Raw genomic sequence first — 144,179 nt, forward strand, 5'->3', positions numbered from 1 at the left:
AGTATGAATTTAGAAGTTGTTTGAAGGTTGTTCTTTTGCATATTGTGTTTCATTCCAATATACTATCATATACATCTTTATTCTTAACAAATTCCGTATTGAGCATAGCAACAGCAAAACAAATGTTTGAATTAAAGACAACTACAAATCAATTATTCATTTCGTTGAACAAATTAAATTCAATGCAATGCATATTTTTATGAACAACTTTTAGTTAGAAATGAAAAGTTAATTCAATGGTAATTCACTTAATGCTTATCACCAACTTAGCTACATGACAAGTGCATACCAACCGTTCAATAATGAGTTCTTTATGTTATCTGAAGTATGAATTTAGTAATTTTTGAAGAATATACTTTCTCATATGGTGTTACACTATAATATTAACATCTAGATTATCATTAATCTTTTTTGACGAATACCATATCGAGCATAGAAACCCACATGTTGCTTAGCAACGCTAACATTATTTTTTAAATTAAAGACAACTACAGAACCTATGTTTCAATGTGAATGTCTTTTAATGAAAACAAGAATAAAAAGCATTTACTAACTACGGTCGGTCTGAACAGTTTTTAAAGATATTTAACAGTTAATGAAACGAAAGAGACGTGGCTTATACCACAAACAGACCTCGTCTGGAATAAAATGTCTAATCCAGGCAAATAAGAATTAATATGATGTAGGGGTGGGGATGTGAATGTGTCCCCTGGGTACAAAACCTATGGTGAATTAGAAATGACTTATCAAGGCAATGGGTGGGGATATATACCATTTGAGATAATTAACGATTCATTATATAACGGGGATTTGACCTCAAGGAATAAATCCTTCGGTGCCGCAAAATGAAATGGACATAGCCTGTAAGAATATATATGGTTTTAGGGTTGGACATATAAAACTCAATTATTTTACCTTGAAAGTCAAAGGTCAAAAACAAAACATCAATTATTTTGACCTTGAGATCAACGGTAAAGGTCATAATGATATTAGACTGATATGATATCTCATGGTTACATACTTTATGCCAAATATCATAAGTCAATGTCAAAAAATTGAAATGTGTCGGCTCGCAGAAGTGTGTATGAGAATAAAATCCAGAAAAATATGAAGAAGAAGTATACTTAAGTTAAACATAATGTATCCATTCATTTCTTCTTGGAAGCCAGGGAAACATGATAAAGAAAAGTGAGAACTGAGTACTGAATAAACTGCTGTTTCTTTCGCGATGAAATGAAATTTGAAACGGTTTTTTTATGTGTAAATATGATGTGGATACTGGCGATGACAAAAAATGGTTTCATTTTCTTGTCGTTGTCGAATGATTCGTGAAATATCATGTAAAATTCATAGTATGTGTTTATTTTGCATTTTGTATTTTTTCGTTTTGTTTTTGAGTTTTTATAATTTGTTTATTAAAATGAACAATTATACTTGGACAAGTTACTTATAAGAGTATATGGTTGCAGAATTAATTCTTTGGGAGGATGCGTATGTTTAAGCGATGATTGATATTAAAAGAAGGATTCTTACTATATGCAACCTTCGATTAAGTCATTGTACAATTGAATAAACAGAATAAATGAATTAAAACTATACAAAATCTTGTCAAAACTGACTGCACATTTAATGTTTTATCAAATCGCACAATTTTAAAAGTTGTAATAGAATGTCATTTGGTTATCTAAACTTTATTATCAATTATTACAATGCATGAATGTCTCATAAGAAGCCATACTTTTGACTGGATGACAACAAATGCGAGGCATTCCAAAATCCGATGTTATTTCCAAAAAAAAATGCAACATTTATGACAGCACGTACTTCCCTTGACAACGTCACAAGAATGCATAGGAAAACAAACCACGCCTCGGTTGCCTCGTGGAAGCGTCTTCACCTCGAGTGCCGGTTCTGATTCCTGCAGGGTCAAACCAAAGACTTTAAAATTGGTATTTGCTGATTTTCCGTTAATCACGTGGCATTAAGGGGTAAAAGCAGACTAGTTGGGTCGGAGTCAGAATATATAGTGTCCAGGTAGGGTGATATGTCTTCCTGTGGACTGTATCCTTATGAGCTAGCAAATTAAAAATAATGACACAAACAACCCATGCAGTAACACGATGTCCAGTAGTCAGTACTTCTGTGTTAACATGAATTAGCATTGATATGGTCAAATTTATAAATTAACTTATTACAAAACTTTGAATTGTTTGAAAAACTACGGATTTTCTTTTCAGGAATATATAGCCTTAGCTGTATTTGGCAAAACGTTTCGGAATTTTGAGACTTTTATGGTCTTTTGACCTTTTCTAATCGACCGTCACTAATTAGTCTTTTGTACACGAAACACCCGTCTGGCGTACAAAATCACAAGCATGACAGTTTTGACTTTAATGCGTTTTTTTCCTTTGATATTCAATATTCGTTTTTTTCTTTTTCTTTGACGTGTAAATCTCTGATTAAAAAAATAAACGAATCTTGTATTTGTTTAAATATGCTTAAAGTCATTATAGTACTGTAATTTAAGAGGAGATATGATTGATTGAATGTTATTTTCTGACCGTCCAGTGGCAAATACTTCATGCATATTTATGACGGAAAGTAATGTAGAGAATAATTTTCAAACAAGAAATGCAAAGTGGCACGCGTTGTCGTTTAAAAAGATAGGAATTACAAATCTTAAGTCCAATAAATACAAACAACACCATGAATTACTAAAGATACATAATAGTGTTGGATAGTTTTGTTTGATCTTTATTACTGTTACGCTTACACAATTAAATAATTAAAAGTGTGACATGGTGTCTTCTTATGTCGTATGAATTACAATGTATATTATTATTCACAGTTCTGTAATTTATTTTCGACATCCGTAATGATTGCCTAAAATGTTAACGTGGCATGCCATACTTGATAGAAAAGCGGACGTGAAAGAAAGCACTTTTCACAAAAGCCAGGGCGACGAATTCGAATTCGTCATTCATAAAACAAAATACGTGTTTCTGAAGGGTAAAGTTGTACTAAAATTTAATGTTGACACCAATATCAATCTGTTGGGTATATAATTTATATTCAAAATTTGTTTTTGTTTAGAATACACCATTCCACGGAGATACATGCTTAACAAATCTCTGCAGTTTTTACCTTACAAAAGACATATTTTTGCTTCGACTTGCCAATCCACGATTAACGTCTGTGTCACAGAGTTCTAAATATTGAAATGTAGTCAAATAGGAACTGCTTAAGAATGAACCAATTATTAAATAACTTTGGTTTCATTTTCATTCCCAAATTTCTCTGAAGTTTGTCACAGTTCCTTCTGATTGTGTGTCAAAACTCGACGGTCTGCTAAAATCTCACTTTAAATTCAGACAATAATACATACAGGAATATCCTGTGTTCCCTTTTCGTAGATGTAAAATGTACGTCATAAAGAAACTAGCTGTCACATACCGTAATATTGACACATCTTAACCGGATACGATCCGGACATTTTTGTTATGTTTAATGATACTCTCCTGTATAGAAGGTTAATAAAAGATAGTTTGTCATTGTCAATATGTCTTCGTACTGATTGAACATGGTGTCAGCATGAACCATCACCCATCATAATGAAAATAAGCCATCCGTAGATGGACGCAATCTTAAAAGTTGCATGAACAATCCAGCTACCAAAATTTATCACAACAATGGATGCACTATCAGGGTCACATCCCAAAATGTGCAGGGAGGCAACAGACCTAGTGTCCGCCTGGAAATCTTTCCAACAACATATAGAATTTTGGTTCGCGGGACCTCTAGCTAAAACTGCCGAAGCACAAAAATGTAACTATCTAATGATTTGGATTGGCAACAAAGGTAGGGACATATATTCAACCTGGGATCTCTCGGAAGATGACAAAAAGAAACTCAAAGTGTACTATCAGAACTTTGAAAAACACGTCCGCCCTAAATCAAACAAGATCTATTCACGATACAAATTTTTAAGCCGTGTACAAAAAGACATTGACACTTTTGAAGAATACCTCACCGACCTTAAAATATTGGTAAAAGATTGTGGATATGCGACGCCGGAGGAAATGGTCCGTGATGCCATTGTTTTTGGAACTAAAGACCACAAAGTTCGGGAAAAATGTATTACTGAAGGGTCCGAACTCTCGTTAGAAAAGGCTATACATTTCGCTAGAACTTATGAACTTTCTCAGGCACAACTTAAAACTATGGAAAGCGAAGATAAAACAATCAACATGTAAAACAAACAAGGATCAAGATCAAACAATTTTACATCAGGTAAAAAGTATGGCAAGCAATACACACCACAAAGGGGACCACCTAAAAATAACAAGGGGCAATCACCCAATTTCAAAAACAAATGTAAAAACTGTGGAGGTAAACATGAGCGTAGAAAATGTCCTGCATTTGGGAAACAGTGCAACAAATGCAATAAATATAACCACTTTGCGTCCGTATGTCTGTCATCAAACAAATCATCAAAGAAAATGCACACTTTAGATATATGCAGTGAATCTGATGATGATGATCTTTTTGTTGCTACAATTGACGATTCAGAATTGAATACCGATGAATGGACCGAAACAAACAACGTCAACGACGTACCAGTTCACTTTAAGCTAGACACAGGTGCAAAGTGCAATGTACTTCCCCTACACAAACTGAAAACCATTTGTTCGCATCCTATCATCACAAAACAAGTATCGCCACTCCGTTCATACTCAGGACACATCATTGACACTGTTAGAGTAATCCATCTTAGGTGTAGTTATAAATGCCAAGATCATGCCGTGAAATTTCACATTGAAGATCGTAATGTACAATCCGTCATAGGTGCCAAAACATGCGAAGCGATGAAACTCCTAAAGCGCATACATTCAATCACTCATACAAGCAATCTGCAAGAAACGACAAAACCATTTTTACCAGAAAAACTGGAACAACATTATGGAGATTTGTTCACAGGCTTGGGATGTCTACCAGGAACACATAAGATACGTATCAACAAAACTGTAGCACCAGTTGTACACGCACCGCGTGAGATACCCATAGCTATCAAAGACAAAGTCAAAGCTAAACTTGATCGTATGGAGGACATTGGTGTAATCTTCAAACAGCAAGAACCTACACAATGGGTCAACTCAATGGTTACTGTCATTAAACCAAACGGCAAAATTCGAATCTGCATTGATCCACGTGATCTAAACGAGGCAATATTACGTGAACATTATCCGTTAAAAACAGTAAATGCCGAATGCTAAAGTCTTTAGTAAACTGGATGCCACCAGTGGATTTCGGCATATTCAACTAGACGAACCTAGCTCAAAGCTATGCACATTTAAAACACCATTTCGACGCTATAGATTTGTTCGTGTACCTTTTGGAATAAATTCAGCATCGGAAGTATTCCAGAAAATTGTGTCTGAAATGGTATCCGACATTAAAGGAGCAGAAGCGATAATCGACGACATTTTATTTGGGGATCAGACCAAAAAGAACATGATATGCGTCTCAAACAATTTCTAGATAGAGCGCGTGAATACAACTTGAAACTCAGTGCCGGAAAATGCGAAATCAGCAAACCGGAAGTAACATACGTTGGACACCGTCTAACAAGTGAAGGCGTGAAACCGGACACAGAAAAAATCCGTGCAGTCAATAAAATGTCAAAACCGGAGTGCGTCAAGGATCTGCAAACCTTCATGGATTTTATTCAATATCTTGGCAAGTTGATGCCAAATATGTCAACAGTCGGTGCACCGTTAAGAACACTCCTAGAACAAAACACTGTATGGCACTGGAATGAAATACAAGAAACTAGTTTTCAAACGTTAAACGAAATGGCAGCAAATGCACCACTGCTTCAATTCTACGATCCGAACAAACCGTTTACACTCAGTGTTGGTGCTAGTTCAAAAGGACTTGGAGCTGTGCTGATACAAAATCAGAAACCAGTAGCGTATGCCTCACGTGCTCTTACTCAAACACAACAACGATATCCGCAGATCGAGAAAGAAACTCTTGCAAATGTTTATGGATGTAATAAATTCCATGAGTATGTATATGGTCGCCGAGTTCAAGTAGAGACAGACAATAAACCGCTCCAATCAATCTTCCTCAAACCGCTTCACCAAACACCGCCTAGATTACAGAGACTTTTAATAGCATTAGAAAAGTATGATCTTAAAGTTGACTATAAACCAGGCAAAGAGATGTATCTAACAGATCATCTCAGTAGATCGTTCCTAAAAGAAACAAAGGAAGTATTAGTACCTGACTTACACGTGAATGACATTCATTTGATATCACGCATGCCAATTGCACCAGAAATGTATGCTAAATTTCAGAAGGAAACTGCAAATGATGAGCACCTTCAGGAATTACGAGATGTCATATTTGATGGATGGCCATATGAAAAATCTGAACTTTTACACTCTTTGAGGCCATATTGGACTTTCCGTGATGAACTTTCAATCATCGATGGACTTTTGTACAAGTCAAACAAAGCAATTGTACCAAAAGCGCTACAAAATGAAATGTTGGACAAAATACACGAATCACATCTTGGGATCGTAAAGTGCAAAAGCCGTGCACGTGATGTACTATTCTGGATCGGCATGGGACAAGACATCGAGGATAAAGTTAAAGCATGTGGACTTTGCGCTCAACATCAGTCTCTAAACGCAAAGGAACCGATATTAATGCCGGAAATACCAGAGCGACCCTGGTCAAAACTTGCTGCCGACTTATTTGAATATCAAAAACAACACTATCTACTAGTAGTTGACTACTACTCAAAATGGCCGGAAGTTATGAAACTGGACAATGAAACTAGCAAAAACACCATTGATTATTTGAAAGGACTAATGTCAAGATTTGGATATATTGACGAGTTAGTTTCTGACAATGGTCCTCAGTTTTCGTCATTAGAATTCAAAAGATTTGCTACCGAATATGGATTTAAACATACAACAAGCAGCCCACACTATGCTCAATCGAATGGACAAGCAGAAAGAAGTGTTCAAACCGTCGAGAAGCTAATTATGAAATCGAAGGATCCGCACAAAGCTCTTTTAGACTATCGAAACACACCGTTGGACATTGATCTTTCGCCAGCACAATTGTTCCTAAATCGGAGATTAAAAACATCACTACCTACTTCATTACCGCTATTGATGCCGCAAAACATCAACAACCGTGAAATTATCAAAAAACTCGAAATTCGTCAAAGAAAAGCTAAAACCAACTATGATTAACATTGTGGACCTGAATTGAAACAGCTAAAACAAGGAGACTCTGTTGTAAGGTACACAGATAGAAAATGGAAAGCAGGAAAAATAATTCAAAAACACCACACTCCTCGCTCCTATGTAGTACAGACATCAGATGGCAGGCGTTACAGAAGAAACCGTAGGCATATAACACCAACTGCTTACAATGATAACACAGTTGAAAAAGAACATTTCAAGAACAATCACAATTCAACCGTCCGTTAAACTTCTACTGTCTGTAACACTTCACAAACATTAGACCGCAGTGAAACCGTTGCGTCCGAGGAAAATGAAAATATTGAACCATCTAAGTCACCCGTGACAAGATCTGGAAGAACAGTAAAAGTGCAAACCAAATTAAATGACTATGTAAAATAATGTTGCTGAACTGTCAAGTAGTTGCTAGAAAGCATTTAGTTAGTTATCAGAAAAGACAATAAATAGACTTTATGTTAAATAGGAAAAGAGACATTAATCTAGTCAGTATTAATTTCTAGTCAAAACCATTTCAGTATTAATTTCAACTGGGTAATACTCAAATTCATTTATTCATTTAATCATTGCATTTCATCTTTTAGAAAAAGGGGGATGTCACATACCGTAATATTGACATATCTTAACCGAATACGATCCGGACATTATTGTTATGTATTATGATACTCTCCTGTTTAGAAGGTTAATAAAAGATAGTTTGTTATTGTCAACATGTCTTCGTACTTATTGAACATGGTGTCAGCATGAACCATCGCCCATCATAATGAAAATAAGCCATCCGTAGATGGAAGCAATCTTAAAAGTTGCATGAACAATCGAGCTACCCAAATGTATCACAATTATGGATGCACTATCAGGGTCACATCCCAAAATGGACTGGGAGGCAACAGACCTAGTGTCCGCCTGGAAATCTTTCCAACAACATATAGAATTTTGGTTCGCGGAACCTCTAGCTAAAACTGCCGAAGCACAAAAATGTAACTATCTAATGATTTGGATTGGCAACAAAGGTGGGACATATATTCAACCTGGGATCTCTCGGAAGATGCATAAAGAAACTCGAAGTGTACTATAAGAACTTTAAAAAAAAACACGTCCGCCCTAAATCAAACAAGATCTATTCACGATACAAATTTTTAAGCCGTGTACAAAAAGACATTGACACTTTCGAAAAAAATACTTACCCGACCTTAAAATATTGGTAAAAGATTGTGGATATGCGACGCCGGAGTAAATGGTCCGTGATGCCGTTGTTTTTGGAACTAAAGACCACACAGTTCGGGAAAAATGTATTACTGAAGGGTCCGAACTCTCGTTAGGAAAGGCTATAAATTTCGCTAGAACTTATGAACTTTCTAAGGCACAACTTAAAACTATGGAAAGCAAAGATAAAACAATCAACATGTCAAACAAACAAGGATTGAGATCAAACAATTTTACATCAGGTAAAAAGTATGGCAAGCAATACACACCACAAAGGGGACAACCTAAAAATAACAAGGGGCAAACACCCAATTTCACAAACAAATGTAAAAACTGTGGAGGTAAACGTGAGCGTAGAAAATGTCCTGCATTTGGGAAACAGTGCAACAAATGCCATAAATATAACCACTTTGCGTCCGTATGTCTGTCATCAAACAAATCATCAAAGAAAATGCACACTTTAGATATATGCAGTGAGTCTGATGATGATGATCTTTGTGTTGCTACAATTGACGATTCAGAATTGAATACCGATGAATGGACCGAAACAATCAACGTCAACGACGTACCAGTTAACTTTCAGCTAGACACAGGTTCAAAGTGCAACGTACTTTCCCTACACAAACTGAAAACCATTTGTTCGCATCCTATCATCACACAACAAGTATCGCCACCCCGTTCATACTCAGGACACATCATTGACACTGTTGGAATAATCCATCTTAGGTGTAGTTATAAATGCCAAGATCATACCGTGAAATTTCACATTGTAGATCGTAATGTACAATCCGTCATAGGTTCCAAAACATGCGAAGCGATGAAACTCCTAAAGCGCATACATTCAATCACTCATACAAGCAATCTGCAAGAAACAACAAAACCATTTTTACCAGAAAAACTGGAACAACACTATGGAGATTTGTTCACAGGCCTAGGATGTCTACCAGGAACACATAAGATACCTATTAACAAAACTGTAGCACCAGTTGTACACGCACCGCGTAAGATACCCATAGCTATCAAAGACAAAGTCAAAACTAAACTTGATCGTATGGAGGACATTGGTGTAATCTTCAAACAGCAAGAACCTACACAATGGGTCAACTCAATGGTTACTGTTATTAAACCAAACGACAAAATTCGAATCTGTATTGATCCACGTGATCTAATCGAGGCAATATTACGTGAACATTATCCGTTAAAAACAGTAGAAGTTATCTCGCAAATGCCGAATGCTAAAGTCTTTAGTAAACTGGATGCCACCAGTGGATTTTGGCATATTCAACTAGACGAACCTAGCTCAAAGCTATGCACATTTGATACACCATTTGGACGCTATAGATTTGCTCGTTTACCTTTTGGAATAAATTCAGCATCGGAAGTATTCCAGAAAATTGTGTTTGAAAAGGTATCCGACATAGAAGGAGCAGAAGCGATAATCGACGACATTCTTATTTGGGGATCAGACCAAAAAGAACATGATATGCGTCTCAAACAAGTTCTAGACAGAGCGCGTGAATACAACTTGAAACTCAGTGCCGGAAAATGCGAAATCAGCAAACCGGAAGTAACATACGTTGGACGCTGTCTAACAAGTGAAGGCGTGAAACCGGACCCAGAAAAAATTAGTGCAGTCAATAAAATGTCAAAACCGGAGTGCGTCAAGGATCTGCAAACCTTCATGGATTTTATTCAATATCTTGGCAAGTTGATGCCAAATATATCAACAGTCGGTGCACCGTTAAGAACACTCCTAGAAAAAAACACTGTATGGCACTGGAATGAAATACAAGAAACTAGTTTTCAAAAGTTAAAAGAAATGGCAGCAAATGCACCACTGCTTCAATTCTACGATCCGAACAAACCGCCCACACTCAGTGTTGATGCTAGTTCAAAAGGACTTGGAGCTGTACTGATACAAAATCAGAAACCAGTAGCGTATGCCTCACGTGCTCTTACTCAAACACAACAACGATATCCACAGATCGAGAAAGAAACTCTTGCAATTGTTTATGGATGTAATAAATTCCATGAGTATGTATATGGTCGCCGAGTTCAAATAGAGACAGACCATAAACCGCTCCAATCAATCTTCCCGAAACCGCTTCACCAAACACCGCCTAGATTACAGAGACTTTTAATAGCATTAGAAAAATATGATCTTAAAGTTTACTATAAACCAGGCAAAGAGATGTATCTAGCAGATCATCTCAGTAGATCGTTCCTAAAAGAAACAAAGGAAGTATTAGTACCTGACTTACACGCGAATGACATTCATTTGATATCACACATGCCAATTGCACCAGAAATGTATGCTAAATTTCAGATTAAAACTGCAAATGATGAGCACCTTCAGGAATTACAAGATGTCATATTTGATGGATGGGCAAATGAAAAATCTGAACTTTTACACTCTTTGAGGCCATATTGGACTTTCCGTGATGAACTTTCAGTCATCAATGGACTATTGTACAAGTCAAACAAAGCAATTGTACCAAAAGCGCTACAAAATGTGAAATGTTGGACAAAATACACGAATCACATCTTGGGATCGTAAAGTGCAAAAGCCCTGCACGTGATGTACTATTCTGGATCGGCATGGGACAAGAAATCGAGGATAAAGTTAAAGCATGTGGACTTTGCGCTCAACATCAGTCTCTAAACCGAAAGGAACCGATGTTAATGCCGGAAATACCAGAGCGACCCTGGTCAAAACTTGCTGCCGACCTATTTGAATATCAAAAACAACACTACTACTACTCAAAATGGCCGGAAGTTATGAAACTAGACAATGAACTAGCAAAAATACCATTGATTATTTAAAAGGACTAATGTCAAGATTTGGATATATTGACGAATTAGTTTCTGACAATGGTCCTCAGTTTTCGTCATTAGAATTCAAAAGATTTGCTACCGAATATGGATGTAAACATACAACGAGCAGCCCACACTATGCTCAATCAAATGGACAAGCAGAAAGAAGTGTTTAAACCGTGAAGAAGCTAATTATGAAATCGAAGAATCCGCACAAAGCTCTTTTAGACTATCGAAACACACCGTCGGACATTGATCTTTCGCCAGCACAATTGTTCCTAAATCGGAGATTAAAAACATCACTACCTACTTCATTACCGCTATTGATGCCGCAAAACATCAACAACCGTGAAATTATCATAAAACTCGAAATTCGTCAAAGGAAACCTAAAACCAACTATGATAAACATTGTGGACCTGAATTGAAACAGCTAAAACAAGGAGACTCTGTTGTAATGTACACAGATAGAAAATGGAAAGCAGGACAAATATTTCAAAAACACCACACTCCTCGCTCCTATGTAGTACAAACATCAGATGGCAGGCGTTACAGAAGAAACCCTAGGCATATAACACCAACAGTTTACAATGATAACACAGTTGAAAAAGAACATTTCAAGAACAATCACAATACAACCATCCGTAAAACTTCTACTGTCTGTAACACTTCACGAACATTAGACCGCAGTGAAACCGTTGCGTCCGAGGAAAATGAAAATATTGAACCATCTAAGTCACCCATGACAAGATCTAGAAGAACAGTAAAAGTGCAAACCAAATTAAATGACTATGTAAAATAATGTTGTTGAACTGTCAAGTAGTTGCTAGAAAGCATTTAGTTAGTTATCAGAAAAGACAATAAATAGACTTTAAGTTAAATTGGAAAAGAGACATTAATCTAGTCAGTATTAATTTCTAGTCAAAACCATTTCAGTATAAATTTCAACTGGGTAATACTCAAATTCATTTGTTCGTTAAATCATTTCATTTCATCTTTTAGAAAAAGGGGGATGTCACATACCGTAATATTGACATATCGTAACCGGATACGATCCGGACATTATTTTTATGTATTATGATACTCTCCTGTATAGAAGGTTAATAAAAGATAGTTTGTTATTGTCAACATGTCTTCGTACTTATTGAACACTAGCCATTATAACACGACTAAAAATCTGTCGTCGGATCCAGTGAATACCGGAAATCATCTCCGGTCCGCAGTTCGTTTAAATATTTCGATGAATAAATGAAAATACGACGATTTGTTTCAGCGGAAGTTCACAAATCTATTGATGTTTACAAAAATATAGGTTTTAAACTTTAAAAATATAATATTATAATTCATGGCACGTCACTTTTAATGTGAACGAAAATCAGGGGGCCGTTCTCTGATGCTTAGGGACCGTTCAATATTTATCAGAAGGATGGGCCGGTGCATTCTTAATATTGTTTCATTAACAAACTTGATGCCCATCCTTTTAAATTCTGCAAAAAAGTGCTTGTCCATCTCAAAAAATCTATTAAAAAAATGCTTGCCCCTCTTAAACTTAAAGACAACCAATAATGATATAGGTTCTTTTTCTATTTTAATGCTTGCATGTTTATGTCTGGAAATCAAAGAATAGACTTTGGTGTATATATTATATATTTATATGTTTCAGAATCAGAAATTATTTAAATCAATTTAAGTCATGAATATACATCATTGTACATGTATATATTTGATTGTATAAGTACAGCCTGACACAATATACCTATAAACATCACAATTACATCTCAATCCATAAGTCATAGTATACTATATCAGCAAGCCTTTAATAGAGACTTAAGAAGTGCTAACACTATTCAAACAAATCATAAATAGATGAAGAAACATTAACCATACTACTAAATGTACTAAGTTTATATTTATTCTGAAATATGAGGTCATTTTAAATTTAAACAGTTTAATGTATCTCTTCTTAAGTTCCATTAAATAATTGCATATGTGGTAGTTTCTTAAAATGACTGTACATTATATTGCTAATCAATAAATTATCTCCCCTTTCTAACAGTTTTGTATTGAATTCAGGTCCCGTTTTACATTTTACTCAAATCCATTCAAAATATGGGAGGTAAATATTATCTGCATATCTTTTAATTGCACCACAAACACTCATTTAATAAAACCTTTCTGATTTTCCTTTAATACATGTACCTTAAGTATATCCTGCTTGGTTCTTGAAATATAATAGAAATACTTGTTCATTGAAAGACTTGTGTTTGAAATATTTTTGTAACAAAATATTGATATATATATATATATATATATATAGGGTCTAAACATAGCAACAATCAACATTCAATCTATCTAGGAGTGGATCAGTTTGTAAATAAACTGATGCAGTTACTACATTAAATTATATAAGTGCCTAAGAATGTAACTTTAACACACTAATGAGTGTTATAAAATTAGTTGTTATATTTTATATTTTTCACGCAATATTTCGCTAAACAAATCAGCTTCATCAGGTGCGTGCAGCCAACCAGGTAAAAGTTAGAGGTTGTACAGAAATTTTTGCAGCTCAATGTTAGATGTCTAGAAAAATATTTTTGCCGCTTATTGTACATAGCAATTCTTAAATCAAAACAAATAGTTGCTGAAAATATACAAAGGTTGAGTGTTTGAAACACTTGTCTATACAGCCACTTTGTATTGGAAACACGTCTGAATATAGAAACCGTTAATGACAGCAGCTGTGCAAAATATTGTAGAAAAAATCATTAACGCTGTTCATTAAATTAGAAACCAAATATAGAATATTATTAAAAGTGATCTCTTAAGTTCCTTAATATAGAATACAATGAATTGATTAAGATTAGTCCAGCTACATATACTATAAGTTAACACATTTTGCTGATAATACAACTTTGATTTTGAAGGAAGGTCCAAAATCCTTAAGGGAAGCTTTAGGTTGCACTTTGTAAATACAGCTGTTTTTCAAACCACGCCTCTTTTGGGGAGATATTTAATATTCATAGGTATGTTAATTTGTTAACGTACTGGTTCCCATTGATGATCTCTGTGTTTCATCTCATAGAGACATCACTTGGGAATGTAACCAGTATAGAAAAACATGGTAGCGGCTAAATTTTAATTCTTAGGAGGTCCAAAAATGGAGGTAAGGGTAGTATAGAATTTTAGTATAAGTTTAAACTCTTTGAAGTTCAGGGCATATAAATGTTGAAAATATGCCGCACAGCCCTATATTTTGACCTTTGAATAAAATAGTACTGCATATAAACTATCTGTTCTGGGATATTATTTTTCACGAAACTTCATAGTAAAAGTGTCACAGTTTTAGCCGCAAAGGGAGTTCCTATGGGAAATGCATTGTCTGTATTTACAGAATTGCAACCTATATAGGGTTAAAAAATAGAACATACAGAATTTCACAAAATCTGGTTTATCTCAGATTTAAAAAAAATTAACTTAAATATGAAGTTTTATAAATATTTCATGAAGATTGAGAAAATCCTGGGCCTTAACTATGATGACTCAGCATAAATTCACAGTTTACAGTATGCATGGTTTACTTAAAGCCCTGAATATAAAATAAATTCATAATATATGCCTATTTGTAATTTAAATTGTTTAGAAGTGCTTATATTTACTCTTCGCAGTAATTGCAACTCATTGATCCTTCCTAAATATTTCTGGTGGGGTGTTTTTGTCCTGTCGATAACCCAAAAGTAAGCCGTAACGCCTAAATGTGCTTTTTTGTGACTGCGGCATAAAAAAGTACAAGCTAGAATTACAAAAAGACCTCAGTAAAACTTACAATAGTGTGTTCTATCCTAAATATGTAGTAAATATTCCACATTGCTAGAAACTGGGAAAAAAATTAGGAAATGTGAGGCTCCAGGGGCAAAAAACAGAGAAAAATGCCTACCCCTGAGTCATAAAACAGATAATTTAACTTGTAAATGCTATGATTTTTTTTATTTTACAGGTCTTTTATAAAGTAAACAATAACTGTGCTAGGAAGTTATGCAAAAATCAGATGTAAGCAGTCATTTCAATCAAACTTTTAGAGAATTTATGCACCAGACTGATATCGTCATAAATACAACTTTTGCAAATATGGCTTTGTTTAAACACTTCTAGGACATATATTAACTAACTTATGTTAGATATATGGTTAGGGATGATACTGTTGTGACAAGAATTCTAAACTGACCATTTGAGGCAGAAATTGTGAACTTTCATTAACAAATAGGCATACAGTAAGATGTGGACTGGAGACACAGGCAGGATTGGATACTTTGTATAATCTTGAGTGTTGGAATGCTTAACTACTAAACAATACATTTATAGTATTCTAAAATGCTTTCAATTTGTTATCAGAATAGTTTCAAACAGGTTTAAGACAGTTCATGTCAGAAAACATGCACATAGGGTAAGCTGGCAATAATTAGAGTTTTGTTTTCAAAATCTTTAAAAAAATGAAACAGGGGTAGGGGTATAAAATGTACTGTAAAAGGAGACTTAGAGTATATGCAGTGATTTCTTTAAGGCTATAATTCTGATAAATAAGTATTGTTGTGAGAAAAAGTGTTTTTAGAGAGTTTTCTATTTGAATAAATGTTTGTATAGGTTGCACTTTGTAAATACAGCTGTTTCTCAAACCACGCCTCTTTTGGGGAGATATTTAATATTCATAGGTATGTTAATTTGTTAACGTACTGGTTCCCATTGATGATCTCTGTGTTTCATCTCATAGAGACATCACTTGGGAATGTAACCAGTATAGAAAAACATGGTAGCGGCTAAATTTTAATTCTTAGGAGGTCCAAAAATGGAGGTAAGGGTAGTATAGAATTTTAGTATAAGTTTAAACTCTTAGAAGTTCAGGGCATATACATGTTGAAAATATGCCGCACAGCCCTATATTTTGACCTTTGAATAAAATAGTAGTGCATATACACTTTCCGTTCTGGGATATTATTTTTCACGAAACTTCATAGTAAAAGTGTCACAGTTTTAGCCGTAATGGGAGTTCCTATGGGAAATTGCATTGTCTGTATTTACAGAATTGCAACCTTTAGCTGAATAAAATTGTATGCAACAAGATCAGGGCTTGATATCAATTCAAAAATTGGATTCTTAATTAAAAATCTAGTAGAGGTTTTCTCTTATGTCAAAATACATATGTATGGTGGGCCACAATAACTATTGTGTATGTTGATATGGATAACATTACTTATTTGAACCGGTTTACGGTTTCATAGAGGAATGGTTAAAAAGAAACCATTCTGTAATAGATAAAAAAAAAAATATTAAAACTTATTCTAAATCACCTCTGCATAAACTTTTATGATACCTGTCCTAAATCACCTCATCATTAACTTGCCTAAATCAAATGTAAACTATGTTAGAGACTATTAATGAACTTCTGTTCACATGATTTGAAATAAACCTGCAAACAGACTTAAATAAAAAGCTATTGCAAAACAACAATAGTGAAGGTAAGTTGAAAATGAAAGCCCCCAAGAGCAAAACATACAAATAATCAAATATTGCTTGAAAGAAAAGATATTTCGTGTATACAAGTGTCGTGTTCAGAGTACATTTCATTGGTTTTAATTAAACGATGTTACAAGCAAACATTTCCAAAAAGAAGAAAACAAAAAGAGACAATGGGAAAACGTATAACTAACCAATGTTATATTTGAAATGAGGAATATATAAAACAAATAGTAATGAATGTAAAACTGCGATTAAGAAAGAGCCTTATCAGATTTAAATTTAAAATATTAATTACCAGTAGTTCAACAGGTGAGTTGAGACCTAATTACTTGTACTAACTGTCAACATGAACAATAATAAACCAATGGGCATATTTTGTTTTTATCAGACTAACATATTTTATCACTAGTAACGGGTTTTACTACTGAAACGGTCATTTTAAACTGAACAAGTCTTAAATGCCTGAATTTACCGCAAGGAAAAATGTCAAGATCTTTTTCAGTTGTTCAGTACATGTTCAGTACACTAAATATCGCGATCGATAAAGTATCAGTCAGTACTGATTCAGGTAATTAAGAAAAAACGCGTAGCGTTTAATTTAGTACTGTTAAGTACATTTTAGTACACGTCAGTTCATCGATAGAATCGTTGTCCAGTACTGTTCAGTGTATCAACATAATATGAGGATAACTTCCCTTTAAGTAGCAGAGGAATCGTAATAAAAAAATCGGAAAAAAATGAGTAACAATAATAAACAAATAAATATAAAGAGACATAATCGGCAACGGGACTGTGGATACACGTTTTTGTTAACATGCGTTTCATTTTCATAAATTGGTAAAACTAACATGAATAATAACTGTTGAAATATTTGTATGGAACCATATGAAATTCTGATAATTATTCTTTAATGGGTACGCAATTATAAGATATTGACGACTGTAAACTGAGAGTTCAGCCGTAAAGATTAGAATGATGAAAAATACCGATAGCTTTCGAAAATATCCACGCTATGATTTCGCGCCATTTGTCTTTTGACAGTTACTTGCTGTGTCCGACTGAAGTAATGTAAGTATATAATTTGAAAACATTTTGACAGTTTCGAACCTGATATCCCCATTCAAAAGCATTGATCATAAAAAAGGGGGGTTCCAACCCTGGAATACCCCCCCCCCCCCCCTTTGAATCCCCCAATAGGCAGCTTAGCTGTAAAACGTACATTATCAGTGACAAGCATATATAACAAGGGAGCTGCCTGTCGAACCTAGACCATGTAGACTATTATATTAGTGTAAAAGTCCAAGATCGGACGAATAGAACTTAACATTGTTTTATATTAAAAAGTAAAGCATTTGCTATAAATGGCTTTTCAACATTTTATTTATACAATCAGAAGTCAAAGTTTTAATTTTATACACCAATCTCAAGTTTTTTTTAAGAAGGAGTTACCAAACAGCTGCCCCGCGCAATCGGTTTCTACTGTGACATATTAACATCAGCATTGTGACATGTGAAATTTACTGGAAAGTGCAGAAACTTAAAAGTCGTCCATTTTGTTTTAAAAAAAAATAACTTTGTTATGTAAAAGTGGCCCATGTGTCCCTTTCGGTTTGAAAATTTCCCATTAAAAGATATGTTTTTCCTATACATTGTATCTGAATGCAAAGATGAATTCTGGTAGGAAAAAATGTAAAATTTATTATTGCTAAGACATTATTTTGTCATATCCCATGATATTTCTTAACAATTTTTGTTTCTGTCTGGTACATGTCTAAAACTGCAAAAACGGATGTATTACATTTGCATAGATTTGGGGATTAACATACATGACATATGTTACATTTGCACACAAAAAAAATATCACATTTGTGCACTTTAACCTATAGATCTACCTGTATATTTAGCATGCTATTAAATACTCCAATCTTAATTGTCTAGGATTGTCAGTTTTACTATCAAAGGTTTGGTGGTTCTCTCATGGCACTCCAACTTCCTACACCAATATACATAGACCTCCAGGAAATAGCACAATAGTCAAAATAGTGCTGAAAGTGGCGTTAAACACCAACCAATCAAAATATATATAATGCTTGTCATGAATTTGTTTACCTTCACTGACTTATTTTGCTTGTTAATCTAAATCTAAAGGAAATTATGTGTTTTCAATACTTGTTGATTTTTAAATTTGTATGGGGAAAACAACAAACAATGATACACAGAATAAGAAAAGGCTGTATAGTTTATTGACGAATTCAGCGTCACACCTAATTCTTTATAGTTTTTGAACTTTATGAATATCCAGTGAAGTTGAACTTTACATCAATCTGTTCACTAACTATTAAATCAGTCTGGAAGATAGTCTCATTGGAGATCATACCACATCTTTTTATCTTTTAAATAGTGCACCTGAGATAAATTATGATTAATTATAAAATAATCTCAAAGGCCTTTAGTTTTCTCATTTAACATGTTTACACTGTTTCAAATTTTTCATGTTGGACATTTTATAGCTGACTATATAATACATTATGGGGGTTTTCATTGTTGAAGGTCGTACGGTGAACTTATAATTGCTTATAAAATATCTTTGCCACTTGAACTCTGGTGTATGGTTGTCTCATTGGCAATCATGCCACATCTCCTGATTTTCAAATAAATTAGAAAATAACTCATGGCATTAGTTTTCTCTTATGAAAATTTCAGAATTTGTCATGCTGTGCCTTTTATTATCATCACACAATACGGTATGGGTTCTGGTCATTGTTGATTATTATACAGTGCCTTATAGTTGTTAAACAACCTCGTCCTTTAGTCTCGGGTAGATACAGTTGGGTGCAGACCAAGCATTACATGTAGACGGGCGGAAAAAGTTAACGCGGCGTTTACTCGCGTGCACTTCAAGTAAACGCCGCGTTAACTGTGCGTTAACTCCGAAATTGCAGTAGACATAAAAAGTAAACGGGCGTTTACCTTCGCGTTTACCTCCGCGTTAACGCAAAATCGGCGCGTCTTCTAATTTTGTAAAGAGTAAACGGGCGTTTACTTTCGCGTTCACTTCCGTGTTAACGTGCAAAAGGGCGCGTCTTCTAATTTCGTCAAAAGTAAACGCACGTTTACTGTTTGTAGTAAACACGCGTTAACGCAAAATGTCATCGTATCCTGGATACACTGACTTTAAATATCAAATGATAAAGTACAGCAAAAATTAAATGACCAACTGTTCATTTTCGATTGACATATTGACGATTACAGTTAATTAATAATATTATTACACCTCTTTAATTAATTGAAACTAATCATAGTAAATTTCTTTTTCCGCACAAAATAAACAGTTCAATCATGTCCTTTTTGTTAATTCAAATATTTAAATCATCACCGAAATCCAGCAGTTTTCACATCTCAGACTGTCCGACTCAGGATGACTCGTATAATAAAATTATTTGACCTCATTAACCAAAACTGACCATATTTTGCCCTTCATCAAGTAAATCTCTATAGCCGCACAGTAAATCAGTTATATTTTTATATCAGGATGGATTGTATAATTCGAATGACAGCAATATTGGAAAAAAATGACTAAAAAATTTGGTTTACATCAATTTATAATGCCAGAATGTCCTCTCTTTATACAAAATATTGAATCGTTAACAAATATCAGTAGTTTTCATACCTCAGACTGACACTCATAACAAAATTATTTGTCCGCGTCACCCAAAACGGACCATATTTGCACTTTATTATGTAAATCTTTATAACCGCATAGTAAATAAGTTATATTTTAATATCAGGATGGGTTGTATAATACACATGACAACAATATTGGAAAAAAATTACTAAAAAATTTTGTTCGCATGAATTTATAGTGCCAGCATGTCCTCTTTTTATTCAAAATATTGAATCGTAAACAAATATCAGTAGTTTTCATACCTCAGACTGACACTCATAACAAAATTATTTGTCCGCGTCAACCAAAACTGACCATATTTGCACTTTATTATGTAAATCTTAATAGCTGCATAGTAAATAAGTTATATTTTTATATCAGGATGGGTTGTATAATACAAATGACAGCAATATTGGAAAATAATGACTACCAAATTTTGTTCGCATGAATTTATAGTGCCAGCATGTCCTCTTTTTATTCAAAATATTGAATCGTAAACAAATATGAGAAGTTTCCATACGTCAGACTGACTTGTATAACAAAATTATTTGCCCACATCAATAAAAACTGACCATATTTGCACTTTATTATGTAAATCTTAATAACTGCATAGTAAATCAGTTATATTTTTATATCAGGATGGATTGTATAATACAAATGACAGCAATATAGGTAAAAAATTACTAAATAATTTGGTTCACATCAATATATAGTGCCAGCATGTCCTCTTTTTTATTCAAAATATTGAATCATAAACAAATATCAGTAGTTTTTATACCTCAGACTGACTCTTATAACAAAATTATTTGTCTGGGTCAACCAAAACTGACCACATTTGCACTTTATTGTAAATCTTTATAGCCGCATAGTAAATCAGTTATATTTTTATATCAGGATGGATTGTATTATACAAATGACAGCAATATTTGAAAAAAATGACTAAAAAATTTGGTTCGCATCAATCTATAGTGCCAGCATGTCCTCTTTTTATTCAAAATATTGAATTCTAAACAAATATCAGTAGTTTTCATACCTCAGACTGACTCATATAACATAATTATTTGACTGCATCATTCAAAACTGACCATATTTGCACTTTATTATGTTAATTTTAATAGCTGCATAGTAAATCAGTTATATTTTTATATCACGACGGATTGTATAATACAAATGACAGCAATATTGAAAAAAAATTACTAAAAAATGACAGCAATATTGAAAAAAAAATTGCTAAATAATTTGGTTCCCATCAATATATAGTGCCAGCATGTCCTTTTTTTATTCAAAATATTGAATCATAAACAAATATCAGTAGTTTTCATATCTCATACTGACTCATATAACAAAATTATTTGTCAGTGTCAACCAAAACTGACCATATTTGCACTTTATTATGTAAATCTTAATAACTGCATAGTAAATCAGTTATATTTTTATATCACGACGGATTGTATAATACAAATGACAGCAATATTGAAAAAAAATTACTAAAAAATTTGGTTCGCATCAATTTATAGTGCCAGCATGTCCTCTTTTTATTCAAAATATTGAATCGTAAACAAATATCAGTAGTTTTCATACCTCAGACTGACTCATATAACAAAATTATTTGTCCGCTTCAAAAAAAAAATGACCATATTTGCACTTTATTATGTAAATCTTAATAGCCGCATAGTAAATCAGTTATATTTTTATATCAGGATGGCTTGTATTATACAAATGACAGCAATATTGGAAAAAAATGACTAAAAAATTTGGTTCGCATCAATTTATAGTGCCAGCATGTCCTCTTTTTATTCAAAATATTGAATCGTAAACAAATATCAGTAGTTTTCATACCTCAGACTGACTCATATAACATAATTATTTGACTGCATCATTCAAAACTGACCATATTTGCACTATATCATGCAAATCTATATAGGGGCACATTTGTTATTCATGTTCAACGAGTATATGTTTTCGGACGTCCCCGATATCATTTATAATCGTAATGGATAAGTCTGTCTAAATTGATGAGATGGTACAAATGTACATACTTATACAACACCTTATCAATATCCCTATATATACACTGTACAATTTTCGATTGAACATTTGGCAAAACAGAATCTTATATCATGTATGTCCAATGCAAACAAGGTGAATTACGATTAAAAATCCATGTATTATGGAAGATACTGTTAAAAATGGGGAACGAAGCAACGAAAATCATGATGTTTATATCCCATCATATAAAATATGTTTCCGATGTGTTGGATAACCGCCTCGATTTTTGTAAATGTAACTTTTTAAAACTTAAAATAGCAAATCTGCTACTCAGTAAAGTTATTGGAACTGATTTTTTGTAATTAATAAAAGTTAATATTTCGAATTAAAAGCGATGTTGAATTGTTCTGGTTTGAAACTCATATACGTAAAATATTAAGATAAAAGTCGTTTTTAAAACAAACTTTAAATTACAAATGAACACGAAGTTTATTTCTTAATGTACACAATCAGTTAACGCGAAAAGTAAACGTGCGTTTACTTTCAAGTGCACGTAATAGTACAGTTGTGAAATCTGTAGTAAACGCCCGTTTACTTTTAAGTGCACGTAAAAATCAACTTGTGAAATCTGAAGTAAACGCCCGTTTACTACTGACTAAACGGACACAGAGTAAACGCGCGTTTACTCGAGTAGACATTAGAAATTTCCATTTTGACCAAGTTAACGTAATTATAGTAAACGCGCGTTTACTAGTAAACGCGAAAATTGAAGTGAACTAACGGAATATGTGCACGCGGTGTTAACGTGCGTTTACTTTATGTAATGCTTGGTCTGCACCCAACTGTAGTTTCTCATTTATAATCATACAACATCTCCTTATCTACTATATCCATGTTTGAGAATGCAGGACAGAAAGCCCTAGACAAAAGGGTACAGGAAAAGTGATCATTAAGTTTTGAAATAAATTTGTCTTTGAATTACCATATTTATAAGTTTTAAGTATATTTCGTATTTTCTTGATCAATTATATGTAAAACAACTTTGATATCTACTTATTTGTCATAAAATTCATAATTGTCTTGAAAATAAGCTAATTAATACGATGTCGGTTTCAATATTAATTTTAAAGTTAATTTGTTCCTCAAAACTATTTTTATATATAATAGAATAGAATAGAAAAGAATAGAATATTTTTATTTCCCAAATTACATGATGTATTATATATTTACTGAAAATGAATTTATAACCATACAAATGTGAAATTAGAATAGGTAATAATCAGGATGTTCACATTGTATTTGTAATAAACAGATGTCAACAAAACAGTCAATTGTCTTGAGGGGTGAATTTCAAAGGGTCATACATGTAGGTATCGCACACGACTACAATTTCCACAAATGTTAAGTTGCACCCTTTATCATGTACCTGCTCACGTAATTTTACTGGATATTCAAACCAATTTGAAAAAGAAGTAAGAAGCAACATGCTATATTGTATTCTGTTAAGAAATGCATTTTTAAAGGTTATATTTATAATTGGGTATTTATTTATCAATTTAAAACATTAATTGTTATAAAATGTAATGATGAAAGAAATTAAAACACAAATGTCACATGAAACCCAGGGTTTCCTGATAAATTTTAGAAGGAAATTATAACTATTTTAGTTGGCCGACTTGTGGTAAAGTTTTCCCATAACATGTAATTGTACTTGTAGGACAAAGATCATAAAAATTAACCAGAGACAATTTTATTGTTCATGACCAACAGTGAATTTATTGCTGGCCTTTTCTTTATTCTTATGTTCTTTAAGTAGTTTGTTTACTGTAACAACAGACAAAAGGCCAATGTTTAGATATAATTTGATACAGTATCATATATATGCCTGTTGAGAATAAAATTGCATGGAAGTGAAAAGTCTTTGTATCAGACCATACTGTCTGCAAACAAGTTTAATGCAAGAGTCCCTTTGTACTCAGACTTCTTGTATCATGTCACCTGAGTATTGAAATGAGCAAAAAGAAACAAATTTGTATTTCCTATAGCGTCAGTATTCATTTTTAAATGTAAATATGTGATATGGCTTAAATTGACCCTAAATTATTTTCAGTCTTACTTGGCCTAAAACCATTTTGTACTCATATGTTATGCTATTTGTAATTTTTCTTTCCATGTAAAGTACATTACATACAAATTGAAGGATTATTTATAACAAAAAAACTTCACAAATTTAAAATTGCTGGAAAATATTACATCTTCATGTAAGGCCCCCCTTCATTCAAAAACCTCTATTTTCAGGCACAGGCTCATATAAATTTGACTTTTGAATAATTGTAATAAATCTGATACATCAAATGAGTGTTCTTTTTCTTTTAATACATGATATATTAAATATTAGGGCATTTATAAAGTAATTTTTCGAATTTTTTTAACTTTTAAAGCCCCAAATGTTGATAGTTGAAATTCTTCAATTTTAATGTCAAAAGCTACACAGTTATGTCCTTTGATTTTCGTTGTCTACAAATATAGTTCCCTAGTGTGGACACTGTGTTACTTGCTATTTTTTTATACCCCTTTCAAATTTATTTCTTCATGTTTTATGCCCCAAATAGCAAGTAGGGGGAAGAAATTACACTAAAACAAATTTGTCATAAATTTTAGAGTAAAGTTGTGATTTGGTCCAGCTAAAAAAGGTTAACCATTAGTATTTCGGAAGCTGTCAAAAGAATTCAAGACCCCGCCACCCCCTTAACATAAAATTGTCCATATTTCGAGTTAGAGCTGATAAAGTTTCTATAATTTTGATATTATTTGTCCTAAAAGTAGTACACCACATTGTAAAAATATTCAAGATATTGTTGAGAAAATGCAGGTGGGATTTTTTAATTTTCATTTTGTGTCTAAAAGAAATGCACTATGAGACAACTGTGTTCTCGGGCCATGCTTGAATGCTTTCTCCTACCTAAATAAAAGTTGTTGTAATTGTGATTTTCTTGGAATTTAATTTTAGAATACTTACACAATAGATATAAACTAAAGAAACAAGTCCATTCTTAATATATATATATATATATATATATATATATATATATATATCTTGTAGATGATTCCCAGCTAGAAAAATGAAACAGTCTACAAATGATAAATATGCACTTATGATTTGTAGGGTAAATATAGATGTCAATCGCTTGGTAGTTGCAAGTTAAGAAAGAGTGGACGAATTCATAATTTTGTGTATGTTATTCATTGTTTTTGGAAAAATGAATAGCTCAAACAGCATTGTACAGTAGTACTACCATGAAGTGATGTTGGGATTAAACTAGACAAGAATCAAATAGTGCATTGAATAAATAGCAAACTAATAATTTGTTAGAAAGATCATACAACTAGATAGCTGTTAATACCTTGGATAATTATTCATTTGAAATAGTAATTTGGAATTATAAGAATTCAAAGTCTTAGTGCATATATTTGGCATGTTTGTAGTGCATCATACATGTATCTGAATTTGATTAGTGCCTTGAATAAATATTCATTTGTAATAGCAATTTGGAATGACAAGATTTTATAGATTCAGTGAATAGTTATATTATAGTACACGGTCACCAAACTGGCATTTTATTCTGGTCAAGCATATTAAAAATACTTTAAAGTATCATTTTATGCATATGACCATTGATCACAGCTGCTTTTGCTATTAAACAAAATTTAGACAACAATAATCATTCAATTACATGTACATGTTATTATATAATATTCATGATATTGTAGTCTTGTATAATATAAAATAAGGAGATGTGATATGATTGCAAGTGAGATAACTATCAACCAAGGACCAAATGAGATCTTCAAGGATGAGTAAAACTGATATATTTATAGCAAGCTATTAAAGGACAGACATAAAAATAACAAAAAAAAAAACAATTCAAAACTGAAACCCAACAGCCTAGTTTTTGTACAATATGTATGAAAAACAAATATGATGTTGCAACGAACAACAACCGCTGAAGATTTGCCTACCAAATTTCAGTAAGGGTGATTGTAAGTTAGATTCTTATTCTGGACTTAATATTAGTATTTGCTACTCCTCAGTATACATGACAAAGCACATAGCATTCAGGAAAAACGTTGAATGTCTTTCAGCAAACTCTTTTTTTTTGAGGTAGCATGCTTAAAATCTAGTTAAACCTAGATCGGTCTACTACAAATTAAAGCAAGTTTCTTACATACATGTATACAAATGGTGTCCTTAATATGCATAGTGTTTTCCATTGATGTAAAGCTACCTTCATTCATTGGAACAGGAAAAAAACATGTGAATACTAGTGTTAATAGAGGTCACCAGCTGGGGGCGAAGTCACATTTTAAAAAAAAGTTCAGTTACGGCTATGATACAATACCAGTAATTCATAGATGGTAATAGTATGTCCCATTATTTGACCGGATTGAAGAAGTCCAAAACTTTCTTGTAGTCTGGATGGGAGCTCCTTGAACATGGTAATGTCTGTATTCTTTAAATTTGTAGACCATTTTTCATCATCTTTGAAAAAAGTGTAATTCAGTTGAATTCTTTTGAAAATCATTTTACTATTAAATTTTATTATACCTCCGCTTTTAAAAAAGTGGGGGTATACTGTTTACCTCTGTCTGTCCATCCGTCCATCCATCCGTCAGTCCGTCCGTCCCATGAATATTTTTCATCGCATCTTTCCCAGGAACTACTCTACAAACATTTTGAAATTGGGTTCATGATTTATATAAGTCAGCTATACCGTGTGATGCGTTTTCAGATTCATCACTAAACAACTTCCTGTTTACCAAGTATTTTGGCGGGGGTATCATCAGTGTGCAGTAGCTCTCAGTTTCACTTGTAATGCCCTTGCAGTAGCGGAGGGGGCATTCAGTTTTACCCTTGTCCGTCTGTACATACGTATGTAAAATTAGTTTCTGTTCTCTAACTTTAGTTTGCCTCAATTAAATGTTATGAAACCTATACACAATGCTTATTACCACAAAACACAGATCAAGTGTGAATTTTGGTGGCGTCACTTTTACCGTTCTAAAGTTATGGCCCTTTACAAATGGAACAATTGATGAATTTTCCATTTCCGTTCTCTCACTTTTGTTTGCCTCAACCAAATTTTATGAAACTTATACACAATGCATATTACCACAAAACACAGATCAAGTTTGAATTTTAGTGCCGTCACTTTTACCGTTCTAGAGTTATGCCCTTAAGAAATGGAAAAATTGCTGAATTTTTCGTTTCCGTTCTCTCACTTTAGTTTGACTCAACCAAATGATATGAAACTTATACAGAATATTTATTACCATAAAACACAGATCAAGTTTGAATTTTGGTGCCGTCACTTTTACCGTTCTAGAGTTATGCTCCTTTAAAAATGGAAAAATTGCAGAATTTTTCGTTTCCGTTCTCTATCTTTAGTTTGCCTCAACCAAATGTTATGAAACTTATGCACAATGCTTATTACCAAAAAACTCAGATCAAGTACAAATTTGGGTAGCGTCATTTTTACAGTTCTTGAGTTATATCCCTTTATAATGTTATATGCAAGCGGGGGCATCATCTGTGTACCATGGACACATTCCCCATTTATTTAATTAGTTACATAAAAGTATATGATTTCTTTATTCTGTACATCATTCATTTCTGTAATCAGTATTGTAATGTTTATTTACAGCCGTTATTCTTTATACTTTAGCACACCATTATTCTCTATTCTTTATATTTTTTTGCCATTATTCTAGATTGATTTAACCCCATCTAGACCTACATTACTGAGAATTCTTATATTTTAGCAAATTCGCTTCAGGAAAAATTGTATTCTTGTGGATATTTGATTTAGTAGGTTTGCAATTCTTTAGAAAATGTGTACTTCGTTGAACTTTTAATTTTCTGTTTTATGTATTACCACGAAATCCAATATTTGGTATCCCAAACACTAATGAATCCAAAGTAGCAGACATCCACCCATCAACCAAGAATTAACAAATGTCTTAAGGTCAACATATACTTATAAAAAAGTTTTTTTTTAATTTTAACCAGAGAATAAAAAAAAATAAGATGTGGTATACATTTGTAGTTGCCAATGAGACAAAGACCCACCAGAGACTAGATGACCTAGAAGTTAAACAACAGGTCACCGTACGGCCTACAGCAATGAGTAAAACCAAGAATGTATATATAAATCCTTGGCAAAACCCAAACAGCATATTTTCTCCAAAGAAAATTTGGTCACAAAGATTGAACCTCCCAGACTGTAATTTTGTAAAATAACAATTTTCATCTCGATTATGATTCATTGCATGCACTGTGTTTCTTATTTTAGTTTCATAGACATTCACACGATACATAGACCTTTCAATTTGCATTTGTAGTGAACAAAATTTACGTTTTCGACTGACTTTACCGGTCCACGTAACCACGTTCCTCCGTGCTCTTTACCGATAACGAACACCTAAAAATGCAATTGCGCCATGTACCACCAAACGTTTTTGGTGTTATTAAATCATGTATGCATATATTTCTAATCATATACAAATATGCTTAACAGCCAATCTGCCAGAAAACCATGCAAAACCGTCCGAATGTCACTTTTTCCAAATGAGTTCATATTTGGCATATTGGTGCACCTTAGTAATATAAATAACCACACAAATTTTTTTGGGAAAATATTGAACCGATCTGGATATTTTTTGAGCGCCATGTTTTAACAGATGAAATTGCTCGAAAACAGCAAAAATAAGCCTTTTTGGCATATTTCGCTGGTTTAAATAAAAAAATATGGTAACATTTATAATTTTTTGATAGTTGTTCCTAGTAATACATCACTTTAAGTGTAAGAATGCATAGAATTAACAATGCTGTCTATTAAGTGTATGTATAATTTAAAGGTTTCAATATGTCTTATTTAGCTACATGTCCAAAATGGCTGATTTTGGTCATCTTTCAGAGCCAAAATACTCCAAGACCCGTTTATTATTGTGAAACAACATATCTACTTGCAAAGTATAACTATATATCCCCAATCAAAAAAAATATCAAGCTCGGCAAATAATGTTGGTATCTGGTATATGCCACAACAAAATGGAGTAACTTGCATATTCTAATTTTCTCAATTTTGCCGTCAAATTTGTAACTTCTGACATATGATAGGATCTGGACTTATAAATAAGTATAACAACAAATGGAAAAGAATAATTAATGTTTCATTTAATACATTAAGAAAATAATCATACATAAATACAAATTATTCATTATAAATCTAGAGGCTCCCAGGAGCCGAAATAGATCGTATTGACAAATTGTGCACCTAAAACGATAAAAAACACATATTTCAAACGCAATCAACTTAAATTAGAAGTTAAAAAATTCAGAATAAGTTCAGACTGTAAAAAAAAAGTTTCTTCTGACCACTTTTGCAATTTATTCTTATAATATATTGATATAGTTGTCGGATAGTAGCAGAAAACTGTGAACATTTGTAAATTTACACATTTCAGGGACAATAGCTCATAGATGTTATGTCCCTTTGTTATGTTATTTCAGAAAAATGTTGGGTATTTAGATCTTGTCATGTTGATAGTTTTTATCAATATATATATATATATATATATATATATATATATATTGAAAAGTTTTTAAATTTTGTATACATATATATATGTATGACACTTCTTCTAAAGTTATTACGATGATGGTTTAAAAGTGAAAACTGTAAACAGATGATTTTAACAGACACTTAGTGATGGAAATTTTTGTATGACCCTTTGAGCCTAGTATGCTAACAAGGCAATATTTGCCAGGTACCTATATATATGTTGCTGCAATGTGGTCAATACAAACATGAAAATCATAAATGCTTCAAAAAAAAATCCCATAACTAGACGAAAAACAAATTACTTAGTCTATATATACCAGTGCAAAATTTATAAAGAATTTTGAATGAAATTGGATAGCTGTTAAGATTACTGTACCTATAATGCTCTAAATCACATCCTCGGAGATAACAGAATTAAAATAAGTCATATGAATCTTCAAATTTCAATAAAGTTGATTGTGTTTTTTTTATACTTGAACGGCTATAGGTTTTACTATAAAACAAGTGTACATTAACTTTCTTGTAAAAGAAAAACCATAACATTAAAATCTCCATAAATGATAAAATGATATTTTTTGAGACATCATCCCATGGAAGATTTAACTGATGTTTTAAAGTTGGAAAGTTTCTGTTGCTTGTTTGGTTGGTTGACATTGTTTGTGTTAGAAGCATTATCAGTCTCTCAATCAGATGTTGACTGCTGTGAAAGTTCAGTTGTTGTTGACACTGACAGAAAGGTTAGCTGCGAGTCTAGATCTGAAAACCACAAAGCATACATACATAAATCAGGCTGTTAGTTTTCATATTTTTTCATTTTCTTATTTTGGGGCCTTTTATGGCTGAATATATATGCAGTATAGGTCTTGCTCATTGTTGAAGGCCATATGGCGTATGAATACCTATAGCTTTACTTCTATGTCATTTGTTCTCATTGGCAATCATACCACATTTTTTTTTAATTTCATATATACCACTGACAGGAAATAAAATTGAAAACTTTTACTGTAAGTGGATGCAGTTACAAAATTCTCCCAAATCATTTTTGCAGAATAGTTATTATCCACTCCTTTTAAGCATGTCCAAATAGCCCTTAACATCTTTACAACAATAAAAATTGCCTCCATTTGGTTTGGCATGTCAAATTACCTCTCAATATAATTTTACATTGAAAACAGACAATGGTGATAATTTGACCGCTTTTAGTGACAATCTTTGAAATGTTGGCCATCTTTATATCTGTTCTCTGTGTCAAAGTACAGCTAAATATCAATATTCATTAAAATCAAACTCAACAAAATTGGAAAATTTTACCCTTTATTTGCTGTGTCCATCTTTAAAAAAAAATTCATTGTTTTGTTGGCATGTCAAAAGTGCTATAATTCCTTAATGTCAATTTTCATATAAGGCCATCTTGAAAATGTTTGCCATTTTGGAAGAAAAAACAACCTTACTTCATTTGTACTTTGTTTAGCAAGTCAAACTACCACGACTATCCCTAATTACCAATTTTCATTAAATTAACCAGTGTTGAAATTTGTGCCATCCTCGGTGGCCATCTTGAAAATGTTTGACATCAGATAATCATCCACATATTGTGCTTTTCTTTTCACTAAAGTTTCATTTAAAAAGATAACACCAGTTATCTCAGAAAAGGACAAATTTTGTGGAAGATGAAGAAAAAATGCAAGTTTGGACAGAACATTCAAGCTATAACAGCTCTAAATTTGTAATGGGATTAAATATTTGACAAAGAATAGGTTTCTAACACAGAATAAATATGGTATAAAGATAAAGTTTAATAGATTCAGCATATCAGAGAACCCCAAGATCAAATTAAGATTTAAAATTTAGTTTGGACCTCAATGTAAACCAATTTCATAATAGGGCCCAAAAACTAAATACAGGTTAGATTCAGGCTGAATCAGCATCTTTAAAATTATTGTTGAAATCAAACACAGTTAAATTATGGACCCCATTTGAACCAACTAGAAAACTGGGACCAAAATCATAAATCTAAGTACATATTTATATTCAGGATATTTGATTATTTCTATTTATCATTCAAAGAACCCTAATTCATTGTAATTAGAGTTCAAGTTTTTTAAAATTTTAAAAATTAAACTAAGTTAAAATTTGGACCCTTTAATTTGGACTTTAAAATGTGGACAAATTTGAAAACCGGACCAAAATTAAAAATCTAAATATAAAACATTTGCATTTTGTATATCAAAAGAACCTCAAGAATTCAAGTTGTGTAGAAATAAGAAAACAAATTTTGGACCATTTTGAAATCAATGTGAACCAATTTAAAATGGGGCCCAATTGCAACATCTTAAATTATTTAAATACATTGTTAGATTTAGCATATTAAGAACCCAAATAATGTATTTATTTTAGATTGTTCTTGTCCTAAACATGCATGAACTATTTGCCATTGGACATTAGCATTATCAACAACCAATCAATTAATCGAAAAGGTGAAATATCTTCAAAAGTACCAATACAAATCTCCTCCTTTTATATTTGAAAAAGTAAAATCACAAAAATACTGATTTCCGAGGAAAATTAAAAAAGGAAAGTCCCCAATCAAATGGCAAAATCAAAAGTTCAAACACATCAAACGAATGGATAACAACTGTCATATTCCTGACTTGGTACAGGCATGTTTTTATGTAGAAAATGGTGGATTGAACCTGGTTTTATAGCTAGATAATAAACCTCTCACTTGTATGACAGTCGCATCAAATTCCATTATATTGACAACAATGCGTGAACAAAACAAACAGACACAATAGGTAAAATTGTCAAAAATAGGGGTACAGCAGTCAACATTGTGTTATCATCTTAATCACTATAAAAACAAACAAATGTAACGAAGAAGCACAAAAAGGCATACATCAAATTTAACATCCTCATTTTGCTTATATTATACGATTTTATATATCTATGTAAAATCCACCCATAAAGGATGGAAGGTTTTAAGTACTGGCGTAAAATCGCGCGTTTGAATTTCGCACAGGTAGACATAAAATAATTTTGTCATTCAAAGTATGACGGGATACATAAATACAGAGTCACGTAAAATGGATATCACAAAAAACAGACTTAACAGTAAAAGTAATACGTATTAATAAATGAAATAATTGAAATGGAATGTATGAACAGTTCATTAGTCATTGTTAGTTATTGACTAAAAACTATAGGAACCGCCGAATATAGTACTACAAATTAAAATTAGCAAAGTGATTTTTCAATGGGAAAACCAAGTTAACAAAGACCTGTTTAATAAAACTGATGTACAAATGTATAACATGTAATTGTATAATTATGTTATTATATAAGTGATTACATATATACTTTGTATGATTACCATGTTATTCCAACAGTTAAATTAATATATAAGTTAATAATAACTTACCAATATCTTCTTCTATACATGTATTTAGTTTGACCTGGCTATTGTCACTTTTACAAAAATTCATCTTAATTGAGCATTGCTTGCATATATATAGCCCTACAAATAAAAAGTGTTAAACTATAAAATAATTCTTCATTTTTGTTTTACATGAAATAAAATATATCAGACAGGACATGTAGGGTAGTTTAGCATCACTGTGCATGTAGTTTAAATGTATGTTTTTTTCTTTTAAAAAGGGCTCTATAAGTAATCTACATACATGTACATGTAGGGTCCTAAAATTGAACTTTATAAAAGTTTGCAATGCTTTTGATTTTTTTAGTCTCCTTGGCCTATTAGTTCATTAAAAAAAATATTATTCTAAGGATAAAGTTGTCTAGTGTTACATGTACAGTATGTTGTATGTAAAACATGTATTTGTAGGAGGCTTTTCCACGAGATAAAAGTTTTTTTAGTAGACAAAGAGCTGAACAACTTCCAGTAAGAACTGAAAATATAACTTTAGGGGAAGAGAATAAAAACCTGACCTGCTAAACGTTGAATATGTTGAAATAGATTTTGATTATTATCATGATTCTGGTCTATAAATTGATTTTTTAAAACAGAAAATAAATATATATTGTACCCTGGTTAATACATGTAGCTTGAAAATTAAAATTCTGTCCTAAGCTGACAAGGACATAAATATTTTGACCATTCTAACCCTCCCCCTTGCTTTTTTAATCAAATGGTCCCAAGACAGAACAATGTATATACGGATATATATTATTTGCTTGCACTTTGCAATAGGAAATAAATAAGATGTCTTAGAAACAGGTCAGGTGTAAAAGAATATTCACATGCCCCTTCAACACCCACCCACCCCTTTTTTTTAATCTAGCTACATGTAATGTATCAATTGTTGGTCCCCTAATTTCAGATTGACTATATGGAACAAATGAAAATTGATTGTAAGATTTGTACCTGTTCTTACTGGAATAACTCGTCCTGTATACAGCCTGTTTTGAAAGGGTGAAGATCCTTGGTCAGCTTTGGCTTTGCTGGAAGAGGGTTGGACAAGATGCTGACATCTTGCTTGACTATCATGTCAATTCATTCCATAAAAGTCCCGGTACTTCGAGCATATTCAAAGACAAGATGATGTAACAACCATGGGAAAATAAACCACTCCTTGTCTTATATAAAATAAGGAGTCCTGTTGGAAATTCTACACCATAAACATAGTTTTCAGTATTATTCAGACTTCCTAAATGTAGATGAATGGTAGTCTGTATCTGTATGAATATGTTTGGTTACCAATGCTGCTTTCAATACCACGGTAGAGAGAGTGTCGTTGATTTATTGATGGTGCGCCAGAGCAGTTTTGACACTCTCAATCTCAATTTTGGTGCGAGCAAGGTGGTTCCACTCGCTCACTTTTTTTTTACGAAGAATGATTTAGAATACTTTTGTTTTACTCGTTGAAATCTAAAAACACTTTTTGCTGTTCATGGACTTATTTTTCCAATCAATATTTATCATGTTTATTCACTAAATTATTGTCATGATTGTCAAATTTCTTGGCAGTAATTATTTTTTTTGGAAATGCTATTTTGGTCTTTAGTGCATTCAGATATCTTAAATAGTTTGTAATATGTAGATGTATAAGGCTGGGATAGCCCACATGCTCATCCTAGATTATTAAAGTCACAAACTTCACTGTAAACATTTGTCTGCCAAACCACCACTGGGAGCTGACATGTTTGAGATCTTACCCAAGGGAGATAAGTCAATGGAAGAGCATAACAGATGGACTCCCTGGTTTCAGACAATTTATTGATTTTTGGACTTGCAGTACAAATACGTCTTATTTCATTTTTCAGAAAAAATTGATTTTACTTGTTCGAATGATTTTATGGCCATTTTAGTACCAATTGTGTTTAGAATTTAATCAAAATCAAAATCAAAATGTGTCAATTTGGGACTAAAATCACCATTCTTTCAAGGCATAAATTAACATATAATACTCATTTGCCAAGCTTAATATTTTGTTTTGATATAAAACATACCCCATAGTTAAAACCGATATAAGTTGCAAACAAATCCGGAATGGGTCTTGCAAGATAGAAGCGAATGAAAACCACGTAAATTTATGTATGAAAAACCCCGCCTTTGTGTCCCTGCTCCTGGCAATGTGCCAAATCGTTTAAATTTTCATTTGTATTGATCATAACATAGTAAAATGGATGAGATTCAGCTGACATTACTCTAAAAACTCAACTACCCCATTTAATATGCTTCTGGGTCATTCTTAAAAGGCATAAAAAAGTTGGATGTTTCATTATGAATTTACAGAATTATGCAAATGAGGCTGTTACTAAAAATAGATACGATTCTGGGAAAAATTAAGTCGTCAAATTCTTTTATTTTATGTCAAGGATTAAGATGATGTATAAAAAATTGTCAAGTTGTGGTTGTCGATTTGGACAATTTTCTGAATATTGCATGGTTTTCTGGCGGATTGGCTCTTAACATCTGTTTCCTTGTGAACCATGTCAACAGAAACCACTTATAACTACAACAAACACATTTTCGGGAGACGGATTTATAAAAGTTTTTCCAAACTTGTTTCCGAATCCCATTTTTGAATTTCATGTAACATTGTACTACTTAATTGTTATAATTGTTCATTAATAAATACTGTCTAAACTAAACACATTTGATTTGCCGCAAACTTTATATTTACTACAGTTATGCCGTCGACTGGTTAAGTCCTTCGGCCATCGGATGTCAAAAGCAAAACTAATGAAATCAATTATCAGGATTTAAGTTATTTTTTGTAAATAATTTGTGAAAGGGAATCCACACGGGCTACGAGTACCGGCAAAGAGTAACAATAAGAAATAATTATTGTTACTTCCAAGACTAGTTGCCGAAATGTTTTTAAGGACAGGGACCTGATTTCACACGGAAATTGCAGGAAACAATAATATCGTTTAAATACAAATAGATGATTTTGATTTTGACACCATTCATAAAATATCACATTTTTTTCTGGTTCAATAATCACAATTTACAAAAATACCGTTACAGATCCGGACACGTGCCAAACTGCTCCTTTTAAATTTGATTTTACAACTTTACAAGAGAAGAAAGGCGAAGGATACCAAAGGGACAGTCAAACGCATAAGTCGAAAATAAACTGACAACGCCATGATTAAGAAGGAAAAAGACAAACAACAGCACACAAAATCAGTCTAGAAAACCAAAGACTGAGCAACACGAATTCGAACCCCACCAAAAACTTGAAGTGATCTCAGGTGCTCCGGAAGGGTAGGCAAATCCTCCTCCACATGTGGCACCCGTCGTGCTGCTCATGCAAGTTCAAACCCGGTGCAAAAACAATGCATATAAGACTAAAATGATCACGCTGGTTAAAACCCTAGAAAAGTCTACTTTTTTATTCATAACAAATTACTTTTTTATTTGTGTGTATAAAAGAGGGGGTTCCTTTATTTGATACACTTAAAATAGCCTGAGACATTACACCTGATGCAGCAGCCGGGTTTAGCCAGTGCTTGGACACTGGACATAAAAAAAACACAATGATCGAATTCTGTCCAGTGAATTTTTAATATACAAAATTGTGGATGGTTAAAAGTTAATTCTATCGATTGAAGAAAAATAGTAGACAAAAAGGTATATGTTAACAAAGAATACAAAACATTTACAAACCGAACCGCAGATTGTGAAAAAAAGTGATGCGTCATAAAATCGACATAACAAGTTATATCTCTTTGATCTTATATAAGCTAGCTAAAGATTTCTGATCTTTTTTTTATCGTACCAGGCTATCAATAAATGATTTATTTTTTGTCGCGATTCTTTTTTTATAAACATAAAATGAATGACAAATGCTTTTTCTTTCTCCCGGATCAATTTAGCTATATGAGCAAATGGGACCTTTTTCATATTTGAATGATTAAATTTGTTAAAGATATTATAAATACACCTTAAAAGCTTACTGTTCGGTGTGAGCCAAGGCTCCGTGTTGAAGACCGTACTGTGACCTATAATGGTTTACTTTTATAAATTTTGACTTGGATGGAGAGTTATCTCATTGGCACTCATACCACATCTTCTTATATCTATGTACATGTATATCTTAAGATTAATAAAGTTGAATAACGACAACTAGAAACCTATAGTGCAAATGTATATTAACCAGTAAAATGCAATAAAGTAACACTCAGAATCGTGTCCTTCCCCCAAAACGTGTCAGATCCCCCCAAACGTGTCCACATGACGTCACTGAACTGCAAAACATGTCTTTAGAAATGTAAAAGGGCGCCAAAGCGTGTCGTTTGTATAAACGCCCAAACGTGTCCATTTTTTAATGAACACCCAAACGTGCCCAATCCCCAAAACGTGTCCATATCAAGCTTAATTGTTTTTTCACTGGAACTATCATTCGTGTCCATATTATAAATACGTAGGTTATTTGCTTATTGTTTTTTCATTAACGTATACTCATTTTATTATTTCATTATAAAATAGAAATAAATTACTTTCAGGTCTTTTTTAAAACGTCACTATAGCCTGGGTAAAAGCGGGAGCGTCCGTTCGGCTATGTTGGATGTAAATGTAAGCAGCCATGCATGCTCAGTTAAATTGTAGATATTAAATCCGATACCTGGTGTAGGGAGAATGTCCCTTTCTCTGCGCATTAAAACCTTTGTAGCAATTTACTCTTTCATGGTGCCATTAGTTGTATTTTGGAAGGCAACATTTTTTTTTTAATTTCCGCAACTTTTATTTAAAGCGGCCTCTATTACATAACGGAGATTTAAGTAGTTTCTTACTAAAGTCATAAAAAAATCGGTCTTTACTCGCTCTCAATTTTTTTAAGATTAAAATCCCAACTAGTGTTAATCCCGAAAAACCGTAAAAATTTAGGCCCAATCCTAAATTCCCGGTATAATAATAAAACCTATCTACAGTATTTATTGTTAACATGATGTCGTTCAAACAATGCATGAAATATTTGTTACTGGTCGTTATGTCTCTCGTTTGTGTGTCTTTAGTGAAACATAAAATTAAAAAAAAGGCCTGAAAACCAGTTTGTATCAGAACTGTTGAAAAAAGGGAAGTCAATTCTATAATTGAAAGCTCGCCGTGTAATATTCGCCAACAGGAATGATTTAAAAAGGCATATATCGGAGTTTAATAGTACAAAATAATTCATTTAGTAAACGATTATTTCAACTGTACTAGAATTATTTGTATGTTCGCTCTACATATGCGCGAAATACTTGCAACTGGACAATAAGCAATTTCATTCAAAAGTTAATTCATATGTTACAGATTAAATTTGCAATTATGATAATCATTAACAAACGGCATTGAGCAAACTAATGATAATAAATGACCACATCATCAACTGTGTCCCCCATCATAGAATTGCCGTAAACGTTATTGATGTCATTTGTACATATATTAGCACTAAAACACGTTAGACGTACTGGCGTTTAACAGTGGACACGTTTTGGTGAATAACAATTATCGGACACGTGTGGGAGTTATGAAATCAGACACGTTTGGGCAATATTGAATATAACGGACACGTTTGGGGAGAATAGACACGTTTAGGGGAATCGGACACGTTTGGGGGGATGGACACGTTTGGGAGTGTTACATATTGTATATTAAAAAAAGTATAATTCAAGTGTTTCTTACCGATTAAAAACGCCGTTAAAAACGCTTTAATTTTAGGGGTACGTCTAAACACTGCTCAGGACCTGCTGAGTGCACTCAGAACTTAAACGTGCACACAAAAAAGTTAAGTATGTCTGTTCAAAGTACAAGAAATGTCCAAGAAACCGAATTTTTAAGTAAATGTCGAAAAATTCAAACCCATTTATCTTTTAAATTTAGCACATGAAGATATAATTTTTATTACATATTCAAATTTTAATAGCTTGTATGTGAACTTTCGTAAAAAATCAGTGTGGGTTTAAAGCTGTATCATATGCCCATAATTGCCCTAAAGCTAAATGTCATCGTCAGATAATGAGGGTCTGAATGGGGATCCTATCATTTTAGGCATTTTTTTTTCTATTCGTTATACCTTTTGCCGATCATTCTTTATTCACTGTATTCTAGTACCTCATCATACTCTTTTCTATATATTTGTCTGGTTATTTTCTGTATTCTTTATTTTTTTGTCAATAATTTTCTTTTCTGTAAACCCCCATCCACACCCTTGTGTATAATGGAAGACGATAAACATTCTAGTATACATACCACCCGTTGTCACTTCTCACCTGACATACAAACCACATGTTGTTATTCTCACCTGGACACAGGACTTATATATATATATATATATTACGTAATAGTAACGAATGTAAAATTATCGATATAGTAAATTCAGAAGAATATAACCTGTATCAACGCACTGGCTTGTTAAATGTATTTTGATCTGACAACAAGAATATATTTGTTTGTCATATTTTTAGTTTATTTAAAATTGAGAATGGAAATGGGGAATATGTCAAACAGACAACAACCCGAAAAGAGCAGATAACAGCTGAAGGCCACCAGTGATCTTTGATCACGTTTTAGTTCCGAAAAGGCAAAAACCATCGTATTTTCAAAAAAAATCTCTTAAAGGATGATGGAAGTTTTAACGACCTTTACTGGCTTTACAGCCCTCGCACGGTCGGACTCTAAAATTTGCTGATTTTAAGAGCCTATATCAAGAGATAGGCTTTACCTAGCTTTAGGCGTTTTTAAAAACAACCATTTAGGAACCAGATTGTGGCTTCTCTATATTTATATCAACATTGAAATTCAAGGCAGTATTTTGTCGAAGAGAACATTTACCCAAAGTGCAACATGCGAGAAGAGGTTTGATTTTCCCTTAAACTTTTTTATTGAAGTGACTAATCTGTTGAGGTTACGTCACGGAAATATATTTTAAATGCAAAGGTGCAACTGGATGCATTCCTAAAATCCAATTAAAAATATATATATATATAAAATGACGGGTATTCGTCAATCAGACAGCAATCCAACATAAACATAAGTGGGTTACCTGACATTTAGAATAAGAGGTTTAAGCATAACCCGCGCTGGTTTCAACTTTCTGAGTTCTGAGTAAAATTCAATATACATGTAGAACTCTGAAACGTGAAATATACGAACAAAATTTTTGACGTACGATTGAGAGTGGCATTCCCTAAATACATACGGGTCCACAAACTATTCTTGTTATAATATAACGGTAAATGAGGATCTCATTAGAGGAACAAAGTAAAGATACATGTTGAAGCAATAATAATTTCCACATGCAGAACATCAAAACGGACGATCTCTCAATTAGTATATGCAACTGTAACAAATACAACCATAGACAATGACACTAGTAAATGCTTTATATACTGACATTGACACAAATATACTGCTCATAATAATTGCACATCTGTAGACCTTAATCTAGGTATCCCGCGTTATATAAACTATCGACCACCATCGAACGGCTTATCACAGTTCGGCGCAGACCAGCGCACTTCTCGTGTGACCATCAAACTTCATGATCCCCATTGCACCTCCGAGTCATACATATATATACATTTCTTTTACTTGATTTTAATAATTGCAAACACTTTTATACCGATTTTCTGATAATGGTTTTTATTGTGTTAAAGTAATAATTTTAATTCCCGTAGGTATTTCCCAAAGAAATAAGGTTTATTTAAGGGTTTACACATCTTTATAGCTAAAATATGTTGATACTTATGTCACGAACAGATATCTATGACAAACATTTCTTAAATTGTCAGTATATAAATTTAGAATTTTTTTTTAAGAAACGTAGGGTCAGCTACAGCAGACTAAGTTGACCTTTCATGGATTGAAGTCTTATGTAAAAATAAGAAAATGTGGTTTAATTGCAAGTGAGACAACTATCAAAGAAAGTTCAAATCAAGAGGAATGTTAGCAGTTATATCTATACGACCTCCAATAATGACAAATACGGAAACCGTAAAGTCGGTTATTAAAGGCCCCGCCCCGACATGAAAACAAATATGAAACAATTCAATTGAACAAACTAACGGCCTTCTTTATAACAAAGCAATCTTGCCACAAAACAAAAGCCCAAATATATAACAGAATTGAAGTTATGACAACCACTGAACTACGTGCTTTTGACTTTGGACAGACACATATACTAGTATACAAAGAATGTTGTGAATGTGTAGGTCCTTTATTGGTCATATAGCTCTACACAGTTATCTGTTTTACACATTCTTTGGCTTTCAAATATGTAGCATTGAGCGTTCCTAGTGAAAGTAAATCTAGAAAAGTGTTACGGATGCATGGAATTTATAAAGTGTTGTTTTGTGAGGGAATCAAAACGAAGGGAAGTGAATGAGTGTTTTATATGTGCAATAATATCGGCCTCCTAACTTTTAGTGCAAATCTGCACTTGTTTCATGTATTTGATATGCAAATTATCACAAAACTAAAAGGATAAGATGGATGAATTAATAGTAGATCGTTTAACGTCCAGTGGCATCTATTATAGATTCATTATTAGGGGGAGAACAATAATTATGAACATTGGCAATCATACCACATCTTCTTTTTGATAAGGACGTACATTTGTAGATTTTCGGCTTTTACTGTAAACGACAGTGTCCCCGGGAGTCAAAGTCGAAATTAAACTTGTGTAAATTTCTGAAACATACATTTCATGATTTGACTAATGTATAAAACAAAACAAATAATACCGTTTTGAGCTATAAGAATACAGACAAGACCTAACGGTTCACCATTTATAATGTTGAACCAATTTGAGAGTCAAACGTAAACTGCTACATGTATATTTGATGGATGGATCATGTAGTTTGTATTATTCCCCAAAAATGAAAGCTCGGATGAAAAGGAATTGGAATGATTTAAAAACCTAAGTTTATGATAAATGTACTCCATCTCATTCATTGGTGATTAAGTTGCATATCATATGGTGTACTTTTTTTGTACGTATTACTAGACAAAAGTTGCTGGATCTTGATAGATGCATACGAAACTTCAATGAATTGTTTGTATTTTTCAAAATAACTAAAAAATGAAAAAAAGAATCTATCGGATAAATTTCTATGAGACAAAACTTATCCTTATTAAAGTGAAATTGGTCATATGGATTCGTAAAGGACAAAAAATATCCTCAGTAACAGAACAAAAAATACTCCCATGGTAAAAAAAAATCCGTCATTCTTTAATAATCCTAGAAGGTTAACAAAGTACTATTGTAAAAAAATATTTTTTCGGATATCAATCTTTTAGACAAACATTAAAAACGGTGTCTCGGATATGCAACCATGGCACGATGAAAAGTGATTCCGAGAAAGAGTTACATGTTTATTTTATTCAAATAAAGAATTATTATGATGATACCATAGATTTAACTATTTTTTCAGAAAATAAAAAAAAAAAATGTATTTTAAACCCGTAACCACAATTTCAAGTTACAAAAATTCCTCAATTAAAAATCTTTCCTAAGGAATACGTGATATATTTGCCTGATCTTATACTTGTTTAAATATAAAATGCCTTCAAGCACATATAATGTTTATTTTTATTTAATTTGCCACAAAACGTATTTAGCTTAGTTTAATAAAAACACTGTTGAAGAGAAAATACATATCCGTGTTAAATTCGCCTCAGTTTGTTAATTCAAGTTTGACATCTAACTTCTCAATCCGCAATCCACATTTATCCGACAACCTTGTATATTTTATTTTCTTAAAGGAATACCCTCATGTTCATGTGACCGTCAGAAACTAAGACAAATATGATATTTGTAATGGTATTTATCAAAACTTAAATGATCGTATAGATTTAAGTAAAGTTTATAGTTTCAATATTTTTTGATTCAATATTTTATTACAGTCTCACCACATACACACATAAAATGGGATTCACAGAAATAAACATGAAACATTAAAACATTTGCACTGTATATGCACCAATCTTAAAAAGATTTATGAGAGACTTTTAAGACACAATATATATACATATAAATAATTTTACTCATTTACATTTAAAATTTTCAGTGTCCATACTAAATGAATATAAAACATTTGTTTCTATAAGAACTAGTGAAATAAAATACCGTTTCTTTTCAATAAAATATTATTGATGTTTTTGGCAACTATAGCAGCAACATTGTCGTTATTAAATAAAATATATATTTTTCGCTATCTGATAATAGGTTAAAATGTTCATTCAAATGTTTAGCTTAATGTATCATGATTTGTCTTAAATCTACATATAATGGGCATTTTAAAAGGACATGAAGTTCATCTTCAATAGTGGAACTACAAAACATGTCATCTCGTGGACTTCTTTTCTTTCATACCTTTCAGTTTCTATTTTAGTGGAGCTACCCCACATCTAAATCTTGCAAAAGCACTTCTGTTTTTAATTGACAGAATTTTTTTAACAAGTAACAGTTGTTCAACAAAATATTTGTTTTAACCTATTTCGCTCAGTTGAATAGAAAATCAAATTTTAACTGTTCTGTCGTAGAAATGTCATCATTGCTATTGTTTGTACGTATCTAACATGTATCATTTTATTAAAATGTGTCAGTTCCAGCAAAGACTCACTGAATAAACACGAAATATTTACAGACAGATAAATAATTGGTACACGCACGATACACACACGCAACACGCACGATACACGATGAACTCACGTAAAAATGGTCAGTTTGAATTTAAGAAGGTCTGTACCTGTGTATATTTAATTTTTACTTTTAATCTAAAAAAAATGCATGAATATGCAGAAGCTGTTCAAGTACTTTCACGGCAATGGCTGCATGACTGCATTCTCTATAGACGACACGTTGATGATCATAATTTTTGCCAAATTTAAATTATCCCACACCAAAAAAAAATCACAGTATCACAGCTTCACGTGTTACGGTGTATATATAAATATATACGTACTCTGAGCTTCAAAACATAATGTCATTTCATAAAAATTGCTTAACGTCCAGTGGCAAATATTACATATATGTTCAGATTTTTTTTTATAAAAATAATATGGGCGTTGATGGCAGATATGTCATTGTTTCCGTTAGATCAATTCGCAACTGTTATACACTATATGGGTAAACCTGCCTACTGTATATTGACTGTATGTTGGTCTTGTGATGTCTTCTGCCTATTATTTTCGTTGGGTTGCTGTCTTTTCACTTATACCCAATATATTCGTACAAATGTGCATTCATACTTGTCGGGTTGTTAAAATAATTGAATGTCGTGGTAACGAACAGTATTTTAGATTAAGTATAATCGTGGAATAAAAACTTTACATACTTGGACATTGTTCATTTTCTTGATCAATATAACTGACAAATAAAACCCTAAAAAATTCGATTTATTTTTACTGTTAATTTTCACTGAAAAGAACAATTCAAACACAACACGTGAGAAAATAAACGGAAGCTTCAAACAAAAGTGTACATTATATAATTATAAAATATTTATGACTGTCTGGTTGAAGAGTAAATGTTGATATTTGGTTTAACGTAGACAGAAACATTAGTTCGTCCATGTTATCATGTATTATACATGACAGGTAGCAGTGACATTTTATTCAAAATATGAATAAGGAGATGTTGTATGATGCCAATAAGACAAATTTCAATCAGAGTTTAAATGACAAATATATCAGCAATTATATGCCTTCAACCAATACAGACATGTACAGACCGAATAATCTGTCTCTTGTGTGTTTATACTTGTCATTTCATATTTAATTTGTCCACCGACCAGAGGAGGGACGACATTCTGCATACGGCACGCATATTGGACTTATATTATCGATCGGTCGCAGTCACATGGACAGTGGAAATGTGTTGGATGATATTATACACATAAGCAATAATAAACAGTTGTGATGATTATATAATATACATACATGTATACATAATAATTGAATTTGGTATTTGTCATTATTTACCGGGCATATACGAATTTATCCCTTTATCAAACTGCTCTTTTCCGGGTGCTTTTTTGTACGGCATGATCATTATAATTGAATACTCGTTTATCAAAGTATTTTAACAAATTGTTGGCTTTTATTTTGGTCAACATTTTATTTTATACAAAATTATACATATTAGACTCTTTTTTTCATTTGTTATAAAAAAGGAGGTGATCATTTTTATTTCAATTATCTTGAATATCTAAAATACACAATACATGATATTTGTTGCTAAAGTTTACGTATTAATGTATTTACTCACGGATTTGAGAAATGATTTGAGAACACAAAATTAAAATAGTCTTGTTTATCATAGATTATTGTACTGAGATGACCGCTGATGTCAAATTCGATGTATAAGTCTAAAAATGAGACGAAGGAAGCCGTGTCTGTTGTTTCTTTAATGTGTAGTTCTGAAGGATATATTAATGGAACCCAATCAGGAAAGTTTGGATTGTTTATTGACTGTCACAATTACGTGTTTGTTGACAAATACAATGTTTCGGTGTCTAGTATCACTAGCAACATTTTTCGCGATCTTAGAAGTGTATATACAAATATAGTCGTCTCGTCTGAAATATTATATAAATAACACATAGCTGAGAGGGTGATAGAGCAGATTGATACTCGAGAAAACATTGTCAACCGCGGCTATCAACTGTCAGCTATGTGTTATTTAATTTATTATACTGAATGTCCTATCATTATTGTCTTTTACTATTTTCTATGACGTCACATACATAACAACGTTACGGGGATTAGAAATGAAGCAAGATGTTTTATTTTTTATTTTGACAGTCAAATAATAGAATCTGAGGCAAAACGTAGAACTTAAGCATTGTCTTCAATAACACGATGTAATTTCAATTCATTGTCCTTTAAATTATCGATTTTTAATTGGTCTGGACGAGAGGATGACATTAAAAAAAATGTCACCCGCTCAGCAATGTGATAGAGTAAATTAACACCCTCGTATTAGCCAATCAAAAAATGGCATTTTTACGTGAAGTATAATAATACTGATTATGACCTTCTGACTGAGTGTGGATTCGAATGCCAGATGACGCATGAACACAGGAGACGATAACTCTGTCGATACACCCGTCTTGCTCCTTATAAATTTCCCGCCATTCACTCATTTTTTTTCTGACCTGGATTTGTCTCTTCTAAATTAGATATCTGTTCTATATGATTATTATGGTTGTAGACTCATTTCAAACTTGAAACATCGAAATAGATTGTTCTTCATATTGTATATAGTTTGTAATTTGTAATGATGAATGTATTTTATTGATACACATATTCACATACATAAACATATTCGTCTCTGCTTATTCTTCATTACGTTATTTTAAGATATATATGCATTGGAAATTAACACAGCAATAGAACGATAACTATCATATATTGGCTCATGTATGAATAATTGTTATAAATGCATCTGTGCAAATGAACAAAGTGTAAAAAAACTGGAAACACACTTTTAACATTTTATTTTCTTAAAAATCACACTTTTACAGCTGAGTGTAAATAGTTTAAAGATATTTATGTCTTTGCATACAGGTGAAAGATAAAGCTAGCTATAAAACCAGGTTTAATCCAACATTTTCTACATAAGAAAATGCCTGTACCAAGTCAGGAATATGACAGTTGTAATCCATTCGTGTGATGTGTTTGAGCTGTTGATTTCGCCATTTGCTTAGGGACTTTCCGTTTATAATTCACCTCGGAGTTCGGTATTTTTGTTATTTTACTTTTGATTTTATTTTTACACCTTTTTCCATTTGAATATTTAGGTATGTTGCGAAGGTGTGTAAATATTAAGCTAAGAACATTGTGTTGAAAATGAATTTGATTGTTGTCTAAGCCGAATAAACAAACGTTGAGATTCCTGGTAAGAACAACTTTCCTTACCTCATTTACTTTATTTTGATCTATATCTGTTCTTCCTAATAACAACTGGACTAAGCCGATCTGTCCATCTTTTACAGAATAATGTAAGGGAGTGTAACCGTACTGAAATAGAAAGGTTGACATGTTCATAGCATCTATACAAACATATAACTAGAGGTTCTAAAGAACATGTGTCGCTCACCTTGGTCTATGTGCATATTCAACAAAGGACACTCTCCAACGTTATAGACGATAATAGATTTCATGACCAAAAAAAAATGGTGATAATTGTCATTAATGGGAAATACTCCAATAAGGAGTCGTAGGACGATTTCTTCTATTTGTCTTAATTGTAGTCCATGACTTGCTGATGATTTTTGCTTATTTAAGTTTCTATCTATCTATTATAATTTTTAAGATATAAGGCAAAAACGCAAAAAATTGGTAAAAATCGTCATCAAAGGGCAATAACTCTAATAAGGCGTCTACTGACGATTTCGACAATGCAGACTTATTTGAAGAAATTGTCTTGCTGACCATTATGTAATTTAAAGTTTCTCTCTATCTATAATAGTTTTCAAGATAATAGGCAAAAATGAAAAAAAGGTAAAATTTGTCATTTATGGGCAATAACTCATATAAGAAATCGTCTGACAGTTTTGAAGTATATAAATAATAGATAGAGCTCATCATTCTGAAGATTTTTGTCCTTGTAAGATTTTCTCTATTCATGGCGGTTTTCAAAATAGTAGACACAACTTGCATTTTACCGCTATGTTCTATTTTTAGCCATGGTGGCCATGTTGGTTGGCAGGCGAGTTCACATTTTTTAAACTAGATACCCTAATAATGATTATGGCCAAGTTTGGTTAAACTTGGCATATTAGTTCAGAGGAGAAGATTTTTGTAAAAGATTACAAAACTTTACAAAAAATTGTGAAAAATTGACTTTAAAGGGCAATAACTCCTTAAAGGGTCAGTTGACACTTTTGGTCATTAAACTTATTTGTAGATCTTACGATGCTAAACATTTTTGCTGTTTACAGTTTATCTATCTATTATAATATTTCCTTAAAATTACAAATTCAGAGGCAGCAAACCAACAAGGGTTTGTCTGATTCGTCTGAAAATTACAGGGCGGATAGATTATAACCTGATGAACAATTTTAATTCAAACAGATTTGCTCTAAATGCTTTGGTTTCAGAGATATACGCCAAAATCTACATTTTACCCCTACTATATTCTTTTTTTAGCCATGGCGGCCATCTTGGTTGGCGAGCAGGAGCGTCGGATACTTTTTTTAAACTAAATACCTTAATAATGATTGTGGCCAAGCTTGGTTAAATTTGGCTTAGTTGTTTCAGAGGAGAAGATATTTGTAAAAGTTAACAGACGACGACGGACGACGACGGACGACGGATGAAGTGATTAGAAAAGCTCACTTGGCCCTATAACTAATCCTATTTTGTTTTATTAATTTCAACTATTCTGAAACTGTTTATGGCCATATGCTTGATAGTTTGTGAACACAAACCATTGATTTTAAGCAAGCTTTCAAAATATTATGCTCAGAACGGAATGATTGGGAAAAACATAACTAACTAATTCGATATTTCAAATGAGGTCAACTTTATATAAACTTGGTTTGGAGTTAAAGTAAGTGATTAAAGAGAAACTTTAAGATTTACATTTAATTTTTTTATAATTATCAGTTGGATTTAGATGGTGACATACACATGATACATGTAGATAACGTTTATGTTAACACAAATAATTCAGAGATAATTACTTGCACAGATTAATTCATTTAGACCAGACTTGTTTGATGAATACTACAGTATACAAAAGAACAGAAATATTTGCTCCTGATATGACATTTTGAATGCTAAATATTCTGCTGAAAATATACAAAGGTTGAGTGGTTTTAACACTTCTTCACAGCCACTTTGTATTGAAAACAGGTCTGAATATAGAAACTGTTAATGGCAGCAGCTATGCAAAATATTTCGGAAAAAACATTAACACTATTCATTAAATTCGAAACCAAATATAGAAAGTTAAAAAAAGTGATCTGATAAGTTCTTTAATATAGAATACAATGAATTGCTTAAGAATAGTACAGGTAGAAATGGCACACAGATAAAATATAAGTTATTACATTTCGCTAGTGATACAATATTAATTTTTAAGAAAGGTCCAAAATCTTTAAGGGAAGTTTAAGATGAATTAAAGTGTATGCAACAAATTCGGGGTTTGATATCAATTTAAAAATTAGATTCTTAATTAAAAATCTAGTAGAGATTTTTTTATGTCAAAATAGATATTTATCGAGGGCCACAATAACTATTGTGTATGTTGATATGGATAACATTATTTGTTTTAACCGGTTTACGATCTAATTGAGAAATTATAAAAAAAGAAACCATTCAGTAATAGATTAAAATATGAAAATAAATATATTTAAACTTATTAGAAATCACTTCTTTATAAACTTTTATTATACCTGTCCTAAATCACCTCATCAATAACTTGAGTAAATCAAATGAAAACTATGTTAGAGACTAAAATGAACTTTTGTTCACATGATTTGAAATTAGTCTGTAAACAGACTTAAACAAAAATCTGTTGCAAAACAACTATAGTGAAGGTAAGTTGAAAATGATAGCCCTCAAGAGCAAATCATACAAATAATCAAATATTGTTTGAAAGTTAAGATATCTTTAGTATACAAGTGACGTATTCAGAGTTTAGATATATGGTTTGAATTAAACGATGTTACAAGCAAACATTTCAAAAAAAAAAGAGACAAGGGGGAAACGTATTACTAACCAATTTAATATTTGAAATGAGAAATAGATAAAACAAATAGTAATGGATGTAAAATTGCGATTAAGAAAGAGCCTGATCCGATTTAAAATTTAAAATATTAATTAAACAGTAGTTCAACAGGTGAGTTAAGGCCTAGGTACTTGTACTTATGAAACTGTCAAGATAAACAATAATAAAACAATGGGCATATGTTTTTTTGTCATCAGACTAACATAATGTATGATCTCGTACTAATTGAAATATTTTGTTTTCAATAAAATTGAGAATGGAAACGAGGAATGCGTCAAATAGACAACAACCAGATCAAAGAGCAGAAAACAGCCCTAAGTCACCATAAGTCTTCAGCACAGCGAGAAAATCCCGCACCCGGATGCGGGCTTAAGCTGGCTTCTAAACAAAAAATGTGTACTAGTTTATTAAAGAATGGACGTCACACTAAACCCCGATCCATATAAATGAACCCAAATTAAAAAATAAAAACAGCTGAAGGACGCCTCCGGGTGCGGGAATTTCTCGCTGCATTGAAGACCTGTTGGTGACCTTCTGCTGTTGTCTGTTCTATGGTCGGGTTGTTGTCTCTTTGACACATTCCCCATTTTCATTCTCAATTTTAAGACTAGCAATGTCAAGAGGTTCCTGACTTTAGACAGGCTCAAACATGCGGCAGGGTTAAACATGTTTTATCAGATCCTAACCCTCTCCATATACCTCTATCCAATGTAGAATAAAAAAACACACAGCAATACACACAGTACAATTCAGTTTAAAAGAAGCTTCAAGCATTAACATTTAGGGTCTAACTTTGGATAAATAGAACACATTACAATATATCTATGTATATTTATAATTGGTGCATGAGTTATTGCTAGTTTTTTGTTTAATTAAAAACCTGTTGAGCCTAATTGATTGATTGTGATCAGACTCGTGTAATTATTAGAAACAGCTGATCAATATATGCTGTTCTACACACTACAAAAGAAAACAAAATTAGCAGGTGTTTTTACTTTTAAAACTACATTTGCTTACTTCTGATAAGACTTGTTATTTTAAATCTGTATCATATGTTCAGTTTAGTAGAATTTAATTTGTTACGATATTTTTTTTTTTTTTTTTTTTTGCAACACTATCACATCTTCAGTTATGCAGGGTTACAAACTTTACACTTTATTCAATACGTAGTAGCTGTATATACATGACTTAATGAATGACGTTTGTCTTGGTATTTTTGTTTTTGTTTTTGTTTTTTTTTTTAAATATAATTGCTGTTTCCCCTCTGATATTTAGTATTTTGCGGAGATGTGTATTGATATTATGAGTAACATTGTGTTGACATTGATTTTGATTGACACTTTAACAAAGTCGGACAATCTTTAAAAAACCTCATTCAATACCTTATTTTCTCTATTTGGATCGATCTTTGTTCTTTCTAATAACAATTGAAGTATGTTGAGGTTTCCACCTCTAGCAGCTGAGTGTAAAAGAGTGTCACTGCCCTGAAATAAAAAGGTTGCAATGTTCATAGTATCTTACGTTGGTTTAAAAAAAAAAAACTCGTAGAATTGAGTTGAGAACACAAAAAAGCATATGCCAACAATTTGCAAAGTAAACTTAAATTAAAGGAAATTAAAGACCGTTTTCAAAAATCACATTTCCCTTAAAACAGTAAATGTGCATTAAGTAAATAACTTGTGCTCATAAAAAATTTTCAGGATGATGTGTGTTAGAATCCCATCTGAATAGACACAGATTGCAATTTCTTAAGCCGAAGACAAGTTGTCCTCTCTGTTTACTACAGCTTCCTCCAACAAGAAAAACTGGTCGCTATGCTAATAGCCAATATGACCGAACATGGCTATACTCACCTTCATACAAATAAACCAATAATATTATGATAAGATGTCTGATACTCATGTTATAACAGAGTATATTACGGGCAGACATCAAGACAGCGGTCTTAGTAAGATAACAGAAATAAGACAAGACGTAATGAAAGTTGTCGAAAGCATATAGGCACGTAAAAAGACACAACGTGCTAACATCTACGTCATTTTGTTGTCTTGTTGAAAGTTATCTCATTGGCAATCAAATCATAGCTTTTTATTTTTATCAAGATCAGAATATATGTATACTTTAACATATTTTTTCTTTTGTTACATAACTTTTATTCTTTTTTCAAACTTTAAGTACATTCAGAACATTAGTGCTTATCATATCGACAACATTTGTATTGCTATCAAGTTTGATGGCTGTCTCCAACGATGTACCATGCATACTACCCGACCCATCCATACATACCTAATCTTGTTTATTCCATTCGTATTCGGCAGCTATGTGTATAACAAAGCTGCAGTCATTACATAGTATTCATTGTTTACATGCTCACAGTTTCTTTGCAAACGAGTTGAAATGCACAAACTTTAATGATGGACTTTTGTTATTCACATTTAATGTATATGTAAATCACACGAAATGTTGGTTATTTAAATATGGGCATATTAAATATGTAAGAGTAAAGTAGTCTTCGTCTCGAATTATGCAATCTATATAATTCTAAAATCAGAACGGAATGACGGGGAAACGTAATTATAACGAGTATTTTGAATGAGGCCAACTTTATACAAAACAGTAATTTATGTAAAGTTATTGATTAAGAAAGAAACTGTACTATTTAAATTTTAGTAAATAACAAGCGGATTTAGATTGTGACATACCAATAGGAGAAGGAGGAATAATTCATTAATTGAGCCAGATAACTTGTAAACAACTATTTCCATTTTAATGTTCTGGATAGATTTTAAATCTGTCGTTGTCTAGCATTAAACAGACGAAGCACATTTAGTTACAGTGGAGACCTTTACAGTATACAAAAAATAGTTCAGAAGCAATTGCTTGCAGACTTATTAATATCTAAGATTTGTTTAAATACTGTAAAACAGCAGATACAGATAAATGCAACGGAAAAAATGAAAACGAATATTTGCTCTTAAGAGTTCTGACAACATCTGGAATGCTATAGTTTCTCCTAAAGAGTATACAGATGTACAGTGATATGAATACTCGTTTATTTTCTATTCAAATACAATTTGATAAGACAAACTGTTAATGACTGCAGTTGTGCAAAATATTGTGATAAACCATTCACGCAGTTCATTAAATTCAAAACCAAAAACAGAAAACTATAAAAAGTGATAAACTGAGTTTCATGATACAGAATCAAATGAATGGAATAAGAATAGTACAGATAGAAATGTGACACCGATATCATATAAGTTATCACATTTTGCTGATGATACAATGTCAATTTTGAATGGAGGTTTACAATTCTTAACGAAAGCTTTAGTTGAATACGATTGTGTGTCACAAGTGCAAGGCTTGATAACAATTTAAAAACAGAAATTTTAATTAGAAATGTGGTATAGATTTTCTTATTTCAAAATAGATACTTATGTTGGGCCACAACAACTCTGTAGATAATGGATATTATTGTGGATGTTGATCTGCATAAAATTATAAAGTTTTACAGATGAAAGATCTAAAAAAAGAAACCATTTAGTAATAGACAAAAAGACAGTTGTGTAAATTATAATTATTAAGCAGACATTTCCAAAAGAAATATGAGAAACGTATTACTTACCATTTTGATATTTGGAATATAGGAATATATAAAATGAATGGTTATGGATGTGGAATTGCGATTAAGAAACAGCCTTTTTCAACTGATTTTTATAGTTCATTCTTATGTTGTACTGTTACACCACTGTCCCCGGTTAGGGGATCCCGTTAACATGTTTAACCCGCCACATTCTGTATGTATGTGCCTGTCCCAATTTAGGAGCCTGTAATTTAGTGGTTGTCGTTTGTTGCTGTGTTACATATATATTTTTTTTCCACTTTTATGTACATAAATTAGGCTGTGAGTTTTCTCGTTTGAGTTGTTTTACATTTGTCATTTCGGGGCCTTTTATAGCTGATTATGGGGTATGGGTTTGCTCATTGTTGAAGGCCGTACGGTGACCTATAGTTGTTAATTTCTGTGTCATTTGGTCTCTTGTGAAAAGTTGTCTCATTGGCAATTATACCACATCTTCTTTTTTTATACTTATAAGATTTAGATTTCAAGATATAATTAACGGTGGTTCAGCAGGTGAATGTAGGACGATGTAGTAATATCAATTACATTGTCAAGATGAAAAATAATAAAACACCAGGGTCATATGGTTTTTATCAGAATAACAGATGTTATTGCCACAAAAATTTGAAATGCTTTGGTTTCAAGCTTTTACATTTAAGGTAAAACTTTAGATATCTAGAAAATATATCTATAGGATTTTTATTTTTTTTAATTGAAAGACATACACCTAATACACTTACTTTTGAAGGTACCCTATGGAAGAAATGGAATGAGACAATAATTTTTGTTTTTTTTTTTACCTTTGACCCAAGCATCAATCTGATTTCTTAGAATATACATTGTTTTTTGTCGACATTCCAATATCCCATACACTAGACTTTATAACTTACTTATATAACTACCAGCAGCAGTCATATACAAAATATGCATATTATTTCAGTGAGATTTTGCTTCTTGGAAAACAGTGAAAAATGACATTTGCAGATATTAAGATTGTTCTTATCCTCCATGAACTCTTTGACCAAACGATTTAAACAAATGTTTTTTTCTATTTCTATAACTGTATACAGAGTTTAATATTTTTACCCTGGGAAGTGGCAGGAAGAAAGCGGACAGGATGTGCCAAAAATTTGGGAGCCATCCTGTACCTTGGATTTTTTTTTTATTTAGATCGAAATGGAAATGTAAGGCTGAACTCCTGTGAAACCCGCCACATTAACATTATAATTGTAGATCCGCACTGATTATAAATAAATGTAAAACTTTACGACTCATCAGTTGAAGAATATAAAGTATCGCATGTCAAGCTATTTTGTTGTCAACATAAAACTGATAGATGATCATGAATGGATTGGTAGCTGTTTAACGTCAAGCGGCATATACAATGTCTTTTCAAGACAAAAACATGAGTATGATATGAAGTATAACCCTTCTTTGTAACTTTTGTTTGATCCGGTCGGGATTCGAACCCACTTCCTCTCTCACTTGTGTCGAGCACTTTCACCATGAGACCACCGATAAGATATCATAGTACTTTAATGACATACAAGGAAAGAGTACAAAAATGCAATATAATAATAACGACATTTGATAGTTTACACACTCTAATTAAGACAAAGAGTTATAACACATCAGTTGTGACATTGATTCAGCTCCAAAACCATAGCATTTGATTGTTTGTTTATATGGTAGGTGATTGTTGTAACGCAAGTTTCTCTGTAATATACACATCTTCTGTTATTCATATGTCATTGTATGAACATTTAACTGTAAATGACTCGGAAGAATAGAACTGACTATAGTTAACATATGTGGATTCACTTGACTTTCATTCATTAATTTTAAAGTTCAAAATTTGAACATGTATATGGAGCCAATGCGTATGAACAGTTTCTATATTTTTTAAATGTCATAGATACATTCAGCAATTGATTCAGATGAATTGTTTGAAAACGAATCTGCACTTTCTTCTATATACCATGCAACGTAAGTAGATTTTTCATGTTGATGTATATTGAAAAAGGTTGAGACAAATTCACTAAAATATATTTCATGTCAGGGTCATCTTCAAAACGTTTTCTAATCTTTTCATTAATTTCCAGTTTCAAACAACATTAAGGGGTAATTCTTAACATATTACCAAATAATGGATCAAAGCTGCAGCTTCTAAAATATGAGTATGTACCACAAACATGGAGAATGGTTACCGTTTTTTTTTTATAAAACCAAATTATTTTGTCTTTCAAATACAAATTAATTGATATTTTCTAATGAAGAAAAAAACATCTAAAAGTTAGTATATGGTACTGTCGACAACAATGAATATCGCTTAATAGCATTTTCAATAAAATTGAGAATGGAAACAGGGAATTAGTCAAAGACACAAAAAACGACCAAAGAGCAGACAACAGTCCAAGGTACTAATGGGTCTTCAACAAAAAATCCCCCACCCGGTGGGTAGCTTCAGCTGGTCCTAAACAATATTGTATACTAATTCAGCGAAAATGAACGTCACACTAAACTCCGAAACATATACATGAACCAAAATTTAAAAAAAAAACATACAAGACTAACAAAGGCCTGCGGTTCCTGATTTGGAATAGGCGCAAAAATGCAGCGGGGTTAAACATGTTTTGTTAGATCTCAACCCTCCCCTTATACCTATAGTAAATATTGAATAAACAAACACAGCAATACGCATAGTAAAACTCTGTTCAAAGAAGTCCGAGTCCGTTGTTAGAATATGTAACAGAGGAATCTAAGGAAAATGACAATGATCAAAAGGACTAATAGCAGTTACTGACATGCCAGCTCCTCAATTAAACTGATCAAACTGACTGAAAGATTATGTCTTTATGATATGAAAATCAAGCACAATCCCTCCAGTAAGGGGTTAATTCACAATCCATTATAAAATATACGAGAAAAACATAATCCGTATCATGCCAACAACTGGTTTAAGAATAAATATGTTTATTTCCGATGAGAAGACCCTATGAGTGAATCAATATTAATTAAAAATATGCCATCTTTAATGACCTGTCAACAGTATAGTAACTGATTTAGTCTGATTGAAGGTTTGGTTAGCTTTTGAGATGAATGACGACATATTTGCGCTTTGCATAGAATATTACCATAACAGATGGAATGTGAAATACCTGAAGGTATAAGATGTCTGCATGTTGATTTATATTTACGAATGATTCCTTGTACCGATGATAAAATGTAGTAAATGTTTTGACAAGTTTGTGATATCGGAAACCCTGGTGTAATAATTTTTAAGTAATACACAGATTTCTTTCGTTAAAATCAAATACATTATTACATACACGAGCGAATCGAACAGGCTGAGATATATAAACACCATAAGATGGTGCCAAGGGAACATCACCACCAAAAACATGTAAAAATGGATAATTAACAATAGCAAATGAAAAATCATCTCTTTTTAATCGTAAATTTAGTATTAAGCTTTCCGTGAGAGATATAGATGTCAAGATCCAGGAAAGGACAGTGTTCATTGTTAATATTAGTTTTATTTAAAATCAGTTCAGCAGGATACATCTCTTTTAGTGTACATAGTGAAGTCGTCATTATTGAGAGCCAATATAGCATCTTAATATTTAAAAGTGTTATTACATTTTGATGGATATACATGCACCAAAATATTATCTAAACGTAATGGGTAATATTAAGACTCTTAAATATTCAATTCAAGTAGGTTTTGAAAATATCAGATTATAACCCTACACGTGAAATAATTCAATAAATAATCAAAGGGTGATATATATTTTCCTCAGTTTTAGATCTAAATATTATATGAGAATAAAACTGTCAGAGGTGAAATGAAAACGGTTTGTCATTAGCTTTCAGATAAGCGAGGAAAACCGGAAGAACACACTCATTCATTCGTTCAATTATCATTATCTGTTAGAAAATTGAAACACACATCAACCATATAAAACCATAAAGAATTGTTTGGTTAACAATCAGAAGAATGTTTCAGCTATGTTCTGAATGTCCAAATGCAAGGCTTTCATTCGCATTTGAGTAGCATATTATTCATAAGTTCAATAGCTGATCGCAGTTCAACCTTTAAAAACGATTGTTGGTTATGGATTAGGATTTATGACTTGCAATATGTTGCACGTTGACCACTAAAAGAGTTTCATTTTAAGTTCAGACAGGTTAGCACTTTCATAACGAAGCAACACATTTTAAGATGTTAATATACATCACACGAAGGATTCTAATAGTCTTGCATTTACTCTGAAGTTCTTGGATGACTGAAGGTTTGTAGTTTGTTTTTTGTATTCCCAAAGTTACTGGCACTGACATTTCTGTTCATAGAAAACATAAATACAGTGTTTAATATTTTATAAGTTTCGTTTCCTTTTTTTCTAATTAGATTGCTAAGAGTGTCATCACGGCTTACAACTTTGTAATGATGAATATCAGTTTCGGGATCGTGGAACTAGCGGAAAGTCTGTGACGGGCAAAATTCCAATAAAATAATAATTTAATAATCTACACTACTTTCCTGAAAATAGAAATTATTTCAATTATATTATTAGCGTACTAAAAATACTTTCAAAATAATAGGCACCCCGATCCCCCTTGGAAGGTAATAGTGTGTACATGATGTTCAGTTTTTCCTAACTTCGGTATAGATTGAATAAAATAACAAAGATAAAAAAATAAATATTAAAAATCATTTGTTCAGAGAACAATTGAAGGTCTTTCCATCGCAAAAAGCACATATTTTAATCCAAAAATATGCACTTTCCGTTTAAAATGTCAATTCTGGTGTCAGAAAATACATTTTAGCTTAATTTACGTTGTTTCTAAAAATATATGGTTTCTATATACTTTTGCTAAAAATAAATGAAACAAGTAGGTACTCCCGGTTTACAAAATTTTACATTCGGTTTTATGTAAACCTTCCTTTACACTGATTTCAAAAATATAACGTTCTTGTTACTTTAACATGAATTTAATGCAATTTAGTAAACGTTATTTGTCGCTACCTTCTACGGTTTCTTATGATAAGTGATAATAAGCAAAAACAAAATTTATAACATGACCTTGACCTTTGACATTGACCTTAATTTCATTTTGATGGACCAAGGACCTCAAATCAAAATACCCTGAGATGTTGAGGATGGCGACAGGTCAGGGCGTACTCGTTGGACACTGCTAGTTTTTGGACTTTTATTACGTTTAAAACCACCTAAATCAGATATACTGACCAAACATAGTTGTAAACCTGAGACTTGGGATATTACGCATGTACAAATCTATCCTTTTTAACGAAATGTGACTTAATCCTGAAAATATTTTGCCCTGACCCTGTCGCAGAACATAAAATGGCTGACAACAAGAATGCCAAACAAGCCACAAAAGCAACAAATATTTTTTTTACAATGCGGTTTTACGTTACTTATCCTCATGATATTGCACAAAATCCAGGCTCAATAAAATATCCATGTGGGATATGCTGTAAACCAACAAAGAAAAATCAGCGAGCTATCCAATGTGAATATTGTCTGTTCTGGCACCACATTAAATATATTAACATGCATATACCACTGGTTCTCCGTTAAAGCGCCCATTGTATGACGTTAATTTGTCCCACCGTAAGAAAGCAAAACTAACGACCTCGAGTTATATATACCCGTACCTTGTTATACTTATATCTGAGATTTTTACATTTCTTTATTATCTATATTTTTAATTTTTATAAAGTTAAGTACATGTTGCACAACGATAGTGATCGGTACGGCCGTCAAAATATTTTTTTCGTAAACCTGTAATTTCCGTTAACGGAAAAAAGACCAAGCAGGACAAAATATTAAGCACAACATTGAGTGTGATATGAGTTAAATTTGATTATAAGGTTACCATAAATAATTTTGTTTATAACTATGGTCATTTATTCCAAATCATATCAGTCTGAAAAACTAAACAAAGTTGAAAACTGCAGAGATTTGTTAAGCATGTAATCTCCGTGGAATGGTCTATTCTAAACAAACACCTATTTTGAAAATTTTTTACATCCAACAGATCGAAATCGGTGTCAACATTTAATTTTAGTACAACTTCAATCTTCAGATACACGTATTATGTTTTATAAATGACGAAATCATCGAAATGTAACCTTCGTGGAATGTAATCTCCGTTGACGTTTTGGTAAAGAGTGCTTTCTATCACGTCCGCACTTCTATCGAGTATGGCATGCCAAATAAACATATTAGATAATTATTACGGACGGCGAATATATAACTTACAGATCAATAACATACATTGTAATTATCGACATAAGAAGACACTATGTGACAATTTTTATTAATCAATTGTTTAAGCGTAACACAGTTGCATTTTTCTCAGACCTAGAAAAAAAACCGAACCGGATGTTTTCATAGAGAATAATACATGGCAAAATCCGTATCACGCATGTGATATGGATTTTGCCATGTATACGCTTTATCACAGATTTAAACAGGAGAGTATATAAGAACTGCTTACTGATCTAAAGCACCAGGGTTACATTCAGATTTATTTATTTTTGCCATGTTTTAAAAGTTTGATCATATATAGGAACTGCGTATTGGGTTACCTTACAATTTAGGTCCTGTTGTCCATTGAAATATATTGCTTATTGTATTTTTTGTTTGTTAGTGTTTTGTATGGTAGTTCATTCAGTTCTTTTTATCCTCCTTAAGTAATGTTGTACTATACAAAACACATTCTGAATAAAACCTGTTAATAAAAAAAATAGCAACAATAAACAAACAATTTAATAACAAGTATACTGTAATAAACAAGAGACTACTTTGAGGAGACTGGTGAGTAAAATGTGCACTTTTGAAATATAAAAATCTAGTTTAACAAACATCGGATTTCATGTAAATTTAGTCGGAATCACTACTGTCATAAATGAGAAATCCCAATAGGGGTGCGATCAAGGGTAGACATACGATAGAGGGGTGTGATAATGGGTGCGCATCAAAGTTGGGCGATACGGATTAAACAGCAGGCTATTTATCAAATATTCAAAACTTCTGTATTTACTACTAAATATAAATTATGATAAATATCAATATTAATGCAAGTAAATAATTTTAACCTGTTTTCAATATTCAAGATATGTAACGTTTGTTATTAATATAAATTTGATACCGAATTTAATACGATTTAACAATTATGCAAGTAGCCATTAACATTGCTCTGCCTAATGAGTTTTATATCATGTTGCACAGGGAAACAAGCTTTTAAATATTTTCTTTCATTTAAATGAAATTACGACGTCGGCTGAGAGGGCATGCTATATATTGTCCGTTACATTTATTAACAACACCTTGAACAAATATTCTTTTCGAAAATTAAAACAGTTAAATAGATCAACAAAACTATCCGTCACAATATGATATATATGACGGTCTGGATTAGGGGAGGGGGTCTACTTTTCTGTATTCTGTAATTCTTTAGGCCATTTTTCTCTATTCAGTAAGAAATATGATTATTCTGTAAAATTCTTGTGTTCAGATCCTGCATATGAAAATTTCCTGTTGTATCATAATATTGACATGATAAATTTTGTTGTCTGTATCAACGACATACGTATGACGACACTACCCCGTACCCCAACCCCCTTTATTTTAATCTGTCACTCTACTGCACAAATGATACCATTTTTCAATTTTGATTAATATCTGAATATCTGATTAAAACCAAACGGGGGAGAAAAAGACCATTTTAATTTCTTCGTGGTAATTTTGATATCTGGGATAATAAACAGAAGTTAAGATGACAGGTGGTATATTTAATAATATTTGGTTTGTCATATGATGTACTAGTACTGAGAAGCTGAACATTCAGTTTTATAACAGAGACAGTACCGGTTGTTAACCGACATTAAGAGAAATTTGAAATCCGATAGAGTAAAAATTCGATCACTAGAACTAGATTTTATCCTTGATTGCCCAACTGTCCAACAAAATATTAAAACATTGCCTATTAATCAATTGTTTTGGAGAATATTAAAATATATTTAACATTTATTAATACTAAAAATACCCCCAAAAAATCTAGGAAAATGTCATCCGTCCTCAAGCATCAGTGTTCCAGCCCTTACCAATAAATTGGGTTTTTTTTTAATCATAATGAGTTATGGATCTTACAAATATGAAATTGAAGATGTAGGAATTATGTCGACGAAAGAGCCGTTTTGATTCTGCAATTCTTTTCAATTCCCTTTAATTATCCATTGATAAATTTTGAAATTATAAAGAAACTAAGGTTTCAACTCCATCGGACAAAGTTAATCTTCGACTGATTTGGCAATTTTTTTTTCATGTCTTTTTTGGTCATATAGCTCATCAACTCTTTCTGTTCTTTTACATCCTTGGCTTTCAAATATTCGGCGCTGGGCGTAAATGATGAAGATAAATCCAAAATAGCGCTTCGGAACGAAATGATACGTTAACTCGTGCAAGATCGTGATTTTGGAGAAAAATACCGATGCTTATGAATGTATATAATTTGCATCGCTAATTTCCAAAAACCAGTTCCGATTACGACCAGTTCAACATTTCATTCCAAATGATCTACTTGTCTATTGTCAATTATCAATAATATATTTGATATGCAGAAAACGCAAAGTTTCATTATTCTGTAAATTATTTATTTCTGAAATTAGTATTTTTTTTACCTTATTCTTATTTTTTATACAATTATTATTTTCACACCCCATTATTTTCTATTCTTTATTTGATTGCCTATTTTTCTTCATTCTTTATTTTTTAGGGGGGGTGGGGGACATTATTTTCTAGTATAAACCACCTCATATATCTTGGGTTATTTCAAATAGATATCAGATATTCAAGCGGAATAGGATACATAATACTACTAGGCCTCGGTTGCAGAGTGGTCTAAGTAGTTACTACTGTAATCACTAGCCAGTCAACACTGAGGTTGTGAGTTCGAACCCCGCTCGTGCGGGTGCACTCGACTCCAATCTTAATTGACTATGATTGTCAGTTTTCCTATCAAAGGTCGGTGGTTTTCTCCAGGCACTCCGGCTTCCTCCACCAATGAAAACTGGCCGCTACGAAATAGCCCAAAAGCGGTGCTTAAAAGTGGCGTTAAAACACCAAAAAACAAATCAAATCATAATACTACTAGTATAAGAGTATCTACAAGGAGAAGCTGTTTAGTTGGTCGTTTTTAATGGTCTCTTTTAAAATTAAAGTCGGTGAGATTAATATGCTACAACCAACCAACAAAGATGGTTGCCTATACTATGAATAAAAAAATCTATGGAAATTTTTTTTTATATTTTATTTTTAGCTGTTTGTTTTTGATTTTGTTGTCTCTCTCTCTCGTCATGGTTTTGGAGTTGTTTTTTTTTTAATTCTTTTTTAACGACAACGCATGCAACATCTTATTTATTGTTTGAAAATTCTTCTCTAGGTCATAATTCTACATGAAATATTTGCCACTGTACGTTCAGAAAACAACAATCAATCAATCATTTCTCCTCTAAAATTGCAGTATTATAATAACTTTAAACATTATCAAAAAAGTGATTCGTTTAATCCTTTGATCTGATATAAACACGTCTCGTCACTCTCCTATATTAAAATTTCAATTTCCGATACCAAGGAAAAAAGTATTATTGAATATCAAAGGAAGTAACCAATCAAGTTTCAAGGGTTGTGTTTCGTCTACAAACGAAAATTCTTAGTTATTCAAACTATTTAAAGCAAGGGATGAATGCATTATACGCCATTCTTGTGCATTTTGAAAATATTTATAAATATGACCACATCAATGATAATTCATGGTAACACAGATTGGCAAACTAGATAATGATGATGATGATGATGGTGAGGTGGGGAGGAGGAGGAGGAGCATTCAGCGACGAATTATATGCACATTCGGGTCGAAAGCATGTTAATACGATATTAATATTTATTCTGCTTTGTACAAGACCAACACGCTAAGTCGATTTTTTTGGCGTATTAGTTCAAAAGGAAACAGTCCACAGGAAAATGTATCACCTTAATTTGTGGTAATTTCAACTCACAAGAAAAACGCACATTAAAGTTTTTGAGAATTAATAAAGATAACAAAACACCGTTGAAATAATGATTTCAAAGTTTTTAGCATTTTTGGTATTGAAAATCACGCTATCAGATAACGACGTCAAAGGAAATAAAATGACGTTAAATGTATTGTTTTGACATTTTTTTCATCTAAACTGTCTCGATCATTACAAATTAACGGTAGCATATTACATGCTGAAATTTATATGTTGGATAGAATATACTATGAGGATGTTCCATTTTCTTTATTTACAAGTTTTGCTGCAATTTATATTTTATCATTTTTTACTCGGACGTTGGGCGCTTTACCGGAGAACCAGTGTAACTCGAATATAATGAAACTATCCAATAACATAAGAGAGAGTTGGTTCTGCAAATAATGTATATTACCAACCTTTACGAATTCTTTTTTCGAGCTGTCAATCAACGAGGAAACAGCTGATTTGGATTATCTCCCCAGTCAATCAACCACGTTTTCCAGATCGACAGATGTTAACATTTGGAAAGCATTTGTAAATGACAACATGAATGAAGATGTTTTTGAAGAGCTAAAGAAAGTTCGGAGCAGTAACATCAGCAACTTAATGTGTGAGTATTTGAATATCAATAGCTGTCGTTATAAATTTGAACCCATTAAAAACTTATTACATCGAAATCTCGTAGATATTCTCTTTTTATCAGAAACTAAAATTGATGAATCTTTTCCAAATGCCCAGTTTTGTGTCGATAATTTTACAATGTGGCATGCTGATAGAAATCAACAAGGTGGAGGTCTTATTGCATATTGTCAGATCTGATCTTGCAGCTGATATTGAATACATTGGTATGGAGGTATCATTTGGAAACCAAAAAAATTGTTCTTTTGTAAGATATATAAGCCTCCTAGTATGTCAAATGACCATTTCACTACAGATTGTACCAAAACTATTTACGAAATTATATCCAAATATCACAATTATATTTTTATTGGTGACTTTAATTATGACATGCTTAACTGTGATAAGAGTGCAATGATAAGAGAAATATGTGATATTTTTAATTTGAAAAACATCATTAAGAAAACTAAATGTTTTACGAAAATTTCTAATGCAACCCTTTTAGATTTGATTTTAATGAATCATGATTGCGATTTAAAAAAAACGTTCCGTTTCATCTCCGCATCTAGTAAGTGTTCTACTACTAATATGTCAGTGCTTCAAACTACCTCCCTTACTACTGTCAAAGAACTTGTCATTAACTTTTGTAATCAAGCTTATGAAAACAATTCTATTAATTATTTTTGGAGTGTTAAAAATTCATTAGAGGTTTTAGATAAAATACATGCTTTTGATGGTCCTTTTAATTCTGTTGACATTTATGATTTGTCTACTTTCTACACTATACTTCCACATAATATGATTGAAGCTTTAAATTTTCTCCTGGACAACATATATGTACGTTTCGGCGATAAAGTGTATCGACAGGTAGTAGGTATACCTATGGGCACTAATTGCGCCCCTTTAATAGCAGATTTATTCCTGTATTCCTATGAATCTCAGTTAATAACATGTCATTGTTACATTTGGTTACTACATTCAACAATACCTACCGTTATCTTGACAATATTTGTTCGTTAAATAATCCAGAGTTCTCTAAATACACTACCGAAATTTACCCAAAGGAACTTACTTTAAATAGATCTAACATAAACAGCAGTAGTTGTCCTAAAAGCGCGGAAATCATTATGTGATCCGTGTAAACTCATCGAACGTTTAAACATACTTATTAGTAAAAGTTACCTTACCAATTTTGTGATTAAATCTTAGAATATAGTTTACATTGGCACAAATACCGTTTTTTTGTCATCAGCAAATTAAAACATAACTAAATTTATATTCTTTTCAAACTGTTTTCTGGGATGTATAAATACACAACCACGTTCATTTTCTATATATAGATTACTCTATCGATATATAACATTATACATATTTATTAAAAGGTAACTCCTAACTATCCTACTGCCTGTCGATACAGTTATTTTGGCATTGCACGAGTCATCTTCCTTGACTGTCCATGACATTAAAATACTTAATCCTTAGGATGTGTTTAGTTGATTTTAGTCTCTGATGCATGATTTTTTATAATTAATTGTTTTTAGCTTTTAACAAGGTATCAGTAACTGCGAGTACTCTCAATAAATGCAACAGTAGTATACAGCTGTTCAAAAGTCATAAATCGATTGATAAAAAACAAATCTGGGTTACATACTAAAACCGAGGGAACACATCAACTATAACAGGAACACAAAGTGCAAAAAAAACCAAACGCCAACATACATAGAAACGAATCGTTCTTTCGTGTTAATTTGACCTGTTGATACTGTTATGTTTACATGATACATTATCACTATAGTTTAATTGGCTTATAATTAATACTGACAGTTAGGGATTTATAATCATCAGATTAGCGGATGTTTTTGTAAATAGATTATTATCGGATCGTATCTCTTATCATAGTTCACAGCTTCAGTATTCTGTTAGGTTTTATGGGCGTTACTCTTGGTTTTATATATACTGATGCATTGCAAATTTATTCATTGTGTGTGTAGATTGTACTTTAATAAACATGTATACTCTAATGAAATAGTCATCACTGCAATCTACGATACATAGATAACATTGGCGACGAGGATATGGAACATTTTTAGAGAACTTTATTTTACAATCTGCTGAAATGTCAACACACATGAAAACATTAAAATGCCTAATTATGGTCGAATCGAGGTGTTTAAGTTTGAAAATAATTTTGAGGAATATACCGAAAAACTAGTAGAGTATTTCCTTGCAAATGAAATCGACGATGTCGACAAGAAGAGGTCATTTTTTCTCACAGTCTTTGGAGAAAAAACTTACAGTTTATTACGTAACTTATGTGCTCCAGCAAACCCAAACACAAAGACATTTGACAACCTGATAGAAATTTTAACGGATCATTTAAGACCTAAACCGTTGATTATTGCAGAACGATACAAATTTCATCAACGCAAACAGGAAAGCCATGAGAAAGTGAAGGATTATTTAGCAAATCTTAGAAAACTGGCCGATACTTGTCAATTCAATGATTTTCTCGAGGAAGCGTTAAGAGACAGACTTGTTTGTGGACTGTATTAAAAAACCATCCAAATGAAATTATTATCCGAAATTGCTGTTGGTATAGAAGCTGCGGAAAAGGAGACCAATGAATTAAGAAATGAAGTTTCAACTACCCATAAGGTGACAATGAGATCGCCAGAATGCTACTGCTGCGTAAAATCTAGACATAATGCGGACAGTTGTTTCTATAAGAATTCAAGATGTCACAAGTGCAAAGAAATTGGACATATTAGTAGAAAATGCAGAAAATCTTTTCCGAAAAACAAAAATCAAGACAAAGTTAACAAGCAATATAAAAAGAACACTAAGTTTAAAGCGAAACCGTCAAACGTTAACCAGATTCAGGAAGATTCGGAATTAGAACCAGAGGAAAATTCCGGAATGGAAGTGTTCACTGTCAAAACGTGTAGGACATCCGATAACAAGGAACTAATGCTAGATGTCAAGATTGAAGATGTCGATTACGTTATGAAATTGGATACAGGTGTAGCAGTATCAATTATTGGAGAAGAAAACTACAAAAAGTACTTTTTGCATATCAAGTTACAAAAGAGCAATGTCAAATTGAACACCTATACAGGAGATCCAATTACGGTAATTATTGAAATAACTGTCAATGTGGTTTATGACAAACAAACAGAAATATTGCCGTTAATCGTTGTGAAAGAGGGACCGTCTCTTTTTTGGAAGGAACTGGCTGTCAAAATTAACTGTAGATTGGAAGCATATCAGGTCAGTGATTACACCTTCTTCAGTTAAAGATAAGGTTAATAAACTAATGCACATGGACGTTTTCAAAGATGAATTAGGTACAGTGAAAGGTATGCAGGCGTCTTTGAAGTTAAAGGAGGAAGCCGTGCCGAAACTATTTTAACCACGACCTATGCCGTATGCTCTGCGTGACAAAGTCGCAGATGAAATCAAACGTCTTGAAAAGCAAGGAATTCTTGAGAAAATTAAATTCTCCGAATTGGGAGCGCCGATCGTTCCTGTAATAAAACCAGATGGAAGCATACGTATATGCGGAGATTATAAAGCTACCATCAATTCATGTTTAGAGGTACCCCAGTACCCATTACCAAAAGCAGAGGATTAATTTCGAGATTAAATGGTGGTAAAAAGTTTATAAAATTGGATTTATCTCAGGCATATCAACAATTATTGCTATGTGAAAATTCCCGAAATCTTGTTACGATTAATACGCATTTGGGATTATACCGCTATACGAGATTACCGCGTTTGGTGCCGCTTTAAGTCCTGCAATATTCCAAGAATTTATGGATAAAGTTCTTGAAGGATTAGATGGAGTAGGATGTATTCTAGATGATTTGATAATCACTGGAAAAAGTGATGAAGAGCATTTGAAAAATTTAGAATTAGTATTAAAACGCCTTAGTGAATATGAATTAAGGCTGAAAAAATCTAAATGTTCTCTGATGAAATAAGAAGTGGAGTATTTTGCATTTATTGTGAATAAAGATGGCATTCAACCATCTCCGAAAAAAGTGGAAGCTATGTTGACTGTACCAGAGCCGGAAAATGTGAAAGAATTGCAATCTTGGCTTGGGTTAGTGAATTATTGTAGGAAATTTATTTCAGATATGTCAACAGTGTTACAACCGTTAAATGAGTTGCTAACAAAGAAATCTAAGTAGAATTGGAATGAAAATTGTAAAAAATCATTTCTGAAATTTAGTAAATTGTTGAGCTCTACAAAAGTGTTAGCTCATTATGATCCAAATGTGAATGTTTAATTAGCCGTTGATGCATCTCCATATGGATTAGGTTGTGTAATTTCGCATACATATGAAAATGGAGAAGAGCGACCAATTGCGTATGCGTCGCGCACTCTAACAAGTGCTGAAATAAATTATTCAAAAATTGAAAGAGAAGCGTTAGCTATAATTTTTGGAGTTACCCGTTTTCATCAGTATTTGTATGAAAGAAAGTTCACGTTGATAACTGACAATAAACCGCTATCGTTACTTCTTGGACCAAAAACTGGTATACCGATGTTAGCTGCTTGGCGCATTCAAGGATGGGCTATTCAACTGAGTGGATATCAGTACGATGTAAAGTGCAAATCGTCCAGCGAAAATGCCAACGCTGATGGATTATCCAGACTGCCGTTGAAGGAAACCCTATGTGAATCGCCGTTTAACATTTTCAGGTAAGAAGTGGAGAAAAGAAATGTACAAGCTTTGAACGAACTACCAGTCAGTGCGAATAACATTAAAAGAGAAACAGAAAAAGATTCAACTCTTGTTAAAGTTAAACATGCTACATTGTATGGTTGGCCGAAATACACTGACATTTCGAATGAGTTGAAACCGTATTTTCGTGTGAAAGATGAACTATCAATGGGGGAAGGATGCTTTTTACGCGGAATGCAAGTAATCGTTCCTGAAAGATACAGAGCTGATGTACTAAATGAACTTCATGTCGCACCACCTGCCGCTACCGCTAATCCATGGATATGGCCTTCAAAAACCTGGCAACGTGTACATATAGACTTTTGCGGACCATTCCTGAACAAAATGTTTTTAATTGTAGTGGACGCACACTCAAAATGGATTGATGTTATCCGAATGTCGAGTACAACATCAGAAAAGACAATAAACGCGTTGCGATGTTTATTTTCTTCACATGGAATACCTACTGAAATTGTGTCGGACAATGGACCTCAACTAACATCGAGTGAATTTGAAACCTTCCTGAAAAAGAATTGAGTAAAACACATTCTATCCGCGCCGTATCATCCATTTTCGAATGGAGAGGCAGAGAGAGCTGTTAGAACATTCAACCGGGCTATGAAAACAGAAAAATACGAATCCGGAACTTTGAGTGAAAAACTTTGTAGATTTCTATTGGGCTATAGAACCACGCCGCATAGTATTCCAGCTGAATTGTTTGTGGGAAGAAGATTACGAACTCGTTAAGACGCGCTGAAACCAAATATCAATGAAAGAATGCAGAGACAGATAAGTAAGACAAAATCGAGAAATCGAGAAATCGCAAAAAGAGAACCTGTGTTAGTTAGAGGCTATGGAGACAATAACAAGTGGAAACAAAGAGTTATCGTTTTACACTAGTCATTTCTGGGGCCCTTTATAGCTTGCTGTTCGGTGTGAGCCAATGCTCCGTATTGAAGACCGTACTTTGACCTATAATGGTTTACTTTTACTAATTGTAATTTGGATGGATAGTTGTCTCATTGGCACTCATACCACATCGTCTTATATCTATGTAATTTTGGTACAGGAATTAGTGATGTGCACAACTTTATATCTGTGCAGCTAAATTGTGATTTACAAAACATTTTACCAAAAAGAAGATATGCAGTAGAATATTGATGCATCAAATTTTTGTAAATGCAACATATGATCATTTAAGTAAACGTTTCATTGAGGTAGTGACAAACATGCACCTTTGAAGGAAAGAAAAAATATTTCCAAATCATTTACCATATATATGAATGCAGAGCAAAAAAGTGCCATTTAAAGAAAAAAAAATGATGTATAATAAATTTCAAAAATTTAGTGGTAGTAAGAACTGGGAAGCATACAGACGTCAACGCAACTTTGTTACAAAACTAAAAAAAAAAGGTCTATTAACCAATATTTTGTGCTGGGGGCCCTAAATCTAAAGATTTCTGGCCAACAGTGAAACCTTTTCTTACAAATTAAGGTAATGTACACCAAAAGGAAACTGTCCTCTCTGAAAATAATGTTCTAATTACAAAACAAGATAATAACTATTTTGTAAATGTTGACAAGATTAATGGAAGCAATCAAATAAAGGTTGATGATGTTCACCCGAGTACTTTTACCATTATTTTTTACGATCTTGACCAAAACAGTTTTCCCTTTTCCCCTATTGATCAAAACTTTGTTGAGGAACGTTTTCCTAAAATTAATGTTAAAAAAGCCACTGGAATAGATGGTATGTCACCCAAATTACTACATTTTGCTAAACCTGCTATTGTAAAACCTCTTACAGATATATTTATTTTATTGTTATCGTCATCAACCTTCCCTGAGCATCGTAATGAAGCTCAAGTTGCACCTACTTACAAAAAGAATAGTGTTACCGGCCATTTCTAAAATTTAGAAAAATGCCATAGACGTACAATTAGTACAGTACTTTAATAATATCTTCAATCCATTTTTGGCAGCTTTTAGATCAGGCTTTGGATGTCAGTCGACTTTAGTAAGAGTGATTGAAGGTTGGAAATTAGCCCTAGACCAAAATAAATACCTTGCAGCTGTCCTGATGGACTTGTCAAAAGCTTTTGACTGTCACCCCCCATCACTTACTGCTACTGAAACTAAAAGCTTATGGTCTTTCAATATCATCACTTGATATGTTATATAGTTATTTAACAAAAAGAAAACAGTGTGTGAAATTAAACGAAAATTTGAGTGGTATGCTAGACATATTTAAAGGGGTACCAAAAAGTTCCATCCTTGGGCCCATTCTATTTAATATTTTTATAAATGATTTGTTCTTTTTTGTTAAAAATTGTGTTCTTTATGTACTTGTGCTGATGTCAATACTTTGTCAAAGTCTGGAAATTCTTTACAAGACGTAATTTCTGCACTTGAGGAAGACAGCAATTATTTAATACAGTGGTTTTCTTGAAATAAAATGCAGGCCAACCCAGAAAAATGTCAAGCTATCTCTTTTGGCAAAAACACACATAATAACACGCTTGTGTTTGATTTGAATGGTATTTCTATATCTTGTGAGGATGAGGTAAACCTACTTGGAGTTACAATTGATTTTAAGTTAAATTTCAATTATTACTAATTAAAGTCTGGAAATTCCTTACAAGACGTTATTTCTGCACTTGTGGAAGACAGCAATAATTTAATAAAGTGGTTTTCTTAAAATAAGTTGCAGGCCAACCCAGAAAAATGTCAAGCTATCTCTTTTGGCAAAAACACACATAATAACACGCTTGTGTTTGATTTGAATGGTATTTCTATATCATGTGAGGATGAGATAAAACTACTTGGAGTTACAATTGATTTTAAATTAAACTTCAATTTACATATTTCAAATATTTGTAAAAAGGCTGCAAGGCAATTAAACGTTTTGAAAAGAATTGGGAAACACCTAAACAAACTGAGTAAAATTAAAATTTATTACTCATTCGTTATGTCAAACTTTAGTTATTGCCCTTTGACTTACCATTTCTGTTGGGAACAATATTTAATAAAAATAGAAAAAATAAAAGAGCGAGCGCTTTGTTTTATATATGAAGACCATCAAAACTCGTACAAAACACTACTGCAGGTTTCAATCCTTCTATCACTAAAAACTAGTAGAATACAGTCAAATGCCTTGGAGAAAATAATTAATAACAAATGTCTTTTATTTATTCAAGATTTAGTAGTTATAAAAGACAATCATATAATTTCAGGTATGTGAACATTGATGAGGTACCTAGACCTAGAATCTCAAGTTATGGTAACAGATCTTTTAGATTTGAGGCAGCACAAGTATGGAATTCCCTTCCCAATGAGGCTAGAACTATGATCTCTTTTGACCAATTTAGGAATTATATAAATTGCTGGTGTGGGGGTCAAAATGCAACTGCAGATCATGCCGATTCCATCCAGTGCTGCCTCATAGCTGAAATTTCTTTCTTTTCTTCTTTTCTTTTCTGGCCTTTTGCTCTGCCTTTTTTATGCACTAGTAAATAACTGCTATTAAATGACAGTGCTTAATTTATTTATTTATTTATGCTTTTTTAGTTTTTTAGTATTTTATGATATTTAATGATTGCTGGTTCCCTCATTCAATGCACACAGAGGTGTTTGACGCATGAGCATTGATCCTGGAGATTCAGAAATCAACATTAATTTGCTTTCAATATATATGCATTTTTTGTTTTGTTTTTTACTTATTAGTATTTGCATGAAGCTGCATGATTTTTATATGATAGTCGGTTAAAGAGCTCACCAGAGCTCCTGTTTTATCTGTTATTATGTATATATATGCCGACTTGAAATAAAATGTACTTACTTACTTACTTACTTATCACTCATGGTTTACCGGTTACAAATGCATATCACTTATATCAAATGCATAAGGGCAAATAACTCTTATATGGAGTATCCGGAATTCTATGCTCAAAATAGTGCTCCATACCCTTAGGATATAACGAGCAATTTTGGAAAATAAATTTGTTGTAATCTTTTACGGTTGCGAAGCAGTAGTCCGAACAAGATAACAGTGTTCGGGGAAATAACTCTTACAAAGTAAAGGGTTCGGTTAAACAGTATCATATTTGAAAGCGTATAAACTGTTCGATATTATATACCAAATATCCAAGGGACTAACTACTATTGAAACAACAATACTGCGCAAGAAAAAAAAGTTAGGCGGAAGAAAACAAAATAATTAAAAACCAATTGTTTAGAGAATAATTGAAGGTCTTTCCACCCCAAAACAAACATATCTAGGCAGGAAAATAGTCATTCAACTTCAACAATATCAAACGTAATTAAGATGATAAATAACGTCAGTACCTAAATTTTATACTTCAAGACCATCATGTATCATTTTTGAAGTTGATACGGAATATTAATCTGATGATTTTTTTTTAGAAAAGGGACGAGACGTTCTTTAACATTACCCTAGTTCATTAACTTGCTGCTGACGTTGAATAAAGTCTGAGGTATAAGTCTAATAAAATCATAAAATCTAATCTAATCGAGTTTCAAAAGCATTTGATTATACACCATGCATTCTAATGTTTATTCTAAAAGTGATGGATGTAAAATGACATTTAGAAAGAGCCTTCCTTATAAAAATTAGATTGTATGATATTAATTAGCAGTAGTTCAACAAGTGAATTAAGGACAACTATGTAATATAAATGAAATTTTCAAGATGTAAAACAATAAATCACCTAGGTCATATGGTTTTGTCATTAGACTAACATATTTCATTTTCTGGAAAGCAATACCAATTAAGGTCAAACATTCGATACATAGAACACTTTGAAATATATATATCAATTGTTAATGGGTTTAATCTTTTTATTTAAAAATGGATTAAGCAAAATTGCTTGATTTTAATTAGACTTGGTCAATCATAAAAACACAGAAGATTAATCTATGCTGTTTTATATGATACAAACAAAAACGATTTTTTGTTTCTTCAGGTTTAACAAATTGTTGATTATACATCATGTAATGTATTATGATGGGAATCATATCTGCAGTTGTTGGTGAATTTAATTAACTGTGTAAATCTTTTTTTTTTGGCAATAATACTACATCTACAGTCTTTGAGGATTCCTATTTTCAGACTAATTAGTTGCTTTATATACATGCGTTCATGAATGATAAAGCCTTGTTTTAATTTATCTGCGCAATTGGAATACAAAATAAACTAAAACTAAGAAAACGAATCATAATTAATTGATTGTCATTGATTCCTGTACAATCTCAATGATTTGGTTGTAAGTATGTCTTGGCATATCGAATATTTTCGATACATAACGACTTTTTCACTCTGAAGATTAAAGTATTTTGCAGCGATGTGTATAGATTTAGAGAGCAACATTATGTTGACATTTATTTTAATGAAAGATTTAACAAAGTTGGACAATTATGTACAAACAGTCATCGTACCCCATTTTCTTTATTTGGATCTATATCTGCTCTTTCTAATAACAATTGCACTATGTCGGGATTTCCACCATTAACAGCTGAGTGTAAGGGAGTATCACCACTATACTGAAATAAAAAGGTTGCACTGTTCATCGCAATTACGATGTAACTGTAAATGTAGATTAAATTAATAACTTGTGTACAGAAAACATGTTCATGGTGATGTGTAGCCGAATCCCATTTACATTGACAAAGGTTGCCTGTTTTCCAGAAGTTCAGTTGTTCTGTGTGTTTATTTCCTCTTTCTATCTTCAATCAATTTTTTGACAGCTTTTAGATCAGGCTTTGGAGTCAGTCGACTTTAATAAGAGTGATTGAAAATTGGAAATTATCCGTAGACCAAAATAAATACCTTGCAGCTATCCTGATGGACTTGTCAAAACCTTTGACTGTCACCCCCCATTAATTACTGCTACTGAATCTAAAAGCTTATGGTCTTTCAATATCATCACTTGATATGTTATATAGTTATTTAACAAAAAGAAAACAGTGTGTGAAATTAAACGAAAATTTAAGTGGTATGCTTGACATATTTAAGGGGTACCAAAAGGTTCCATTCTTGGACCCATCCTATTTAAATTTTTATAAATGATTTGTTCTGTTTTGTTAAAAAAATATGTTCTTTATATACTCATCATGCTTATGCTGATGTTAATATTTTGTCAAAGTCTGGAAATTCCTTACAAGACGTAATTTCTGCACTTGTGGAAGACAGCAATAATTTAATAAAGTGGTTTTCTTAAAATAAGTTGCAGGCCAACCCAGAAAAATGTCAAGCTATCTCTTTTGGCAAAAACACACATAATAACACGCTTGTGTTTGATTTGAATGGTATTTCTATATCATGTGAGGATGAGATAAAACTACTTGGAGTTACAATTGATTTTAAATTAAACTTCAATTTACATATTTCAAATATTTGTAAAAAGGCTGCAAGGCAATTAAACGTTTTGAAAAGAATTGGGAAACACCTAAACAAACTGAGTAAAATTAAAATGTATTACTCATTCGATATGTCAAACTTTAATTATTGCTCTTTGACTTGGCATTTCTGTTTGGAACAATATACAATAAAAATAGAAACAATAAAAGAGCGAGCGCTTTGGTTTATTTATGAAGACCATCATAATTCGTACGAAACACTACTGCAGGTTTCAAACCTTCCATCACTAAAAACTAGTAGAATACGCTCAAATGCCTTGGAGAAAGTAATTAATAACAAATGTCTTTTATTTATTTAAGATCTAGTTGTTATAAAAGACAATTCATATAATTTCAGGTATGTGAACATTTCTAAGGTACCTAGACCTAGAATATCAAGTTATGGTAAAAGATCTTTTAGATTTGAGGCAGCACACGTATAGAATTCCCTTCCCAATGAGGCTAGAACTATGATCTCTTTTGACCAATTTAGGAATTATATAAATTGCTGGTGTGGGGGTCAAAAATGCAACTGCAGTTCATGCCGTTTCCATCCAGTGCTGCCTCATAGCTGAAATTTCTTTCTTTTCTGGCCTTTTGCTCTGCTTTTTTATGCACTAGTAAATAGCTTCTATTAAATGACAGTGCTTAATTTATTTATTTATTGATGTTTTTTAGTCTTTTAGTATTGTATGATATTTAAGTGATTGCTGGTTCCCTCATTCAATGCACATAGAGGTGTTTGACGCATGAGCATTGACACTGGAGATTCAGAAATCAAAATTAAATTTGCTTTCATTATATATGCATTTTTTTTTTTTTTTTTTATTAGTATTTGCATTAAGCTGCATGATTTTTATATGATAGTCGGTTAAAGAGCTCACCAGAGCTCCTGTTTTATCTGTTATTATGTATATATATATATATGCCGATTTGAAATAAATGTACTTACTTACTTACTTACTTACTAATCACACATGGTTTACCGGTTACAAATGCATATCACTTATATCAAATGCATAAAGGGAAATAACTCTCATATGGAGCCTCCGGATCTCTTGGTCAAAATTATTCTCCATACCCTTAGGATATAACGAGCAATTTGATAAAATAAATTTGTCGTAATCTTTTACAGTTGCGAAGCAGTAGTCCGAACAAGAAAACCGTGTTCGGGGATATAACTCTTATAAAGTAAAGGGTTCGGTTCAACAGTATCAGATTTAAAAGCGTATAAACTGTTCGATATCATATACCAAATATCTAAGCGACAACTATTGAAACACCAATACTCCGCAAGAAAAAACTTAGGCGGAAGAAAAAAAAATCATTAAAAACCAATTGTTTAGAGAATAATTGAAGGTCTTTCCACCCCAAAAAAAAACATATCTAGGCAAGAAAATAGTCATTCAACAATATAAAACGTAATTAAGATGATAAATAACGTCAGTACCTAAATTATATACTACAAGACCATCATGTATCATTTGTGAAGTTGATACGAAATATTTATCATTAAGGTCTTGTTATCTTGCGATGATTGTTTTCGGAAAGGGACGAGACGTTCTTTAACATAACCCTAGTTCATCAACTTGCTGCTGACTTTTAATAAAGTCTGAGGTATAAGTTTAAAAATATCATAAAATCTATTTATATCATAAAATCTAATTATATCATAAAATCTAATTATATCATAAAATCTAATTATATCTTAAAATCTAATTATATTATCAAATCTAATTTAATCAGGTTTAAAAAACATTTGAATTAACATCAGAGAATGTATTCTAATTTTTATTCTAAAAGTGATGGATGTAAAATTACATTTAGAAATAACCTTTCTTATAAGAATTAGATTTTATGATATTAATTAGCAGTAGTTCAACATGTGAATTAAGGAAAATTGTGTAATGTAAATGAAATTTTCAAGATGTAAAACAATAAATCACCTAGGTCATATAGTTTTGTCATCAGACTAACATATTTCATTTCCTGGAAAGCAACAACAATTTAGATTAAACATTCGATAAATACAACACTTTGAAATATATATATATATATATATCATTGGTAAAAATAAATTTAGCAAAATTGCTTGATTTAAATCAGACTCGGTCAATCATATGCTGTTTTATATGGTACAAAAAAAAACCCATATATTCTTCGGGTTTAAAAAACAGTTGATTATACAGCATGGAATGGATTATAATCGGCCTCATGGTGAATATAATTAACTGAGTAAATTTTTTTTTGCAATAATACTACAGCTACATTCATCAAGGATTCCCGTTTTCAGACTTTATTCAAATAGTTAGTGGTTGTATATACATGCGTTAATGAATGACAAATCCTTGTTTTAATGTATCTGTGCAATTGGAATACAAAATAAACTTACAGACTTTTTCTTATGTAGAAAATGGTGGATTGAACCTGGTTTTATAGCTAGCTAAACCTCTCACTTGTATGACAGTCGCACCAAATTCCATTATATTGACAACGATGCGTGAACAAAACAAACAGACACAATAGGTAAAAATGTCAAAAATAGGGGTACAGCAGTCAACATTGTGTTATCATCTTAATCACTATAAAAACAACCAAATGTAACAAAGAAGCACAAAGAGACATACATCAAATTTAACATCCTCATTTTGCTTTTTTATTATACGATTTTATTTATCTGTGTAAAATCCACCCAACAACAGTTGGAAGTTTTTAACGACCTTGACTGGCTATACAGCCCTTGCACGGTCGGTAATCCACCCATAAAGGATGGAAGGTTTTAAGTTCTGGTGTAGCATCGCGCGTTTGACGTCACACAGGTAGATATAAAATAATTTTGTCGTTCAAAGTATAACGGGATACATAAGTACAGAGTCACGTCAAATGGATATCACACAAAAAATGACTTAACAGTAAAAGTAATATTAATAAAATAAAATAATTTTGTCGTTCAAAGTATGACTGGATACATAAGTACAGAGTCACGTCAAATGGATATCACAAAAAAAAAGACTTAACAGTAAAAGTAATATTAATAAAATAAAATAATGTTGTCGTTCAGTGTATGACGGGATACATAAGTACAGAGTCACGTCAAATGGATATCACAAAAAAACAGACTTAACATTAAAAGTAATATTAATAAAACGAAATAATTTTGTCGTTCAAAGTTTGACGGGATACATAAGTACAGACTTCGGCTGCTATCTGCTCTTTTGTCGAGTTGTTGTCTCTTTGAAATATTCCCCATTTCCATTCTCAAATTTATTAACAGTGATTCGAATCTTAATTGATTATTTATCTTTGATTCCTATAAAATCTCAATGATTTGGGATTAAGTATGTCTTGGCATTTCGAATATTTTGGATACATAACGCTTTTTTCACTCTGAAGATTAAAGTATTTTGCCAAGATGTGTATAGATGTTATGAGCAAAATTATGTTGACATTGATTTTGATGAAAGATTCAACAAAGTTTGACAATTATGTACAAAACGTCAACTCGTACCTCATTTTCTCTATTTGGATCTATATCTGCTCTTTCTAATAACAATTGCACTATGTCGAGATTTCCACCAATAGCAGCTAAATGTAAGGGAGTATAACCATTATACTGAAATTAAAAAGCTTGCACTGCTCATTGCATCATATGAACATGATTAAAGCTAACAAAAACAATTCATACAAATGATTACAGTACAAAAAATTACATTTGCCAACATTTCGAGAAGTCAATGAATTTCAAACCGTTTTTGTTAATCGCATTTTGTTGAAACTGTAAATGCGGGTTAAGATAATAACTTGTGTACATAAAACATGTTCAGAGTGATGTGTATTCAAATTCCATTTACATTGACAAAGTTTGCCTGTTTTCCAGAAGTTCTGTTGTTCTGTGTGTTTATTCCAACTTCCTCCACCAACAAAAACCTGTTCGCAATGGATTAACCAATATCACTTAACGAAGCTTTATATTCCAACAAAATAAATACACGAAAAATATCACGGTTATATGTATTACACTCATAGTATAACAGTTGGTATCATTACGAGCAGATTTCAAGAAAGAGATCTCAGTCAATGCTATCGAAATAAGATAAGATAAAGTTAAAGCTGTCAAAATAATATTGCAAAAACAAACAATCTGTTAACATCTACGACATTTGTTACGTAGTTAAAAGTTGTCTCATTGGCAATAATATCACATTTTCTGTTTTTCCATATATATCATGATATGTGTAATTTTAACATCATTTAACTTCTTTTTTCTTATGTCCAAAACGATTTAGCAATGATACCATCCCACCAATCTATTTATACCCTATTTTATTTGTATTATTCTTCTTCTTTGATTTTGATGGAAGATTTTAACAAAGTTGGACAATACTGTACAGAACGTCATCCCGTACCTCTGTTTGTTTATTTGGATCTATATCTGCTCTTTCTAATAACAATTTAACAATGTTGATGAATCCACGGCTAGCAGCTGCGTGTAAGGGAGTATAACGATACTGAAATGAAAAGTTTGCAATGTTCGTATTATCCTACAAAGGTATAACACAACCATGTCATACAAATGATTAGAGTACAAAAAGAGCATTGGCTAACAGTTGGAGATTAATGAATTACAAAACCGTTTTTATACATCACATTTTTTTATGAAACTGTACATGTGGATTGAGTGAATAACTTTTGTACATAAAAAAAACATGTTCATTGTGATGTGTATTCGAATTCCTTTTCAATTGACAAAGATTGCCAGTTTTCCAGAAAGTCGGTTTTTCTGTCTGTTTACTACAGGTTCCTCCACCAACAAAAACTGGTCGCCATGGTATAACCAATATCACTGAAGGAAGCTGTATACTCCAACAAAATAAAGACACGAACAATATCATGGTAAGTTGTATCACACTCATAGTATAACAGTTGATATCATTACGGGCAGATTTCAAGAAAGAGTCTCAGTCAAGGCAATCGAAATATGATAAGATATAGTTAAAGCTGTGAAAATAATATTGCAAAAACCAACAATCTGCTAACATCTACGACATTTGTAACGTAGTTGAAAGTTTTCTGATTGGAAATCATATCACATCTTATATTCATTAAGATAAGACTATGTATTATCTTTAACATCATTTTTCTTTTTTAACTTAAGTTTTGTTTCAAACCTTATGTACAGTAAGAAAAAAAAAGGAAAGCGATACTTTATAAATGTTCATGCGTCCGAAGAGAATTTCTGGATTTTCCTTCACCAAGAACTGAAAAAGCCGAATATTTGAAAGCCAATTATTGAACTTTTATTTACTTGTATTAATTGGACTATTGTCAGTTCTCCTTTTGTATTTTCAACAGCTATAATATGTATGTGTAAAACAAAGTCGCAGTCATAAAATGAATAGAAATGATAACATGTTTAAAGCTAATACGAACATACGTTGGAATATATACCATAATGATATACTGTGGTTATTCACTTTTTAAAGTTAAAGTACATCACATATATAATTAATTAAATACTATTAAACATAAAAAACTTAGATATGAAGGTTACATAGATATAAAAAGATGTGGTATGAGGGCCAATGAGACAACTCTCCATCCATGTCACAATTTATAAATAAAAACCATTATAGGTCAAAGTACGGTCTTCACACTGTACAGCAAGCTATAAAGGGCATTACTAGGGTAAAACCATATAAACAGGAAAACCAACGGTCTAATCTATATAAAAAACGAGAAACGAGAAACACTTATGAACCACATCAACAAACGACAACTACTGAACATCAGATTCCTGACTTAGGACAGGTGCAAACAATTTCAGCGGTTTTAAACGTTTTAATGGTACCAAACATTCATCCTTATCTGAAACAATAGTGTTACATCACAACATAGAAAGATACACTATAAAATACCAATTGAAATGGCTTAACTCAATCAAAAGACATATTAACACAAGTGAACATACAGTGAACGAATAAATTTGATCTATGATACAATGTAAATACAAAATCAATAAAATAAGGGATGAATAATTAAAGTAACAGTATAATACCGCTGTGAAATATTAAACAATTTCAGAAAAAAAACAACAATAACCTTAAACAAAAATCCGCCATTTACAATAATATTATAGGCAGGTAAATGAAAATAAATATGTTGTTAGGTACACAGTTTAAAAGGAGGAGGAAATATTTTTACAAAATAAATAATTTTGATGTTCATAGTTTACTTTTATTCGTTTTTACAGAATCCGGAAACCAAACGTGTCTGCTGCAGATATAAAAAGACGAAGTGATTAAGATCACTCGTTCATGTTTATACAGCCTTTTCTTATTGGAAAACAATCTGACGATAGAAACCGTTAATGACTGCAGATGTGTTAAATATTGATTAAACCAATTACGTAAAAATAGGAACAGTACATCCACCAACGTATACCATTACCAGGCATTAACACACAAATACAGACCTATGCCGAAACAAATTGTTCCATGTAGTATTGTAAATAGACAGTATTTTGCAAATACTAATACAGATTACTAAGATTTTCGTTGTCCATGAAATCATGCTTTAGGATTATTAGATACAAAGAATGTACTAACATAAATATCGAACTCCACGGTAAAATCAAAAAGGTAAAGTCCTTAAAAACTGACAAAAACCAAATTCTCGACTTTATTAACAAATGGAAAGACCTGACAGCAACTGACATATTCTTGACTTGGTATTGGCATTTTCCGAAGAAAACAATGGCGTTAATATGGTTTTATAGCTCGCTTAACCTCCCACTTATATGACAATTGTATATAGTTCCATTATATTGACAATATTGCGTGAGCAATCCAAACAGGCAAAATTGGTTAACGTGACAATAATTGGGATCCAGCAGCCCATATTGCATACATACATCATATATATATATATATATACAATATAACTATTTTTTTTAAATCCAGAAAAAAAACCAGATACATCTAGTAAAGACGTCAACAAACAACAAGCGTTTCTAGATGATAGTTTATATAATGTAGTACATTATAATCAAACATAAAACAACACGACATATGCACACGTTCCCGATACAGTATGATTTAAGTAAAATAGAAATACAAGGGTTAACAAAATGAAATTACGCTATGCAAATGCCATGCGTCGAGAGTCACCCCTCTAGATCCAGCACAATCAGGAAAGCCACCAAGCCAAAAACACGACAGACGTATCAACATATAAATAGTCACGTCAGGAGTCATACGACCATAAGGGACATAATAGTAAAAATACAATTAAACAGAAAACTGCAAAAGTAATGACATGATACACAACGTCAACACCTGAAATCAATAACTCAAGACCATCCTGTATAATTTGTGAGGTTGACACTGAATATTTGTCTTTAAGATCGCGGTACGTTTCGAGGAACTTTTTGAGACCATGGCTCATAAATGTTTCGCTAAGACACCATTGACGTTTTACAAAGTCTGAATAGCAGCTGAAAACTCTCGAAAATCGTATTAGTTGAGAAATGCATACGCAATACGCGGGTAAATCTGATATATTTGCTGCAAAGCATGCTTCGATGAAGGAAATATATGATTTCAAAATCGAAATCTTCTTGTATGTCATTGACTCTGGTTCTGAGATGATCAGCGTAGTCACATTCGAGGTATATGTCAAAATATGAGGTACAGGAAGCTGTGTCTGTGGTTTTTGAAATCTCTAATTGCGAACTATATATTGATGTGATTCAATTAGAAACAAATTTGAATTGTTAATTGAGAGAAGATCATCAATATACATGTATGTGAAATTAGAAAATGTAGCGTGTCTGATTTAATTGATTTTTACAAGTGTCTGGAGAAACTCTGACTCATATGAAATTTACAAAAAGTTAAGAAGAGGAGGCGCCCAGTATGTTCCCATAAGAATGCCGAGAACCTCCTGGGAAATCGTAGCATTTACTCCACATTCAAATTCTTTACAAGTATCATGTGGTTAAATCCGTCTTCACTGCTGTTGGTCTATCAAACGTACAATTCCTTGGTAGAACATGACAAATTGATTTGCTGACTGTAGTTTGCTTTACTCAACCCCAGCACAAAAAGACTATATCGTGTCTAGAGCTAATTCAAATATGTTTGCGGAGGTAGTTTTTAAAATTAGACATAAGGCCCTTCATATACTATAACTCAAGTTTAAAGCAAAATTAGGTGTTAACAATAAAATCCAACACTAAGATAAAGTTATAAAAGTTGTAATTTTTTTAAACGGAAACAACATATTTGTATTATATGTAATACATTCCATATTCTTTCAAAAATGAACCATCTATTATGTATGTTGGCGTCGTTTTTGTTGCAGTGTTCCTGTTGTTCCGTTGTTTTCCTCTAATAATAGATGTGTTACCCTCGGTTTTAGTTTGTAACCCGGATTTGTTTTCTCTTAATCGATTTATAGATATAGGAAGATGTGGTATGAGTGCCAATGAGACAACTCTCCATTCTCTAAACAGTATACTACTGTTGCATTTATTTTGCATTCAAAGCAAGATTTAACTTCATTTTTTTCGAAGATACTCGTGTGTTATTCTGAATCTTATAATAGTCACGAGTTGATCAGTTCTCAGCTCAACTTGTTGACAAAAATAAAAGGAAAAGTTGCATTATAACAAACCTTGTGAACTTGATTTTGTGTACTTGTTTAGTTATTTTCTAAATTGTCCGACTTTCCAAAAGTGCACTTGTTAACCTCTTTTGAACAAGTGTACTTTGAAAAAGTGAACAAAAAGTAAAGACTCGCCTTGTGTACATTGTCTTTGTTCACTTGTAACATACAACTAGTCTGGTAGTTGCATTGCAACAAACCTTGTATACTTCATTTTGTTTACAAGTGGAGTTATTTTCTAAACTTTCTGACATACCGAAAGAACACTTGTCAACAAATTTATATTAACAAAGTGAACAAAATGTATATTATCATCTTGTGGTGTTGTTTTTGTTCGCTTTCCTTGCTAATAATGTTTACTTGTCGAGTTGTTTCTCATCTTTCTCATTTACTGAAAATATACTTGTACTGTTTGTATCTAACTAAGTGTACTTTTCACAAATAAACTTGATCTCAAAATATTGCAAGTTCACTTGTTAAATGTCAACTTGGTCTGAAATCTGTCGGCAGGGCTTGATATTTTAACCACGTGGTCTCAGTGTATATTTTGCTTACAACTCTATCCTGTCTAGCATGGCAAATAATTATATATTAAAGGTAAATATTCAAATGTCTTTATTATCACACCTTAATTAGGAAATGCATGAGTGTTATATCCTTCATCTGTCACCTGTGCATTCAATTTTTAAATCAGAGCAATTGCTGAACGATTTGAGATAGAAATCATACTCGATGTGCTCGTCATCGAAAAATATGGCCACCATTGCTAAGACACATTTTAGCTATAGTCATATACATTTATTGCTTACCTATTCATGAATACATTATCTCGTTAAATAAAAATAATTATACAGCCGCTTAGCAAGCAAGGCGGAATATGGGTCATTTTCAAAATCCGTCCATATTCTTGTCTGGCTAACCTGTGAGAAAAGATACGGCTGTATCATTATTTGAATTTTGGTGTCCTTGCAACGTAGATTTGTAGGTTCTACTACTTGCAGAAGAAAAATAAGGAATAGGTACCAGGATTTTCTTGGAACTCGAACTCAAAGCTCTAAAATGACCCTAAATTCCATGTTCCAAACATACCACTTTATCGTATCAACATAGACATCTTTATAATTATTACAAAACTCATACAATTGTCTGTTTAATGATAGAAAATACAATGTAGAATGATATCATAAAGGCATTAAATAGTAGTTGGCTATGGTTTCAGATTTGTTTTATTTGTTTATAGTGTCCTTGATAAAAGAGATGATTTTTCATTTCCTATCGTTAATTATCCATTTTTAGATGGTGACGTTCCCTTGTCACCATCTTACGGTGTTTATATATCTCAACTTGTACGATTCGCTCGTGTATGTAACAATGTTTTAGATTTTAACGAGAGAAATTTATGTATTACTGAAAAATTATTACACCAGGGTTTTCGATATCACAAACTAGTCAAAACATTTACTAAATTTTATCATCGGTATAAGGACATCATTCGTAAATATAGCTCAACATGCAGACTTCTTATACGTTCAGGTATTTCACATCCAATTTTTTATGGAAATATTCTTTATAAAGCACAAAAATGTCAGTATTCACCTCTGAAACTAACAAAACCTTTAAATAGACTTATTAAGAAGGGATATAGTTACGATACTGTTGTCAGGTCATTAAAGATTGCATATTTTGGCGTTAATATTGATTCACTTATAGGGTCTTTGCATCGGCACTAAACACATTTATTTAAAAACCAGTTGTTGGCATGACACGGGTTATGTTCTTCTCATATATGTTATGATGGTATGATACTAAACCCCTAACGGGAAGGATTGTGCCTGATATTCATATGATGAAGACATAATCTTTCAATCAGTTTAATTGAAGTCTGGAGCTGGCATGTCAGTTAACTGCTAGTAGTCTGTTGTTATTTATGTATTATTGTCATTTTGTTTATTTTCTTTGGTTACATCTTCTGACATCAGACTCGGACTTCTCTTGAACTGAATTTTAATGTGCGTATTGTTATGCGTTTACTTTTCTACATTGGCTAGAGGTATAGGGGGAGGGTTGAGATCTCATAAACATGTTTAACCCCGCCGCATTTTTGCGCCTGTCCCAAGTCAGGAGCCTCTAGCCTTTGTTAGTCTTGTATTATTTTTAATTTTAGTTTCTTGTGTACAATTTGGAGTTTAGTATGGCGTTCATTATCACTGAACTAGTATATATATTTGTTTAGGGGCCAGCTGAAGGACGCCTCCGGGTGCGGGAATTTCTCGCTGCATTGAAGACCTGTTGGTGACCTTCTGCTGTTGTTTGTTCTATGGTCGGGTTGTTGTCTCTTTGACACATTCCCCATTTCCATTCTCAATTTTACTTGATATATTTTGTCAACTACATGTGAAATGAGCACGTTTTTGCTTGCCAAATATTACTTCTGACACCCCTTTTCAACTAGAAAGTGCATCAGCATTAACTTAACTTACATATCATAACAATAATGGCAGCATAAAAAGATAACTCTGTAAATGTATCAACAATTATTGGCATTTAAGTAAGTAGAGGTAGCCCCGTATTTTTTTTAAATAAGAATAAAGAATGGAAACGGAGAATGTATCAAAGAGACAACAATTCGACCAAATGTACAAAACAACCCAAGACCATCAATAAGCCTTCAACACAGCGGGAAATCCCGCACCAAGAGGCGGGCTTGAGAAGGTCCCGAAACACTAGTGACGTATACTAGATCGGAAAAATGCACTACGAAACATAGAGATGAACCAAAATAAAAAAAGCATGAAAGTCTAACAAAGGCTAGAGGTTCTTGACTTAGGACAGGCGCAAAAATGCTGCAGGGTTAAACATGTTTTGGGAGATCTCACTTGGCAAAAGAGAGGCGACAGATACCAAAGGGACTATCCAACTGAAATGTGGGAACAAACTGACAAAGCCATGGCAAGAAATGACAAAAAAGACAAAAACCAATACACAACACAAACTATAAAAATAAAAACTGAGCAACACGAACCCCACAAAAAACCGGGGTAAGCTCATGTGCTCCAAAAAGGTAAGCAGATCCTGCTCCACATGTGGTCCCCGTCGTATTGCTCAACATACGTATAAATTCGGTTAATACAAGTCTCATATGGTGCTGTCATTTTCAAGAAAAGAGTAGTTATACTTTCATAAATATATTAAGTGTAACGGCCAACTACAACTGTATTATGTTGTGGACATTTTTGTTGTGTGGTTGACAATATCGTTATGTAGGTGACAAAAAGCAAATGTCAAAATCGGTCGTTGAACACTGTAATAATCGAAGTAATTAGAAAACAAAAATTATCTTATGATATTTAAGAAAGAGTCATCATTTATTAGTCCTTAACATTTAGATATCAACATAATATTACTACCGTAATTTCTAATATCTCAATTTGCATTAAAAATAATCTTCCCAGTTTCATTAAGATTGCATATTTTAGATTTTGTTCATATAAATAAGAGTTCATTAATAATATTAACATCGAATTAAATTGATAAAATATTTTCTCAATTTCTATCTCAAATATTGACAGATTTTGAAAATGACCCATATAGTGTCTCTGATGTCCGTACGTCCGTCTGTTGACCTCTTTTTTGTATCCACATTATTTAGCCATGCATTGAATTTACTAGTAATACAAGTCGACCTGCGTGATTTTTGAAGATTCGTGTAGCATAACATTGACTAAATCCTATTTTAGCAAGTGGTACCAATATTGTAATTATCAATCTTCAAATATCGCTTTTCGGGATTTCTATGTAACTTTTTACAGACACTTAGCCATATTTGAAATACAGATACATGTACTTCATATTTTTGATTTTATTTAACAAAACAAAATATTTTTGGGGGTCTTCTGCAGCATAATATGGAGCTTCATCATTTGAGCTGTGCATCAATAGTGATCTGTATTCACTGGATTTCTAGATTACATATTGTATCAGCACTATATTGAAATCAATTGTAACAGTAACCAATCACACAATACACGGGTACAACTACCATGATGTTTATGCGAAAAAAATCCAGTTACCGAAAAGGTGATGTACCGCTGGCTGATAGCTTGCAAACCTGCCCGCTCGATATCACATTCTACATAACGTTCTCAAAATATATCCTACAGTTCAGCCATGTCGCCCGTTTTACAAGGGTAGAATTAACCTAAGTCGTATAGGGTCAATGTACCTTCTTTTCATACTGATACTGAGTGCAAGTAACGCAGACAAGTATCAAATCACATCACGAAGTTTCCCGCGTTTCACGAGGGAAGCAAACTCCAATATGCACACGTAATCAACAGCAATCATGTATAAGTTCCGATTTTAAACTTTATATAAAAAATTGCAGTATGTGTAAGGTTTGTTGTTTGTACTTTGTCTATTTGAGGACTCTTTTATTGTAGAATCCCATATTCAAATATCTCCCAAAACGTTTTCTCATAAAAGACACTACACAAGAAACGATAATGAACAAGAAAATTTGTCTCTTGTACACTGATGCCCCATTCCTTGACCAAAATGTATATATCTTTATACTTTGTGGACTTTCTGTAATAATATATTTATACTTATTTTCAGGTTGTCGTATCAGTATTGATTGTCCTACACGGCGTTATTGAGTATCCTTACACAGGCGATGATGCATCAACCGAAGATTTAGTTAAATATTATTTCTGTTGTTTATATACAAGAGAGATTTGTGGGTTGCTCATGCTGTGTCATGGTATTTTTGTAAGTGTGTCAACAATAGAACGAATCAAAAGAATATTAGGACTACGTAGACGCCAAAACCACAGTCCTACATTTCTTGTTCAGGAGAAGATATTAGAGCTCCGTTCGGAAGGTTATTCAAATCTTGGTTATAGATCCATGTGGAGATTACTTAACTTGCAGTACAATTTAACTGTCCCACAAGAAACTGTCAGACTTTGTTGACGTGCTATTGACAGTGTATGTCAAGAATCAAGAAGAAGGCATCGATTACACAGAAGAAGTTATTTCAACAGTGGACCAAACTATCCATTACACATCGATAGCTACGATAAGTTAAAGTCATATGGTATAGCGATTCATTGAGCTATTGACGGATATTCAAGACGAATCTTATGGTTAAAGGCAGGGCCATCAAATAACAATCCTAGATATATTGCCAAGTTTTATTGAAATTTTGTGAAGGAATCCAGAAGAATACCTCGTGTCGTACGAGCGGATGCTGGTACCGAGAATGTCATAGTCAGAGACCTACAAATAGCTTTACGTTTTGATCATGGTGATGCAATGTATGGATTAAGAAGTTTCTCAACTGGAAGGTCTACTAGAAATTAACGTATTGAAAGGTCATGGAGAAATCTTTCGGAAAGTTTTTCTGAAGGAATAAATTCGCGTACTTGCGAGACGCTTACATTTTTTGTACCGCCGAACCATTTCATATCGAGTGTACCAGATACTGTTTTATTCCACTGATATGTAGGCAGCTTCAAAATTCATGGAAACTTGGAATGAACATCGAGTAAGATTTCAAGCTCACACATGCATCCCTAACGTACTTCACTTTCAGCCTCAAATGTTTGGTACATTTGACTATGCATTTCCCTTACAATGAAGCATAGAAACATTGGACGAATTGGCTGTTGAATATTCAGAGGAATAGCCCATTAGAGGATGTTCCGAAGAATTTTTAGAAATGATTCGATACTTTACAGGCGAAGAATCAAAACTATCCCTTATCCCACAGGACATGAACGAAGCTTTACAACATTTCTGTGTATTGATATATATGTGTGATTCTATTACAGGTCGCACTTAAGCAATATATATTATTGCAGTAAATATATGATGGATAACCAACAATAGCGTCCTGATAGTAGTTAAGAAAACCACGTTTTATATTTTGGCTTTTTATATATATTGTTTGATTCAATATACAACGTTGTGAAATCTCTTCTCCAAATGATATGCATTTGTAACACGGTAGCAACATTGCATATCCCCGCGCCACAGTTGTTTATAACAAATTATAAAATGAAATGATTTAAAGGAAATGACATCAAAATAAAAAACAAATCCGTTTAGTTTTGGAAATATAATCATTCGCTATATACAGCTGTTGTTGTTATATTGTTAACAAACTTGTTATATTTCTAAGGTATACTTTTCCAACAAAAAAGGGTCTTAAGATAGATATAAGAAGATGTGGTATGAGTGCCGATGAGACAACTCTCCATCCAAGTCACAATTTATAAAAGTAAACCATTATAGGTCAAAGTACGGTCTTCAACACGGAGCCTTGGCTCACACCGAACAGCAAGCTATAAAGGGCCCCAAAAATTACTAGTGTAAAACCATTCAAATGGGAAAACCAACGGTCTAATCTATATAAAAAACGAGAAACGAGTAACACTTATGAACCACATCAACAAACGACAACTACTAAACATCAGATTTCTGACTTAGGACAGGTGCAAAGAGTCTTTTTCCAAAGTTGGAATTCCATCTTTTAATATTGAATGATTACCTTAACTTTTGTGACATTATCCTTCTTCTTCTTCCAAGTAAGAAACCGAATTCATATTTAATGTATAAGGTCCCGCGAAAACTTTGCGTAGTGCCGGGCAACACAGCAAGTCTTCTCAAAGTTAATTACATTTAAAACATTCAACAATTTACAATTAAAATTATATACAGGCTGTGCTGTTTACTTCCTTTCAGAGCCTGCTTTCAGAGCAGCTCCGAATCCCTCTATCGTGTCAGCCGAGGTTGTTTTAGATGGAAGTTGATTCCAATCCCTGATGGTCTTTGGGAAGAATGACTGTCCATAGATGTCAGTTTTTGTTCTTTCTTGGTAAAAGCGGCCTATACCCCTGGTCCGGATGTCGTTGGGGACTATATATTGTTGTCTGTCTATATCAGTTAGCCCATGCTGGATTTTAAATAACAATCATTGTCTGTAGGTTTTCCTACGTTCTTCCAGGCTTTCCCACTGTATTTGTTTAACCATGTGTGTTACACAGCCAGGTGTTCGGTCTGAGTAGTTGTTATGAACAAACCTTGCTGCTCTTTTTTGAACTTGTTCTAATGATTTGATCTTTTTTTGGCTTGATGGGTCTCAAACTGTGCAGGCATATTCCACTGAAGGTCTTACCATGGCTGTATATGCTGCTGCTTTTACTGGTTTAGTGCAGTCTTTCAGATTTCTTCGGATAAATCCCAATGTTGTACTTCCTTTGCCTACAATGTTGTCTTTGTGTCTATCCCAGGATAGGTTGTTGCTGATAGTTACGGCTAAGTATTTGCTGGCATCAACGTTGTCTAGTGTATTTCTGTGAAGTTTGAATGGTGTATCTATTACTTCTTTGTTCTTCTGATAACTGTGCATTTTTTTTTGCGTTAAAGCTCATTTCCCAATGTTTGCCATTTATTCTCCCATTCTTCTAATGATGTTAAGTCTTTTTGAAAAAAGTCGCTGTCTGCCTGGTTGTTGATTGTTCTAAAGAGTAGGCTTACGTCTGCAAATAGTTTTGTTTCAGATGACGTTGATGTTTCTGGCATGTCATTTATGTAGGTCAGAAATAATAGAGGTCCAAGAACTGTGCCTTGGGGAACGTCTGATAGTACCGGGACTTGAGAGGATACAGCTTCTTCTAATATTACGCTCTGCATTCTGTTTTTGGTTGATAATATGAATGGTTGCTACATGTAGATTTATTTCCACTCCATAAAAAGTCTGATAGTCTTTCAGCAAAATTTAACAGAGTTAGAAGAATTTTTTTAATCCAATTTTGATATTTAACAGCAATTGTTCTACTACTGTCTGAAAGTATGGACCATTGATTATTTTCCCAAATCAATAATAAAATAGAAAATGGAAAAGGGGTCAACAACTCGACTAAAGAGCAGAAAACAGCCAAAGGCCGACAATGGTCTTCAATGCAACGAGAAATCCCGCAACCAGAGGCGGGCTTGAGCTTGCCCCTCAACAATAATGTATACTACAAATGTAGTTTAGCAAAATGGACGCCACTATACGCTTCGAAAGCATAGAAATGAACCAAAATTAAAAAAAGAACAAGACTAACAAAGGTTATTAATTAGTTTCTTTTCTAGAATATTTTGTTAGTCCCTAGGATTAATCTTAAAATGCTGCAAATTTAAAAGTGCTATTGTAATGCACCATTTTTATGTTTCTATCGCTTAATGTGTAAGAGGAAGTCTAGGACAAAATATTTAGGATCTTGTACTCTCTTGTTGCTATGCCCCGAGGAATTTCATACACAATATGATGCCACTGACTTTTGAATTTTGCATATGTTATATATATACCATGTTTTTCAAAGTTGTTTGATTTTCAGGATTGTAGTCTGAATAGACTTGAAGATTTCACTATTTACTTGACATCGCGAAATCCATTTTTCTGCTCATAAATATGGCCAAAAGGCAAATTCGAATTTCGTGATTTATTGCTATTACTAACGTTACCAACAAATTAAAAGAAATGATTGCATGCAATCACTCAGTCAAAGCCGTGAATCTTTACAAAATGTATATTGTCAAGACTTTGTACGTGTAAATAACTTTCATCAGGTGTTGGGTACACCCTTCTACTCTGAAATCAGAGGTGTGCCTTTGAAAGGCAAGATATTGAAGGCTTGGATAGTAAATTGAAAATCTTATAGATCTATGGGTAATTCTGTATAGTTGGTCGACCAGGCTGAAGGAATAAAAAACTATGACGAAAGCAGATTTTTCGGAGTCTTGAGCATGTGCTTTAAAGTTTTATAATGTTCAGAGAGCGCGGAACTCCTTTTTCGCAAGTCATTTGAAAAGCAGACCCAATTCTCCAATGACGTGGATGCCGTATTAATGCACTCCGAACAACCAAACTGCCGCTTTTTAATGGTTTTCGTGTCGTGTCTGAGAAGTCCGGGTTGTGACCATATTTTTATACAAGCGATAAATCATTGAGAGATATTATAAACAGGAAAGGTTCTAATATGGAACCTTGTGGTACTCCTGATTGAACCTCTCGGAAATAAGATTCAATATCATTGATCATTACCTTCTGAAATCTTCATGATAAATCCAATCAATATCATGATCATCACAATGATACATTTTTAATTTGCTGAATAAAATATAATGATTAACAATATGAAATGCTTTTTTAAAGTTTAAAAAAAAGTAGACATGTTAAATTCCCTTTATCCATTTCACTTAGGCATTCATCAATTAATTTAAGTAGTGCAGTGTTACATGAATGTCCCGAACTAAAGCCCGATTACTGCCTTAAAAGAAGTTTTAATATGACGAAATATGCATATGGTTGCTTAAATTTTAGAAATGGTCGGGAGTAAAGATATATAGATTCTTACATTGATACCAGTGGATTATCGGATTTATCCAATCGAGATAGTTAAATTATCAGTTTTAAGTCCGAGCCTTATTATTTATAATTTAACTATCGAGATTGGATAAATCCGATAATCCACGAGTAAGAATATGTTTCTCTAATGATTAAAAAATATATTTTCCTTTTTTGCTAAACTAAAATCCCCTTCGAGTGCCTTCTACTTTCAACAAAGTTGTCAATTTCATAAACACATGTTAGCATATTTTGATTCATCCAGTGAGCTGATAAAGGTTATGACCCTTAAACTTATCCAATCATCTTCTGATATAACTCGCAACCACACGTTGATTATATTTTTTTTTATATAATTGGTTCGGAAAGGGATACATTTCCATATAATTAGAGAAATTGGTCTATAATTGTTCGCATCAGAAGCGTCGCCACCCCTGTGAAGTGATTTAACCCTAGCTTCCTGTAGCTTATCAGGAAAAATACATGTACAGTGCACGCGAGGATAGTTTTAGGATACGAGGTCCAACTTCATCAAGCCCTGTTGACTTACTGACTTACATCTAGTTTAATAAGTGTATTGTATACTTCAGATATTGAAACAGAATAGAGGGAAAATGAGTCATTTCCATTTATCCTACTATTCACACACGATGCTAAACAATCTGTAGAGAAAGTGGTTTTGGGGTAGGCACACATTTATGACCGACAGAACTAAAGTTATCATTAAGATGTTGAACAATATCTGTCAAATTTGTTATATAATCAAATTATTATTATTATAAGGTTTTGATGACAGAAAAATAGAGACAATTGAAATTTCATTTTGAATTCATAACTATGCATCTACCATCTTCTGAAAGTGTTTCTGAATCTGGAAAATTTGAGACAATAACACTTTTTCCTGTTGTATCCAAACTACTTGCTGTTTTCAGAACAAGAAAAAAAAAAAAAAATTGTATTACTTTTATTTAAATCAGACACCCTTCAGATATGAGAGGGTTTCATCTAATACAAAGACAGAACATAATTTGGAAGCCATGTTGCATGTATTTTTCCCTTATCTTCAAACTTCAAGAAATTAGCACGGACAACCAATAAAATACCGGTTTGTAAGTATTAGATACACCACGAAGGCGTTAGCCCAAGTTGGTGTATCTTATAATTTACACCCCAAATATTTTGATCAATGTAAATGATAGATTTTCTATAATTCATGAGGGGGAGAGGGGTCTTTCAGCAATTTTACCTTATTTTATTTGGAGGCATGATAAGTAGTATAATGACATAAAAAATACAATACATTATTAAAAACATAACTTCCCGGCCAGGTCGCAAAGATGTCGTGTGATGAAAATAAGTTTATAATGTTTACATGATAGCGTATTGTCTACCCAATGATTACTTGGTTTAGGGAAAACAATTATTTGTGTTATTGGGAGAAAACTCTAGCATAGAAGAATACCACATGTATTGCTGATAAAAGAAGCTTTGTTATAAGGTCTTATCATAATGAAAGAATATCACTTTTTTAACTGCTGTGTCGAATAATGATATAAAGAGAAGAAGATGCGGTATGGTTGCCAATGAGACAGTTCTCCATCCAAAGCCTAAAGTAGTTAGTATAAGCAATTATAGGCTAAAACTTACGGTCTTCAACGTGACTCACACCGCAACGTAAGCTATAAATGGCCCTAAATGACTAGTGTAAAAGAGGGGCGAAAGATACCAGAGGGACATTCAAACTCAAAGATCGAAAATAAACTGACAACGTCATGGCTAAAAAGAAAAAAGACAAACAGACAAATAATGGTATACAAGACACAACATAGAAAACTAAAGACTAAGCAACACGAACCCCACCAAAAACTGGGGTGATCTCATGTGGCACCCGTCGTGTTGCTCATGTTATATATGTTACAAACCCGGTAAATAGTCTAATTTGGTAGGTCACATTCGTGAAAAGGGAACGGATTGAAGTTACGACATAAGGAACATATCCGATATCATCTGTGAAACGGATATTCCATAACGGTCAACCAACTCGTGATTGCGTCCGTAAAATTTACGATGGGATGATTTCAACTTCACCATTTGGAACTCTTGGTTTAATAGTTCCTTGTGAGCAGAAACCCTCTATCAAGGAAAGCATGATAGGAAATACAAGCCCGGGAATATCGTATCAATTGGGAGATATACACTCCGTATGCAGGCGCTGCTGGAATGTTGCTACATAGAAATGGAAAGTTCACAGTTGGGAAGCTGAAATCATCTCTTCTGCCGTAAAGTTTTGTTTTCAACTGACCCTCATTGTCAATTTCTAGATGAAAGTCAAGATATGAGGCAGACTTAACTGTATCTGTTGTATCCTTTATGTCTAGTTCGATGGGATAAATAAAACAATTGAGACGGGACAAACCAACGGCCAAATTTATATAAAAAACGATACAAGAAAAACGGTGTGAGTCGAGGCTCCACGTTGATCGCCGTTCTTTGACCTATACTTGCTCAAAGAGGTAGGGCCATTTCCCCCTCATTTTTTTTTTCATTTGATTAAGTAGGTTAATCATGTTTTTAAATAGCCCGATAGATGCTAATTATAGTACATGAAAATACGTCACACCATCAATTTTCATACCTTGAACAGGTATTCTTACAATAAACAAGGCCAAGACTATTGATGTTTTGGTTTATCAAAACCAATATTGATTTTGTTTGTCAACGCCAATGAGGAGCATGAGATCATATACGGCATACCACGTAACCTGTCAAGAAGCCGTATAATATCCGATGCATTTGCCTAGGATGTTGTTTTTCTCAATCTGGATGTATATATATGTCCCAGTTTTTAAGGTTTTACAGTCTATAGGAAGCGAACAACATCTTACACCATTTGGTTCTAGAACTCCTTGTGTTACAAACACATATAATCTGACCTTTTCTGGCATTGTAACAAATGGACCCTTCGTTGTGGTTTACCTACAGTCACGATTGGTAGTGTAATTGATTCGTTCAGTAGTGTTATTTTGTTTTCTGATGACTTAGGTACCGATGCAAGGACGGTGGTAACAATGTCAGTACTAGTATCTTCACATTTGGTGGATTGGCGATAACATTGCTGTGTACATTTGTTACATATAATACTATTTTCAAAAACGTTCTTGTTCAAGATTTCGAAAAATTGTGTGTGTTGTTTTGAATTTGTTCTGCTATGACCTTTTTTTGATTATGTGTATATTTACACACATATGTGGGCTTCATTGCTATTTAATCAATTATCGTGTTATAGGTCATGTACAGGCACCTACTTCAGTTGACGGCAATTGTTCCTTGCATATATATAATAAATAACACAGGAATAGGAAATAAGTCAACAGAGTATGGAAAGTAATAGGAACGCGCACAATTAGCAACACATTATTTTCTTTAATGAAATAATATAGAGTCAAAATGGTCCATGATGACTCTATGAATTGAACAAACATCCGAAAAAATATGATAGAAACATTACAATTTGATATTTCAATGCAAAAAATGCAAAAAATCTGCTAGAGATTTGAACCTCTTCCTAAAAGTAATCTATTATTTACAGTTCTATACCAATAGGACCACGGCGACTCTTGGAGAAAACAATGTTATTAAGCAGATATATAGGTACAAGTTCCACTTTTTTTTTATTGAAAAAGTTGTTTTTAAGTATTAAGGACACACTAAATCATTTTTATTTTTGAAGAAAAATGTTGTAAAAATTACAACAACAACAAATATCACTTTGTTTTGGTTTTACATGTCCTTCTTGGGGGATTCCCTATTTTTCCTATCTAAAAACACAGTAAATTCCGCATATTTGACTTTCATCCTTTTATGGGGGGTTAATTACCTTTTTTTTTCAGACATATCATGATATATACAAATCGAGATATTGATCAAAAAACATTTGTATTTCTTGTTTTTATCGTAAACTTTATTCTTTATGCCCTTTTTGAAGTTGGTCCTTCTGTGAAAAAAAAATCAAGGGAAATTGGCCCTACCTCTTTAATACTTTAGGAGTTTAGGTCTTGGATGGAGAGTTGTCTCATTGGCAATCATACCAACACATTTTCGTGTTAAAAATTGATCCATTTTCTTTACAAAACATTTCTTGTTAGGAAATTTCAGAGAATATACAACCACAGTGGCATAATCTTAAAATTCATCTGGAAAAATAGTGGAAAAAACAGTTCAATATCTGACAAAAGGGGCGACAAAAGACAATCCATCTTCAAATTTCCAGGTACCATGTGGACAATTTTGAAGATATTAAAAGCACAAAATATTATCGTTTGTCAGTACGTGTTTGCATAGAAAATTAAAGTTATGTACATCAGTTAACCATTCGATAAGCGTTAACCTCATTACACCGATAGAAGTGGTTCAAATAAAGGAAAATACAACTGTCTTTATCTTATTTTGTCTTTGCACTTCGCTTCGGTGGTACCCTATTTCTGATGGCGATGCTACACAATGTTTAACGCTGATTTCATATCATCTATCTTTACGTTTTTATTTTGATGGGGCGTGTTTGTATTGGATACTGCATCGCGTTTGGTAAGCGAACGCCATCATCTTGATTCGTCCAAAGTTTTACTGCCGAACAGATGGTCCATGTACCACATTTAAAAACAAATAAACCAAGAGTGGTCTATGATATATAGTTCAAATCATATCTAGATATGGATACCTTTTAACTATTCACAATTAACTAATTTCAACTTTTCATAATAAAGTAATATGAATTCCAACGATTCGTAATGATCTATATGAAAAATTGTTTACTCAGTATTGCGTAATAGTACGTTATTGCGCAACAGCAAGGTATTGCGCAACATCATGGTTTTTGCGCAATTACAAGAAATAAATACATAATGCTGTTAACAAATTGCACTGGGGATTGATTTAAAGACTTCAATTGTTGGGGTTCTTACCGTTTAGGAATTAGGGGCACAAAAGTGGGGAACAATGATTTTCAAGTTTCCAGACAATTCCTTGAGTTTAAGTCTTATAAAATTGTACCACAAGGTTCTGAAAACTGATATACTCAGTAGTGCGCAACAGCACGATATCGCGCAACAACAAGAAATCTTAAATTGAATATACATACAAATCTCTTAAACATTTTCAATTGGGGATTAGTTTAAAGATTTAAAAATTATTTAGGTTCTTATCGTGTATTTGATTATGATATTGGGCCCCGTTTGAAATGGTCCACATTGAGGTCCAAAGGGTTCAAAATTGAACTTCGTTTGATTCCATCAAAAACTGAATCTTTGTGGCTTTATGCCAGATATGCTGAATCTAACCGTGTATTTGGATATTGGACCGTGATAGGTAAATGCCTAATTTCAAATTTTTAAGTTCTTTGATTATATTCATTCTGTACCAAAAACCTATGCTGTGTCAAAAATTTAATCACAATCAAAATTCAGATCTTTATCAAGCTTGAATGTTGTCTCTATATTTGCCCCTACTTTTCAGGGTTCGACCTCTGCGGTCTTATCAAGCTGCGGCCGGCGGATCATTTTATTTATATTGTTGGAGGTGGTGCGGTTTGAATAGTTAAACACTGACACAAGGCTTTAATTCATAAAAACTTGAATCTGTGGAACTTTTATCACGAAAAAGGGTATTTTACCATACCACTGAGATTCAAATTGAATGTATATATGCTGGTTAAAATTCAAGTTTGGTACTGTAATCAAAACATTAATTACGAAGCCACATGTACAGGGACACGTCACTCCCTGTGCATGTAAAAGTTATATACATTTCATGTTGTTCATGTTTTACTGCTGTCTCAGGTTAGGTTGAAGGTTGGTGCGCCTGTCAACACGTTTAAACCCGCTGCATATATGCCCCTGTCCTAATTAGTCAGGAGCCTGTTGTTCAGTGGTTGCCGGTTGTTGCTGTGGTTCATATGTGTATTTCGTTTCTCGTATGTTATATTATATAGATTAGACCGTTGGTTTTCCTGTTTGAATTGTTTTACACTGGTAATGTTGGAGTCCTTGATAGCTTGCTGTTCGGTGTGAGCCAAGGCTCCGTGTTGAAACTGTACGTTGACCTATAATTGTTAACTTATAATACATTGTTAATTAGATGGAGAGTTGTTTCATTGGCACTCATACCACATCTTATTTATATATGTAAATAACCGTCGGATTAATGGTCACCTTTGAACTTTTTTCAAACAAAATCGTTGGCATCCGCTATGCCTTTATTTTATATATTTAGGTTTTTTCCAAGATGCAAGAAGCATCTTTTGAATTTTTATGTCTCAATTCTCATTTTTGGACATTTATACCTGAATTTGATATCGTTTATTTCTATTTGCGTCAGTATATCCGTTTATTCATTAGTTGCTTACTTTATGATACATGGTACAGGTCTGATGAGATAAACCATTTTAAAAAGTGATGCAACACTGTCCCAGGTTACAGGGATGGTTTGGGTCCAGCAAATACTTTTAACCTCGCTGCATATATACTATATGTACCGGTCCCAAATTCAGGAGCCTGTCATGTTAGTGCTTGTCGCTTGTTGCTGTGTGTTATATTTGTTTTTCGTTTATTGTATTTTAAATAAATCTGGCTTTTGGTTTGTCCCGTCTGAATGTTTTACACTAGTCAAATATGGTCATTTATAGCGTACTTTGCGGTGCGAGTCAAGGCTCCATGTTGAAAGCCGTACTGTATTTGCAGATCATCTTGACTTTTAACAAGTAAACTTGCAATATTTTCAAAGCAAGTGTATTTGTGAAAAAGTAAACTTAGTTAAATACAAACAATACAAGTATACTTTCAGTAAATGGAAAAGGTGAGAAACAACTCGACAAGTAAACATTATTAGCAAGGAAAGTGCACAAAATACAACACCACAAGATGAGAATAAACATTTTGTTCACTTTGTTAATATAAACTTGTAGAGAAGAAGTTACCAAGTGCACTTTTAGAAAGTAGAAAGTTTAGAAAATAACTCCACTTGTAAACAAAATGAAGTATACAAGGTTTGTTATAATCGAACTATCAGATTAGTTGTAGTATGTAACAAGTGAACAAATACCATGTACACAATGCGAGTCTTTACGTTTTGTTCACTTTGTTAAAGTAAACTTGTTCGGAAGAAATTAACAAGTGCACTTTTGGAAGGTCGCAAAGTTTAGAAAATAACTAAACAAGTACACAAAATTAAGTTCGCAAGGTTTGTTATAATGCAACTTTACCACTTATTTTTTTCAACAAGTTGAGTTGAGAACTGATCAACTCGTGACTATTATAAGCTTCCATAGTTTCATTTTATTATGTGACAAGAATACTTCACTAAGTGACAAGTAGACTAAATTAGCTGACAAATCGGCTTATTTAGCTTATTATGACGACGTAACTGAGTGACAAGTAGGGGCAGATATATGCCACCATAGTTTCTCCAGTACTGTAATCAATAGATCATTATAATTTGTTCTCTCGAATGACAGTAAAGTGTGCCTGTCCATCTACTATGGTTCAAATTACCTTGACCTCATTGTCATGGTTTAGTGGTTAATATGTACTTTTAATTGCGTATGCCTATTTCAGAAACTACTAGCAACAGTTCGTACGCTATATGTTGTATATGATTGTAAAGTTACATGTCCATCTGACCTTGACCTCATTTTCATGTTCCATAGGTCAATATGAAATGTTCCTGGTTTTAAACGACTGTTTCGCTCTGATACTTTTAGATATAGGCCTACTATATGTATTGGAACATTTTAAGGTGTACATGTCAGTGTGGTAGTGTTGACAAGACCATGACCTCATTACCAATGATCATTGCTTATGGTACGTATGTTATACACTTATCCGGGAATTACATTTAGCCCGATAATTTACTCTTACGAAATACTCTTATCCTGGACATTGCATTTTTATCAAACAAATATACTTACAAGTACAAACAATCGGTTCTATTATTTGAGATCGTAAGTTATATTGATGAATTATATTTTTTAAGCATTTACTATTAATTTAGTTACAAATTCATTTAACTAATACCGAAATAAGAATCATAGCTGCCGAGATCTAAAATGATGTCTCCCATGTATCTGTTACCCCTTAGAAAACTTGAAATAGGAACCAGCTCTAGTTCGCGCTATTTCCGAAGTCCGTTATCAAGATGAAGTTTTCAACAATATTGATGTTGTTTAACTTTTTATTATTTCTTCTGATGAAAAAATGTCAACACTCACAGAAATGAAAAAGAAAAGGTATGTATTAATTATTTGTAGCTATTTGTTAATTGATAAAAAGCTTGTACGCACAATTCAAGTATAATCATCAAAGTGCAAGTAATATGCCGAAATCTTTTTAACATATAAAATTCTTTCATGTCAAAATAATTAAATCCAAATGATAAAGAGATAAACAAGAAACATTTTTTTTAAACTTATACCGCTCCAACCATAACCCAACTTACCCTATTTGATTATATTGACATGTTCTCAAATACCGAAAATATAGTGTGAGGGTTCAAGTAAAAACTTTAAGGTTTGTCGAGGAAGAAAAATTCGTAAGATATCTTAAGTTTAGATAGGCACTTGTTCTAAACCTCATAACTCATTTAATCTATGATTTTGAACATCAAACTCTTACATTTATATGACAATGGGACGATAATTTTATTTTGCGAGGGTGTAAAAGGGGGAGGATTAAAATTTTTGTAACTTAAAACTTCATTCTTTGTGGATAAGAGAATAGGTGTGCATACTTTTGTAACAAATCTAACACAGGTGATCCCACAATACCTTATACTCGATATTTCAATTTTGCCGGTGATTAAACATTTGTAGTAATTATTCAACCGGAAAGTACAGCATCAAATACTGTACAGCAACACAAACATTATCACAAATCAAATTTAAATATTACTGATCCGACAGAAATAAACAAATATCATATTTTTTTTGTTTTTGTTCTGGGATTTTATAATACTATTTAGAGGGTACGCCGTGTATACATATAATACATAAAAAAAGAGCGGATCGATTGGTTTGAGCGTGCTCGTATTTAAATGAAATGCTGGTAAGCTCATTCTAGTATATTATTTATTTTTTTTTTCCCTTTTCAATAACTCTACAATATGAGTTTACAAATACGACCGACTTTTTTTACTTGAAAAAGTGTTTTCTCATTTAAATGGATATTTTGATATATATGGACCTTCGAATTTTCCTGGAATAAAATTCAAGTAATTTAATTAATTATTTTATACACTAACAGTGTATACAAAAAAAATCTTGATCTATACTCTAAAGGTACCACCGCTCTAAGCCCCCTTTGTTTGTTTTACTGATGATGTATCGAAATAAGCAGTACATGCAACTGAACCAACAATTACAAAATTAATAAATCTGTCAACATTCAGTCATTACCGTCTCCTCGGACTGCGGCTTTCTTACTACCTGATTGGAAGATATTACTGACGCTGTAGTAATTAAAGTTCTTTGATTGGCTGGGACAATTCAAACCTAGTAAATGTCTTTTAATCCCGTACAGTGTCGGATCTGAACTCTTTCATTTAGTAAATAGATTTGCCTGGTTACCAATCATGCATATCGGTACAGCACAGGTAACACTTATCTATAATAGCCGAATCTCTTGAAGATTTGTAAACACACACGTGATTATTTCAATCCAGTCGCTCACTGTTACGTACATTTTATACGTGAAAACATAAGAAAACTTTTAGGAAAATGTTTTTTTCTTAGGTTATATTTATGTATACTCATTAAGATAATCTAAAGGCAACACAAACATTTTAAAACGGAGATATCAAATAATTTCTTTTCGATTAATATTAATTTATACGAGAATTTTTATCTCAGGGGGCGGGGGCGGCGGTTCTTCGACCTTTCTATGGCAGGGGTGAGCAGCTGAGACATCCAATACCCCACCCTTTATATATATATATATATATATATATTGAATGATAAAAGAACATACATGTAGTTATCCTAGCTATCATATATTTTTTACAATAAGAATATATACCTGCACATAGCTATCATTGTTACGCTATTTCATGGGGAGATACTAGTAAATAGATTTGACAAATATCTTAAACATTTACGAACGTGATTTTAGAGACATATATACACAATCTCTGGTAATTTTAATTGCATCTGTAAAAAAAATATCGACATCTGATTAGTTTCAGATTCAATCATCAACCTTGTCTTATATTTCACCTAAATTACTCGACCTCATGCAATATCATGAAGCTTCAAATAGTGATCTATCCCAGCGACTCATCCCTTCCACTCATTACATAATAAGTGCCCCCGCGCACACCCCAAGATCGTTGGGCTAAGTTGGATGTTGTCTAGATCTACATAACTAGCTCTTCCTAGCAAGATAGCAGACGTTGAAGAACAGAAGACTAAAAATATATCTAATAGGGAATATAAGAAGAACAAATAACTACTCTCAGACGATAAAAGCAATTATACAAGTATGCTAACATATTTTAAGCAATGTTTAATTTCTATGAATGATTTTTAAGGAGATGTGAAGTATACATAATTAATTTAGACAGCAACCAAATTAAGCAACAAACAAAAAGTGACAATTTACTTCTAAAGTTCAATCTACGGTCTTCTTCAATGGACATGTCATTACAACATTTTAAAGTTTTGTATCCTCCCAAGTCTAACAATGATATATAGAATAGTTGTGATTATGTGAGCCAAAATTTAATCCTGTGAAAAAAGTTCCAGTGGAACAAATATCACAGAAAATATATTCTGGGAGAACTTTTTTCACAGATGATTTCTATATGATTTGTTCCATCTCTATAAAATAAGTTCCACAATTTACCTGGTGAAATAAGTTCTGGGTTTGTGAAATTTGTTCCTTACCTAGTGATATAAGTTCCGTGTTAGTGAAATATGTTCCACTAGTTATACAAGTTATCTTTAATACTGGGCATTGTTATCAGTGAGTTTAAAGTTATAATTCAAGTACATTATAAAAACATGTATTAAATTGATAATGTAATAGATAAAAGGTGTAAACATCCAATATGGATTCTGTGGAGTATAGCAAAATGTTTAATTACATTATCCATAAAAAAAATACCCAAATGACAATAATTTAATGAGTCAGAAAAGCGAAGAATAAGAAAAATCCATCAGAAAATTTTTATAGATCAATCATTTGTTAATGAATATTGCAATTCAACATATGTTACTTCATTTCAGAATTTGTAGAAAAATGAAATAGTGTGTTTTAAATATTTATCACTGTTGTTAATCATAGTTGTGCATTTGTTTTTTAGTCATATATTTTTATCTACGTACAATATACATGATATATATGCTGACGTAATTTGAATTTCTAAAAGATTTACCTTATTTTGAATGTTTTTGTGTTGTTTAAAGACTTCAATGTTGAGTATTAAATTTGTCAGGTACAACTATAAATTGTTTTGCTTGATATAAAGTTAATGCATCATGTTAATCTATAACACCCGGAACTTATTTAACATTTAGTTAACAAATTAGTTCCGGAACAAATTTTACAGTGCTGGAACATATTTCCTTATAATATATATTCCGGGTATAAATTTTCTGTGATATAAATTCCGGTGGAACATATTTCCTATGAATTAAGTTCCGGCGGAACAAATGTCACGCCGGAACAATTTGTTTGTTACAAAAAATAATTCAGATATTACTTGAAGCTATGAGCAGGGTCAGGAACAAACTTCTAATGTTTGTTTTGGGGTTTATTGACTATTTATACTAAACATGCTATATGAGAAAAAGAGAAATAAAAGAAAATTATAAATTTAAAAGACGAAAATACTGTTGGCATTTTAAAAGATTATTCTTTATTGTATGTTTTCTACAAGAATTGTAAAACAAGTATAAACATACATATACTATGATCATAAAACAAAAAGACATTTATATGTCAACATACGAACGGTCTCCATACAAAAGATTATGTCAATCCAGTATGCCAAGCTTTTAAGGGTAAGTATGATAAGGGCCTTATTCGTCATCCAATATTAAATGGTATAGTAAATAACTATGAAGATATTTACAATTGAAACAATAACAAAAGATACATTATCAAGCTGTATGCTTAATAAAGTGTTTGGTCAAATTTGTTGATTCTCTTATGTTGATGGCCTCATAGTGAACTTAAAATAGCTTTGCAAAACTTATCACCTTCTTTATAACCAACGACGTCCATTATAATTTGAAAAAGAATGGCGGCGAAACTACTATGTTTTGAATTTCAGGCGCTTACAATAGGTCTTATATAACAAATTACCCGTCTCACGACTCTGAGTATTTTTCATCAAAAAATATAATCAAGAAGTCCAATAAAACCAAATAATCTGAAAAAAGAAACATTTAATTGTAAGGATACTCATTATTCAAATATAGAAAAAAGAGGCGTGGGGCATTCCACATTGCAGTCCAACTACAATGAATAGACAAAATCTTCATCGACAACAAAAATAACTATACATATATGTGAAGCTTTACATTTTAAGGACCATTTTTGAAAAGATGTTAGATACCATTGGAACTATATTAATTGTGTTCTTATATGTTTAAATTTTACTACGTTTCACTCTCTACACTTTTCGATGCGTATTATGAACGAAAAACGTTGAAGCGGCCATACTTTTCTAACACAAATAAATAAGTAAACAACCACAGAAAAAGTCAACGAAGAACTCCGATATCTGTTTGAAAAAAAATAATCGATAAAAAGACATTACCCCTCCATTTCCAGTGTTAATACTTTCCCCAAAAGAAATTGGTAAATCTAAAAAATTGTATAAGCCTTTTATAATTTTTGTAATCCACTACAATTTACATACAGTTCTGAACGAATTAAACTACAGAGAGATAACATTATCCACTTTCATCAGCTATGAGACGGCTAGCTTTTTAGAAAAGCTATTACTTGTTACTAATAAGCCTTCAAATAGATAAAGTGAATGGAAAGCTCTCCATTCACTTTATCTATTTGAAGGCTTATTAGTAACAAGTACCTTGTAATCTAGCATCGTGTTTCAAACATTTTAACTTTCTTCAATAGGTTATCATACGATAAAAACTATCATAATATATCCCAAAGTTGCCTGGTTTTAAAAAAGATATTCAATTTTTTCAATTCCTGAAATACAATCGCTATTGGTAATCGTTTTATTGCTGCTCCTTCTGAAATTCAACATTAGCAAAAGCTTCATTCTCTAAATGTTGTATATAGCTTTTTTCAACTGAATCCATGATTATGAAATAGATTTATTTAATGATACAAGTGGGATCATTTTTTGGTTTGATCATTTTGTATGAAATACATGGGATAAAAAAATAGTAATTATAATTCAAATTGGATGACTAATTGGTTGTTGTTTGCTTAAATAAAAATAAGAAGATGTGGTATGAATGCCAATGAGACAACTTTCCATCCAAGTCACAATGTGTAAAAAGTAAACAATTATAGGTCAAAGTACGGCCTTCAACACGGTGCCTTTGCTCACACCGAAGTCCAATTGCAATTTGTTATGAATATTCAGGAGAGAAACTATAAACAATACAGTAGGCACGTATTGCATGGTATGTCGACTGGAATGAATGGTTTGGAATTTGGACTGCCATAACAAAAAATAAAAAAGGAGCTTTAATACATATTTTCCCTTCATAAAATATTTCATGGATAAGAGTACCGACATATGATAAAAAATTACAGGCTAAATTTTTGAGACTGATATGGAAAACGGTCAAATTAAAAAAGGAATAGCACTGTTTAGTCGCTATTTCTGTTTACTGTGTATTGCAAACACAGCTTGGGGTAAATGATTATATATTCTGTCTGCTCGAATGTCCGTTTAGAACGTACAAATATTCAAAAATGTATGATGTAAGCACTTTGCAAAGAATGTGATTAAAAGAAAAGGGGACACAACTTAGGCATCGCAGCTACTACCCTGATTTTCTGCTATAATAGAACGTAACGGATATATGGGATATCTATCAAAGACATAAATCAGCATGTGCACAGCCAAAAAAAATGCAAAGGAATAGGATTTTTTTTTTCATCATCTCAAAGTCACAGTGAGGCCTTGAACACAGAGCAAAAAAAAAAAGAAAAAAAAAAGGAGCATATACATATTTTATCTTTTTACATATTTCCGGGATAAGGGTACCGACATATTAAGTAAAATTGTAAGCGAAATTTTTCAGATACATTTTGATAAAGGTACAATCTAAAAAAAAAACATAAAACATTGTTAATCTTTATTTAGATAAAGGTATACACATCGTCGCATTATATATGACTTGAAAGTGAAATGTTTTGTTTATTGGAATCATATTGGCCACACGACTTTAAAACGGAAAAGCATTTAAAATAAAAAATGTGAGCAGTTTGCACAGAATATACGAAATAGATATATATGAATACATATATACAAACATGTTATTTTGAAGAGAAAGGGAAGACTTCTGAAAGCATCGCAGTTACTGACCGCTTTTCCCTGCATCACATGTTTTCCCTTCATAACATATTTCCGGGATAAGAGTACCGACATATGATATAAAAATTTCAGGCTAAATTTTTTAGACTAATTAGGAAAACGGTCAAATTAAAAAAAATAGCATTGTTTAGTCGCTATTTCTGTTAAATGTGTATTGCAAAACAGTTTGGGATAAATAATAATATATTCAGTCCGTTTAGAACGTTCAAATATATATACACAATTTATGATGTGAGCACTTTGCACAGAATATGATGATGAAAAGAAAAGGGGACACAACTGAGGCATCGGAGCTACTATCCTGATTTCCTGCTATAAAAGAAAAGAAAAGTTATGGAGTATCCATATCCATCCATGACACAACACCAGAAAGTGCACAGGAATAGCGCTTTTATTGTTTTTATTCATTTCAAAGTCACAGTGAGGTTTCAACAGGTAGCAAAAAAAAAAAAAAAAAGAGCACATACATATTTTCTCTTTATAACATATTTCCGTGACAAGGGTACCGACATATTATGTAGAAATGCAAGCTACATTTTTCAGATCAATTTCGATAAAAGAATAATCTATGAAAAAAATATGGCATTGTTCAGTCCTTTTTTTTTCTTTTTTTGTTGTTGTTGTATTTTAACCAGTCTTGCAAACAGATTCGGGCATAAAGGAAACATCCTGTTCGCTCGACTGTCCGTTTGATGTGAGCAGTTTGTAAAGAAGGTAAGAAACAAAATTGTTTTATTCTGGAAATAAAGGAAAGGCAACTGAGGGAATTAACTTACCCTTGCAACAAATATTTTCCCTTCATAACATTTTTTCCGGGATTAGAGTAAGACATAAAAAGTAAAATTGCGAGCTAAATTTTCCTGACCAACTTACACTGTAAAAACAACGTATAAATTTAAATGTAAGTGTTACATGTTTAGGTCTAAATATGTTTAGGATTGTGTTTAAATTCTATACGTATGGCTCCCTAAAGTGTTTTTGATCATTACATGTTTAGATTTTAAACATGTAATGCCTATCTATTGTGTTTAGGTCCTAAACGTGTAATGTCTATTGTGTTTAGATGATAAACGTGTAATGTCTATTGTTCTTTTAATGATTCCTCTACCCTGAACAGGTGTCGCTGCTAATAAATAATATTTGAAATCAAACAAAGGAAAAATGAGGTCCTGTTGGCAAATATTGATGCCGATACCAATGTGACAGAGTGGTGAAATATAAGTTGTCATAATCATTTACTTTTGAACTTATATCAGCCTTAATTTTTCAGACTTATTTATATACATGTAGCTGTAATATGATAAAGTGTTATTATAAATACGTTTTATCTTATCTCTGTATATATATAATGAGCCGTTTCTTAGGGAACCGAGGGTTTGGCAGTATCGGAGTTATCTTATTTTTTGTAGTTCTGCAAAACAGCTGTTAGTCGTATGTTTTTCCGTCAAATGAGAACTCACTTTTTATTTTCGAGATAAGAGTATTGACATACAGTAAAATAGTAGACTATATTCAGAAGCTTCTATATACATTGGTCTGTCTCATATATTCGAGAGAAAATATGTTGCTGCATTTATCGGATAAGAGTTTAAATTTTAAAATTACAAGATACCTAATAGCCTGAATCACTTACCTGTCAGAAATATATCTTGCATTGATTATTTTATAGTTCCAACCTATCATAGTTTTCGAGATAAAAGGCAAACCTCGCGAATAAGTCAAAAGTCGTCATTTTAGGGGGGGGGGGGAGGGGTACTCTTGAAAGGAGTCATTCAAAGAAGCCATCTGATTATTTTGGTGGAAATGGGAAATAAGTAAAAATTGATATTCTGAGCATTTTTTGCGCGAATGATTTATTTCTCTATCTATTATGGTTTTCTAGATATTAGACAATTAATTCATATAATTCCTATGTTCAGGTAACATGGTTTTTAGACATGGTAGCCATGGTGGTTGAATTTTAAGAAGATAAAAAACACGAACAAACAAATGTAATACTATCGCGCTCATCCATATATATTAAAGATATCCTGAAATTTAAATACTGAAGGACCTTTAGAAATAAATCAATTTTTACCGATTATTTGTAAAGGTCATGAAATATTTCAGGATATCCTGAATTCGAATTATGAAGGTCCTGAAATACTTTAGGATAAAAAACAAGAGATGTGGTATGATTGCCAATGAGACAACCATCCTCCAAAGTTCAAATTAAGTGGTTGTATTTGCGGATTGGCCAATCATTTCATTCTATCATAACGTTATGCACGCTTACATTTGTTGCGCGAAAATTTATTTTCACTTTTGTGCACAACTGTTTCCTGCACTTTGTGTTTATTTACAGAATATTCATTTAAATCCTTTCTTATGCAAGGTTATTTATTTTCGGCTCTTACCAGGCTAGGATGTTATTTTTCAAAATCTTCCTGCAAACCCCACCCCGGAAAATCAAATGATTGTCTCCTTAATGATACAAAAATAAAATTACCTTCGACTTTAAAGCTACAAGTCTATTGAGGAAATAAAATTGCATTTGGATTTGTGTTCATTTAAATCTATTTATTTTTAGTTGATTAAATATTGGATATACCTTTCTGTGTTCAGACAATTAGTCAATAATAAAACATTACATTTTCTGGATAAGAGTAAACGCGTTTCCGTTTAAGAGTAATAAGTTGCAGTTGTCTCCCTTACCATGAAATTCATGTTAATTTTTAATGTATTCTCCCTTTACAAATAAGAATAATTTCAATATTTGTGCATTATTCAAAAATTATCGAAATACAAATACGGATAAAAGCTTATTAGTTTACTGTAAATCTATTTAAAAAAAAATACATTACAAATTTTGCTTTGTTGAAAAAATATTACAGAATATGTTTGTTCCCTGGTTAAGGGTAATGGGATAAATGTAAATTTCCGGGTTAAGGGTAATTCCCGGATAAGTGTATGACATACGTATAGTAAAACTTTGCCTATACTTTGAAATGTAATCGAGATGATAACAACAGCTAGACATTTCAGCAGGTGCACTATTGATTGTTGGTTTTTGGTTCATTATGAAATTGTTTGGCTCGTCGTTCTAGAGTTATTGAACTCAAACTGTCAGATCAAAGGAAATGTTTTACATATCACTGATCACTACGTAGAGTATGCTCTAATCGATTAACTTTGATGATAACAACATAGCTAGGAATGGTAACGGTACATGTATATTAGTCAAACAGAACAGCAAGCATAATGCATGATAAGAATTGAAAACACATTAACAATCCATATCAACTTTTCTTAACAGACTTTACCATGTATTTTGTAGCAATTCAAATGAAGTTCTTATACTAAAATCTATCCATCTATGAAATGAAAAGAGCCTATCACCGTCGGATAAAATATGTTACATTAAATTATTCAAAATGAAATATATACAAACATCTGTATACCTCATTACCGCCAAATAAAGAAGCTACATTTTGTCATTTCTGCATCTTTAAACAAATTGTTTAAAACCTAATCAATACGCATTAAAACATAGGTTTGAAGAATAATCTTTTTATGTAACACATATATGTATAGAAAAAAGTAAAGAAACAATATCGAACTTAAAGGTAAATTAAAAATGGGGAAAGCACATAAAAATGACAAAATCAAATGCAATCAACCAAAGGAATAAATAAAAAAAAACAACTGTCATATTCTTGACTTGGTAGAGACATTTTCCTATGAAAATGGTGGGTTAACTCAATTTGTATGGCTGGCAAAACGTCCATGTTATATGACAGTTGTTAACAGTTGCATTAGATTGACAGAACTGATTGAGCACCCCAAACATACATATTTGGTAATGTGATAATAATTGGGATCCAGCACGACTGTGTAAACATACATCACAGACATATAATACAACTGACTGAAAATTCAAACAAACATACGAATATATCTAACAAAGACGCAAAAAAAAAAGGTTGCTATAGTTGATAGTAAAATTGACTACATATATAAAACAATTGTGGTGACGAATACTTATGGTCATTGAGGATAACGCAGTAAAATCCATCATGGCCGTTATTATATTCAATCACCATTTGATCCCAAGAACATCGAAATAAAAAAAAAAAATAAGAAGTATAGATGAATTATTTGGAAGAATGAAGATTAATACTATTTTCATTTTTTGTCAGTTGCTTGTTATCTTTTTATCGTGTAATACAGTTTATTTGATTCATTCAGCGGTATATGATATTATGCTCACCCAGCCTACATCGTTAATATCTGCACCTTTGGCAAGATAATTCCTGACCTTTTCTAATTTTCCGGCTTCAGCTGCGTCATGGAGAGCCTGTTAAAAAAAACAGGTATATTTTATGTAACCACTTTTTGTACTAAAGTATCAAATATATTTTGTTTCTATCTTTGGTAATACAAATGCAATATTTGCCGATATTTTTAATGGTCTATTTTATGAATAGTATAGACTACCTAAACGTTGAGCATTTATTTTCATCTTGACAGATATTGCATTTTATGCTTTATCCTTAAAGATTTGTACATACTAGAGATGATCAGAGTAACACGGTATTTGCTCGCAAACAAAATTACTATTACATTTCAAACAATTATCATCAATTGGTTTCCAATTAACAATCTGCTTACCTTATCAAAAGACTTTCATTTGTTTGAGATATGTCTTACGTTTACGGCATATGCATTAAAGCCAATAATTAAAGTAAACACAACGTCCGACAAGTGTGCTACGATATCATTGTTTAAATGATATAAAACAGAACCTTCATTCGAAATTATATCAACGCGTGTTATAAATGTTTATTGTGTCTTCACTATGACAAATAAAGGCAACAGCAGTTGAACGAGGTTCAAAATATACAAAGGCTGTTGATCATCAAAAATGTAGTTTATAAAGAGAGTAGGAATTACACAACTTGAAATTTTTCATTAGGGCAGTATCAGAATTATTAGTTTTCAAAGTTGAGGGAACTCGTTATTTTAAATTTTGTTTTTTTTTAAAGCCAAAATAATGTATTTGTATTTCCCAAAACTGAACGTTTGGGATGTAAACTTTATAGAATCAAAGAAGACATAAATGACCTGACTAACTACCAATGCTTGGATAGCGTTTGTTTTAATTGATAAACAGATGATAATATGTGCAATTAGATATAAAGTCAGGTAAGGCCAAACAAACGTATTAAGAAAAATTATGCATATTGTAGGATCTGTATTTTCACATGTAAAATCGCCAATAACGTAATGAACAGGAAGGAAGAAATACTCGTTTAACTGCATATGTGAAGTAAGAAGCCTATTCGTTATTCAAAATTCAAATATTCTGAGTAAAAGATAATAAAGATACATTTTTGTTTAAAAGAAGTGATCACTCAAGCATTGTATACCTAAAACAGGACACGTTATGGACATGTATGTATCTTTTATATAAATCGGAATTAAGTGTTGCGTAACTCGCTGCGTTGACGACCCATTGGTGACCTTGGGCTGTTTTCTGCTCTATGGTCCGGTTGTTGTATCTTTGACACATTCCTTGTTTCTATTCTCAATTCTTTCGAACAAATACAGCTAGAACGGACATTTTCATTTGGGTTTAATATTAAACATATATTACAACAGACAACTGGAAATGACTTAAATGACAATGAAATCTTCGTGATCAATTATTTGGGTTATATTCCTTTTCTAAAAAAAATTGTATTAATTTTCAATCCATGAAATAAATGGGCCTTTTTTGTATTATGATATATATGTTGCTTGAGATAATATGATATTGCTTTTTTTAATGAACAGTCTTGCAAATAAATTCCATGTCAGTATACAATTTGTAAATTTCGGTTTACATTCATATATGGATTGAAGACAATAGTTTTTAGGTTTTATTAGTATGATTGTTTTTTTTTTTTTAGTTATAATTTTTGAATAGAGTAGAAATCGCTTTTATCAATTGCACTTATATTTTTGCAAGTGTATTGCAATCGTTTATTTTCAATACAATTATGTTGAAATAAAGTTATATTTTCGTCTGCTAAATTTAGTAAAAGATAACAGTATTTTCCAAGGAGTTTATTACATTGTAGAAAGTTAATCGTTAATCTTAACGGGATTACTAAATTGTACGACACCTTCAGTAGGTCAGTCTAGTCATTTAGAGTTCAAATAATAGTCGTCTGCAATGCAGCTATGGTGATTTAATTACTTTGTTTGATCATCACTCGGAATCAGATTAAATTAGTGTGAAATTGTATGTCCAATGTTGCAGACGTAAACAGTTCGTCTTTATAATGCAATACGTTAACATCGAAAACAATGTTGTGAAATTGTAATACGAAATGATTGTAAATATTGTAAATATTGGATTAAAACGTAGTTATTAGCAAACATTCGAGTTAGTTATATGTTATGAATATAATAATGCTATTGGTATAACATTGTCGTCGAACTCCAAGTCCCAAACTGTCGAAGTTTATATGAACGTTTATTCCACTGCACAATTCAAATCGTCTCCGTAACAATTTATTCAACTGTAACACGCTATCTAAAATATACAACCAATAAACTGACAAATAAAATAAAACATAATATTAGACAAAGAAGTGAAGTGAAATCAATTGAAAACGTTAAGTGACATCAAATAGTCTGAATGTACAACATGCATCTAATTAACATGTGACACCCGGTGTGTTTCTGACCAGGTATAGCCTAGTGATAAGTCACATTCGGTTTTAATCATAACCTTTGAAAATTGTCAGAAAATTTATGATTTACATAATTAGGTTTATAAAAAGTTTGAAACAACACTTGTTGCGGTGTTCGTGACGCGGTTGTTCAAAATCAAATCAGAACACTTTAAGACCTACCCCAATTCAAAAATTAGGATAGTACTTTTGAGACTGTCAGATGTTCACAAAATACTTTAAAAGATGGGGCCAGAGATACCAGAGGGACATTCAAACTCATAAATCGAACAAAAACTGACAACGCCATGGCTAAAAAAGACAAAGACAAACAGACAAACAATAGTACACAAAACACAACATAGAGAAATAAAGAATCAGCAACATGAACCCCACCAAAAACTTGGGGTGAACTTAGGTGATCCGGAAGTGTAAGCAGATCCTGCTCCACATGTGGCACCGGTCGTGTTGCTCATGTTATGGAATAACCGTTTCACAGATGATATCGGATATGTTCCTTATGTCGTAACTACAATACCCTTCCCTTTTCACGAATGTGACTTACCGAATTAGACTATTTACCGGATTTGTAATAACATAAGCAACACGACGGGTGCCACATAAGAAGCAGGATCTGCTTACCCTTCCGGAGCACCTGAGATCACCCCCAGTTTTTGGTGGGGTTCGTGTTGCTTAGTCTTTAGTTTTCTATGTTGTGTCATCTGTACTATTATTTGTCTGTTTGTCTTTTTATTTTTGGCCATGACGTTGTCAGTTTGTTTTCGATCTATGAGTTTGACTGTCCCTCTGGTATCTTTCGTCCCTCTTTTAGTACAAACCCGGTAAACAGTCTGATTCGGTAGGTCATATTCGTGAAAAGGGAAATGGATTGTAGTTACGACATAAGGAACATATCCGCTATCATCTGTGAAACGGATATTCCATAACGGTCAACCAACTCGTGATGGCGTCAGTAAAATTTACGAAGGGATGATTTCAACTTCACCGTTTAGAACTCTTGGTTTAAAAGCTTCCTTGTGAGCAGCAACCGTCTATCAAGAAAACCATGGTAGGAAATACCAGCCCTGGAATATCGTATCAAGTAAAATTTAAAGTAGCATTATAAAAATGGGATGGATCTGAAACGCTTTTCTGAATTTACCTTCATCAGGAACGCTCAAATCCAAATATTGTAAAGGCAAGGATGAATAAGTACAGAATCACTGACATACATCATATGTTTAACCACACTGCTATTTCTACAAGCCATTATGTTCACTAACTACTTTGTAACGAAAGTATTCACTAGAACATATTTGGCAGGTACCAATCCATGCAATAAGCCATACATTCAAGCATGCAATAAATTCTAATGACCTACACTGGTAGTTCAAACGGACAGGATTGAATGGCGCATGTTTTTTTTTTAATACGATAGAAATATAGCCAATCTTATTTGTTTCAAATTACAATAATGTGAAAGAAATTAATTGTTAGGAGTGGTTATAAGTATGAACATCTCAAAATCTAACTAGGACTAATAACACTTGAAAAGATAACTTGTAATGATCCACATCTTTGTAACATAAACGTAAAACATGTTTCTTCTTAAACTTTCGTTAATTAAGCTTTAAACAAAAAAATGTTGTGAATCAGGCATTAGGGTTTTTTGAAATTAATTATAATTAACCATGATACTCTGTTCAATATTATGTAAAATAATAATAACGATAATAGGAAGCAGCGAACACAATGTTATGGGATGAAAACAACACTTTATAAATGATATATTAATTTATACCAATCTTTTAGCCAAAAAAGAGATATATTGAATAGGTCTTTAAACTCGGGTAAATTGAAATAAAACTGATGTTACGTCAAAACCTGAATTCGGAATACGATATAGCTGGTTTTTTTTCTGAATGAAAAAAGGATAAAGCTTTATCACAAATACGAATGATAAGATTTCTCTTATTTGAGTAAAACTTACCTCATTTAGCTGCCGACTTGCCATCTTCTATCTGTAAAATAAACATACACATTAATTATGTGTGTTAAATCTTTTCAGAAAACCGTTTTGATGGCAACAACAAATAGAAATTGGTGTGTCAATCAAGACCTCCTGAGGAGCTGAACAATTGCAGTTTAATTAAAGTATACAAATAATTGTGATGGTTTTTTTTCATTTTCAAATTTCAAAATAAACCAAAATGTATTACTATATATGAAAAGGGAGACAATACAAACAGTGTATTCCCAAAGATAATGAGTGAGTGAACACAATAAGTTCCGTTGTACTACTTAAGAAAGACCTGGCGGGTCACTCATGACTTATTACTTAAGTTTGCATTTCTAATCTTAATTACACTATCTATAAATTTTATCATAATAGCATTAACTATTGGAATTTCATTTGACATCAACCAAATAAATTATTGATGTATCAGCAAATTAGGATAATAGAACTAAACTGAAACTGGACCCTTTTAGTTTAATTCAACGAACATCGAAGAAGTCATGAATTTCATCCTCCACAATTTCATTGTAACGTAATCTACAAAGTCTGTTGTTTAAAGGTATTCCGTTGTGTCTTCCCTATTCTATTTCAAGTTCATGAGCACTGAATTTAGATTTGGTTAACTCATTTATTTTTTGACAAAACTTTTAAATAGAAAAAATTGTTGAAGACCAACATCATTTCAAAACACTCTATAACATGTATAAGTACTTAATTGATTTCCTTGCACAATGCCAGGTTTGTCATTATTTCAATTGATATAAAAAAAATCATCATATTTAATTCTGAGTTTTTTTCTGTTAATTGACCTCATATACAATTTGTGATTAAACAAACATTCTGGTGTTAAATTAAAATTTTCAAATAATGTATAAGTGTCACTCAACCAGTTGTCGCTACATTTGTTAATCTCTTCAGATGCCTCTTTAATGAGGAAGTTATTTTGTTCTGATAGTCTGACCCAAAATATAGACTTATTAAGAATAACCTCAAGAAGGTATTTCCCGTTACTGCTAGGTTAGTTGATCTTCTAGGTGCCTGTAGAGAATATTTACACATTTTAAAAATTAATTTTTCAATAACTTAATCTTTACTGATTTGGAAAAATAGTTATTCCCTTTTGATTGTAACTTATTTTGAGAGATTTGTTACTAAATTTATAAGCCATAAAATAAAATTGGCTTCAGTTTGAAGACGTACTTTAACATAAAGACCGGCTGGCAAAAATAAGTCATCAAAGATACCAGACAAATGTTAGTACATACTCATTAGTGGCGCTTGCATCAAAACAGTTAACAGTTTAAGTCAACTAGGAAGTTGAGCAGCACTGAAAATCTCTAGTTTCAAATAATAAAAAAAGGCCAAATTATGACTTGAAGTAAAAAAAATTGGTTTTTCGAACGATGCTTAAAATTTTAGAACATAAAGCTTACAACACCGTGGATTCATCAATATTTGTAGGTTAACAACATATGTGGTTTTCGTGTACAGAGCAATGGTCGATTTTTAATACTGGGTAAAATGAATATGTTAAGCTTCGTTGATAGGTATATCAAGTGTTTCTTAAACCACAAACATGGATTTCAATATGATATACAGTTACGGCTTTCTTAGGAGAAGGATAATAAAAATTGTCAACCCTACTGAGGGTTATTTCCCCGAGGGTTTTCTTCCGACAAATAGACCCGTTACTGTTTTATTATACCGAACAAATATTAACCTCATTGGCGTCGAATACTAGTGTTACTCACCGGAGTGTGCAATTTGTCGAGGTTATTCACCGGCCCTGTCGATTTGGATAAAAATATCAGAATCGATTCACACCACGTAATATTTTATTAGACAATGCATTATTCAATTATTCTGTGAGGTGAAATGACATAAAAGAATCCACAGAATATGACGTTTTAATGATAGTTCATGCGACACAAGGGGTGACTACTGAGCTGTTGATCTACACAAGAATGAAACGTCAACCAGTATTTGCATTGATCATTATATAGAAAGTGTGGAAAACAATTATTCATCGAAAAGTTATATAATGAGGAAGCTTGATTTTTATTGACAGCATATTTGTAATGTCGGATTATGTGTTTTTAATAAATAAACGACATTCTAATTGGAACCTACCAAGCTCCTCTTCTTGTCGACATTTTTATTGGATTGATGCAGATTTCATACAGGAGCTTCAAAAATATAATCTCTTCTATTTCAAAAAGTATTGTCTCATTTAAGGGTACACGTATTTACATCCGAAGTACATAGTCCAGCGATTGCATTCCAAACTTGTATATTAAGAGTAATTTTGGGGTTGTGAACATCCGTAAACTACAACATATTTGTCTTTTTTTTTTTTTTCATTTTGAAAAGCATTCGACACATTTAAATGGTCAGTTTTTGCAAACATCTCTTGCTTTTAAGATTCTGACTTTTACCTGTCATCAATGGATACAACTACAGTTTACATACATACAGATTTCAATTTGGAAATAATGATCAATTTTATTGTTCTATGATCATATTTACAAGGCGAACAACTAACTCTTTCTACGTTGTCTTGTTTTCAGAACTAATTATTGCTTCTTTTTAATTTTATCCAATATTAAAGTCATATGAAACGAGTTTCTTGAAATTTTAATGTTATAAAACTTATTTTTGATGTTTCTGTTATGGTTTTGGTTGAATAATCTGTTACGTCTTATCGTTTGTTGTCCAAATAATTATAAAATTGCCTTTCAATACCAACATTGTCATATTCCCGAATATGACTGTTATACCGAGTGTGAATTTCCATTGCTATACGACGTGTCTCGGTATTTTGTACATCCAACATTCGTGAATTTATTTTTGATGTTTCTGTGATGGTTTCGGTTGGATAATCTGTTATGTCTTATCGTGTGTAGCGCACATAATTATAAAATTGCATTTCCATAACATCATTGTCATAACAATTGTTTGGACGAGTATTGTGAAATAATTGTATAAAGTTTAAGATTCCATGTCAGTTACGTAAGCGGGTCACTGTTTTTGATATCCTGTGGTCTTTGTCGTTGATGGAATATGTTCGTTGTTGTTCTGCGGTTGGCATGTTGTGTCGACTAATATATTATTTGTTTGTGCGTTTCTCTGTGATGAATGTTCTTGCCTGTGTTTGTGCTGTATTTCTTTTACGTAGTGTTGTCATTTTAGCGATAGATATTTTTTTTAACATCGCCATAAAGCGGGAGGTTTGGCATGCCATTAAACTAGGTTCAACCCACCATTTTTTCTTAAAATTTCCTGTACCAAGTCAGGAATATTGCAGTTGTTATTAAATAGTTCGTTTCTATGGATATTGGCGTTTGTTTTTGTTGCACGTCAGTGTTCCTGTTGTTCCTTTGTTTTCGTCTTATAGTTGATGTATTTCCCTCGGTTTTAGTTTGTAACCCGAATTTGTTTTCTCTCAAACGATTTATGACTTTTGAACACCGGTATACTACTGTTGCCTTTATTTGTTGAACCAATGCATGCATATATACTAAACTAAGTCTTGCATGCATGTTTTTTTATATTTATTTCACATCTATAACGTATTATCGACAAACAATATTTCATTCAGTGGTTGTTTATCGCAAGCTAATTATCTTTCGAGTTTGTTGCCGAAGTTAACCGGATTTAGACATTGACAAACAATCAAAACAGAGCACGTGTAAAGCGTGACAGATAAGTGAATTGAAAGAGCCATGACATTTGTTTTTATATTTTCCATGCGTTCCCATTTGTTAATTAAACTTTTCCTTAACAGTTGTTAAATGATTTGTTGTATTACATTTGTTCTTTGAGAATCTGTTGTTTTTATTTCCCTTCAAGAGCACGTGTGTTTACATGCTTTCGTCACGGTTTTCCCCTTTCACTTGCGCTAAGGGGTGGCCGAAGTTATAACGAGAGGTCTCGTATTTAAGGTCACTGCTTACGGAAGAATACGACCAAATAAGTGTCCGGGAAGTCAATAATTTAATATCGGTACATTTATGAAGATTTCAATAACATATATAAAGGATTTTCTTTGAAAAAAAAATTCACGTTCACTTCTTTTAGTGTAAAACTTGGCCATTAAAGTACATAAAACATGTCAATTTTTTTTAAAAATTTGACGTTTCAGATGACTTTAAGATCGTAAAGTTTGACAACTGGGGATGCAGATGATGTTTCACTTATTTTGCATGTTAAAGATGCGGATACTTTATCCTTCCGTACATATTAACAGAACGTACGAGACCTAAAGCAATTATGAAATTTCCCAAATGAATTTGATGTTTAATCCGACCGGCTCGTTCAAAAAATTAGATTTGGATAGATTTTCATTTTTTTTTTCACGAATGTTTCAAAGATCAAACAAAAAATAACTTTAAACTCACAAGTAGCAAATAAAAACCCATTTGAAACCATGATTTTCTTTTTCGAGAACTAGAAAATATCGGTTGGAAACAATTATGAACGCAGTAGTCCTGTTCCATTCTATTTCGTTCTATACCTTTCAAGTTATCTCTCAACCAACAAAAAGATAAAAGATTTGGAGTGATTATATATGACTTTCTGCAGAACAAAACCCCTGCAGTTAATAAATAAGTTCTAATTAATAGCTATAAAATAGAATAGACACAGAAGTAATATGAATGATACACAATGAGAGATGTAGCGAATTCTGAAGTAATACTTTGTTTTTTGCCATTGTTCTATCGGTCTTTCTACGATTTATAAATTTCGTTTTTCCCTTTTTGTATCGGCTGCACCGTTGTTTAATATAGGATTAAACACATTTTTTCTAGAGGTTATTGATGTGTAAACTGGGGCGATTAACTCACAAACTGAGTAAAAGTCCGAAGGACTTTTATGTAAAGTTTGTGAGTAAGCGACCCAGTTTACACATCAATAACCTCTAGAAAAAATGTGTTTAATCCTTATAATTCTTAAGCCAAAGATTTGCAATTTTTAATTACAATTTTCGTTCATAGGCTACTGTTTACACTAACAACGCACAATTGGCATGTCGTAACTAAGGAGTGAGCCGCCATATTGACTTTCTGAAATCCATAAATGTTCGATTAATGCAATAGAATCTGAAATGAAATAGCACCTACCTCAAAAACTTCATTTTAATGAGATGTTATCTGAATTTGAAGCGTACAAGTAACGATATAATCTTCAGCCTGAGAGTTTTGATTTGTATGACGTCATGTTATGCCATGACATTAACGCGCCAAGATCATTCATCATATTTCGCGGAATTTTATTTTATTTCAATTTCATACATTTTTCAGGCTTTATTAATGCATTATTTCTTTTTGTCATGCGCTAACAAAATGAAATAACAGTTATGTATTTGTTTTAAGTCTCAATTTGTTTAGAACCCCTAGATCCCATACATGTATATTGCGCATGAATAGATCACAGTGAAGGCCATGAAAGTAGTTTCGGCAAAATGGTTTATCGAAGTGTAAACCAAAGCAAAAACTTCTAACAGACCAATCCGATTCAAGTATTTGTAGATATGCAAATCATATAAGAATTATGAATAATTGTAATTTTAATCAAACATAATGTTATTTTACAATATTTGGTGTGAAATATGCTTTTTATCGAATCCATGCACGTGAAATCATAAGTTTGCAATCTGCATTTGTTATACATTTTATTAAAGGTTTCGACACAGTTGTATATACTCATATGAAGCGGAATTAAACAAAACTTCTCAAAGAAATAAAGAAAAAAAAAACATCATGCAAAGTTCTTTAATTTAACATTTCGATAATTTGATATTCCTGTCACTCGATACCCATAGTTTAAAGATGAAATAATAAAAATACCGATATCCAAGGAAATTTCAAAACGGAAAGTCCCTTATCAAATGGCAAAAGCAAAAGCTCATCAAACACATCAAAAAGTAAAATCACAAAAATACTGAACTCCGAGGAAAATTCAAAAAGAAAAGTCCCAAATCAAATGGCAAAATAAAAAAAAAAAAAACAAACACATCAAACCAATGGATAACAACTGTCATATTCCTGACTTGGTACAGGCATTTTCTTATTTAGTAAATGGTGGATTGAACCTGCGTTTAAAGCTAGCTTTACCTCTCACTTGTATGACAGTCGCATCAAATTCCATTATATTGACAACGATGTGTGAACAAAAGAAACAACAATATATAGGTAAAAATGTCACAAATAGGGGTAACTAGTCTAATTCGGTAGGCCACATTCGTGAAAAGGGAAAGGGATTGTAGTAACGACATAAGGAACATATCCGATATCATCTGTGGAACGGATATTCATTGACGGTCAACCAACTCGTGATGGCGTCCGTAAAATTTACAAAGTGATGATTTCAACTTCACCATTTGGAACTTTTGGTTTAAAAATGAAAATTCACAATTGGGAAGCTGAAATCATCTCTTTTGTCGTAACGTTTTGTTTTCAACAGACCATCATAGTCAATTTCTAGATATAAGTCATAATCAAATGGCAAAATCAAAAGCTCAAACACATCAAACGAATGGATAACAACTGTCATATTCCTGACTTGGTACAGGCATTTTCTTAGGTAGAAAATGGTGGATTGAACCTGGTTTTATAGCTAGGTAAACCTCTCACTTGTATGACAGTCGCATCAAATTCCATTATATTGACAACGATGCGTGAACAAAACAAACAGACACAATAAGTAAAAATGTCAAAATAGGGGTACAGCAGTCAACATTGTGTAATCATCTTAATCACTATGAAAGCAAACAAATGTAACGAAGAAGCACAAAAAGGCATACATCAAATTTAACATCCTCATTTTGCTTATATTATACGATTTTATTTATCTATGTACAATCCACCCATAAAGGATGGAAGGTTTTAAGTACTGGCGTAAAATCGCGCGTTTGAAATTCGCACAGGTAGATATAAAATAATGTTGTCGTTCAAAGTTTGAGGGGATACATAAATACAGAGTCACGTAAAATGGATATAACAAAAAACAGACTTAACAGTAAAAGTAATATTAATAAATAAAATAAAATAATTGTGTGGTACATACGAATGGAAAACAACTGCCATACTCCTGAATTTGTACCTGAATGAGTGCTTACATTTTTTTACATTTTTTACATTTTGAAATTTATTTTTCTTTTAGTTTGATTGTCCCTTTGGTATCTTTCGTCTCTCTTTTACATCTCAGTAAACATGGTAAATATGAAATTAGGGATAAGTAGAAGGTCTACTTCATACCTTGATATTTTGTTACCCGATATTGACACAGAATTTATACTATAATTTATGATAACCGTGATGATTTCCATTTTCCCATATCTCAGCAACAGTGTACCCTCTGCTCAGTCGCATGGTGTTTGCATATCTAAGTTAAAACGTCACTCTCGTGTACACTCGTGTATGCTCGAACTGTACTGACTTCGATAACGATAATTTTGTACCATGTAGTGTAAAGACCAGAATTTTAAAGTCTTCAAACGTATCGAATTAACATTCGCGAAAATGTTTGATATTAATACTTTTATAGTATAAGTCACCGAAATAAAATTTAAAAAATACCAAATTGAATAAAAATTGCATCGTGAAGGTAGTTATGTTTTGCATTTAAAAACCTTTCTTCGACATTTTGAAACTGAATCGCAAGCTTTGCAATGCCATAATACATAAAATATTCTACTACTGACTATCATGTTTAATGTTTTATAGACAGTGTAATGTTCTTTTAGATTTCCAAGGTAAATTATTGTAATAAGAAATGTTACTGTCCCATTACAGATTATTCCTGTTGCAGATATGATTCCTTTGTTTTGTTCTGTATTTTAATAAGCAATTACCTATTAACCATAGTTCTAAGAAACGATTAGATTTTGAATGGTGAACATGTATATTCCAAGAGTTATATTACACTGATAAGTACTTCATATCCTGGTAAATTATGATATAATATAAATAAAAGCTATATCTAAATTTTGTTTTCTAGTTATATTGCTTTACATTGATTTCTTTTAAACAGGAACCAACAATTCACATTTACACAATATATCTTTAAAATGAAATGATATAAACAAAAATAAGGTTGTATGCATACATTTGAAGGCAAAAACATTTGCGTACAATGCCCGAAAGAGAGTGAGCCTTAGTGTTAAGTTTGTGTGGTTAAGTTTTCTTTCGCATACAATGTTAACAAGTATGCAAACATTTTGCAGTAACTGTCCACCTCTTCGGTTTCATACGAACAAAAGGAGGAAGATGGCTTTTGAAAATGTCGCTCTTTTATCGTAATTTTATATCTCCAAGTTTCAAGTTGAAGAAAAGGAGGTAGTTATTTTTCGGAAACTAACATGACGTTTCCTCTATACTATTATATTATAATTAAGTACTTGTATATTTAACCCTCACCCGATGAATGATGGGTAAACAGTATTTGTATTCAGTAATTAAATACATAAATGTGTGGGGATTTATGAAAACCTTATGTTTATGCACTGTCCTTATGAATATATATATATATAAATAAAAATCGTATACGTAACGAACTGCAATACATACACGAAATAAACGAGGATCTCGACGGAAACAGCTTTACCAATCAGTCCAATGATAAACGAGGACCTTGATTTAGACACCTTTTCTAATTCAATAATAAACGATGACCTTTACATCTGGTGATCTGTTTATTTGGCAATCGCCATGGCAGTCATCAGGGTTTAAGAACATCCGTTGTTCGACCTGCTAGTCAAATGCGTTTTGTTAAAATATACTTTTTCACTTTTTTGGTCTTTTGGAAAATGTTGTTTGTGCTGTATTTAGACCAATCTACCAAGGAATTTGTTTTGCATGCACACGTATAAAAATTGCGGTTTTTATCCAACGCAATCATAGGTTTGAACGTTGTTTTCAATTTAGACTTGTTTATATTTTTTTGTTTGGGCTTGTATTATATTTGCCTTCGGGTTTATATGATCCGTTCATCCTATTTTGACTCTTAAAAATTCAAGAGTCTATCCCAAATTGAGGTAAATTATATGGCCTTCCAAATACCGTTTCGATTCCTAACATCACTGAAGAGACATTTATTGTCGAAATCCGGATATGGTGTACACATTTTTGCACCTTATGTTTGCGGTTTCCGCAAGTTTATTGTTTTCTGTTTGGTATACTATTAATAAATTAAGATTCATTTTTACATCTGGTGATCTGTTTATTTGGCAATCGCCATGGCAGTCAGCAGGGTTTAAGAACATCCGTTGTTCGACCTGCTAGTCAAATGTGTTTTGTTAAAATATACTTTTTCACTTTTTTGGTCTTTTGGAAAATGTTGTTTGTGCTGTATTTAGACCACTCTACCAAGAAATTTGTTTTGCATGCACACGTATAAAAATTGCGGTTTTTATCCAACGCAATCATAGGTTTGAACGTTGTTTTCAATTTAGACTTGTATATATATATATATATATATATATATATATATATATATATATATATAACATTCGCATTTTTGTGTTGATACCTATTTGATCAGCATGATAGCAAACGGTTGTGTGAATGAAGTCGCGTGCATTTCATTAATACATTGATGCTGATGAACTTACATTCGTGACTTTGATGCACTATGTGTGACGTCATTGCTTAATATTTACATTTTAACGTTGTGTTTCTGTTGTTTCGTAGTTCTCCTCTTATAGTTGATGTGTTTCCGTCAGTTTTATTGTGTAACCCGGATTTGTTTTTTTCTCAATCGATTTATGAATTTCGAACAGAGGTATACTACTGTTGCCATTATTTATTTACGAGTATCAGGTCCTGTCTAGGATCTTAAAAAATATTAGGCAGTGAAATAAAGAAAAAAGGAAAGGAAACATGCACAAATTACCGATACAAATGCATACCAAATATTAGTTACCTAACATAAGTGGGTCCCCTAACTGTGACATTATCACAACCTTTGATATGCAAACTAAGGAAAAGTTTCGAAGTCAGTAGACCATGGTAAAGGAGACAGGGTCAAATAATTTCCATGGAAATGATTTGCGCGGATGCTCATACAACTGTACATGATATATCATTGGTTTACCGTTAGTTGTTCACTTTATACTAAACTAATCAAAAACTTTTACAAATAGTTGACACCACCACCGATGCATCCACCGCCAGTTACAGCATGCCCTTAGTTTTGGTTTTTAACTTCGTATAGACGAGTTAATTACAAAACCTATGTGATATTCCTTGTAATAGTTGTCGATGAAGTTCAACATTGTCAAACAAATTTGGTATCTTATTTTCTTCTAAATTAATTTAATTTCATAATGTTATCTAAACAAGACAGAAACTAAACCCTACCTTGTAACGATGATTTTCCAACCCATTTTGAAAAACTTGATGTGTAATGTGCTATGTGTTGTCTAAGTCCGCTGCCATTGTTGACGAAATTATATTAAGTTGGAACAATTTGTATAAAGAATTTTAGGGAAAAAAAAAACATCCTTGTAGAGAGCCAGGAGAATGTCGTCATGTTTGTATTCATTATTTTTACTGCCATTATTTTTCTATCCTTAAATATGTTCAACTATTTTTATCAATAATTTATTTTAAGCACCCCATTATTCTTTATTTTTTTGTCCATTATTCTATTCTCTGTAACCCCGATAGAGGCCCTCATAAAAGTGTATAAAGTGGTCGATTCCCATACTATAAAATGCGTGGTTAAACATTTGATGGATTTAAAACAAATATGTGTGTTATCTAATAAGTGTTTGATATTAATTTAACTTTTTTTTAAGGTTTTAACTTTTATTTTTTAATGTTCGTCGGTGTATCATTTCAAAATATATCATATTAGGCGGTTCACATATGTTTCTGTTAAAACAAAGTAAAATAAATTATTGTAAATGTCATTTTAAAGACTTTTTGAGGGATTACTTTAGTTTTACCTTTAAAAAACTTGCTTCAATGGCTTCCAAAACTTTTGATTTTTCAACCCTGTATACCACCATTCTACATGTAAAATTGAAAAATCGTCTAAAAGAATTATTTCACAATGCTTTTCAACATAGAAATGGTAGCATACGCTTTAAATTTGTTACTTTGGGATACCATACGGCATATTTTGTTAATAGTGATCAAAAAGGTAAAACATGCTACACAGAAGAACAAGTGATCTGTATACTGGAGTTTCTTATTGACAACATAATTGTTGAATTTGGAGGTAGACTTTTTCAACAAATTGTCGGCATTCCTATGGGAACGAATTCTCCTTGCCGATCTCTTCTTATGTTCATATGAGTCGGAGTTCCTTCAGACACTTGTCAAAAACAAGAAGATCAAAGAAGCCAGATCATTTAATTTCACATTCAGATATATTGATGATGTTCTTTTCATTAACAATCCTAACTTTTCTGATTGGGTTCCATTAATATATCCTCGAGAACCAGAAATTAAAGAAACAACAGACACGGCTTCCTCTGCCTTATTTTTAGACTTATACCTCGAACTTGACATACGCGGTCATCTCAATACCAGCATCTATGACAAACGAGACGATTTTAATTTTGAAATTATGAATTTCCCCCACCTTAGTAGCAATATACCTGCATAAGGGATATGTATTTCGCAACTGATGCGGTATTCAGGAGCTTGCAGCTGCTACTCAGACTTTGTAAAACGTCACTGCTACTGATTAGAAAGTTGATGAACCAGGGGTATGTCAAAGAACGTCTCGTCCTTTTTCTAAAAAAAAGTTCATCGGAACATACGAAGACCTTGTTGATAATAATTCCGCATCAACTTCACAAATAATACACGATGGTCTTGAAGTATAGATTATGGGTACTGACGTTGTTTATCATCTTAATAACGTGTTTTAGTATTATTTTATTTGTCCTTATGGATATTACTTTAACTGTTTAGTCTTTGTTTGTTGATATCCATTTGACGTGGCTCTATACATCCCGTCATTGTGTTATTGTGCTATGAAACATTTTTGTATTCTTGTCTTTCACTTTTGCTAATGTGTTCTGTCTATATGCCTTTGTTATGCCTTTTTGTGTTTCTTTGATACATATTTGTTTTTTTTTTATATATAGTGATTAAGATTATAACACAATGTTGACTGCGGTACTATTTTTGACATTTTTACCTATTATGTATGTTTGTTTTGTTCACACATCGGTTGAAAACAATACTATACGACAAAACAGATGATTATAGCTTCCCAATTCTGAACTTTCTGTTTCTATATAGCAACATTCCTGCAGCGCATGCAGACGGAGTATGCATTTTCCAGTTTATGCTATTTTCCAGGGCTTGTATTTTCTATCATGATGTCCTTGATAGAGAGTTGCTTGCTCACAAGGAAGCTATTAATCCAAGAGTTTCTATTGGTGTAGCTAAAATCAACTTTTCGTAACTTTTACGGACGCCATCAAGAGTTGGTTGACCATTATGGAATATCCGTTTCACAGATGACAATAGATATGTTCCAATTGTAGAAACTACAATCCTGTCCCCTTTTCTCCGAATGTGACCTACCGAATTTGACTTAACACCAGGTTTGTACTAACATGAGCAACACGAGGAGTTCCACATATTTAGCTGGATATGTTTACCCTTCCGGAGTACCTGCAATCGTCCCAAGTTTTGATGGGGTTCATGTTGCTCAGTCTTCAGTTTTGTATGTTGTGTTTTGAGTACTGCTGTTTGTATGAAGATCCCACTTTATCTTGTCAGGCTTATCATCCCAAATGAATGAATAAATTTTACTATAAAGTTGACGTATCATACTTTCATCTGGACCTGGGATGGACAGGAACAGATGATTAAATTTTGATATAATTAGCGACTTTATAATTGTTATTTTACCAAACGGGGTAAGTGACTGTTTCGACCATTTTGTAATATTTGTTTTCTATTTCTTGTATGCGAGGAGCATAATTTAGTTTTAAAATTCTATCTAAATCAACACAGAAAGTGATACCCAATAATTTGAAGGTACTGGAACCCCACTTCAGTCCCCACTTTACATATATTTTGTCTTGACTATGTCTTTTACTACCTATCCATATAACGTTTGTTTGTCTAAATTATTGTTCAGTCCTGATATCTCAGCATAGAGTTGTAATATACGGAGAGATGCATCCAGCGAGGAAGGTGACCCATCTAAAATCAGTGATGTGTCGTCTGCATATCGAGACAAGATATACCCTGAATCATCTATCGTAATACCCTTTTTCTAATAACTATTTCTTACTAAAATGCCTTATATTTCTGCACATAGCAAGAAAAGGTAAGGAGACAAAGTATTCCCCTGTCTACAGCCTCTCTCCACACGGAAAAAGTTTGACGAGAGACAACAGTTCTGGGTGACAGTTGATGTAATATCAATGTAAAATGTTTTTTATCCAGTTTATAATCGAATTTCCAAAATTAAAATACTTAAGTGTTTTAAAGAGAAGTGCCCATGATATAGAGTCAAAGGCCTTCTCAAAATCAATAAGTAATAATATACCAGGGATATAATTTTCTTCTGTAAAGTGTGAAAATATCATATATATGTCTACAGTTCTCCCCAATAAATCTACCCGGGATAAAGCCTGTTTGATCAGAGTCAATCATTGTATTTAGAACTGACTTTATCCTCTCAGCTATACAACTAGAAGCTAGTTTGTATGTTGAGTTCAAAAGTGTAATTGGACGCCTTGGACTTGCCTTTTTTCGGAATGCATGTGATAACTCCCTGCCTCTGTGTGACAGACATTTCCCCTATTTGATATGCATAATTTATTGACCTCAAGACAAATTTTCCAATGTCTATCCAAAATACTTTAAAAAAATCTGCAGTAAAACCATCTGACAATGGACTTTTATTATGTTTCATCCTTTTCAAAGCTTGTGTTAATTCGGTAAAGGAAATGTTACCTTCTAAGGATTCTCTTTCATTATCTTTTAATTTAGATGTCTTAAATGGTAATTCCCTTGATAAGTTTACTTTTTTAAGACATTCTTGTCTTTTGTAAAGTTTCTCATAAAATATTTTTGATTGTTTTAAGATCTCTTTTTGATTTTCTACTACAGTATTTTCATCAATAACTATATTTTTAATAGTTTTATTGACAAAGTTTTGTGTTTCTAAATAACAAAATTTTAGTTGGCCTCTCTCCTTCTTCAATAAGAAAGTTCTAATCATTCCATCAGTTTCTATGATTGTTCCAGTGATTTCTAAACTGCACAGTTACGAAATTATTTTGTAACCAACAACAAATATTATGTAAATATATTATAAGGCCACACAAATTAGGCCAACTAAATAAATATGATAGTTACAGTATCATAACAACGTAAATACAAGTGTCAATCACACAACTCCAGAGATCTTCTGATAATGTTTCTTTATTTATGCATATTAGTACAATTCAGCATCTGTATATATAGTTACCACGGAAACTTCTAGAACACTGTAGAAGTTTAATTACGCAATGTAGATAGTGACCATTCTTGGATTATAATGCAAATCAAATAGAAAATTCTAATCATCCCATCAGTATCTACGATTGTTCCAGTAATTTCTAAACTGCACAATAACATTATTTTATCAACAACTATAACAAAGACACAACCCAATTACGTAAACATCCCACACACAACAAATTAAGGCCAAGGTAGATAATTATGATAAGTACATTCTCATAACCGTATATGCATATGTATCTTTGGTTATCTGTCATAATCGTAACGCATGAGGAGTTCAAGGTAAAAGGCCGAGTGTTGACTGATAAGGAAAACAGTCAGAGGCGTCTAAATTGATAAACAAGACAGATACCATTATAATTATTTGGCTACACGATTTCGCTATTATTATTTTGTTTTGTCTCAATTTTGTTCCCAAAAAACTTCAATGCTGGCGAGTTATACCTACTATCTGAGTACATTGACTCTGATGATTACACTTGATTATACTCAATAGTGCATTCTTGTTTGGTCTATTATGTCAACTATGTCGACTCAATGATGTAGTTGTGTAAATCAGAACTAGAATCTTATAATGATCATCCAATTTTCATTTTACAGAAATGAAAGGTTGTAACAAGAATATGTCCGTCCAAATATTTTTTAAACGGAATTAGAGAAATCCCGGTATGCTCTTTCCTACATGTTTACTTGCAAACGATCACTTTTGCCCACAAATAGATTCCCTAAGCTTTATTTGGCAAAACCTGTCAGAATATTTGCTCCTTAATGCTTTTCACTTTCGTCTTTGCTTTGACTTTTTTAAGTGTTTTTTTTTCTACCGTCACCGATGAATGTTTTGTCCACGAATCGCGCGTCTGTTGAACACAATTTCAATCCTGGTATCTATGATGTGTTTATTTGCAGCACACTTTATATCCAAATATTCATAAAAATATCGATGTCGAATTGTTCAAATAACACAAATTAACTGTTATATTCAAGGCATCGTTAATTTACACATCACCAGTATTGCACTTAGAAATAAAGCAGTATAGACAATCTCAAAAACCTGTTTACTATAAGTGTAACTTACATTGAACATTGCATCATTTAGAAATGTTTCATTATCATTCAAACTGTTATGAAATTACAACTTACCTTGAAATTTATTTTTTCTAGCTCATCTTGAAAAACATTGTTTTAGACTCATTATGTCTATCATGCCTATGTCAGATTAAATAGAATAGACATATTTTCCAACCAAATTTTTAAGTATTCAACATCTTCCAAATTTGGGACAAATATGTTTAAAAATCACTAACATGACAATGAAAACACATACAATTTGATAGAAAGACGGAAAAATTTAAAATACACATTGACGATTTGTTAAAAAGAAGTACAGTACTTTGTTAAAAGAAATATAACAATAAGTATTATGCATGTGTTCGTGCATGAGTTGTTCTTTTTTTTATTTAAAAACAAACTGTTGTGTATCAGGTTATATCGGTTTTTGTTAAGAAATACGTCCGTTCAGATTGTATCAGTTATTAAAATGCTGCAAAGCGACACTTATTTTGTTATTTATTTTATCAACATTCGATCAAAATATCTTTCAGAACAGCTCAACTAATGACTATCAATATCGTTGTTTTGTAAATGAAAAGATATTTGACGAAAATGTTAATTACATAGCTAGCTAACTACAAAGACGTACACACATAGAAGACACTAAGTGGATATACCTTAGATACCTTAGGTATGGAAAATAACTCTTACAAATGTATTGGAAGTCATTTGTGCATTTTAAACTAACAAAAATTGTAATAGTAATCCGAGGCAAGGTTCACTCAATTCATCATTTTGACGTGCCTTTTTACTTATTTCTCCGTTAATCTACAACGATTGAAGACAATCTTACATCTCACATTCGAAAATAGTTATATGTGTATTTATATTCTTCAATTTCATAAAAATAACAAATAAATAAACAGAAATCCTACCTTTTATTTGTCTATAGATGGTCCGTCACCGTACCTGATATTAGATACTATTGAGTCCAAGCATTTTTTGCCGGGGTAGTTTAGACACAATGAATAATTTACTTAAATTAAACCTGTGTTATACAGTCTACTGATCATCAAAGTGTATTTCTAAAATTTAAGCCATGGTTATCAGAAAGAGGAAATGGGTATTGGAAAACAAAAGACTCAGTATAACAAAATAATAATAAACAAGAACTTATTAACTACTTGATTGATAAATATTTATCTTAAAGGATACATTAGATTGTAGACTTTTATGGGATGGTTTTGAAATCGGGGTAAGGGAGATAACTACAACTTACTGTAGAAATAAAGTGAAGTTAACTAGAGAGCAAAGACGTAGTTTAGATAAGGACCTGGAACAAAAAGTAGAACGTATAGATAAGAGATATTGTGATGAAAATTATAATGTGGAAAAAGAAATTAATGATTTAAAAAAGTAAGTAAGATTTATGATGAAAAGGCAAAAGGGGCACGAATTAGATCAGAGAAAAATGAATTGATTTTGGGGAAAAGGACAATTCCTATGTCCTTGGTATAAAAGAAGAGGCAACTGAAAAAACTATAAGTAAGCTTAAGGACTAAAGACAAATTCATGATTTTATAGATTTTGCAGACCCATAGAATATTGAGGGGGCAATAGTTTTTGTAGATATTACAAAAGCACTTGATTCAATGGAATGGGATTTTATGTTTAGAACTTTGAGGCATTTTTGTTTTAACGAAGAATTTATTAACTGGGTTAAAACAATGTACACAGATATTCAAACATGTGTTATGAACAATGGCTGGGTATCAGAAGCTTTCAAAAATTCACGTGGGATATGACAAGAATTCCTGTGTCAGCTCTTTTGTTTATTTGGCTGTTGAAATTATGGCCTAGAGATTAAGAAATAATAAGAATGTGAAAGGTGTAGATGTAAAAGTAGATTGGAAAAGTCATAGTATTAAGATTTCAAAATTAGCAGAAGAAACAACACTTTTCTGCAAAAATGAAAACGATGTGGTAACTGGAATGACCGTAATATAAATTGTTGGTTCTTTTCAGGTTTCTTATTAAATAGAAATAGCGGGATTAATGATTGGGAAATTGAAATCGTGTAAAAATAAAAATTAAGCGGGGAGATAAACCTATTGAAGCTTTAGGGGTGTTTTTCGGACAAGATAAAGAGGAATGCCAAAAATTAAAGTTGGATTAAATTATTTGTGATATGGACAATAAACGAAATCTTTCAATTTTAGGAAAAATCCTAATTATAAAGTTTGTTTTATTAATATTGCCTTTGTTTACATTCATTGGAAGCGTCTGTCTAATGTCAGAACATTATCTTAAAGAAATAGAAAACAGAAGCTTTAAATATATTTGGCATGGGAAACCAGACAAATTTAAAAGAAACCCGATGAAAGGTCCATATAAAAATGTGGGTCTAAAAATGGTTAACTAAAAAAGTTATTCTGTTGCTTTAAAAGCATCATTTGTAAATAGTTTGGTTCATGGTATACTTTCGACTAGGAAGCTTATACCATTTGAATACTTAAATGTTTCAAACATAATTCTGTCAATATTTGAATGAATTTGATTGATATTAAGTCTCTAAAATATCTTTAATAGTTTTTAAGTTTTAATATTTATTTCTTTTTCTATGTATTAGCTTCCTATAGACAGGGACACCTCTAATAATATAGTATAACGTTAATTTTGTGGAGACATTTTTGTTGTTTTGTTTCAGACAACTATGTACAATGATGTACAGTACACTATGTTTTTAGTATATATTTTTTTTATGAATGTGACTTTAAAAGTTATATATACAATTTTGGCTTTTATTATGTTTAATATTACAAACTTCGCTTATTTACATGTGTGTGTGTTAGGTATGTCAACAACAATAGCAGTATAAAAATAAGAGATACTCATAAGAGTTTAATTTACATAAGGAGTTTATGTTCTTTTTTAAGTATACATGTGTTAATAACTTAAAAAGAAAGTTTCTTTTTTCAAAAAATCTATCCCAGAAGAATGGATCGAAGTTGTTCAAAAAGAAAATTCGGTTAAAATTACAGAAATAGGGTTATATGGAACAATCATTATACTGAGACTCCATTATAAACAAATAAAATGTTATATAACTCTTTAATAAGTATAAAACTAGCGCCATCAATAGGGATAAACAAATGGCTTAGAATCCTAGAAATACAAGAAATTCTAAATATGAATTCATTGTACCAATTTATTTTTTAATTTCTGACTAAAAATAAATTGAAACTATTTAAATGGAAATTAAAACAATACATTGTTCCAACGAAAAAACGTGTATTGCAGTGGAAAATAACAATAAAAGACAGATAAGTGTTATATTTATTACCAAGAAGAAGATTATGCACTTTTTTCTATATTGTTCATCTGTGACTATATTTTGGCAAAACAAATCTATGACCTTTTTAAAAGAAGTAAAATAGATTTTGTTATTTAATTACAACATCTCATATTTGGATATAAAATCATAGATAGTCAATATAACATTTTTGAATTTTCTAATGACGATAGTTAGTTTTTTCTATCTATAAGTCATAATATGTATCCGAGCAGAGAACAAACATTGTTGATGTCTATAGTACTTTTTAAAATGAATTTAATAAGAAAGAAGACACAGATAGACATAAAACAACATACCCAATGTCATTGTCAATTAAAAAAGAATTTTAGCAATAATTAGTTTTTGTATGGGACATTTGTACATGTTTATAAGTTCATAAGTTGAATCAGCTGTTTATTTTCCTGGATAATCAGTGGAGTGTAACAAGGTAAATCAAGAGAAACTTGGACTCTTGGTGAGATTTTTAACACGCAAGATTTGATGAATACATATTATTATGCTGTCAAAAAAAAAGACATTGATAAACAATCAATAAAGAGCACGTGGAGCATGTGACAAATACGTCAATGATATTTTTTATGTTTCATTGCATTCCAAATTGTTAATTATTAAAGGCAACAGTAGTATACCGCTGTTCAAAAGTCATAAATCGATTGAGAGAAAACAAATCCGGGTTACAAACTTAAACCCAGGAAAACACATCAACTATAAGAGGAAAACAAAGGAACAACAGAAACACTGAAGTGCAACAAAAACAAAACGCCAACATATATAGAAACGGACTATTTGATAAAAACTGCCTATTCCTGACTTGGTACAGGACATTTTAAGAAAAAAAATGGTGGGTTGAACCTGGTTTTAAACTTTTCTCTAACAGTTGTTCAATGATTTGTTGTATTAATTCGTTCTTTCAGAATCATTTATTACGAATTACCCTCCAGTGCACGTTTGTTTACATTCTTTCATTTCGGTGTACTTGCCCTGTGCAATGGCCAAAGTTCTAACGAGAGTTCTTGTAGTTGAGGTCACTGCATACGGGTACATATCGGCGAATTAGTGTACGGGAAGGCAATAATTCTATAGCAGTACATTGATGAAGATTTTCATCATATAAATGATTTACTTTTACATGAAAGTTCACGTACACTTGTTTAATAGTAAAACTCAGCCATTCAAGTATATAAAACATATTCAACTTTTTTTTTAATTTGAAGTTTCATGACTTTAAACTTTAAATACACTTAAATATGATCATTGAATATAGAATTTTGTACGCCAGACGCGCGTTTTGTCTACCAAAAACTTATCAGTGACCTCGAATGAAAAAGTTAAAAGGCAAAAGTAAGTACGAATAGACCTTATGTTTTCAATACTGGTATTACTCTGTCTTTTTGTAGACGACTATCAACAGATTGGATAGAATAGTGAGATCTATTGTATTTGTATTTACCCATACAAGGATCAATTTAATGAGCATTTGTGGAGGAATTTAGCAGAGTTTTTTGGGTATATTCCTAACTATGTGTTTGACAACTTGTAAAATTCTGATATAATTAATTTTTCGATAGCATTACTTTTTCTTGTACATAAAAAAAAAACATACTCCAGCGAAAAAATCTTATTCATTGTTTTCGTAGTGTTTTTACTATTTAGATTCATTTGAAAATTAATTAGATTTGAGGAACATAGTATGAGCAAACAATGAAATAAAACATGTATTAACCTTCTTACTTATATAATATTCCCACAATTCATAGAATCGAAGTAATACAATATTTAATATAATGCAGTGTTTAATGCCAGGTAGGTTAAGGCAATTTGTTAAAATGTATTTGAAGAAAAATAACTCATTCAAAGCTAATTACATATTCAAAATGGCAATATAGATAGTTTCAGTGTTGGCATTTGTTCGAATACGACATACCAGCAAATTAATAAATAATAAAATATATACGAGTATGATGCATGTTTAATTCCTTTGTTATTTGTGTAGTTAAAACAATCATATTTAAGGTGTAATATCGTGTTATATGTTGTGTTTGTTTCGTTTGTGTGTTTCCTCTCACTTCTGTATTTTGATCCAACTAAATGAAGGTCGCTGTCAAATAAGTGTTGTGTAGAATTCTTTGACTACAATATTCTCCTCCTATTTAAACTACCCTTCTGTAAGTTTGAACAATAAACAAAACAAGGTTTATTTCAGTCAAAAATAAAATAACAAAAACACCGTACTTCAAGGAAAATTCAAATTAGAAAGTGCCTTATCATATGGCAAAATCAAAAGCTCAAACACATCAAACAAATGGAAAAAACCTGTCGTATTCTATTATGTTGACAACAATGTGTGAACAAAAATAAACAGACATAATCGGTAAAAATGTCAAAAATTGGGGTACAGCAGTCAACATTGGGTAATAATCTTAATCACTATGAAAACAACCAACTATGTCAACAAAATTGCATATAGACACCCTAAAGACAAAACACATTATCAAAAATGAAAAACGAGAATACAATACAAGACTAAAGCACAATAACACAGTGATGCTGTTTCTACTAAGAAACGGCCACACTAAACAACCTGATTAGACTGCAGTAACTTTGGTGCACAGTTGGACAGGTAGTTTAACTGATGTTTACCATGTTTAAAGTTAACGTTTGAAAAATAAAAAAAACATTTATCAAACTATACCTCTGCGAAAAAAAAAAATGCAAATATGTACACAAATATTTACAAAAAAACTCGTTACTGCTAGTGCAGTTTAAAGTTATTTTTTTGAATGACTTAACTGAACAATCTGTTGCACTTTTTATCGATATCACACTGTTGCCAATGTGACAACTATCAACCATAGTCCAATAGACGTAGAAGTAAGCAACGGTTAGTCATCATACGGCCTTCAGCAATAAGCAAAACTCATACCGTTTACATGGTTAAGTAAGCTTTATCATAAAATGACAAAACAATTAAAACTAGAAAACAAAACCAGCCTGATTTACGTACTTTGGACATGCACAGACAAAATGTGATTGAGTTAAACATGCTCAGCATACCAACAAACTGTAAAAATACTTAGACTGCCTGAAGCACAACAATAAATTAAAAAGAAACAAAGCACATACACAAAATACAGATGTTAGATTATTCTCACTTACTGAAAGCTAGATCAAAGGCAATTACAACTAATAAGTAAACAAATTCAGATCATAAAATGTAAATCGGTACATATCCAACAGAATAAACATGAATACATTATAAACTGTCCTAGAAAAGCATGACCTTGTCGAATATAAAGTAACATACATCAATCAACACAATGACAGCAAAATAAAAATGAACGGTTCAAATAGTGTATCCGTAGCTGTGTATCACGGTATTTTTTATTTATTTTGATCTGCTATTATTTTCATTTGTTTAAGTTCAAAATGCATTTTTTCAAAATTCCAAATCAATAGAATTGAGAATGGAAACGGGGAATGTGTCATAGAGACAACAACTCCCACTAGTAACCCGAATTTAACTTGAACGGACAAAAACGCATTAACGCTATTTAAATAAGATTAATCATCATTTGATAAAGATTGACAAAAATTAACAATTAGTTTTAATTCATTTCAAACCATATCATTTTTTTTAATGCCAGTCAAAAAGATTCCTTTGCGGTCAATCAAGTTAATTTCAGATGGTGGTAAGATGCGTCAAACCAATAGGCCACGCCCCCGTTAAACTATTTCAAGCTGGCATTAATTCGTTTTAAACATTGTTTGTATAGGTAAATCACTCAAGCAAAACATCCTCGATGTATCTATCGTTTATTTGTTTCAAACTTTATCGACTTTAGTTAAATGCGTGTATTCTTAGTAAAGTCACATGCTTCACAATTTAAACAAATGAATGAACAAAACACGTGACATACAAGGAATTTAAATTAAAAACATTAAAATATTGATGCACGGTTTAAAAAATGCAAAACTTGTGAATCTGTTGCAAATAAAATAGTTAGATGTATAACATAATTTTAATTTGCTTAAATGCAGTAGATCTCACATATTCGTTTCAAAAATTGCTAAGTGCTATGAAAACTCGTGGCATGTAAGTAACGTGTGGTCCTTTGCAATTACTTACGAAACTTTATGTATTCCTGTATATTTACCGTTTCTCTTTTTCTGTTTTACTATATTGTACTCGTAAATTCGGAAATAAAAGTAACTTCACAGAAATTATTCATTGTGTACATAATTTAAATCGATGTATCTTATATTTTCGGCAAACAACAAATATTCACTAGCTGTATATTGATATATGGAATAGCTTGTAATGAAAAACAATGTTTTGTTAAATAATAGAATTGATGAAGATAATGTTGACATTTGTTGAATTTGATAAACAGTTTGGTCTTGCTCAAAATTGTAAATGAAGTAACAGCTCAATGAACTTTTAAAACTGTGTTAAATTGTAATACCGGTCACTGGAGCAAAACGGGCGTTAATTGTGGAAGAGCAGCACATATCAAACGAAAATATTGAAGCGAGGTCACGATTCTGTAAAGGGATTATCGTGCTGACATGCACCGTGACGTACAAAAATTCTTGCAATAAATCAACATGTATTCTGTTTTTATGAGATACATTTTAGTCTGCGATGACGATGGGTAGGTTTAAGTTAAACTACCTTGACTGGCTCTTAGTCGGCATTCTCTTACGTCTTTTAATGCATTTCAAAAAACTTATATTTACGTTTGGGGCATTTAATATAATTCGACCTACCAAATAAAAATAAACATAAACATTGTTAAAAAAAAACAAGAATGGAAAAGAAACAATTCTGCATTGTTGCTCTCATTTAATTTAATTAACTATATTTTAACAGTAATTTCTAAATAAAAACTAATTGTCGTATAAATAATATATTTCATCTAGGTGCTCTCGTTGAAGTCCGCGTTACATATTAAAATGAATTTCATTGGTCGGAACGTTTGCAAACTTTCAATCCAGGTGTTCTCGTCGAAGTCCGCGTTCATGTTTCAATTCAATACACAATATGAAGTCCAATATGGAAAAAAAAATCAATCAATCCATCACAATCCATTCTATCACATTACATTACTAGTCACGTCTCACTCATTACAACTGAACGGACGTGCTGGGTCAGCTCTCCTTTACCCGCTATCTTCGGTGAGGGTTTACTGTTAGATGGATCAACGACTTACTACTTTCGATGACAGAAACCAATCCAACGCTGTACAGACTACGTTAGGCTATAATCCGCGTAGGGCTAATTCCCGCGTCAACATACACTCCAAAACCCATTATGGATGGGGGAGTGGTATGCCGAGTGACGTCCGACGGCTGTATCCTAGGTGTTAGATGATGGACCACCATTTCACTGTCTAACGACTTCGGTCCTGATAATGCTTCCTGTCATCGTTAATACTACGTCCGAGACTCATCTACCAGTACTCCATCATCAAGGTTAGCGGGCTGCCAAGCTGACCAATCTGGCCCTGAAAGCAGTCGTTGTGAAGACATAACATCAAAATAGTCAACAAAAGAAAAACCAAAACAACTCGCAAAACCAAGATGGCGGCCTACCAAAATGGCGTCCTCCACCTGTTCCTGACCGATGGCACAAAATTATTTAAACGCTCACCAAACGCCTTCGGGCACCGAGCCGACCGTGCGAGGGATGTATATCCAGTCAAGGTCGTTAAAAACTTCCATTTGTAAAAATCAAGTTTAGACTCTACGATGTCCGAGTAAACAAATAGAATTTAGAAAAATAACACTTTTTTCCAACACAACAAAAGTATCTATCTTTTTCGCCGATGAAAATTATTACTAGTTATATTAGAACAAGGATTTGTATACTATGCAATTTATTCCTCGAGAAAATAAATTTTATTATTCACTGAAATCAATAATTGATCAATTTGAACTTTGAAACAGTTACATTAATATATCTTTTCGCACCCTTTAATTTAAGGTTAATAAATCCAAATAACTAAATGAAATTAATTGTATATTTAATTAGATAAGCTACAAGAATTGCTTCGATGTTTTCATTAATCAATCAATAAATTGCAGGACTAAATGGAATAAAACATAAATAAAAAAACTCACAGACAACTAAAAGCATTTTGTAACACCATAATCTGGGACTTTCCTATAAGTATGCTAGTCAGGAGACTGTACAATGGCGGATCCAGTTATTGTTCCGTAGATAAGAACTCCCGTTTGTTTGACCTAAAATTCTTTTTAATTGGGACATATGGTTGGAACCCCCTTTTTTGCTGTAACCAGTGGTTGTCGTTGTTGTAAATTATTTTTTAAGTGGTGTACATCAATCTGTTCGTTAGTTTTCTCGTATGAATTGTTTGAATTTATATTTATAATTTTGGGAATTTTATAAATGATTATGCGGTTTGGGTTTTGCTCGTTGTTGAACGGGCTGTACGGTGATCTATGTTCTTTTGTCCAAGGTGGAGAGTTGCATTATTGGCAAGCATACCACATCTTCTTACTTTCATTCGTTAAATGATGTAGATCTTCATTAAGCCTAAATAACAAATAATTTTGAAAATGCACTTATTTATAACTATACAACTTTTAATTCTAAATACTTATGTTTATCTAACATAAAATTATTATCAGCGCAGACATATACACACTAAGTCTTAATTCGTCTAAAAACAGAGATATATGTATGTGTAAAAGTGTTTGTTTATGTAAAAAAAAACCTATGAAAATCTACCACAACTGTTGCCAGCTCTAGAGATCGGCTAACACCAGTTGTTCCTCGAGCTTTGAATAAACAAATTCAAACCAAAACATGTACATAAAATGGTAATTTTTAATCACAATCTGTATATACTAGTATACAAAGACTTAAATTGTTATTTCATATTTTTATGAATTTGATTAAATCTTTGCCAATATCGCATGCGCAGCAACATGTATTTTTCCATGTTGTGACCTTATTTGACCTAAACGAAAAAGAAGAAGAAGAAGAAGAAGAAAGAGAAGTCTGGAATTCTAGCTACTTTTCGACGGTCTAAAGATTATAGTGTGTTTTCGATCTAGGTGTTCTCGTTGAAGTCCGCATTCAAAATTCAAAGCATTTCATTAGTAGGTAGATTTGCAATCTTTCAATCCAGGTGTTCTCATTGGGGTCCGCGTTCATGTTTCAATATGATAGACTATATTGTAAGTTTTCTATCCGAGTTAACAAAATAAAATTTGAGCTGTTTTATAAGTATATAATATATATGATACCGTGCGCTCATCAATCATTCATTCTTAATTAACCGTGTTACGTGCGTGATCTCAGAATGTGTATTGCAGTCGCATTCCAATGCGAACTAACGATACTTTTATACATGCTGTTTGTTTTCAAACATTCTTTAGAGCAATAAGAATTAAACCAATTTTCTGATAACAGACAAATATGAACAGCAGTATGTTTTACGACGTAAATCATCGATTTCAAAACTTGAATGTTTACATGTGTAATAAAATCAATCATGTCGATTTCAGCATGCATGTTAAGTGAATGTCAAATTCAGTTCAAAATTCTGAAACGTAGGACAGATCGTACTCTTCTGTTTCAAATTGAACAATGTTTTAATATTTGTTTGACTGTTGAAATTAAATGTTATGTTAAAATAGATTACTATTCACCTTGGGCGATGTATTATTGTTGATCATTCGAGATTCTTTTTTTGCAAACCCGTCTTCAACTGAATGTGTGATTATAATATTACTACGCGAGCATCAAGGGATTTTAAATCGAAAATAAATGCAAAAAAATGTGAGTTTTTGTGTCTTTCAAAGCACAAATAATATACAGAATCAATTGCAGGATAAAGACTATAACTGTTTAGTGTCTTTAAATATCAGCTGTATTTGTACTCGGCTCGAAACAGGAGTAATAGCTCGCTAAAGCTCGCATTACACCTGTTTCTTAGCCTCGCACAAATACAGTTGATATTTAAAGATACTAAACAGTTATTGTCTATATAATGATACATGTTCTACGTACAAAGAATAACATTCATGATGACATTTCTACAACAGAACAGCTAAAATTGAAATTTCTATTCAACTGAGCGAAATGGGGAAACAAATATACTGTTGACCAATTGTTATTTGTTAAAAATAATCTGTCAATTACAAACAGAAGAGCTTTTGCAAGATTTAGATGTGGGGTAGCTCCACTAAA

This window comes from Mytilus californianus, unplaced genomic scaffold (genome assembly GCF_021869535.1).
Source record: "Mytilus californianus isolate M0D057914Y unplaced genomic scaffold, xbMytCali1.0.p SCAF_8, whole genome shotgun sequence".
NCBI classification, from domain to species: domain Eukaryota; kingdom Metazoa; phylum Mollusca; class Bivalvia; order Mytilida; family Mytilidae; genus Mytilus; species Mytilus californianus.